At 42.0% G+C, this 122,443-nt stretch overlaps 7 protein-coding genes across 15 annotated transcripts; 2 read left to right on the top strand and 5 right to left on the bottom strand.

The window, feature by feature from the left end:
• Positions 1 to 5,352: 5,352 nt before the first annotated feature.
• lingo3a (leucine rich repeat and Ig domain containing 3a) lies at positions 5,353 to 36,783 on the bottom strand. Of its 2 annotated transcripts, none has more exons than XM_026159419.1 (2): positions 36,237 to 36,783; positions 5,353 to 9,614 (listed from the first exon to the last, which is right to left on the bottom strand). In XM_026159419.1, exon 2 carries the CDS (start codon positions 9,557 to 9,559, stop codon positions 7,721 to 7,723), a length of 1,839 nt encoding a protein of 612 aa, XP_026015204.1. In that variant the 5' UTR covers positions 9,560 to 9,614; positions 36,237 to 36,783; the 3' UTR covers positions 5,353 to 7,720. The 2 variants fall into 2 exon arrangements, with proteins under 2 accessions (XP_026015204.1, XP_026015205.1); XM_026159420.1 differs by lacking the exon at positions 36,237 to 36,783 and adding an exon at positions 13,840 to 13,897.
• Positions 36,784 to 64,480: 27,697 nt separating this feature from the next.
• Positions 64,481 to 66,504, bottom strand: org (oogenesis-related gene). Of its 4 annotated transcripts, none has more exons than XM_026160263.1 (6): positions 66,355 to 66,503; positions 66,173 to 66,244; positions 65,885 to 66,104; positions 64,992 to 65,164; positions 64,684 to 64,788; positions 64,481 to 64,624 (listed from the first exon to the last, which is right to left on the bottom strand). In XM_026160263.1, the coding sequence occupies exons 1-6, from the start codon at positions 66,427 to 66,429 to the stop codon at positions 64,550 to 64,552; spliced, it is 720 nt and encodes a 239-aa protein (XP_026016048.1). In that variant the 5' UTR covers positions 66,430 to 66,503; the 3' UTR covers positions 64,481 to 64,549. The 4 variants fall into 4 exon arrangements, with proteins under 4 accessions (XP_026016048.1, XP_026016049.1, XP_026016050.1 ...); XM_026160264.1 differs by having other exon boundaries at positions 64,481 to 64,607; XM_026160265.1 differs by having other exon boundaries at positions 65,885 to 66,059.
• Positions 66,505 to 67,613: 1,109 nt separating this feature from the next.
• Positions 67,614 to 69,944, top strand: LOC113016525 (uncharacterized). Its single transcript, XM_026159417.1, has one exon. The coding sequence runs from the start codon at positions 68,063 to 68,065 to the stop codon at positions 68,939 to 68,941; it is 879 nt and encodes a 292-aa protein (XP_026015202.1). The 5' UTR covers positions 67,614 to 68,062; the 3' UTR covers positions 68,942 to 69,944.
• A 789-nt stretch (positions 69,945 to 70,733) lies between these two features.
• Positions 70,734 to 75,457, top strand: LOC113016926 (inactive tyrosine-protein kinase PEAK1). The gene is made up of 4 exons (XM_026160122.1): positions 70,734 to 72,444; positions 72,605 to 72,729; positions 73,331 to 73,884; positions 74,188 to 75,457. The coding sequence occupies exons 1-4, from the start codon at positions 72,380 to 72,382 to the stop codon at positions 75,217 to 75,219; spliced, it is 1,776 nt and encodes a 591-aa protein (XP_026015907.1). The 5' UTR covers positions 70,734 to 72,379; the 3' UTR covers positions 75,220 to 75,457.
• Positions 75,458 to 75,757: 300 nt separating this feature from the next.
• On the bottom strand, positions 75,758 to 80,918 carry oaz1a (ornithine decarboxylase antizyme 1a). The gene is given in 6 exon segments (XM_026160171.1): positions 75,758 to 76,355; positions 76,933 to 77,018; positions 77,328 to 77,503; positions 77,596 to 77,682; positions 77,684 to 77,750; positions 80,697 to 80,918. Coding segments are annotated over 6 exon segments (666 nt in total). The 5' UTR covers positions 80,816 to 80,918; the 3' UTR covers positions 75,758 to 76,224.
• Positions 80,919 to 85,336: 4,418 nt separating this feature from the next.
• Positions 85,337 to 89,446, bottom strand: amh (anti-Mullerian hormone). Its single transcript, XM_026160170.1, has 7 exons — positions 89,034 to 89,446; positions 88,663 to 88,911; positions 88,421 to 88,590; positions 87,899 to 88,010; positions 87,721 to 87,820; positions 87,220 to 87,641; positions 85,337 to 86,359 (listed from the first exon to the last, which is right to left on the bottom strand). The coding sequence occupies exons 1-7, from the start codon at positions 89,113 to 89,115 to the stop codon at positions 85,953 to 85,955; spliced, it is 1,542 nt and encodes a 513-aa protein (XP_026015955.1). The 5' UTR covers positions 89,116 to 89,446; the 3' UTR covers positions 85,337 to 85,952.
• A 7,230-nt stretch (positions 89,447 to 96,676) lies between these two features.
• Positions 96,677 to 121,523, bottom strand: dot1l (DOT1-like histone H3K79 methyltransferase). 5 transcript variants are annotated; one of them, XM_026160165.1, is made up of 29 exons: positions 121,079 to 121,523; positions 114,471 to 114,514; positions 114,304 to 114,378; positions 113,979 to 114,042; positions 112,311 to 112,539; positions 111,978 to 112,072; positions 111,210 to 111,272; positions 111,027 to 111,082; positions 110,737 to 110,816; positions 109,940 to 110,008; positions 109,748 to 109,854; positions 109,073 to 109,114; positions 108,899 to 108,985; positions 108,580 to 108,799; positions 108,270 to 108,383; positions 106,943 to 107,034; positions 106,741 to 106,842; positions 102,635 to 102,772; positions 102,350 to 102,475; positions 101,681 to 102,120; positions 101,500 to 101,596; positions 101,248 to 101,397; positions 100,997 to 101,039; positions 99,960 to 100,573; positions 99,433 to 99,638; positions 99,145 to 99,218; positions 98,360 to 99,040; positions 96,993 to 97,787; positions 96,677 to 96,863 (listed from the first exon to the last, which is right to left on the bottom strand). In XM_026160165.1, exons 1-28 carry the CDS (start codon positions 121,157 to 121,159, stop codon positions 97,147 to 97,149), a joined length of 4,830 nt encoding a protein of 1,609 aa, XP_026015950.1. In that variant the 5' UTR covers positions 121,160 to 121,523; the 3' UTR covers positions 96,677 to 96,863; positions 96,993 to 97,146. The 5 variants fall into 5 exon arrangements, with proteins under 5 accessions (XP_026015950.1, XP_026015949.1, XP_026015952.1 ...); XM_026160164.1 differs by having other exon boundaries at positions 108,580 to 108,802; positions 121,079 to 121,522; XM_026160167.1 differs by lacking the exon at positions 96,993 to 97,787 and having other exon boundaries at positions 108,580 to 108,802; positions 121,079 to 121,515.
• Positions 121,524 to 122,443: the final 920 nt, after the last annotated feature.

Below are 122,443 nucleotides of genomic sequence, written 5' to 3'. Positions count from 1 at the left end.
TTTTGTGTCTTGTTTAGTATTTTCGTTGGACTGGAGTTTTATTACTGTTCGACTCCTTGCGTTTAGTACCCTCTTGTATGTTATGTGATTCCCCTTTTAGTGACTTCCTGTTTTCTTCTGTTAGTTATTAGCCTCTTGTGCCTCACCGTTGGTTTGTCTTTCCTTGTTATTGTCTTAATTTGTTTCAGCTGTGCGTTGTTACCCTGCTGCTTGTACTTTTCTTGATTACTTTGTGTTTATGCGTAGCCTCAGTTTCCCTTTTTCCTTCTTCCGGGTGTCTGTCAATGTGCCATTGTGTGTTCCTGCTTAGTTACCCCATTTTGGATTTTTATATTCTCTGCATTCGACCTTATTTATCTTTATTTGTTCTTTAGTGTAAATTTTGAGTCTCACATTTAGGTGCTGATCCAGCAGTTAGTGATACCATATTCATAGCCTGAAATACATTTTCCAATAGCTTTAGAGAAAATGGCTTTTGGTCTTCATATTTGTGCATGTTACATTTTTATTATTTTTTAAAGGTAACATATTAGACTGTAGCCTAAAAGTAAAACAATGCTGGATGAGCAACCATCATTTCAACTTCATATCTAACTAAAAATAGAAAACTAAGTGAAGAGAAAACTGGGTGAGCATTTTGCAGCTATTTAGTTTAAGTGGCAGCAGGTCAACAACATGATTGGGTATAAAGATCGGCAAAAGTTTAGCAATCTGGAAAAAACACAGAACTATTTTAGAGGGATGTTTCTCTATGTACAAATTCAAATTTTACAGCTAAAATAATGAAAATCTGATTATCTATAGTACATAACATCTTCAAACGATTCTGAGAGAAATCTCTGTGCAGGAGGCACACGGCTGAAAGTCTGCACTGGATCACTGTCATATTTGGGTCCTCGTGCAGCACTACATAAAAACAAGGATGATTCTGTCATTCTGAATGAGTGCACGGGCTCGTGAACACTTCCAGAAACGCTGCTGTCTCCTCTGGACCAGAACTAAGGCTGGGCTTCAGTGGAAAGCTGTTCTGTGGTCAGATGATTGACGTTCCCGAGCCCGTGTGGTACAGAATCAATTAGCCGTGTCATGTTATACACACGTATCTTTTCCTTTATTGGTTTTTGACCTTGTCTATTGTGTTCAGAAGTTTTTCTAGAATCTTTGAGTCGTTTAAGCATCACAAATGATAAATTCACCAATTTTATGTTGACAAGGCCTTGTCATACATTGCTGAACTCATGCCCACACAGTGTTTTTGCAGCACGGGGAAATCCTTTTAGTTCTCAGAAACTCCATCCCTCTGACACTGACAGTTAACTTCAGTTAGTAGTGAGATATTCCAGAGGATGTTTTTTGAAGTATTACACAACTTTCCCTCCCTTTTGGCGTCACAGTTCTAAATTTCTGGAAATGAACACATATTTTTCAAAACACATTGGAAATGTTTCAGCTGTGTTGTTTTTGTAGTGTGACTACAATATGAATGATATGCATCTAAGTGTGTTCTTTTATTTGCATCTCAGTGTGTATTTTTCCACGTTGCCTTTATTGATTTATTTCTGTATTATTCATATTAGAACCACAGTTTTTGACATGCAGCCATCGGTGGTTGCTGGTAATTCTTTGTGCGACCTGCTGGCGTGAAAGAGCGTGCTAATCTACAACTACTTTAACCACTTTATGTTGTGATATAACTGAAAACAATTTGAACTGTTTGAACTTGATCGTAGACTTTTTATTCCAGTCACAGTAGCAAACTAAATCATCATAACACTGACAAACACAGGTATCAATAAATGTCATCTCACTACTAGTTAAAATCTAAACCAGTACAAAAATGACAATTCCCAAGACAAATCACCACTCTGAGATGACACATTGCAAACACTAACTAGTACTGATTTGCACACTTTTCTCGTTCAACTCTCAGTCATATGCTAGCTCAGTAATCAACAGTAATCTATTAAACTTTTGAGAAACTCTTTATCAGAACATGTGTGAAGGTTTGGGGATTTTGAAGCAAGAAACTAGGCTCAGTTTAGCTGCCCTGCATTTGTTCTCTACTTAAACTAGAACCTGCGCTTGCAAATTGTTACTTGCCTCTTTTTCACCCTCACCCTCACCAACGAGCAGCTGTGGCAGGAGACACTGTACATCGGCAGTCTTTGTTCAAACTAATGATTCAGATGTAAGATCTTGCCTTAAACTTGTGTGAAATGCAACCTTTGAAACTTTTTGTGGGGCACAGGATTTGGATAATGAATGCAAATACATATTTATTACGCACAAATTGACAGGTGCATAGTGCAGGTGTGCTTTTTGAAAAGCTTATCAGAAGCGCTGCAAGCAAATGAAAAGCGGCGCACATGTCGCAGCAGGTGAATTGTTTTTTTTAACAACTGCTAACCACTGCATTCCCATTTAGACCACCACACCTCAACAACATGGTAACAAAAAAACGTGTGATTACGAACCCCCCACACACACACATGCACACACCCACTGTGTTACATCATTTCAGCCACTTTATGCTTGTTCCCATGGTACGGATGGAAATAACCTTGCTGAAGCAGAAGCTGGGTATCTCTGTGTTAAAGTGCATTCTGACATCATTTCCTCTGGCAACCAAATGAAGAAGGTAGTTCAGGGCAGGGTTTTAACACGCTCTGTATTTTGCCACTTTTGTCTACTCCAAATAAATTAATAAATGGTATAAATGCAAGGCAGACCCAACTGAGTAATGATGTCATTTCACACTAATTCTGGCATCTAAAGCAGGTGATGACACATCTGACATGTTCATTATGTCTCTTCAGAGACCGCCGAAATCTGCATAGGTAGCCACAGTCAGTGCTCAGCAAAGGCGGAAGGAGTTTCAGGTATATTACTTTGAAGTTACAAATGAAAAAAAAACTGTCATAATAATTTGTTTTCAAAGAAAATGTAAAAATTTAAAATTCAATTTCAACAAGGTTTTGTTAAAATCCTATCTTGACTGTAAATAGCAGAATAATATTTAACACGGAAGCCTGTTTTTATCTATTCGCATAAACGCTATTGATTCGATTGCAGCAGGTGTCTTAAAAAGCTAATTATCAATAAGTCCTTTCTCTTTTACATACAGTACCTACATAATCAGCTACTCGATATCTAAAAAAAGAAAAACAAATGTTATTAAATACCAAAATTCTTGTTCATGGTCACTTTTTTCAGATATCTTCCCCTGCGTCAGGCTAAGAGGTGTATATAGGTGAGACATCACTAGAAAGACCTGAGAGAAAGAGGGGACAGTCATAACAAATGCACAGGCTTCCACACGTGTGACACAGATGAGCGGTAAAGGTATTCTCATTCCTAGTATAAAAACGGATGAGATGTGATGATCAAAATTTAACAAGAACGTAACGATCAGAGGTGACTCATTGTAGAGTCATTGTAGGTGCAAAAACCATTCACTTTCACATGTGCCTTCAGAGGTATGAAAAAAAAACCTTATAAGGCGAGATGAGTCACTCTAGTCTGTATTCTTGATGAGTAGCCAAGTGTTAGACTGGTAAACACAGAAAAATTCTTAAAGTGTGAATGACACCCCCTCCCCCCCTCCAGGGGATGGATATGTCTGATATGCATTGGGGGTAAATTGCTTATACAGCTAGTTCTGAGGAACGCTTCTCTTCTCTGCATGTTTTCAAACATTTTGTGGTGGTTTGAGTGGTTTCAACAGTTGGGGGCACAAACATGGTGCGATTATGATAAATACCTGTGGGTGATTTTGGACTCACGTTTATGGGAAAAGCTTTTGAAAGATAATGCTCACCTTGATGTCATCTGGGCTAAGGGGCAGTAAACGTGTGGCGTGTTTTTGTCAACACATTTGCAAATGTGGGATCTTATGACCTGTTTGCTCACCTTTATACAAAATAAAATCTACAGTTTTGTTGTTGTTGTTGTTTTGCAGATGAACTCCAGATATATTTTGAGACCCTATTTTTTTTAAAAAGGAGGAAAATTTGATAGAAAATAATACAGGCCTATGAGTAAAAGCAAAATGCGTCTTACATCACTGAAAGTTTCAGTATATGTGTACTGCAGGCTTCAGCTTTCCACGTGACATCAGTGTAATTTAAATACTGAAACCCTCATGGCTTCCAGACTAGCAATGATACCACAGATCTTGAACATAAACGTGTTAAAATCAAATTTATAAATATACTTGTTGTTCCTACAGTATTTAAAAGTAGAACGGGAGGCAGAGCCTTCAGTTTTCTGTGGAACCAGCTTCCAGTATGGATTCAGGAGACAGACACTATCTCTACTTTCAAGATTAGGCTTAAAATTTTCCTTTTGCTAAAGCATATAGTTAGGGCTGGATCAGGTGACCCTTAGTTATGCTGCAGTAGGTCTAAGTTGCCGGGGAATTCCCATGATGCACTGAGTGTTTCTTTTTCACTCACCATGTGTTTATACACCTCTCTGCATTTATTCTTTATTTAATATTAATCTCTGGCTCTCCTATCTTCCTCCCTTCCCTCCCAACCGGTCTCAGCAGATGGCCTCCCCTCCCTGAGCCTGGTTATGCCCAGAGTTTTTTCCTGTTAAAAAGTGCTTCTATATATAGGGGTTTGTCTTTTTGTTGGGGCTTTCTCTGTCTTACTGTAGGGTCTTCGCCTTACAATATAAAGCAACTTGAGACAGCTGTTCTTCTGATTTGGTACTATAGAAATAAATAAAGTAACATTGAAATTTAATGTTAAAATATTCCTGGATGAGGAAGCAATTTAACTAAATAACTCAAACAAACTTTTAATGCACGGGGATTTTAATGGGGCAGTGGTTCACACTGTTGCCTCACACGGTCCTGTGTGGAGTTTCAGTGTTCTCACCCGTGCCTACGTGGGTACTCTCCAAACATTGCGGCTTCCTCCCACAGTCCAAAAACATGCACAGGCTAGGCTAACCTGCGATTCTAAATTGGCTGCAGATGTGAATATGAGACTGTCTCTTTCTCAACCCTCCAACAGATTAGCTTTCTATTCAGGGTGTACCATGCCTCTCAGCCCCTGATCCCTCCACTCCATGACCCTGAACTGGATAAGGAGAAGAAAATGGATGGGACTCTTAATGAGTATGAAGCTGTATACTGAGTGTTAAAATGCTGAGAACTTTAAGTGTCATTTATATGACCAGTTATCAGTCAGATAACTGGTCATATCAGTACAAAATGAATTCATTTACCCAGTGAACACTAACAGGGCTTGATTTTGTTTTATATTAAACTCACTGCCATGGATTAAGTCATCATACCCACACGATTAAGGAGTAACAATCTTGAAAGCCCACAACAGACACATCTGAAAGTGTGAATGCAGAGTTGACTTTATCTGCTCACAAAAATGAATTTATTTTTTGTAACTTTTGACGAATGCATAGAAAATGAACAGTAATAACCCTCCCCAGACACTATATCATGCTTACTCATTCATCAAGTCCGGACAAGGATGCTTTCTGCTGAGCTCTATATCTTTACTTGTGGTGCTGATAGCACATCAATCCTTCTGATGCAACTTTCTTTTGAAATTAAAATATGAGCACTTCCTGGGGAAAGAGGAGCAAATAAAAGCACAAAATCTTCTAAACAAAATTTCCATGGGGGTTTGGGTCACAGGTCTATCGATACACTCCTGAGACCACCACCATACAGACTGATTCGCTGGCCAGCTGCTATTAAAATGGAACAGGGGACAAGACATGATTGTAGCAGATAATATCACATGCTTTATAAACAGTGGACTTCATTATTTATAAAACAGTAAAGTACAAAACAGTATAGCACAATTTCCATACACAATGGTTTCCATATTTACAGGAGGGATCGGGGGGAGGAAAAGAAAATTACAACTGAAACCAAAGTGTTTACATATTGAAAAATACAAACAGGAAGGCTAACTGATTTGAGATCGGTCCACGGATGTATTCAAAGTTCAGTATTAATAACTGAAAAATTAGTTGTGCGGTGTCTATGTTGTTGAAACACGGGACTCAGTTTTGTGTGTTTGAAGAGGCAGGGTATACTGTTGAGCAACAATAAATTCATTTTTAATTCCAGCGCTGATTTAGGTCGACCATTGCTGAATTCCACATTTGCCTTTTGAGAAATTTAAAAAAAATGACTTAATATTAAGTAAAACCCTGCTTGCACTATAGAAATAGTGAAAAGTACAATACTCGTCTTAGTCAACAGAGGGCAGCAGAACAACACTGTTAGAAATCAGCAGTCAAAGCCAAACAGAAATAAATGGTTTGTGATAATGACATTGGGTCCCAGCCCTAAACCCACAGATCATGAGATAGAGCTTGAGGGCAGAACGGCATGCGGGTGACCTCTGTTATCAGCATCTAGGCATCAATGTTAGTCACAGTTATCATGCAGCTTTTTGTTGTTGATTGTATCATTAAGCTTTCCTCAAATGACTTTGGCTGGTGTCATTTAGAGTTTTGCAAAGATTGTTTTTAAAAAACATTCACACTGAATGCCTCAAACGCAATTAGAGTTTCTTCAGCCACAGGTCAGACAAGCCTTCGTGTTATTTGTACAGCTACAAATAGGTAAACGAAGTGAAACTTGATGCAAATGCCCTTCATGATTTGCTGAGTCAGTGAGCTCAGGGAGTGGGTTGTGTTTCAGTCGAAACGAAATAAAAATAAAAACGCTTCTAACTGAACTGTTATGAGTCATTCCAAATAGGACTTTAACACTTTAATAACAGCATAACATTAAAACCTTATTAATCACTCAACAGTACTATAAACGACCACAAGAACTTCAAGGTCAGTAATTACAAAATATATAATACATCTTATGCACCCCTATGAGTGTTTCCTTTACAAATAATACAAGTTATTCAAAGTAAGAAGCCAACTCTGTACATGCATTTCATTTTATACACATGTTTGCAGATTAGGAGGAAGCTGTAGTTCTTTACTGAACAACAATGGGAAATCTGACTAGCAAACGTGTATTGGCATGTGCTGATTTGTCACCACATTACTGTGCACCAGGCCCCACTGTAGCTAAAAATCTGTAGAATGTTATTTTAAACAACTTCCAGCCGTAACTATTGATGTGAAACTTCTTTTTGCCGTCCCTTTGGACTGACAGTGATACTACTTGGTGCTTTCCGGTCGAATTGGCAGTGTTGCAGAGTGTATTCTAAGTGTAATATATTCTGTACGAACCCACCATCAGCAAAATGTCTTCAAGCAGAGCGAATATATTGTTGCGCTCAACTTATGACTGTGAATAAGTCTAAATATGCAGTATATAGCTGGAACTACTAAAATACATATTGGCATGTCCTTGGCATTTATTGAGCACCACCCTAATATTATGTATTCACCGGTTTGTAGACAGAGCAGACGGAGGAGAAGGGTGTATTCTTTTTGAGATAAACGGGGGAGAATTCCTCGAACTGAGCTGGTCGGAGCATGAAGATAGTGTAGATGGGACTTTGCCGATTGGTCTTTTAACAGTCTGTTCAAGAGTTTAAAACATATTCGATGATAATATAGCTTTTCTCTGCACAATAATGTGAATACACAAGAAAGAGCTATAGAAATATATCAAGGTCTCACAAAGATTTGACGTTGATGCTCTTCAAGCACAGCAGTCCACTTTGATGTGTGCTTATAATCAGCACTGAGGAGAGAACACTAAAACATATCAAATCATTTTCATGTTGAACTTCCGTGCTCCACCTTGTCCTCCACTGGCTGCAGGCCCGTCCACTTTTCTAAAAGAATATTCTACAGAGAAGTTGTTTTTGTGCTGCCCTCGCCCTCGACTCCACACAAACAGCAGAATGAAACAGAAAAGGACTACCCCCAGAAACATGATACAGCCCATGGCTGTAGATATGAGGATCGTCTTGAGGTCCAGAGTAAACTTCAAGAAGACTCTGGTATCATTCAGATTTGTGTCATTAAGATCCCCAGCATAGTAGGTGCGGTTGGCCATGAGGGCTGCATCCAGCGGCAGCCCACTCACTGTAAGTGTGGCAAAATATGTGTCATTTCCACCGGCATTGCTGGCTATGCAAATGTACGTCCCACTATCTGTGACCTGGGCATAGCGGATTTCTAGCGTGCCTTCTGGTAACACGGTAAGGCGGCCGCTGCTCTTTGTGGTGATGCGGCGGCGCTGAGGAGAAATCCAGAATATCACCGGTGTGGGTTCACCTTCTGCTCTGCAAATAAATGACACTACCTGTCCCTCGCGGGCAGATATCTGCTGCAGTTTCCGGTTGCGGATTTTGGGCTTTTGACAAGTAAAGTGGTCAAAGAGAGCTGAATCAGAGAAAGCATTGAGAGCACGTCCTTGCACTTCAACAGGTGTCATACACACCGGGGAGGCACCATCAAAGTTCAGGGTCTTCCTGCGCTGAAGGATCCAAAGCAAGCGGCAGTCGCAGGCCAGAGGGTTTCCATCCAAACGCAGCGTCTCCAGAGTGTTGACAGACTGAAAGGCTCCCTCCTCCAGGGTCACCAGGCTGTTAGAGGAAAGGTTAAGAAGGCGGATTTGCCTTAGACCACCAAGCGCATAGGGCTGCACTACTGCCAGGTTGGTTTTGACTAGATGCAGCTCCTTCAGCCTTACGAGATCCCGCAATGCCCAGGACTCCAACACAGTGATGGGGTTGTAAGATAGGTTGAGGCTGGTGAGGTGAGCCAAACTACGCAGGGCAGAGGTGGGCACAGAGGTGATGTTGGTGTGTGTGATAGACAGCCAGGACAAGTTGAGACCCTGCAGGCTGTGAGGAGAGATGTACTCCAAAAAGGGCCAGTGATCGATCTCCAGGCCCCTCAGGTTTCCCAGCTTCCGGAAGTTTTGGTCCTCTAAGGCAGAGATACTGAGGTAGCGGAGCCGCAGAGTCACCAAGTTATGCAGGTAAGACAAAGACTGACTGGACACCGAAGTCAGGTTACACCTCTCAATTGTCAGCTCCTTCAGTCCCACCAAACCCAGAAAGGCCTTGTTAGAGATATAAACTAAATCATTGTCGCCGACCTCCAAGTTCTTTAAACTTCTCAAGTCTTGGAAAGTGAAGTCCAAAAGAATTACAATCTTATTCCCACTAAGGTCCAATGAAGTTAGGTTGGAGAGACGTGAGAAAGCTCCCATAGGGACCAGCTTCAGTTGGTTACCTCTCAGTGAAAGCGACTTAAGGTTCTGAAGGCTAGAAAAAGCATTTGGTTCCAGGACACTGATCATGTTCTCACTCAGGTCTAGCTTTTCGAGACGTGAATATGGAAGCAGGTCTCCGTGTTCTACCCAACGCAGTTTATTCCCACTCAAGTCCAGGATCTTGGTGTCCAGTGGGATTCCATCGGGCAGTGCAGACAAGCGTTTACCATAACAAGACACAGTCTTGAGCTTAGCAATGCACTCACAGCGCTGGGGACATCCTTGGCTTTGGGTAGGTGACACTGTGATCATTAGTAACAAGAAAAGGAAAGGCACCAGCCAGCCTACATCCTGACCCAGGCTCGCCCTCGTGGCCATCCTTTCTTCCTCTTCCTTTGTTTCCTGTCTGGGGTCGAATCACTGGGCCAGACACCTGCAAAACGAGAAGAAGGGATAGAAAGAGTTAGACAGAAAAAAAAACCAGTAAGGCAAGAACAGAAAGAGAGGGGAGACAAAAAGACAGATAGTGAGAGAAATTCATTAGCGTCAGCTCTCTTTAAACAGCAGCAATCAAACACTCTAAATGAGCGGAATTACAATTACAAACTCTAATTGACCCGACACAGCAGTGAAATTAAAGCCAGGACGCCAAGATAATCCTCAAAGGACTGATTCGGCATTGAGTTGAAACAGTTTGGCTTACAATGGCCGACTGTGCATTGTAAGCTTACTGGTTTTATAATCACTTGCCGTGGCACAAAACCTCTAATAGCCATGACTCAATTTGATATATGATGGTTAGGGTATATTGCTCCCCAGCCTGTCTGTATGAAACTCATGCATTGTAAATGAAAACGGGGAAATGGAGAACCTATTGTATTAAAAGCACCCCATGTGAGAAATCTTAAAATGCATGAAAAGCTAAAGTGATTGTGGGCTCTCAAAAGTCTTTAACAGCAAATACCTGAAATGGTGCACATAAAGCGTATGTTGTGAAACAGAACACTAACAGCTATACTTAACACTTTGTAGAAGAAAACACAAGCAAGTGAACAGAGTGACTAAAACATCAAAGCGACACTGAATAATCAATAGACATAAAGCACAGTACATCCACCCCAGAGTCTTTGAGTACAAGCCCGACACTGTCTCGCACTGCAGAAGGAGGCCACGACTGGGTGCTTCAGTATAACTCCCATCACATCATCTGCACGAGTCTCTGAGGCATGAGGCTTATCATGAGAGGAGCTTGTCTAGGCTGATCTGCTAGTGTTTTCATATGACACACACACATGCACGTGCACAATCCCTCTCTCCCACCTAACGTCTTTATCTGCTGATGCTTTGACAGCAGATTGGCAATCCTTTTTAAACCCATTGTGAAAGACTAACAAGTAGGATGGAAAGTAACTCCATATTTCACCTTGTTTTAGTACCTGATTATGACGCTAACTGTGTGTTAAGAGACGATCAAAAGCCACCGTTAGTTTGCCACGCTATCAATTGCATATTTAAACAATACCTATTATTTATACCTATTTCCTCTTGGAAAATTTACAATGCGTCTTAGCTGACAGATGATTATTCCCAATACCCCACCTGCCACTAAATACAGTTACACACCTGAAAATGTGTATAGAAAGCTCTAATAAGAGACAGGGCTAAATGAGCACATTGTTTTTAAAATTGACTTAATGACACTGATTTTTCGAGAGCCACCATCAAAGACGCTGTGACAGAAAGCGATATACCAAACATCCCACACACTCTCACCCACACGCAACAGCCTGACACATAGCCTTTTGCAGTCGACCCAGAAATTTTGTGTTATTCACTGCGATCTAACAAGGCTCAGTAGACACTGGAGCAAGAACTCGCGCTGCACCCATGGGTAGTGTTTAGATTGTGGCTCAGACTTTGTGCATGGAAAACAAATCGCAGCAGATGGTTTGGTAGCAAGAAAATGGCAAAGAATTAAGAGATTTAATCGCCTGGCAAAGCAGATGTTCCCAAGGCACAGACATAAACAATGCCGTTTTAAAATAGAGCACCGCTAACGTAATGCAAATCATCTTACTTCATTTGATGGTCCAACATTCGACTCTGATCTTTACAAAACTTAAGAGAATATGAGGTTTTAAGTTGGAAAGCACTCACTGAAGGATGCTTCTATTTCCTATTTCATTCTTTCCATTGCTGATGAGAAGGGGACTGGTTTTTTGGGGAAAAAATATACATCATATAGACCTCTAAATTGAATTGCTGAACTTGTCTGCATGATTTCAAGGACTTTATGTCATGCCAAGCATGTCTTTAGTTGGTCTGACATGTTTTGACTGTGTGACCCAGGGTCATGCTGGTAAAATAGTAAAAACTCACCTCGTCTGCACAAGTAAAAATATTTCTTTCAGTATTCACCACCAGAGTATTAGCCACAAACTTCCTCCCTAGAGTCCTACTGTCCTCAGTCCTCTGCTTTTAAAATGTCTCCAGTTTCTCTGTCAGTCACATAGCCATGCTTTACGAACCCATATCTGGTAGCAGACATTCACTAATAAGCCCAGAGGCCCCTGGCCAGAGAATGCACCATAAGTCAACAGCAGGTGGATAGAGAAGTGTGCACTCTACTGTGTGTGTGTGTGTGTGTATGTATGTATATATATATATGTGTGTGTATGTATGTATATATATATGTGTGTGTATGTATGTATATATATATGTGTGTGTATGTATGTATATATATATGTGTGTGTATGTATGTATATATATATATATATATATATATATATATATACATATATATATATATATATATATATATATATATATATATATATATATATATATATATATATATATATATATACATATATATATATATTTAGTATTTAGTATTTAGTATTTAGTATTTATTTATTTATTGTCATTGTCAAGAACAATGAAATTGCGTTTGGGGCTTCCATACAACCCCAAAAAAAAGAAGAAAATAATAAATACCCCTTAAAACCCAAGTGTACATATTTAACCCAGTGTGACTCCAATGCAATAAGACAATCCTTAGCAATATATATATATATATATATATATATATATATATATATATATATATATATATATATATATATATATATATATATATATATATATATATATATATATATATATATATATATATACATATATATATATAAAGTAAAAAAGTATCGGTATTGATATTTGCAATAATGGCTCTGTATTTACTTTCAATATCAAAATTTGCAGTATTGCACAGCACTAGTACCCAGACCTATAGGAGTGCCAGTCAGACCAGCTAGCTTAGGGGCAGAGAGCATGGCCTTTACACTGTGGCTGTATTAGCATGGTTTTCTGCTGGGTGATAATATATGCCTGTCAGCTGCTAAGGAGCTCTGCTTTCTATTTTTAAAAACCTTCCGTATAATGAGGATGGTGCAATGGTTAGCTTTGTGGCTAAAGTGAAATTTTGTCATGGTTGTTCAGTGGTGGAGATCATTATTAACCAATGAGGTAAAGCTACTACACTCACATGTAAATGAACAGCAGGAAACACACAAGTGTTTGCTTTTATTAACACAAACTTACTCTCACAGGCTATTTTTTTCTATAGGTAATATTATAATTTAAAATATTCTATTTTAATAGCAGTAATTGTGTAATGCCACGAGTTTTAAATATAAAGTCACCGAGCACAGTCAGTGTCACATCTCTCTGATTATGCACTATTATGTTTGCCGCTGACCTTCGGCTATTTCAATGAGCTACAGTGAAGCTGCTGCTCAGGCTAAAGAGTGGCTTCTCTTGACAAAGCTGTGACTGACAGCAACTCTTCCTCGTTACTCATAACTCACTTCACCCTGAATTTTTAAAAAGAGTAACATTTTGTGGTTTCTCACCAGCCAAGTTGTAAAACTGATCACTATTGTACTGGCGTGAGTCATTAATAGCGACACTAGTGAAACAGAAACTTTAAAGAGGACGGAGGACTTCCAAAAGCGGACGCCAAAGGAAGAGAAAAAAAAAACTTGTGAACAGCGGTGCTAACGTGATCGTGTCCCAGTTTTAACTATTTTAGAGTCAGTAAAGTAACTGAAGGGTTTAAAATACCCGGTCCATGGGATACAGGGGCTGTCAGTGAGCTGCTCAGTAAAGTTCAGTTATGTAAACACTCATCTGTGAAGTCAGAGGATGTTCAACAAGCTGAGATACATCAGCTACGCCTCGCAGACAGAATCAATATGCAGCTCTGATATGAACCGCAAAGCTTCCAAAGGACAATACTGTAGGTGTTTAATGTTGCCATGGCAACGGCTGCACCATCTCCCCCCACCCATCCTTGAAACGCTGTCCTTCCCAGTCTCCTGTTTTTCATATCAAGCTCAAATGCACCTGTCCACCAGATAGCTTCAGTAAGTTTCCCGCCCCTAGCGGCTGTTCCTGTTTACAGAGACACTGCTCATTAGCTCTTTGATAAATGTTGCTAATTATTAACAAGTATTTTAAGCTCAATTATACTGTGCTGTTGCTGATGTGTAGGACATCCTTTCTGCTTCATACCTGTAGAATTTTCTGCCCCCCCCCCCCCCCCCCCTCCCTTTCCTGCTTGGTGTAGGTGCATTTAGGTCCCATTTCCTGTTACTTACCACCATCACAGCTGCCTGTCATTTCACACATTGCTTGTGCAATATGTGCACACATTCATAGCACTGACAAGTGGTCAGTTGTCTTTTGTTTTACTATTTTTGTTGCCAGGCAACATTTAGCACATGCTATTAGAAAAAAAGCTTCACTGCCTGAAGTCATTTTCTACTCCAGAGTTGACTCAGTGTTTAAATGCATGGGGGATGGACTCATTTTATTTTATTTTTTTCCTGAGAACGCTGCACTGTTAGCTGCAGCAGCTTTATATTTCTGGACATCTAAGCTTACAAAAGCGTGCAATTTGTATTAGAATTTGCACATGATGGCTAAATCTTTTGTATTCATGCATGTCTTTTCTACTGTGATACGTCAAACTATGGATAATTCAAGAGGCAAACACAGAGTGTTCCTCGACCTGGATCTGAATTTAACTAATACTTGAATATTTTTAAAGGAATGTGGGAAACTGTAGGAATGATCTGTTAATTGTGACTAAAAATTACCTGAAAAATACCAGCAGTTTGCTTATGCAAGATCAACACACGTGTCAGTGTCCCTGTGGAGATGAAAAGCATGAGTACACAGTCAAACTGCTGCCATGAAAGCGGAATATACACAAGGCAAGCAAAAATCAGACGATGGCTTAATCCTGTGCTGCTCTGCACTGTGTTGTTCAACTTAATTTAGCCCGTACTATCGAAATAACGAGGGGCTCCAAGCTCTGAATAAAAAATAGTTCTAGAAACTAGCTATAATTTCTGATGTTTAAGAGCACCAAAGGTACATGTAATATTAAACTTTCTGGGGGAACTCAGGGCACCCTAATGCACACATGAATTAACCACAGCCTCGTAAGAGCCACGTTACAATATTCAGGACATGTCTGTCTAATGGGATGGAATCAGCTTTAAGCAGACTTTAGTCAGGAGCTGTCAAAAATGAATGTGGTGTTATTAAAATTTCATTTCTACCTTCCTAAGACCCCTAAGTTCTCAGGGTGAATCATTCCCACACTTAATTAATTTTTATACTGAACTCAAATTTAATTAGTATTAAACTAATTAAACGTTTCAAATTTGACTGTGCGGTATCCAGCTGTCTGACATCCTGATGGTGTATGTCATCTTTTCGGGTGCATGTTTTACAACATTTTGAACAAATATTAATGATTTAAAACTTATTAACACATCACCACAGGATGGAGTTTAAGAACTTTTTGATTTTGATCCAGATATGTGGATCACAGGATGTGACCCTCAGCAGGCTCACTTCTAGTATGTGTTTAGTGCAAATTACCAAATATCAGGATGATAATAAGCGTGTTGTTTGCACTGAAAACACTGTTTTAGTCTATGTCCAGGAATCCATTAGCTCTTATTAATCATGCCTGTTTTGCTTTTGTTGATAGATTTTGTTGTTTTCTTCTAGTACGCGTAGCTGTGGTAAATAACCACTGAGCTCTGAGTCTCTAAAGTGCAGATGACGGAGCAGGTGACCTGGAATTCATGTGCTCTTTGACTCCGGCCCAGTTACCATCTGAGACATCGCACATACCCAGAGAGCGGGGGTGTAGCAGGAGATGTGTGGCTTTTAGCTCGAAAAAAACCAAATGCAGGTTAGCTAGCAACAGCGCCATAATTAGACACTAGAGTGGGCAGAGGCCACAGCAGCGGGGAGGCTCGCTGAGATGTTCTGCCACTTCTCAACCCCACCACCACCTCTTCTTGCAGAAACCACTACATGATTTATTTCACTTACTATCTTTACTGCCAACTCATCTCCTCCCTGGTCTCTCTTTACACAAAAGCAATCAGAGCTTGAAAACTAGCAACTTAAGCTGATTGGCATTATGTAAACACTGTCCTTCTTGCTGCAGCAGAAGAAGAGTCTGTGTGTGTTTGTGTTGCCTACAGCAAGGCCCTGAATCACAACCAGCTAAAGCAGAGCAGAGGATGAGACTGGCAGACTTATCTGCAGGTGTAGGACACAGCTGACAAATGAGCAGGAAGCGTGTTGGAGTGTGTAGGTGTAAGCAGGCACCCTCCAGAAAGACACACAGGCCGAGGCATAACATCCACAAAAGCTCCTCAAATGGCTGCGCTCGCTGATTTTCACCGTGCCCACTCATTACGGTTTATATAAGCGGATCTCTCTCTCTCTCTCTCTCTCTCTCTCTCTCTCTCTCTCTCTCTCTCTCTCTCTCTCTCTGTGTGTGGTATGTGCTGAAAGTGTCCTCCAGAGAAAACACATTAGTCATTTACACTGAGGGAAGCCTTCGTCAGTGTCCATCAGTCTGTGCAGGGAAACCCTGAAGACCATGGCAGTGCAAGTTCCAAGGAACACACAAATAAACACACACTAGTAAGCAAGAACAAGCTCAGGGATAAATGTGACTGACTTGTTTGTTCCCTCTAATGTTCCTGTAACTTCCACCTTGCAGTACAGTGATGGATCATTGTTACCGGGAGGGTCGCGCTACCCGACACAGCCAAGGACGAAGAAGAAAAGCTGGAGTGGAGAATTTGTGGCATTCATATAAAAGCAGTTCCAAATTTAGGAAGAAGAATTGCTGTTTATTTACGCAAGTAAACGCCTCTTCGTGTTCGAGCACACGGCCTTTCTGTGGACACTGAGGCTAAAAGAGGAATGGATGAGAGAAATGGTACACAAACAGCTATTTAAAGCGATTTCATCCCCGGGCACTGCATTACAAACTGATCGGTTATGTCGAATATTTCCATTGCACCTCAGCATCTGATGCAGATTGATATGAAACGCTTGTCTAAAGATGCCAAATAAGACTCTCATTATTATAATGGGTTCCAGGGAGATTCTTAAATTTCATTTCTGTTCGATGCAAAGCATGAACGTTGAAACCGAAGGACACAAAGGGGTGATTAAGAATGTGTGCCATGAATCTTTAATAAGAGAGACCTGTTTCAGGGCTTATGGACGTAAAGGCTTCTACAACCAGGAGCTAAATAATTGATGACGTTATGCTGCGTGGTCATGACCCACTGACATGGAAATTTTGACCTTACCTGGAGCTAAAATAGCTACATAACCAAAGACATAGAGAAACAAAAATATTATTATTGGTCAGTTACTGGTTTTATACTTCAGCTGATATAAAAATAGTTAAACTTTAATGATACATCTTAGCTTATAGCAACCTGCCTCTCGGTCCATATTTCCTTTGTCTACTGACGCATAATAATAAAGTTTTGGTCGTTTATTTACATAACAAAGGACAAAGTATAGCATAGAAGAAAATGGACTTGCATCTTTTTCTAATTTTATTATACCTCAAACTGCACTGAAGGAGATTTCATTCTGTGATGTTTTTCAGTTTAGATGAGAGAACAGGTGGGGGCCACGATGCCTTACAAACACACTATCGTGACAGGCTCTGACCCGGTTTTCTATCTTATCAGTTTGTACTGAGGCATGTTCACAGCTGAAGGTTAAAACAAATATTGGGGTCCCTACACAAACACTCCCACACAATCTGAGCCCTCCGAGCGCAGTCACTTTGATTTAACACAAAGGGATCTGTGGCTCCAAAGAACATTAAATTCGATGCCAAGCTCAGAGAGGCCACAGGCCATCACTGTAATGCAGAGGGACATGCTTTGCTACGGTCAAATACACACACTGTATGAAGCTGGCTGAGGTTTATTGAACAATCAACATTGTTATAGCAACAAAACACTGAATACCTTCAAAAAGTGTACAATTACTCAATTACTGTACAAATTCTGAAAAATGTGCTCCTCATTATTAATAAAAACTAAAACTAATACTGAAAAATGGAAACAAAAATAATAATCATTTGAAATATAAATAAAACTCTGCTTAGTAACTCAAATTTACTTAAATTCAGGCTTAGCTTAACTTGAGACATGATATCAGTCTACTTAAAAATCTACAAATGAACCTCCCATTGTCTGAATCTTCTTCTAACCGTGATTGTGTTATTAATCAACAAAGGTGATTATGAACACAACTGAAAAAAATGATGGAGACATCTGGAACCCCTCTGGCTCTGCTGTTCTCCAGCAACAGACATGGGTTTCACAGTGGAGCGACACTAGTCGGTCACCCGTCTGTCTTTTCGGCCCGCTTTCCGCATAGGCAGGCTGCCACTGGCAGCTAGCCTATTAAATGGCCAACCTCTCTTTAAGCCCTCGTGATCAGACTGTGTCAGTCAACCAGCAGTACCCCTCCTGGAGCAGCCTCTCGGGCTAGTTACACGACTTCAGCAGGGATGAGAAGTGACAGACCACCAGGAAAGAGAAGACATAATTGGGAGGACTAACAGTTTGTGCTCAGCGAGGAGAACAAAAACGTTAATTTGTCCTTGTCCAGATCTTTCACAACTGTTTTTACATTTTAAAAAAATGCATGAGTAGAATTTGGTCAGCACCCTGATTGTGTCTGGCAATTTCTAGTAAGTTGATACAATAAGACGTCACGGGCCATTTAACTATGAGATTCATGTCCTTGAAAGCACCCTGATCAAATGCTAAACGTAATGACTTGGAAACATCCACTGTCTCTCTGTAGCTTCAGAGTAAATAGCTGGTTGTCATTTGCTCCAGTTTGACTGTTTAGTATGCATGACACATGCAACCCATTACTGTATAGCGCTCTCTTGTTTCCATTATGCTGTGAAATAGAGAACCTGGGCCAATATAACGCCGAGCATTACTGCTGGGGTTTTTTCCCCTCTTTACCAATTAAATCACATAAAGCAGATTCCGCCTGTAAACTTGTACAAACAGTGACAATTCATCACTTGGTCTCCATTCTCACAGCGAAATAAACAAATCCTGGGTAATTTCAGGACCGTCATCCCATAAATAAAAGTAAGTAAGCAGTAATAAATCATGATGCAGACTCCAGTCCCTCAGGAAAGAGGGTTTTTTTTCCTTCTGTGCATGAATAAAACTTGAGGTCAAAGGTTAATAAGAGTAATATTCACAAGCTCAAATTATTACTAGCTACTCTGTTGGCAGCAGACTTTAACTGTGACCCTTAATTTGAGGTCATTTCTCCCATAAATGCAAAACTAAAGCTGTATAATCTATATTGCCTGTTTTTGGGTTTGTTGTTTTTTTACAGAGGACAAAGAGACAAGAGCCAGAAGTTCTTAGAAGGTGGAGGTGAGTGTGATCTGTGTCTCTGTTGGCATCCATTTTCTGACTGGCTGGCCTGTCTGCAGTGTCACCAGCCATCACTTCAATCCAGGCTCTTTCCATGCCAGTTGGCTCGGCTCTCGGTCGCTCTCACACTGCCTGCCACATTCAGAGACGAGAGGCAACGATGGGGCATTTTAGGCTGGCATCACACATCACACGCTTGCAGTTCTTTGCACTTCGCATACACACACGCAGAGATTTGCGTGTTCCAATTTACGCACGAAATTGGTCGAATGCACAGAGATACGAAAACAGACATGCATGCATATTCACTCACGCTCCCACTGTCCTCGATCTGCAGGGGAGTGTGTGTGAGTTGTATCTTAAAAGGCTAGTGTGTAAGGGATGCTGACCTTTATAACAACCCTGTTTACAACATAAACGCTGAATAGAAAGCAGCTAAAAATCAAGTTGTGGCAAACGTGGGGTGTCTATAAAAGATGTAAATCGTACATACTTCAACGCTTTTCTTTTTCCCCTTTGGTTTGAGAGACTCATGGAAGCATCATAAGGGAAAAAATTGCTGGTGCCTGCTTTAATCCTTCTTGAAGCCTGCAGGCTCTCCATGTCCTTCTCATTGGATTCATTAAAAGGATTCCTGTCCTCTCAACTTCCCTTTCACTGCCTGCCGCCTGCTCATCAAGTGGGCCAATTACAAGCACGATCAGGAGTCAAGAACTATCTGAAAGGGGTCACATACGCACTGCAGCTCCCTCTTACTTCCAGACGGAAAGGCTGAAATGATGTCGTGTAAGCAGTGATGCCACTTGTGTAGAAAATAAGGAGCATATTGTGTAACTATATCCAGCATACACAGAACACGTGCACGGCTAGTCGCTAACTGTCTAAACAGTAATGTCCTTTGTTGGCAGCCTAATGTTCATATTTTATAAATGTAGATGCTAAGCAGACAGCTGCTACTAGCCCGGGCTGCAGGACTGGTGAAGAGAGTCTGAGTTAGGAAATGAAAAATCTGTGAACTGTGTCAGTTGAAACTGGCTTGTAACGACGTGCCTGGAGCAAGATATTAACTGCTGAGTAGCACACCTGGACTATGAGAAGCATCAAGTGCCGCACACTTAGACACAGATCAATGTTGTGTTTTCTTACTTTTCACCCACTAGTGAATTAGTTTCATCTGTAATGGAGATTAATTTCTTAAAGTTTTTATGTGATTGGGTTAGAGTTTCAGATGGCCATCTAATACTCTGGAGGTCCCTTGAAAACGAAGTCTGACTACCAGTGCGAGGCGGCGAGGGGGGCGGTGTGCAAATTGAAAGTAATCCTCAGACCTGGGCAGCAGTGCAGCTGGATTCACGTCTATTCATAATTCATCACTCAACAGCAGTGGGGTGAAGATTGTTCTATATGTGTAATAAAGCAAGAAGAGACGTCTCTGAAAGGCACTGACAGAATCACATAGATCAGCCATTGTGTTGCTGAACGTCCCAGGTGAGGGACGCGCTTGTTATAAGCAGAGAGGCAGACGGAGACGATAGCTGCAAGTCACACCGCGTTAGCTCCTACAGCCATCCATCCGCAACTTTCAAGAGGAGAGCAGCTGACTGAGCCTCTGCCAGTCTAATATGAACTGTCAAAAGCCTAATTAGACAGCACCCAAGCATCACTCACAAAAGGCACCAGTTTCCCTCCAGTTGGAGCGTTCAAGTTTTTCCTGACCAGAAAGGAGTCAAACTGCTACACTAAACCCCGAGGGCGAGAGAAAGGAATAATTGGTAGCACATTTTCAGAACAAGCTTAAACATTTTAAGCAGACACTTGTGGTTGGTAAGTTCAATATTCACTTTTCTCTGACTCTTTAAGTTTCCTCCAACATTCATGAAAATATCTAAAAACCTTTGCTGTAAAATCATTTAGATAAATAATGTTTAATCACAAGTTTTTCCCGGGTTCCAGGTTTAATGCAGTCATCCAAAACATACGATGAGGATACTTCGGACTCAGAGGAACTGCCAAATCACACTGTAATTCTCTGCGGGTTTGTCTTTTCTGATAAAAAAAAAGAAAAAGATGATTTAATCCCTTGTTATTGTAAAAACATAAGTCACAGCTGCTTCATCACTTTTATCCTTGTAAACTCGGCAGGGTAAAATGAGTTTATTTCAATGATATAAAAAAGTCACTTTTCCCTGGGCTGTTTCTGTGATAAACTCTTTGAAATAAATTGAATCATTCATCACTTTTCAAATTAGGTATCTAACGCATGAGCATAACTGCAGCTGAGGATTTAATTCACTCGTGGGACAGATGCATAAATCCTTATAGCAGCTTGATGCTGACATTTTTTGGGAGACAGCAACAGCAAGTCAGCATGATTGATGATGATGACAGACATATGACAGACACTCAGACAGCTTGTGGACCCTAGACACTCAGCACTGCTTTACCTAAAAGAGATTAGGAAAAGTTGAAACAAATTCACATGCCGAAACCCTGAAAACAGCTACACTCAGAGGGTGTTGAGGCTTCACCTTGAATACAGAAGTTCAGTGACATGTCCTCATTTTCAAAGATGCGCAGTTTGCATAGTGACAACACTGAGCCTACTGCACACTGTGGAGGTGACTTTGGCTGTCAGAGATGTTGGCTGCCCCCCTAAAGTTCTGACATCACACGGTCCTGATGCTGAGGACACGGTGGAAGTGAGAAAAAGAAGGAAGGACTTTTAAAAGATGCGATGTGGTGAACTACTAGATGGCATATAGTGCCTGTGTCGTGATAATACTCTCATAAAGTTTTGTGTGCTAAAAAAGTGTTGTATTGGAATGTTATTGTGCTTAGGTTCCATAGTGCACGCAACAGCAAAACAAGCCTGGACATGTCTGAGAGCGAGAGCAGTGTCAGCATCCCAGGACTATTTCAACAACCTCTAATCAATAAAGTACAATGCAAAATATGTTTTAAAAAAGTATACAAACATACAAAAAGTATGTTTGTAGAGGTGCAAACAACAAAAACACACTGTGGAGTACAACAAGGCCACGAAGGGAGGCCAGCTGGTGATGTGCAACCCAAAACTAAACTAATGACTCAGTCAAGCACTGCTTGAGCGCTCAATGGTTGCACTCCATATGACAGGAAGAGCAAACGGTAGATGCAAATTACAGATGCAGTAACATGGTAGTAAAAGTAAATGTTAAGACAGTAATGTGCAGGCCCCAAAGAGTAACAAGGTGGTTAATTTAGTTATTGCTACAGTAAAAATGTAAGCACCAAGGATACTTTTACATTTGACTTATGTTGTAATAATAATAATAGTAGTAATGTATACCATGGGAAAATTACTCTGCATTTAACCCATTCACTCAGTGAAGCAGTGGGCAGCCACCAATCCCACGACCGGGGAGCAGTGTTCAGGGGTACCTCAGGGTAGCCATTCAGTGGATTCAAACCTCCGACCTTCCGATCATGGGGGCAACCACTCTACTCCACTCTCTACTGAGCTGGCACCAAATTCACACTTCAAATTAGGTAGTGTGTCATCAGTGACAATAACATCTTAAGTGTCACGATTGCAAATTTCCTATAAAATGTAAATATATTTAAATAAATATAAATAATAATGATAAATAATTTTATGGCTATACGGTTTCTCATGTTTGTGCTGAGTCAGGCTAACAGACTGCTGCCATTACTGTTTTATTTAGCATATAGACATGAGAGTGGCATTGAGCTTGCTTCCTATGATGTTATTTTATTATATATTTACATTTTATTTGGGACTACCGAAGCAGGAGTGGAACAAGATGTTGGAAAACGCAAAAACAGACCCAGAGTAAATCTAACTTAAAGATGTGATATATTAGGTTACCTCCAGAGTAAAGCTCACTACACCATGTGCTTTGTCAGCTCTTTGTAGATATCCTAATTGCATTTTTACAGATTAGTCATAAGGCTGACGTGGCTTATGTGAAATACGGCATTAAAACCATAGGTGAACAATAATTTGCAACCAGGAGGTTTTTTCTATGTGTCTGGCATTCCTGACCTCCCTGTTTCTAAACTGCACCGGCTCATCGTTGTCACTGATATTTTGTAAGATGTTGCTGTTCCATGTAACGAGTCTCATTAGGCTGCTGCTCCAGCAGGGTAGGTCATAAAAGGTCATCAGCATCCAAATCAACAGCTCATAACTAACATCTGCTTCAAATTAAGGATCCACAATCTCAGTTCCTGTTTCTGTCAATTTGGATATTTTCAGTGTTGCTATCGTTTCACACTACATTGAGGAAGATCATCTTAATATGCCTATTTGAATACAAAAATACAGCTGAATATCTTTCTCGTCTCGCTCCTTGAATGTGAGAGATTATCCGAAGTAACCACGAGTTCACTCATCTATATTAAAATCGTTTTCTGTAAAGAATTTCTACGCAGCTCACTCCACAGCAGTGAGCAGACCCAGCTCTCACTCTCGTCTTACGTTCAGTAATGAATACAACACAAACCAGTGCTGCAGAAACAGAGCGTTGACAGCTAGCCTTGTTTTAAAAAAGAAAAATACACCAAGACCGGTGACATCTCCACAGCTGTTATCCGTCAGTGCTTTGTTCCCTTAAATGCAAACAAACGCTAGAATTGATCACTTCTCTTTCAGATATTTGACACGAGCAAAGCGATTTTGCTCCAGAACGCATTTCCTGATAAAATAGGGCACCTCTGACATCAGTGTGAGTCTACATTAAGGTGAAAATAACACAGAAATATCCACAAGTGTTCCTGACCAGTAATTATCCCTGTCTGACACACATGCAGCAGGAATAGCCGCTGGCCTGAACGGGATTACAGCGTAATGACATGCTGATGAAATGTACTGGGCCATCCAGCTCTGTCTATGTTATGGCCTGTTGTCCATATTTCGGCTGAGCCTGTTTGTATGGCCTACTTCGCAGTCCCACCCTCTAATCCCGTGCCGATGGGAACTGCCACGCCGCCTGGTCCCCTTCCCATCTCTCCTCCACTCAGCTTTAATCTCACTTCGGCTAAGACGGTGATGGTGAGCGCCAAAGTGGGGATGGCTGACAGTCAAAAGCAGCCTCGGCTAAAGTGTGTTTTTGATTCTGATAAACAAAAAATACTTTAACTAAATCTCGTTATTTTGCCCACAATTTACAGTCTTCGCATGAATGAAAACAGCAGCAAATAAAACGACTGTGTGCCGTTTGGTGCTGTGAGCGAGTGAAATGTCTTCGTTCCTGTTGCGCCGGGTCTAATAATTTGAGAATAGCGTGGTCTGGGATTTTGGTGTAATTATCCGAGAGCGCTAATTGCAGTAAGAATTCGGAAGCAATTATGAGGATCTTGAGCATCGACGCTGGCACTGAATCTGCATGGCGCAGAGTCTCACAGCAGCTGTTGATGAATCTTCAAGCTTCACTAACACACAAATCCCTGCACAAAACTTGTAGCGATAATCATTCATAAGTTAAATCCCAAATTTATTCGCTCATCCCTTTATTTGATTTGTGCGCACTAGGAGGGGATGTTTAGTCTGGAAAGAAACTCTTGTTTATAGCTTTGAGCTGAAGCAGAAGAAGCAGAATGTTCAGTATCTGTGCCACGTCTTCTGAGAGATTAACTAATGTGGCAGCAAGCTGCCTGATAAAAGGACTCAAGAAGTCAAGTGGCAGGAAAGAGAAGAAGGCGCTGACCAATGAGGGAAACGAAACAAAGCAGTCAAGAAAACGAGGAGAAACGAGAGGAAAGAAAAGCAGTTATTGAGCACAGGAAAGCAGAGGAGTGAGCAAGAAGAAATTATAAATAGAAATAAAAGAGCTTCTTCTTTTAAGTTTTCTTTTTTTTTTTTTTTTACAGGGTGACAGATAAAAACAGAAAGCAGAGATGTGAAATGGTTTAGGGAAGGTGATGAGGGATTATACATCCTGACAGAGCCACAGAAGAAAGAGAGCCTTAGAAATGGATTTGTCAAAAGTGAGGCACTTCAGAGGAACGTGGACTGCAACCGTGTGTGTGTGTGTGTGTGTGTGTGTGTGTGTGTGTGTGTGTGTGTGTGTGTGTGTGTGTGTGTGTGGTTGACAGCCACACTCTCTTATCGCTCTGTTGTAAATCTGAACTCAAAAGAGAATCTGTCACTGACTGTGCTGCTGCTGCCGTTGTCCCAATTGAACACTTACATACTGACAATGAAATTGTAAGGTACACATAAGTTCTGCAAAAAAAAAAAAAACATGTACAGGCTCTCAGATGAGGCTTTCTATGGCGTCAACAATGACACAGGTTGTCAGCACCTGTGATGAAGGCTTAGTGAGAGAAAAGGCTGGGAGCTGGGGGGGATTTACCCCCAAAACAAACAAACAACTGTTCACGGTACAAGCGCGAAGGATGAGCAATGAGTGTCCTTAAAGAAGGTCACCATGCCTCGCCATCTCACCAAGTCCAAGGCAGATTACGGCATCGTGGCCTTTTATCTGCCATGCAAAGGGACCTCTTTAAAGTCTCTAGGCATAGCTTTGGGCACCCAGTAATTGGGTCCTGCCTGCACATTAAACATAAATCTGTTCTGGCATCACGCAGGAACTCAGCATCGGATGTACCGGGATGAAACAGCATGCTGGATGGAGTAAGAGGCACACACTGTGCCACACCAAAAAAAGAAGGAGAAGAAGAAAAAAAAAAGCTAAAAACCTCACCCGTGCAAACAGACTGAACCACAGCTACAGTCAGACATACAAATTATTCACAGGCTCTTTTGAAACTGTTTACTCTGGGATGCAGATGCTGCCTTCCTCACACTGAGACAGTCGAGAGATAAACTGAAAGTGGTTCTGATGAGGGATTGGTTGTGAAGGATTTGATTGTGGGACAAAAGTGAGATGCAGAGGAGTTCTTTGAAGGAAAGCGACAGTATGCATGCATACAATAGGCTGACAGAGGCAAAAGGAAGCAGGCAGGGCTGCCTTTGAAATAGGTGAAAGAGGCTGTGACAGTGTGTTGTCAGGCAGGCGAGCTGATCCCTGATTCTGTGATCAATGTTTTCCAAGAAAAAAAAAAAAAGATGAATAATTCAAAACAGACGAGCGACAGGCTCGTGAAGACGGGTAAAGCAACAGTAGTCGTCTGGCTCGCATAATAAATTCATAACATTCCCCTGATGTCCAGAACCGGCTTGTCCTTTTCGCCCGAAAGTGTGGCAAACAGCACACATCAGAGAGTACACCTGTCAGAGCTCGAAAATGTGACAGAGCATGAGCAACGATGCACTTGTGTACACAGGCAGCAGCACAGTCGCATGGACGGATATTTATAGCTACGCAGATCTACAGATTGTGATCTATACCGACAAACATAACCCCATAATTCTAAGAAGCAGCATGAAATCCACCTCCACATATAAAATGTACCCACCATGTTCCAGCTATTCTGTGAGTAGAGTATAGCCTCCATAAGGTATTGACCTAAACAACAGAAAAGAAACTTGCCACAGCTGTGATTTAGTTCAAAGCAAAGAATCTCAGCAGACTACTTCTGATCAAACACGTCTGACAGGCAAACCGAATCTGTACACTCCCACAAAGGGGGGGAAGATGAGAGGAACCACAGTCTGTTAAGCCCAATCTCATCACACCCATCTGTCACGGTTACACACGGACATTTACAGCTGCACATTTATTAGTTCAAATCAGGCAGGAAGAAAACAGGGAGAGATTTTCTTCCTTTCAGATGACAGCCTGGAAAAAAGCTTCCCCCTATAAATATACTGTCCCTCTCTCCACCACTGCATGAAAATAACACACTTGCTTCTCAGTGCACGGCAAGTAGGGTCATCTTTTATGGACTCTGCTATAGCTGCTGTTTTAAGTGGACTAATATTAACAAGGCATGTGTAAATAAAAATCAATTAACCTTTAATTCTCAGCATTATAAAAAGCTTCAGCATTTTCATAAAGTGGAGGTATTTCTATATCTTGTTAAACTATTTGAAAAAGGAAACCAGCTCAAACTAACATCTCCATAATTATGTATTACACTGGCACACGGCCGTAACACCTTCGAGCTACAAGCTCAAACGCTCTAATGAACACAGTAACGTCTGATATGTCTTACTTGACTTCAGTGTCACCTCCTTTGATTTATTAAAGAGGAATAATTTTCTTTTACCTCTGGTGATCAAAATCTGAAAAATGAGGAGTCTCTTGAATATATTTAGGGAGCAGAAGTTAGCCAGTAGTTAAAGCTGTATCCACGAATCCATTCCTTTATTTGACACTTCCTAATTATGATCCAAATTTCAATTTTAAAAAATGCTTGAAAGCTTCTTTTAGGTTCTTTTGAGAATTATATTTAATTTTGTTTGAGCTGGAGGCAGCATCAGGTTACATTAACTGAAAACAGGGGGAGGCCGCTAGCTTTGCTGTGTCCAATTTGTTGTCACAAAACCTGCAAACTGCTGGAGACTCATTGTTCCCAGACCAGAAGTAATCAAGTAAAAAGAAAGCACATCCTCTCTCAGTTCTAAGGTTTTACGTATAAAGCCATAATAGAAAAACATATGTGGTCCTCAGCAGGTGTTGAAAAATACAACCTGAAATGAAACATTACACATATTTCCGAGTCACTATTTAAGCGAAAACTGGACAATAAAATGTTTCCACATTGGAAGGAAGGATTCATCAGCTCGGGAAATGGGATCATCCAATGAGCACATGAATGAACAGTTATTCAGTTCACTGATTTGAAATCATGCATAAACAAGGTTTAAATTACAGTTCGAATGCTCCCATTTCTTGTTTCTATAGGGAGCAACTAAAGTGCACGCAAGCTAGCAAAAATATACTACAAAAGACGCAACACATAAGGCAAGTGAAGCGAGGATAAAAGGAAGGAGCAGCCTGACTGCGCAGTTCAATCTCATCTCCCTGTTCCACTGATCTCCACTTCAGGAAAATGATTTGATCAACTGATTATCTGATTTATGTTCAACAGCTGAAAAGGAGATAAAAGTCAGCTTTAGTTCTGTCAGCGTGATCCGCGGAGCAGACAGAGAGGGGAGTTGGAGGTCGTGGAGTGAGCTGAAGATGCAAAGAGGCGTGAGTGTTTAGTCTTCATTTATACAGACGGTTCAGTCAGATATTTAAAATAGCTTTAGTAGGTTCAAAGAACAATTATTTAATGAGGATGAGTAAGAGAAACAGACAATACCTAAAAAAGCTCCACGGATGAAAGTAGACACGGAAGCGATGCGCCGGAGTATTCATATTCTGCTCGACTGATCTTGATATAAATGCAAAATTAGCTGATCCGGGCCAAGATGTTGAAGTAGCAGAGAGAAAGCCATCTATTGCAGTGATGCAATCACTTAGACATAATAACAGATTCATAGCTCCTGTGAAAAACACAAGATGTCAACTGAATCCAGTTCAGCTTGGCAAACTTTATACACATCTGGAACAATTTTACGCTACGACATGCACTATGGGCTCACCAGCTGGAAACAACAACGTCGGACCCCATCAAAATCTGCAAAAAGGCTCGTTACATAAGAATGAGCATCATCATTTTACAATTTCAACAAAATATAATACATTAAACTGGGAAAACACTGCCAAACGTGCAGATATCCAAGTGTTTGAGCAAAATTAAACACATCTACTAAGTATTTAAGCAGGTGGCTGTGGCTCGGGAGAGGCGGTAGTGCAGGTCATCTACTAATTAGGAGGTTGGTGGTTCGATCCCTGGACGCTCCAGTCTGCATGCCAAAGTATCCTTGGGGAACATGCTGAACCCAGAGTTGCTTATCGGAGTGTGACTGTTAGACAGAAATCACTTGGACGTAGAAAGAAAGTGCTCCTGTGAATGAGCCGTGTTGTATAAAGAGCTTTGAGTGCTCGAGAAGAAAAGAACCATTTATCATTTTCTACAGAGAATTGTAAATACTGCTTACAGAAAGTACACTCTGTCTTGAAATACTATCCAAAAGCCAACATCCGTGTGACTCGATGATAATTTGTCTTTGCTTTAGTAATTGTGCTTATGTCCTTCTTTCAATGTATTGTTAACTGTCGTATGGTTATGCCACAGTTTTACCATTCCTGATCATCTCAGCTTTTGTATCTTATTTGTTTTTATATTTCTCGATTTAGCTCTTTGCTACTTTCTTCATAGCTCCCTCACTGCCGGCTGGGATATATTAATATATCCAATTTAGCAGCCCTGAATTGAATAAACATGTATGAACGTTATGCGACAGACTCGCGACCTGTACAGGTGTTCCCCGCCTCTCGCCCTATGACAGCTGGGATAGGCTCCAGTGCCCCCCACGACCCTGGGAAGGATAAGCGGAAGCGAATGGATGGATGGATGGATGAACGTTATTATTAACATTAACATTATTATTGCTGGGTCTTTACCTTACAATATAAAGCGCCTCGAGATGACTGTTGTTGTGATTTGGTGCTATATAGATGCAACTGAACTGAATACAGATGCATGGATGTTTATGTGCCATGTGACTGTAGATGAAAATAAGCATTTCTGGCCAAATCTTTCATGATGTACCAAAGCACTCGTGTTAATTAATGTGCATTGCCACTATTTAAATATATAAAGATAAGCATCACCGCACAAACACTTAACTGAGTGTTTTCAGAGATCAGCTGGATCGAACACACTCTTAACTATTGTGAACATCAGGACCTATTTGAAGACTGATTAATTAATCCCTTCCTTGATACTCTACTCTGACCACTACACATGAAGGTCTCATTAAGCCAAAGTCATCAACCGTATCTGGACTGAGGGAACACTATAAAGGGGGGAAAAAAGGTACATTTGATTAAGCATTTAAATATTAATTAGTGGATGATGTTGACTGGATGAGGGTGTGCAGGTGTGCTTGAAGATAAAGCTGCGGAAGTTTAATTAGGTATTGCAGTTTAATCGTGATGTGTTTTAATGCATGTGAGGGCAAGAAAAATGGGAAAACGTCGCGACTGCAAACACTCATGCGTTAATCTAATCGTGCTCGTAGTTACATAATTTAAGAGAGCTGATTATGAAGCGATCTCATGTGCGGGGTCTGTGGTATGAAAGATATGTGTAACTTGAGTCAGCCCATAGGACACAGCTGGCTTGACGCAGTGGTCCCAGATACAGTAAGCCGCGACCGCCTGGCTCAGCTGCTGCAAATGCAGTTTAATGACAGAGCTGGAAAGACTGATGCCCCTCGAAGCGTGAAGTAATAATATTTCTGGAATCTATCAGTCGCTTTATACAAAGTAGAAAAGGCAAATTTACATTTTTATCTGCAAGTTATTTTCCATTGATGTGTTTAGAAAAACACTCTGAAATCCTTTTGAAAACATGAACTCTACTTTGGGCTAAATGTGAATTTATGATGTGAGAGTTACGGGTAAAATAGATAAAAGGCAGCTTTTAAAACAAGCTGTATTCAGAGAGTTAACATCTCTTACAGTCTGGGTACTTTTTCATTTGAAGAATCAAAACGTTTCTCAACACGTCCTGAACAAAGGAGACAAATAATGCTTTAGGATTCTGCAGTGAGATGAAAACAACCGGGTGCCCTTCAGAGATGAGTGTTTCCATGCTACTGAATTAAGGTGCTGCAAAAAGTGTTTGCCCCCTTCTTGATTTCTTACTTTTTTGCCTACTTGTCACACTGGCATTCTTCAGGTTATCATCAAATTTTAATATTACATAACGATAACACAGGTAAATAAATAATGAAAATTCAAAAAGATGTATTTATTATGGAATAATCTATCCAAGCCTACCGTTGCACTGTGTACAAAGTAATTACCCCCTGAACCTGATAACTGGCTATTCCACCCTTAGCGGCAAGAACAGCAATGTTTGTGATACCTTCAGACACATTGGAGGGTTTTCCAACATGAACGTCTTTAAGGTCACGCAGAAGCAGCACAGTCTGATTTAAGTCCAGACTTTGACTTGGATTCTCCAAAACATTCATTTGTTGTTTGAGCCATTCAGAGGTGGACTTGTCACTGTTGAGTGCCCTTGAGCTTCAGGACATGAAGTAATGAGCGGAAATCCTCCTTCAGGGTTTTCTGGTATGGAGCAGAATTCATGGTTCCCTCAGTTACAGCGAGTCGTCCTGAAGAAACCGAGCAGCCCAGACCATCACACCATCACTACCACCGACTGCTGCTGGGATGTTCTCTTTATGAAACGCTGTTAGTCTGATGCAGATGTAACGGGACTCAAACCTTCCAGAAAGTTCAGCTTCTGTCTCATCAGTCAGAAGATTTTCCCAGGAGTCTCTGAGGTCATCCAGATGTTTGTTGGCAGATGTGGTGTTCTCCTTGCATGCCATTTTTGCCAAGTCTCTTTTTTATGGTTGAGTCATGACATCTGACCTTAACAGAGCCAGACAATGCCTGCAGGTCTTTAGATGTTGTTCTGGTTCTTCTGTGACCTCCTGAGAGAATTTTGGTAGGCTGATCACTCCTGTGACTTTATTCTCAGTGCTATGACTGAGAATAAAGTGTTATGGTGGTGGTTGAGCAGTTAGAAAGGACAGGTAACCAATATTACAGTATACATTTACATTTACTCTGGTTAGTTGTTTCCTTTTGCAAGCATTTCATCTGATAACTTATAACAAGTGATGTCAAATGCAGAATCTATATCTCAGATGTAAAAGGACAGTTTTCATACCAGACTGCCCAAAGATGGCACAACAGTGAGCCCATGTTTTACGTTTTTAATAGCAGAACGAAGTTGGCATACAATTTAAAACCTAATTTAAAACTTGAATAAACAGTTATCTGTGTCACTTATTACTTTATTCAAGACTGCTAATGCTATGCTAATGATATATCATGTATTATTTTTGACTGGACAGATGGATTATTCTTGATTTAAGGACATTCTTTTTGAGGAACTGCCATATGCAGTCCTCAGAGTCCTGTTTAAATAATTTCTTACGCTATTAAGGATAACATCTCTGATGAGACACCGAGCAGGAGCCCTGAACTCCATTTTCTCCAGCAATCTCAGCCATGATTGTCGATCCATATTGAGAAATTTTGTTTTATAGCCGTCCGGTCGCACCACTTTAAGCTGCCAGCAGCAGCAGAAATACATAAAATGAAATGAGGCGGAGAGTCTGACAAGTATATAAGCTCCCCAGAAACCCTCCTCTTCAAGCCCTAGCACAGCTCAGTGATGGAGACTCTTTGCTCTCTGACACACACGTTCAGTATCAGCTCAGACACATTAGAGGTTTAAATAGTTGATCTCTCTGTTCTGTGTTGTTTTATAGATGATTTCATTTTTAGATCCAGCTGGCCTGGTGTCAAGCATTCATCGCCACAAACGTTCTCATCCTAAGGAGCGCTGGGCAAACAAACTGACTTCATGCAAGAAGCATGAGACAAAGTGTGATCTCTGAACTCCTCTTAACTGTGTAAAATCAGACACTCGTGAGACTCATTTGATTCCTCTTATTATTTACGTACCTACTAAGACCGTCTCATCACACATTCTTTCATCCAGAGGCCGCGGAAAACATAAAATATGCAGCATCCAGAGTGCAAAAACCACTTCTCTCCTGCCATCGCTTCCTCTCTGGATCTCGCCTGTGTCCTCCAAAGTCACTCTAGAAAAATCATCATCAGCTTAAACGAGCAAAATTTCAAAAGTACACAGATGATACAAGAAGTTGAGGTATTATAAATAGGCTGTGCAATAAAAAGAAAATACATTAGCTAATGTAGTTTTAAACTGAAGGTAGATATATTTTCTGAGTGGGCCGTGACAGAAATTGCATCTGTATTGTTCTGGGTTGATTTATTTCTTTGGCTTTGATTCTATGGCTTTTAAAAAAATCTAACGAAAGCCTCTGTAGTTACTAGCGGCTCCATTAGAGTCACATAAATAAGCAGCCCTGCAATGACAAACTGCAGCGTGTGGCACTTCATGACTGCACTGTCGTACTAATTCGTCTAAAGCTTCAGCCTATTTTCCGCAGGTCAGGGAGCATAATTTTGAATAAAAACGCTCACATTTGGCCTTGATTAAGCCCTGGAAAAAGGTACACACACACACACTCACACACATGCAAGAGTCTAATTTCACTAAATTATTCTAGATGCCATTTGAAGATCAGTTCACATTCATAAGGTGATATATTGAGATCAGTAATTGCCATCCAGGGGACACAGGTGTTTCTGCAGCAACCACGGTTACGTAAAGACTGTCAAGCTGCTCGAGCAATCTTAAAATAGTTAGTTGAATGTAATATATAAACAGTGAAATAGTATAATGCATAGCTCTAGGAGCTCCAGTTTCCCCCAGCATCAAAAAAACATACAGGACTTTTTCTCCTGTCATGTGCTCTCAAACAAGGCACGGTGGCTGGCAACTACTACTAATATAAGGATGGGTTACAAGAGGAGAACTAGCTTCCCTACAGGGATGAATAAAGGAAATCTTACCCTCTATAAGTAATGAATAAATGATTAATCCAGAACGTCACTGATGTAGTAGCTCGTCCGACTCATTATCATCACAATTCACAGGTCATTATAATGTGTGAGGTACAGAAAGAAAGTAATAGGCTTCGCAGTCATTGGTTGGAGGTATTTTATAAACTAATGAAAATTTAAATCTATTAAAAAGTCAAGGAGGATTGCAAACAGTCACACACAGGAAACTACAAGCTGAGCATTACTCTAAGAGGAGTGTTTTTTGTGACAAGCAGAATGACCTTGACCTTGATCATTGCGTGTAAGTTTCATTAAATTCTAGCCAGTACTCTGTGAGCACTAGCAGGTCTAATCTCCGAGCTACATCATTAGATCCCTACTATAAATATTATTTAAAATAGCTAAAAGTGGCGATAGGCAGCTGGAATATTTGGTTTAACATGTTAAATAAAGGATTAGCCATCTGACAGAGTACAGAATTAGCTAATAGTAACAGATAAATTGATAAAATTCCCTTCAACTAGAAGGTGAATAAAATCCATCTTTTTGGTCAGATTTTATCCCAACTGCACTCAGTTCGAGGATGCGATTGGACTGATCTGACAGGGCTGTTGTGGTCCATCTGGCAAAATAGGACTACTGCTCTAAGGTAACGAGGTCAACCAGGCACTAATGTCACAACAAATGCGAAATGAAGAAATCTCATTTTTAAAAAAGACTTGTAACGCCCACGTGCTCTCTAAGCTCTGCATTAAGGTTACAGCCCCGTCTGAATGTCTGTAATGGCATTACAGTAGTCTGTGGGAGGCCGGCCAGCGGACGCAGGCCGACGATCATTCCAGCTGGACATCTTAACGCAGACAGATGACACGCCAGCCTGCCTGCAGGTATCGGACAGCCACTCGCAGGAGCACTCTCTCCTTTCAGTCCCGCATCGCATGCCTCCTCCTCCCTTTTCCTCCCTCTGCACTCTCCTCCCTGTAAGAGCAGCGATGCCCTCATCTTGCTGACAGTGGATGCATCTCTGTTTTATTGCCCTCATAAATACTGTGGAGTTGAAAACAATGAGGCACTGTTAAGCTGAGCCAATGTGACTGTTGAGCTTGGATGACAGCTTTATGTGCAACAGAAAGGTTCAAAATGAGAAGGTAAGTGTAGGCGTAGTAAAGGACAAGGCTAACAGGCCTGTTTTAATAACGCACTCTGAGGAACTTTGCAGACATTTCATTACTGACACATAAATCTGTCAAATAAGGAGGCTAAGTGGCACCTCGGGTACCATTAAGAGCTGTTTCATAATTGCCTTCACTTTAGTTGCTGTTTTTTCTTGATTTTGTTTTTTTAAAGTAACTGCTCTCAGCAGAGATCTATAAGATGATACATGGAGGCACGAAATGCACAGCATAAATCCAGTAATAATCCTGGGATTAATAAGAATGTAAGATGTTAAAGGAACTGCACCTACAGTACCTTAAGCAGATTAAGCATTTGCAATGTGACCCTTACTGTATGAACCCAGTGACGAACATGAACCCAGTGACGAACATGAACCCAGTGTCCAAGGACACTTCAACAGGTCGAAAGCAGCCAGTGACTGAACAAAAGCTAAGGCACCCCACTGCAGGACACCAAACATAATTCTTCAGTCACAGCGCATGAAAAGAGGGAACATGGTGTTTTAAATGATTTTCATTTGAATGTTGGTGAAATTACCGACTCTGCGGCTCTCTACCCGCCTCTTATTGGTTTAACGGTGACCGATTAACTGGGGCAAGCATGCAGTGACACTACAGTTAAAAATCATTGAAAGGGCCAGTCTCAGACTGACTGAATCAATGTAGAGATGTGAATGTCACGGTATAAAAACAGGGTAGTCCGAAAGGCTTGGACTCGAGTACTTTCAGGGACCTTTGTTGCATCTCATTATCCTCCTCTGTCAACAAGTCACCCCCAAAATACTCAGATGATCAAACTCACAGGAATTACAATTCCCTCCTGTACTATCTTAAAAACAGAAACACATCAAATGTGCAATTTCAGCAACAAAGCAGTCAGTTACAGTATGTATGCAAGCACTGCTGGACCAGAGGAGGAAAGAGATTAAAGCAAAACTATATTCAGAATTTTCCTAAAATAATCATCCGTCTTCCAGAGACTGCACTAAGAACAGAGCAGAGGCGCAGTAAAAACAGAGCTGGGAGAGGGCTGAGCAAACACCGACAGAGGGTTTAAGACATGCCAGGCGGAGGACAGGCACCGAGCTTCTCACACCGAGACAACTGCAGGGATCGATCAAAGGCTGCCTCCCCCCTTCCTTCGTTTAGATCATCAAAACCTAATTGACAAATGGTAACCAATGACACACACACAGTGGCTCTGCTTGCATGGTTGCACTAGCACACCATCCCGAGGTTGACAATAGAAAAGCACGAGATAATGAGACCTGATGTCCAACTGAGTTAGAGAGCAAATCAATCAGCCGGGAATGCACCATAACAGAGTGAGAAGTGTCTGAGGGGATGGGATGTGTGGATGATTACAGGTGCAGCCTTGGGCTCATCAGGTTGTCTGTTAAGGTGCGAGTTGAATATAGCAAAGTGGAAGAACGAGTGAAAGACACATGCAGAAAAGAAGAGGGACACAAATGATAAACGCCATGTGCACGGTCTCGTTTCGTGGCACATTAATGGATCACAGAGGAGTGTGGAAAAGTGTTTGTTTGATTGCAAGAAAAGATGGCACTTGACTCACCCAGGAGTACAAGTTGACCGGCTCTCCCTCCACATCTGAGCCTGGAGGTACCCTGGTCTCCGCTGGCCGTCTCCTCCGAGTCTGTGCAGGATGATGTTACAGTGCTGGTCCTCCAGCTTCTCCAGATGCTGGGCTTCTTCTTCCTCCTCCTCTTCCCGCAGCAGCAGCAGCAGCTGGACCGAAGTGCATTCACTCACCTTCCCTCACCGTTCTCTGCTCCTCCCAGCAATGTCGCGGAATTATCTCTTGCCTCCCAAATTGAGTCCCCGGATTCCCCTTCACCTCTGCTTTGTGCTACAGAGCCAGCAGGAGCTCCTGCCACAGCTCTGCGTGTCGGCGAAGGCAGCCACTAGCGAGCGGGTTGGACTGATGGAGCTGTGGTTACTGGATCGCGTTTGTGTGAGTGTGCTGGCATTTGTGTGTGAGGGATGTAGAGCGAAGTGTGTGTATGAGTGTGTGTGTTTGAAAGAAGACCCGGCTTCTGATCATTGGGGCTCATCTGCTCTCTCTTTCGCTCTCGTACTCGGGCAGTTTTGCGCTGCATTCACGTTCCGTGTATAAAAACGGAAAAGAGTCACCTGCTTAGAAATTCAGCCCACCTCAGCTGAATTGAAATGTATGAATGATGAAATACATTTCAGCACATTTCAAAATTATTCGTTTCTACTACAATATTTTACTCTTTGATTTATTCAGTTTGTGTTTGGTTAAGATTTTTATTTATTTATTTAATTTTCATGTATTTAAACTATAGTCTCGCTTTCCTCGGCAATACCCTAAACTTCTTATGATGTAGTAAACAACATCCAATTTAAGGTAGGCTATTTCCGCCCAGCTAATAGAAATATCTATAAAAATTCTACCTTTAGCTCCGTTTTTGTCCTCCACCAGCTCGCCAGGGGTCTCTCATTAAACAGTAAGCAGGTGTTCTGCAGTGGATTTACCAAAGCCTACTTGTAAACAGTTGCTAGAGCTGCTACTTGAAACTAGCAGTGAGAATGAATGAAAGCAGAAAATATTTCTGACCATAAAGCCAAAACAATGAGCCGAAGGACAGTAAAACCCTGCAGAGTTGTAGAGATCTGCAAAGACAAGTGGTTTTTGTACGAGGCCGTCCTTGCATCTACAGCTAGTTCTATATTTGTTTGACACGGTTTTCATAGTTTTGGCCCTGTACACCACTGCAATCGATTTTAAATCAAATAGACACGAAGTGATTGAAGTGCAGGTTTTCATCTTTAATTATTACAACAACTGTGCATTAAATGTTTGAAAATTACAGTAGTTTTTATACACAGGCTCCCATTTTTGAGGCACATTATTTATTGGACCATTGATTGCAGTTTCATGGCCAGATGAAGCCCATTCACTTTTTATTTCATGACAAATGAAGCAGAAATCAAATCTGAAGTTAAAGTGTCGAGTTTGTATTTTACAGTTTTTCGTTGTAATTTCTGAATTTGACGAGAACAAGAAGCTATCAGAGATAGAAAAGGCTTTAGGAGGGCCAAATCAATAATTTAGTTCATTCGTAAAAGAAGGAATGGCGAGCTGAGCAACACCAAAAGACTCAAAAACCAAAGGAGGTAAAGTGGATGAAGACAGAATTTTTTCCATAGTTGACAATTATCTGACCAAGATAAGATCACTGCTGAGGAGACAAGTGTATCATTGTCAAGCTCTATAATTTACTAAAAGTTCTACAAAGGTGTTTTTCAAATACAGAGAACAATGAAATGCAAACCACTAGCTACACTCACGGAGGTCCCATTACACATTTACCAGGAGACATCTAAAAGAGCCTGCAGGTTTCTGAAAATACATAAAAATCTTGTACTAGAGTGATGGGAAAAGTCTGGGCAAGGAGAGAAACATGAAAAGCAATAACATATCATTGCTGGAGCCAATATTATACTATAAGGATGTATAGCCACTACTGTTTATTATTATTATTACCTTTATTTTGCCAGGAAGTCCCACTGAGATCACATTATCTTTTACAAGATAGCCCTGACTGAGGTTGCAGCCATACAACCTAAAGCATCTAAAAATGCTACAAATGCAACATAAAATTAAAACCACAGCTTAATACACAATATAAATATACCCATAACATAAAATGTTAAATCATTAAGTGATTTTATAAAAGAAACATCCACAAATCTTTCACTGCATTCCTCATTATACTTCTAAAGGCATGTTTAAATTTCGGTCTTTCTGTAAATTATTCCATGTCCAAGATGTCTAGTAATAAAAGCAGTTTTTCTGAGATCTAACAGAACCCCAGGTACATCAGAAGGCAGCCATTTAATGGAGTGATGATGTGATAATAGTAGTAAGATGAAATGTGAAGTGTACCATGCTGTACTCTCTGCTCAGATTCAACCAAACGCTGCAAAACTATCTGACACAGTGCAGAAAATAAAGACGCAAAGCATAAAGCAAATGCAACCCAAGAGTTTCTCAAGGTGAAGAAAAGTGATGTTCTTCAATCCCCAACCTAACGTGGAGCTGAGAGAGCAGCTTTTCAGTTATTAAATATAAAATACAGAAGAAAGACACGCAATCAAGCAGTAACTAAGGTAGCTGCTGTAAAGGCCTGGCAGTGCAGATAAGGGAGGAAACAGTATTTGGTGTCCATGGGATCTAGACTTCAGTCACTAACTGAATTCAAGAATAACAAATAATTCCTATATTTAAAATTATGTCTGTTTGTTCAATTAGATCCTGAGTTTCTGAAAATGGGGAACTAACTCTCTGGCTCTCTTACAGTTTATAAATAGTCCTGGTAAATAAGTGTTAAATCCATGTTGGTCCTCAACTATCCTGTTCCAGTTCAGCTTCCTGTATTCCCAAAATGACAACCATCAGTGAGCAGAGGTCTCCATGTAGGAACAAAGGGAAGCAATTTGGGGTTTAGTATCTTGTTCCAGGAGAAAACAAATGAGCAGCACATTAAATCATAAACTCTAGCCAACCACCAGCCCAGCCTAACTGAGCAACAGCTGCTACACTGTTGTTCTACAGTGAGACTGAGGGGAGAGGGATGGTGTGCCAGGTGGCTGAAACTACAACAAAGCTTGAATTTTCAGTCCATGCTGAGTGCAGAATGAAGCTCGTGCTCTTTAAATCTTAGATGATGTTTGTCATCTCTGAAAAGAAATGACAAAGAAAATCTTTTTTTTTACTTGCACCAGAAGGTACCCCAAAGATGAAGATGGCCAGCACTCCAGATAGTTGTTTTTGTCCTTTATTCTACTTTATTCTACTGATATTAATTCAAAAGTATTTTTGTTCTTTTTTAAGAGATAAGTGTCTGTGATGGAGGGAAGAGAGGCTCCAATGATCTTCTGAGCTGTTCTCACTATCCGTTGTAGGGTATTGCGATCTGATATGGTGCAGTTACCATACCAGGCAGCGATGCAGCTGCTCAGGAAGCTCTTGATAGTCCCTCTGTGGTGAGAATGGGTGTTGGGAGATGGTTTTTTCTTGGCTTCTGCAGGAAGTAGAGACGCTGTTGGGCCTTCTTAGTTATGGAGCTGGTATTGAGGGACCGGGAGAGGCTGTCCGCCAGGTGAACACCAAGTTGGTGCTCTTGACGACCTCCACAGAGGATCCGTTGATGTTAAGTGGACCGTGATCTCCATGCAGTCTCCTGATGTGCAAAACAGAATGCATCACGGGGAATTCATAACAATATAACATTACCATATGTTGTGGATCTGAACTAAGAGAGGCTGTACATCTACAGTTTTCAGGCTGGACTGCAGCTATCCCATTATACTCATCCCTAACTCAAATGCTAGAATTCCTAAATGGGCTCAAATGCCAACAAGAGCTGGAAGTCTTGCAGTCTTCCTTCGGGCATCCTCACACATCTTTTACATTTCACTGCTGCGTTTTAGCAGGGAATAAATCTAAGCCTGAGGCAGTCATGGAGTGTCATATCCAGGTGAAAATGGCAGCTGTGCTACGTTTCATCCCATCTGCAGTCTGCTTTGCTGTCTTAGACGCACACGATGGGGCTTTCCTGTGCTGATTTCTCTCTGCATGTGTGGACTATGCATGCTGACGCTCTCCACACAAATACTGGATGTATATATAATACTGCTTGTTGCATTTTTAAATCCAAACTTCTGAACTGCAGTAGCCTGTAGTACGGTGACCTCTGAAAGCTTCGCCATAATCGCAGCAGAGCAACGATCACCATACCTGGTAAAATTAAGTCTGCTCTATGGGTATCAAGGGCTTTTCTGGCAGAATATTTTTAACAGTTTTTGCAGTACAAAAGTATTGAGGGGGCGAGTGTTGATAAATATGTTATACATAAAACATGAATGCAATGCACCTGCCTTCTGTGCAGGCTGAAGCGGCTGTACATCAGCTCTAGGACTTTCTACTCATTTGTCAAACTGAAAGGACTGCTTACCCTTATTTTCTCTATGCGTGTGTGAAGGGCTCACTTGCAACGAAAATAAAGTCATACAATCACAGCCATGTTCCCGAGATCCAAAATATGCCACTCAGTCACAGAAGTGTATTACATTCATATACGGTAATAAGGTCCCCAAGGAGAGCTACGATGTAATAGAAGTGTCTCATTAGTTGTACTTCACGCTTTTCTGAAAAAAAAAATGGATGTAAGAAACCACATTTACAGCTTATTCCTGTATCAGACATACTCATTTTATTTATTTATATTGTTCCCATTGTTTATTTATTCATTGTTCTCAGACCATTGTCAGTGATTCCAGTTGATAGGGTGCTTGTGCTTGTATGCTGTGTTAGATTTTGTGCATTATGGACCAACATTTTGCAGTTTCTCTGAACATTGATGGGGGCCAAAAGCTGCTCCTTTAGCATCATTGCTGATATCTTTGCTTGTTGTGTTAAGTTAACACACCTGAATAGTTCAGACCTGCAGACTGTTAAAACCTCTGCTTTTGTAGAGGTGCTCACACTTCAAGTGCATTTGATCAGCAGCACTTGGCTGCTAGTTTCCCCCTTAATTCCTGAAGTAAGGGTGTATTTAACTTCTCACAGGACTTCAGAGTACTGTGAAAACCTCCTTTTTCAAACAGTTATCGACCATAACTGAAAGAGACAAATTTCTCTCTGCAGTTCAGCTCACCTTGGGTCAAGGCCATTAGCTGACTCACTATCCACTTTTGTTAGATCTAATTAAAACTAGCACAGGGAAACAACAAGCTAATGGTGTACAATACTGGCCTCTGATACTTTGCAATATTCAGCCGTCACTCTATCCCAGCTGCCTTCTCCTGCTCCTCGTTAACCCCATATACATCTGGTTAGTTGTCTGTCTAAACCCTAAAGCCCAGAATCATCCTAGCTTTGCTGTTCTCATGTTTTTTTTGAATGGTGAATCCCATCAGTGGGAACTTCTGCACATTTCCCAGTCATTTCACTATGTTTCTGACAGTATACCTACTCACCCTGCTGCCATGTGCTGGACTGTCTCAGGGGCATCTTTGTTCACAATATTTCCTCTTCCTCCTCATCACCCTTTGCCTTTTCTTGCCAAGGCTATCGCGTATCAGTTCATCCATATAGAGGCAAACAATCCATAAAATGACAATTTGTAATATTTTTTAAAAGATCCACAACAACCGTCATACACACTTTAACAACTGCTGCTTATAAAGATGAAGGTATTTAATCCTCATTTACCTCCCCACATAGTAAAATCAACCTTGATATGGCTGTAAGAAACAACTCATTGTGTTTTTATACATATAAATATATATAGGTATGAATATCTATATATGGGGATGATGAGAGGCAGTCCCAACCCCAAAAATGTTGAATATATGCATTTATGCCCCAAATAAAACATGAAAGGAGCAAAAGGCCTATTCAGAAAAAAGAATTACTAAGAGGAAAGCCTGTGACAGCGCCAAGTGATGTTCATTCAGCGACATATATCGTCACACAGACAGAGTTGTGAGTTATGAGCTACACAGCTCTTCTCTGTCGCCGTGTGCGTGCAGGCAGGTTGATGATGGTGAAATTTAATTTCTTTCTAGTTTTCAGTGAGCTTCAATAACACACCTGAGATGTACAAAATTCCTCAAAGTTTTTCCAAAATACAGACGTGTGATATGTTTACAGTGTGCAGAGTTTTAGCTAGTAAGGTCCCGGAGCTTTTAAATAAACTATGTGAACAGGTAACTCGAGCTAAGCAGGTTCATTCTGTGACTTTTACATCTGGAACCAGACAAACACAAGTCCATATGTGCATTGACTCAGCCAGGATGATGACAGTTTGATAGAAACTGTAGTAAGAAATGCGTACAGTAATGCCTGAGAGCCAAAGCGCAGGCGTGAGAATTGACAGTTTGGGTGAGGGTCTGTTGTTAACCACTGACATCTTCTTTGGCCAGTAGGGGTACATAATGTCAGGTCCTGGTGCTTTAGACTTGTTTTTAATGACTGACTTTGTGCTAAATTATTGGGAGCTCTCGTCTGAAATCCACCAGCCGATTGGCAAAAAAGTGTCACGTGATGCCTTTTTGTTCTGCTGCTTAGTCTCAGCTCTGGGTGGGTCTGTCCTTGTTCTGTTGTTTCCTTCCAACTGGGAGTTGTTGGGTCTTTGAAGGTCAGACCATTTATTCCCTATAAATAGACAGATTAAACAATCAGCAAAAGGATTTTACCATTCATCCTCATGAATGTCAGATTAGAACAGTCGAAAGGCTTCTTCCTCTGGGAACCATGAGTGTCAATACAATTTTCATGATAACCTGAGAAACACTTTAAAGAGGCTGGTAAACACATTAGCAAAAAGCCCAAAAGCTGAGAGCAGGATTTTGTGTCTTTCTACAGAGTCCTATAATCTCTGAGTGGGTAAGAAGATCAGGCAGAAAACTGCATTTGTGCTGCAATACGCCACACGAGACGAGAAGTGGATCTTTGTTAATTAATATATGTCATTAAGTGAGTGAGTCCATGCGAGTGTTGGAAGTTTGTTCTGCAGGCTTTTCAAGCTGAGATCAACGTACCCGCTTCCTGCGTGAAACTGACGAGGAGAGCAACCACGCCGCACACAGTAACGCTGTGTGTGTGTGTGTGTGTGTGTGTGTGTGTGTGTGTGTGTGTGTGTGTGTGTGTGTGTGTGTGTGTGTGTGTGTGTGTGTGTGTGTGAAGGTGAGTATGAGTAGCCACGAAGGCACAGTGTTAGATGTGAAAAAGGCTGCGTGAGTAATCGTTGCTGCTCAGCTTGTCTCTCTGCTATGGGCTTCCTGCTTGTGAGGTGAGCTCAGAGGTGGCACGTGTACTTCGCTAACAATGCAGACACATTTAGGCAGCCAGCACATTCATCACACCATCAGCGTGAAACCACAAAAACACACGGACAAAATGACAGAAAAAGCCTCCGGCTGGGTGATGTGAGCTGTAGGTTCCATCCATCCATTTTCCTAACTGCTGAGAGCCCATCCCAGCTGTTAAAGGGCGAGAGGGAGGTTACACCCTGCACAGGTCAACAGTCTTCAGCTTTCTAATCTGTCTCACCTGCAGTCGGAATAGACGCACAGGACAAAAAATGATGGGAAATGCTGCGTGTGCAACATATTGTGCTACAGAATACAAGTCAGAGCCAGACGTGGATTTCTTGTGTACAAGCTTCAAACATTATGGCATGAAATACAGTGAGAATACATTTATTAAGTGCTAACATTAAGTTGTGTCATCATCTTTGACCTGTAGCCTGACCCATCTTATTTCCACCATGGCTTTCTGCAGTTGGTCTATGCAAGCAAGCTTATTAACTCTTCTTTATAATCTGATGTGATGAATAGAAGTAAGGATATCCGTGCTGTAGCCAGGCAGAGGCAGGATGAGTAATATGTTGGTGCTTCAGTGTTTGCGTGTGCGTAGGCTGGACAGTCCCACAACCGCAGGCTCAGACAAAGGTTGGTGACTCAGCAGAGCTCAGCTGAAGCAGTAAGAAAAATAAAGTAATGGAGAGAAGGTAGAGCTCTGGATTAGCGGTGGCTCTCATGAGAGAGAAGAGGAGAATGGGAAAGGATGGAGGAATGAAGGTCTTGAGGGAGCCTGAAAACCCAAAGGGAAAAAATGTGTGAGCAGAAAGAGGAGGAGGCGCATCGGAGGCATTTGCTTTTCCCTAAAGGCTGACCTTTGGGGAGTGAGTGAAGGACGGAGGAGTAAATAAAGTATAGACAGACTACGAGAAAATAAACAGCACCCATGGGGACTCTGAGGGAAGCAGCAAGGAGGAAGAGGAGACAGCTTGGAGGAACTCTGGAGACTACCAACACACACACAGACTTCCCTTTGGATGTGGGCAGGAGACCATATTTACTACAGTAAATACAGAGACAAGTGTGTGTGTGTGTGTGTGTGTGTGTGTGTGTGTGTGTGTGTGTGTGTGTGTGTGTGTGTGTGTGTGTGTGTGTGTGTGTGTGTGTGTGTGTGTGTGATTGCACAGTTTCTGACTGTGCAGCAGTGTTTATCTAAGCAGGACTGCAGTGACTGTGGGCCTCAAGCAGCTTCTGACTTCTTGCATTATGTCATATTGCTTTGCAAATTAGTGCAGCCAGAAGTAGAAAGGTATGAAGCTTAACTGCCTCCACAGAGAATAACCAGCGATTAAGGAGAGATTTCTTCTTCGCAGTAAAAGATCATCTTAAAAGGAACCATGTGGAGTTTTTGACCTCTGGAGGTGCTTTTAAAGCAGAGTTTTGATGGGTCATTCTCCGGTGGAAGGAAATATCAGCAGCTGCGGTTCGTTATGTGCAAGAGTTTGTAAAGACATTCAACATCACTGCAAAACCTGAAGTAGTTTTTTGTGCTACGTACATTTTTACCTCTACCGTGGTGTGAAATTGTATAATCAGTACAAAATACAGCACTTTCACTGGTTACAGCAATTAGAAAAACTGGTAGAATATCATCAGTCCAACCTCGTTTACTTCAGAAAGTGTCTTTTGTGTATACTAGGACAAACCCCATGAGATACATCATCCACTTTTGAGGGAGGAAGGTGGGGGCGGCGTTTAAGCATATTTAGTATGTGGGCTCTAAAATCCTATGTGGCCGGACTTCTGGAGAGTTACTTTATGCTTACCGGTTCTGTTGTTAAAAGTTTGAGGTCAGTCAGTCCCTGCTGCAGTTTACTGAAGAACCACTTTTCTTTATTAAAAAATTTCTTAAGGTTTTACTTGAAAAAGGAAAGAAATTCACTGCAAACTTATGACAGATCTTTGTGGAACATCTGCGGCACTGACTGCTAGCGTTTGACTTTAGATGAGCAGTTTGACCTGCAGCACAGCTTCCCCTGACTTTGGAGTATTTTTACACTTATGCATTTAATGCTTTTGTCTAATAAATTCTATTTTAAAATGCTTGTTTGTGCACAGCTGGAACAGTTGCTCAGAACTAAAATCTGTGTGTTACAACTGTCAAAAGTAAAACTACATGAAAATCTCATAGCTTTCATACCTAGATTGTATCATTTTCTAAGATTTCAAAACAGACTAAGGTATTTGGATTTTTAACCATCTCACCTCGTTCATACTAAAGTGACTGGAGCTAATACTCATAAAACTGACTTTTAATCGGATGTAAATTCATGCACTCCTGCAGCAGCTTCCGGATGTAGGCGTAACTGGAGGTCTTGGACAATGGGTCAAGGACTTTCTTTAAAACTAACCTCCCACAAAAGAGTCCACATTAAAGAAGTGCTCTCTGATTGGGTTCCTTTAAATACAGAAACCCCTGCAGGGCTTTTATTCCCCCCACATTTTTCATTTCACACCAGTAATTTCCAGATATTTAATCAAATATCACAATGACATGACATTAGTGGGGCTTTTCCATGAAAATAATGATGGCTCTGATTATTTTAATCAGAATTCTAAGTTGGAAAAAAATTGGTCTTATTCACCTCAGTGCTTAAATGAGATTATAAACCAGCACACACAAATAATATGGATTTACAGTGTAGGAAAGCAAGCCAGGGACTGCACTGAATTCAGAAACCGAAGGTATTGGAGGGAAAATGGATGGAGAGCGTCCTTGGTTTTAATATCAGTATGGGTACTTGACTTTGGTGAAAAGAAAAAAGCTGACAGCAGGGAAGATAGTCGGCCACCAAATGACCTTTACAGTGCGGCTCTGGGTCGAGACAGGAAAGCCCTGTTAATTATTAATCACACGAAACATCTCCTCCACCATGAGCTTAAGTTTCGCCCTTTAGGGTGATGCTAAAGAACAACCCTTTTAAAGAAAAAGCTCTGCAAAGGTTCTTTTATCCTACATGTCATTAATATGGTGTGAATGCACAAACTGTTGTGTTTAATCGTGACGCTTTTATCTCATCTGAAGATGTTTGTATTGTGCTGGGTGAGAACAAAGGCGACTTTCATGCCTAGACAAAGATGCTTGTTTAATTCTGCTCTATTTAAAAGGTTTGAGGGAGATAAGTCAAGATCTTTAATGAGGGCCGGGCCTGAGATGCTGATCACAGTCCTCTCTTGCGGCACATATTTCTTTTCATTTTATTTAAAAAACCTCTTATTATGTCTGTGCGCTTGAAATCTGATCAGTGAGACTTAAAACTTTAGCTTCTGCTGATGGGAAAAAAAAACTTTAGAACTGCTTATAATCTTAAATTTATATTCAAGGCTGAAATTGATCCCAACCAAACGAAGGAACGTTTCACAGAGACATTATAAAGAGTGCAAAACAAGGCAAAGTAAGGTGAAGGTCAATAAGCTATGGGACAGTCTGAGGTGCAAGGTGGCAGCATTGGATAGCCTGAAACATAATGTCCCAGAGGTCTTCTATTGGATTTAGGTCAGACAAGCATGGGGGCCAGTCAATAGTATCAATTCCTTCATCCTCCAGGAACTGCCTGCATACTCTCACCATATAAGGCCGTGCATTGCCGCGCAGGAGGAGGAACCTAGGACCCACTGCATCAGCGTAGGGTCTGACAGTGGGTCCAAGGATTTCATCCTGATACCTAGCAGTCAGGGTGCAGTGGTCTCTGCGTCCCTCTGTGGATAAGCGTCCCAAACCCTCACAGACCCACCACCAAATCAGTCAGGTTGATATAGGCAGCATAACACTGTCACAGTTTCTCCAGAGCCTATCGCATCAGTAAAAGGATCTGGAGTGGTGGATCTGGCAATTTGATGTTCTGTGACAACGGCCAGTCGGCTCTGCTGTGCTGAGATGTACACACCAATGATCTGCTGGAAGTCCTTTTGCAGCTCTGGTAATGCTCATGCTGTTCCTCCTTGCACAGAGGAGCAGATACCGGTTCTGCTAATAAGTTAAGGGTCTTCTACGGCCCTGTCTAGCTCTCCTAGAATAAATGCCTGTCCCCTGAAATATCCTCCATGTTCCTGAGACTGTGCTGGGAGACACAGCAAACCTTCTGTCAATAGCATTGACAGGCCATCCTGGAGGAGTTGAACTACCAGTGCAATCTCTGTAGGATCCAGGTTTGGCCTAATGCTACCACTAGTGACACTGGTCCTACAGCTAAATTCAAAACTAGTGAAAAACAGTCTGAAAAGATGAGAAGTAAATGTCAGTGGCCTCCTCGTCTTTATTTGTCCAGTTTTGTTATGGTTATCTCATTGATGACCCTCTAGTGCAGCTGTTGTTAATGTAATAAACACCAAAGCAGGTGAAACTGATTAACAACGCCCTCTGTTAGTTCACTGACCAGATCAGTGACCACTCACACTGACAAGTGCTCCTGTAGGTTTTTTAAGCAGTGTATTTATATTGTAGTCAGATTCAAGGACAAAAATCAATCTATGTAGCATTTACAAGAAATCCGTCTTTATGAGACATCTGCCTAACCCAGTTAGTCACAAACCTTCAAGGATGAAGTTTGACCTCACGTTTTGTTTTATTACTACAAAAAACAGATAAAAATAGTGAGATTGAACTGAGTGCAGGCTGCGTGTTTCTGTGTCAGTGTCAATCGCAGTGTGAAGTTACCTCTGAACTAAAGAGACCCTAACCTTTTAGTGTTGAGGGTCAGCGCCTCCAAAAAGGGCTGTGGAACAGCTCCCCAAACTGTGCACACATCACTGCTTCACATGGGGGGAAAAAAAACCCGGCAGCTTCCCGCCAGCGTCAGGGACAAACAGGGCATGGAAACACCCACAGCAACAGCAGGGAGAGAAGAGCATGTTAGTGGCAGATTTCTCATTAAATGCAGACATGCAAATATTGTATTTATGCTTTTCTGCATAAGTGCATGAGTCTGTGTAGCTGGCTGTGAGACAGGGAGCTGAGCTTGACAGATCCAGAGCCATGCAGGCAGCTTCAATGAAGTGTTAAATAATTGATTGTTCCCTGGCAAAAAGAAAAAGAAAAAAGAAAGGAAGTAGCAGGTCTGTGTATGTGTGCGTGAATGTTGCTCGCACTATATGATTCCAGCTCAGGCTGTGAATGAATTCATTAATTAAATCAGGGCTAAACCAAACCCTGTAGACGAGTACAAATTCCCCTGCTAGGTTAGCTAATTAAATCACAGTAATTATTTATAGTGCAGTCATAAAGTTAAATTAATGTTTAATTTTAAGTGGGGAGGTGTGTGTGTATGTGTGTGTATAAGACAACAAGAGAAGCACAACACTGCAGTGTTAGAAAGGAGGGCGTCACAGAGAATAAAATATTTTCTCATCCTGATTAGAAAAACAGCGATGAAAGGCCTCGGTGTTGCAGGCGACAGTAACATAAATGAAATTAAACAGTACACAGAACTCGGTGGCAGCTCAAGGATAGCACGCAACAGCTGAGATCATCCATCAAATGAAAGCTTTTAGCACAGAACGAGCTGAGGCAGCAAAGGACGGTGCAGGTGAAAATCAGTCACAGATCTCAGTAAAGCTGAGCTCTGCAGAAATGCGAGCGAGTAAAGAGGGCAGCTGCAGCAGAGAGGACCGAAGGAACATGAAGTAATCACAGGAACGTTAAGACCAGGGAAGCAACAGATTAAACAGCCTGAGCAAACAGCGCACTGACTTATACTTAATTATAAGATGTCAAAAAACATTTGTCCAGCGCTGTGACAGACTGGCAGCTTGAGGTCATCATCATCCTTGTTGCGCTCTCATCTCTTGCTCACCCACACACACACACACACACACACAAGTCTGAGCAGACAGTGGAGACATTTGTCTGTGTGAAAACAGGCTCAGATTACTGCAAAGGTATAATATCGTGGATTATATTTAATCAAAAGACTGGAGCCAAAGTCCACCTGGAAGCATTGCTAGTTTGCAGCCATGTTAAAATCGCTTGCAACACTTGGGGAATGACACTGTACATCCGTCATGTAGAGCAGCAACAGTTAATTAAGTTATATTGCACATTAATATTTAGAAGCAGCATACAGTACTGTATGCAGTGTTGCAGTGTTATCGGTTTCTGTTTCAGTGTGTATTCAATATTTTATTAGATTAGGCCGGTGTAAAATTTTAGCAGTTGCGGAAACAGGTATCCAAGGTGTTTATGTTGCCATGGCAGCAAGATATAGATGATGTCGGCCTTGGTTTTGAGGGAAGCTCCCTTCGACGGCGTTCCTTGGGCTTTTCTGACGTTTAGCGTTCCACGCTTCCTGTGTTCTCCATCCTCCTGTCTGTGACCCTGAAATCAATCTCAGTCTGCCACCTTAAAGGATGACTCAGCTCCTCTCCCGCATCAGCAGGAGAGAGGAATGAGGAGAGAAGAAGCTAGCTATGATCATGGATGCACAGGTGTTTTTACCCTTGAAGGACAAAATCAGTCTTCAGCCATGTTACACAAGCATTGATCCTATGGCAGCTCGATGATTGGATGCGCTGCTATTAGCGTAACACCTCTGACACGCCAAAACATGATGGTCACGTTGCCTCCGTTCCTCTCTCTGTATGTCTCGTCTTCATCTCCTTTGCTAAGAAAAGAGAAGCATGGGGTGAGGAGGTGTTTATGCAGAATGCGGACTAAAACATAGCTTCAGTACTTCTACTTGGACCCACAAAGCTCAGCTGCTCAGAGTGACTGATGTGTTTCATATGCACAGAGGAAATGGCAACAAATATGAGGTACAGTCACCACTAGTCGCCATTAATCAATTCTTTTTTGGTTTGGGATGTAGATCATTTTGCAGTGAATGCACGAAACAATGATTATCTTGCCTGTGGTGACTAAAGCCCGCACCTTTAACTTAAACGTTTGCAGCCCACAGCGATTGAATATTAAACACTGCAGTTAGTGGAAGAAACACTGAATGCAAATTAAGTGTTGGCTAGCTGTGTTTTCCCACCGTGCCCGCCGATGCTCCATACAGCTCCTATAAATCCAACATGGCAACCTCCGATGTTTTTAATGATGTGAAATTGTGATGATTGGTTCCCCTGAAATGTTTTTTTCTGCTGTATTGCTATTTGCATCGTCTGCTCCTGCTGATAGGAAAGACACAAGGCTTTACACTGACTGCACCTCTGCAGTTGAATACACATCATAATTACAATCGCCACCTCTAGCCCCAGCAGACTCCGTCCACCCTACCCGCTGTGAGAAAAGATGTTAAATCGATTTCTTTTTCCTACACCCAAATCATGCACACTGAGCTTATTAGAAACCGCTTATTTCTTATTTATGCCACGTCCACAGCTATGTCTTATTTTGCATTTTCATTCATTAATCCTCCTGCAGTTCATATCTGACACAAACTTAAACTACATCTTTACATTTCTGATATTTTACATTGCTTTGGCAGGTTCTCTGGCACACATGCAAAGTTAGAGCTGCCATCTGTTTTGCTGAAAAAATAATTCCTTAATGTTCACTTAACAGCAGGAGATAAAGGAGCGCATTAGATTTGTTTCCTCTATTCTGGATCAGGCGTTTTATGTGATGATGAGAAAGGAAGTAAAAGGAAAGCTTCTCCTGTGCTCACCCTGGAAGGTCAGGGTTGACTGCAAGTGGTGGCTATTGAGCATCTTTCTCAAAGACAGCTTCACGGTGACATGTGTGGGGACATGCCAAGCGTACGTGCAGGAGAGAAATCTCATCCTTGTCCTCGCTCTGTGGCCTGTGTGCCACTGGGGCAGCTAATGAGCAATGTAAAGTCCAGCCAAGCTCTCAATCTGCTGCCCACAACATCACGGCACACCGAGTCCGGGCACAAAGCCAGGACTCATACAAAGTGCCGGACTGTCACGAGCACCCTGTGTATACGCTTCCTAGCTCCGGGCTATGGGTGGGTTTTCTGTTATCCCTGTAAGAGCAAAGACGCAGCTGACATTTAGGTGTGTGTGTTTGGAGGCAATCTGTTGTGAATTTAACAGTGAGTACACAAAGGCCAGGGAGGTATTGATTACTTTTTAGCTCCTTTTGGATTGAGATGCTAGTGTGCCATTTAAGTGTGTGAGCGTGTGTGTGTGTTACTCCACGTGTTCAGACAGAGCCATCTGTTCCAGTCTATAGATTTAATGTATTATCCACTCTCACTGTCAGCACTGGTGCCTTACAGTACCTGCTTTGGAGTTAAGTTCTGCAGCCGTGCCACTGAAATTAAATTTAAAAGGTCGCACTGAGAGTATGTGAGTGTGGATTTTTGCCAAATGCGTCTACAGTAACTTGCATAAATCGTTGAATTTGCTTCTTCCCGGAAGATTATATTGGTTAAATCTACTCTCCATCATCTGAAGTGTGCAGACGAGCTTTTTTTTTTTTCAAAGAGAGCTCAGACAAATAGCTTTATTTATTCAGCAGGGAGAAGCCTTTGCTCCAGTCTTATCTGAAGGTAATGACAAAACTGTCTGTAGCCGTCACAAACACGCCGGCCGTGATTAATCCACCTCCTCTCTCCTAATCCGATCTCAAGTCCACTGTGTTTGTTTTGTCTTCAGTCTTAACAAATGGACTGTCCAGTCCGCCAAGAGAGAAGTGGACTCGTAGAAAATAAAACAATGTCAGGGTCAGCTATTGATGAGCCCCGCAGGCAGCGAGCAAGCCAGACAAAAAGAGAGATATCAGGAGGCGAAGGTAGCAAGAGAAGAAGAGAACAAAAAAACTCTCTTCCCTTGTGGAAAGTCGGCTCTAAAAGTGAGCGTTGCTGAGGAGCGGTGTGGAAAATGTGATCACGGTTTCAATTTGAAGCTGTCAGGAGTAAATAAGGAGTATGTGGCTGGAAGGCATAGAGGGCAGGATTACTGAGCCTTGCTCTGCTGTGGCTCATTTCCACCTTTACTAAGAAAAAGAAGGAAAAAGAAAACACCCAAAGAGTGAGAGACTTTAAACTGCTTAACTCCAGCAGGCAGAAGGATAAGCCGACAAAAATATATAGATTCAGTATATAACACTGCAAGTGAATCATGGTGAAAACTCGTGAGCTAAATGTGGATTATTATGAAGAGAATTGTGCATCGTTTTAAGCTTGTGCTTCTCTTTCAGAAAATCAGCTGCAGATGTGATGTCATTCTTTGCAACTTCTTTGCCAACACAAAAATAACTTGGATTTTTTTTTTTTTTTTAAAGCATGCAGCATCCTGCAGAATGCGTCAGCAGGGATTATGGGAGCTCGGTCAAAGTGATGCTGAGCAGTAAGTTAGAAATCATCCATATGCTTAGCACAGGGGGATAAACAGGTCAAAGGACAAAGCACAGGTCTGCCCTCTCAGCATTTCTCTGACTCATATTTAAATGCGTGAGGTCAAGTGTGACATAAAAATTGCACACTGAAAATTGGACATCAACACTGCTTGTAAATATCTGGAGGCAGCGGTTGCTTATAAAGGCTCTTCTGAGCTTTCCATGGCATTTATTTATGCTTATTGAGATAAGCATGCAAATATAAGCAAGCAAATATTGTCCCCAAACCAAATTATAGCACATCAACATCCCCAGAGTATCCTCATCTTCTGGCCTCACGTATGCAACAACAAAAGCTTCTGATTTCCTGTTTGTCGAGAAATCTTTAAATGCAGATGAACTGCAGGCAGCGAAAAGAAGTGACACATCTCTATCTGTGCTCATCGCTTTAGGCCTAGAATACGGTTCAGGTACTTTTATCGAATGATAATATGTGTGAGGCGCGTGCATACGCTTCCCATATTTAATGTGGCATTAGATCAGCGAGTTCACACAATAGCCTCCCACATCGTATGCAGATTGAAGCAGAGCAGAGGATTGTGGGTGGATTAGAAAGCTCTGGGGTTATGCTTCTCTTTTACTGTGGTTTCCAGCCAGCTTTAACAGCTCAGACAAGAAGAATCCAAATCGCTACAGATCATACGAGCAAACGAACCAGGGTAGATACAATAAAAACCAATTAGATGTGCACAAAAGGAGACGTTTTCAATGTTTCGGCTTTGGCAGAGTAGGAAAAAAAATCTTATCAGTAAGTGTAGATTTCACAAATTGGGTTCTTAAAATTACTTTAAGAAGGCAGAGATATCACGTTCTCCCTTCAGCCTCTGTTGCCCCGCTCGTGACTTTCACATTGCACTGCTCCAGCTGATTATGTATATTTAGCTCCAAGCGGCACGTCTCGAACAACAGGATAAATACTTCTTTCATATTTGCATTTTATAGGCACATTATGGCACCAGTGGTCAACTGCAGGAGGAAAATATCCATGACAGGCTGATATTTCTTGCTGACCGCTGCTTGTTAGCGCTCAGGCCAGAGAGCCGATTAGGATGGGTGGCCGGTTGAGTTAAGCCGAGCGCTGCGATGCACACAGCTTAGATAAAAATCGCTTTGAAAGTCAGAAAGTGAGTGGGAGCGATAGCAAGTTCACCAAAAGAGGATTTGGGGGGGGTGGCATAATCAAAAGTTATGCAGTCACTTAAAGCCCAATGGAACAGGATGCCGTGACAAACTAGAGTGGTTTGGTGTACTTTCAGTGTCTTAATATATTTCAGAGAGGTGGGCGAAAAGATAAAAAAGGTTTTTCCATTGTTCCCGTTCACTCTGTGTCACCACATTGTTCTCACCTTATTTTTAGACCTGTCAAATGACCTGTGCTTTGGTGCCTCCAGGTTTCAGAGGAGCGCTCCCTGCCCGGCAGTTCATCAGTTGTGCTTGTGTGCCTCTGGCTACTCATTTCATGCTTTTTGTGTTATGTAAGCAGACTGTAGCAAAGTAGCACATCTACAGTTGCCAGGTTCTCTGTCTGCTCCTAATGCTGCAAAGCTACTCTGACTCCATCGCTTCATCTCTCTCTCCCTTCTTTCTTTCTCTCTCTAAGGGCAGGATTTTAAAAGCTCACCCTCAGCCCTAACAAGTATCAGCTCACTCTGTAGGCTTTAGTCTTTTTCTGTGTGACATGCTCATTTCTGTCGTTTTTACCACAAAATCTTGAAATTCGAATAATAAACAGAGAGGCAGTGGCTGTCAGTTTGTTCCTGGAGACACCAAATGGGCTGTTGGTCCTAAAGGCCCATCGCAGTCAGATCAATCAAACAGCTGACAAACCATCTGATGGATGGGAGGCGTAGTGTCAAGAAAAAAAACAGTGGCGAGACAGCCAAGGTGAGGAGAAATGAAAGGCCATTAAACGCTGGAGTCTCCAGAGAAATATATATACATATATATACATACATATATATATATATGTATTACACACACACACACAAAGCAGTGGAATACGTGGAGATTGTAGCCTTCGGCTCTTTGAGTTGTTTCAACCTCGATGTTGAGAATCAAAGGTCTTGCCTCTTGGTTTAATTTCCTGTTGCTTCTCCAGTCGCAGATATCATCAACACCAACAACAGCCTCGGGAGGTCTCAGAGTGAAAGGATACATTCATATAGCACTTAGATCACACACGCACACACACACACAGATCTATGTTTTGGATCTAAAACAAGGCTAGGCTTTACGATCACAAAAATCTCCAATATCTCCGATATTGAAAGGCCATTTGTAATTAGCTGAACTCCTGATGGAAGTTCTCCAGCATGCTACAGTTAGTCATGCAGCAGCCATGAAACATGCGTGTCCGCGTGTGGGTGGAAATAAATGCATACAGTGAACAAGGAGCGCAATTCTGTGTGAAAAGACGACAAATCTTATTTGTTCCACTGGCCACATCAAGGATGTTTAGGATTTGGCTTGCTCTGTGTGTGAGAGAGCGGGAGAGAAAGGTCTCACTGTGACTAAGAGGAAGCTTAACATTCACTCTGCATGTTATCAGCGCTGTCACTCAGCTGTGCCTGGCACATTCTCAAAAGCACAGGACTACGCTGAGCTGCGGGGGAAAACATAATGACAAACAAAACGACAGCAGAGAGTAAACCGCAGAGAACATCATCCCAGAACTGCCTCGACATCTAGGAGAAGCGACGTGTAATTTCTCCATGATACATCGGGTTATCTAACTGCATAATGAATAGTATTTTTCCTAAGATCCAGCAAAAATCATCTGCGGTGGATGTTCAGCTTCCGACAGCAAAAGCTTTAACCGTCCTTTTATTTATCTGTCCTACTTCTGCAACCAGCATCATCAATACGGAGTCAACACAAACTGTTTTCACCCGAAGAACAAGAAAAAGCACAGAAATGTGGGTTAATTGGACAGCTGGTAATTGGAGCGTATTAGTCCCTTTGCTGCCACAGATTGTATTCTGTGGGAATAGGAAAGTGGGGCATTTTGGAGAATCTCAAGCTGTTTACAGCCTGAAAGCACTCTGCTGATGAAGGCTAGAGCATGTAGAAGTCTGGCATTCAAAACGGGAAACGAATATCACAATCAAAACATCAAATCAAAGAAACAGTTGGTTTTCCTTTCCATCTAAAAAAGAATGGCAGTGTCAAGCAGAACTAAGCATACAGATCAGACAGCAGGGCTTTAAATGGTTTCCACACCTGGGATTAAGGTGTGTATGTGTGCGTCCCTCCCCAGGGTGTCGCAGTATCTCTTAAATTAAGCCGTTTGTTTTAGAAGCATTGAAAGGCCAGATTATGTTCTGTATGCTGGGATCTAAAACAACTGTGTCTCATGTTACTTGATATCTTTAACTTGCTGTTGTCATTCACCTCACCTGCCGACGCCAGATCTCCCCACTGCAATGGTGTAGTGCAAGTAAGCATATTTACTCAAACACAGAGCACATGATGCTTGTTTTTTTGTTATTTATGGCCACTTGGGAACAGTAGATACGAGCTGTGAGCACAGCACAGACGTATCACCTTCTGAAAATGAGCTGTGAGAGCTGTGAGAGTGAATGAAAACAACAAAATTACAGAACATCTCAACAATGGTGCAAAACAGAGGTGGAGATTCAGGTGGTAATTATCACACTGTCATTTTCTATCATCTCACTCTCATTAGATAGATTACTATAGTGTTAAAAAAAAAAAAAAAAAAGAGGGTATATGTATAACAACAACGAGAATCAACCCCACGGGCCACCAAGACCCACATGTCCATCCTAGACTCCTTCTTGTTCCGCTGCTCTGTTCTTATTCCAGGAGTTGTTGATATCCGAGAGATGGGCACAAGATGTTCTTTAAATTCCCCCCTGTGAAAAGGTCACGGTGACGATGCAATGTTGCAAAAGGGCATATTTCAACTCATTCTGTGACTATTGTAGTTTTGGTGGTTGCTCCTAATCAAGTGGCAGGTTGCCATTAAAGTAACGAGCGAGTGAAAACGAAACGTATTAGTGAGTAAATGTGAAACAAAGTAAAGTTCAAAAGAAAAAATGACACACAATGACACAAAACAACATTCTAATGGGGCAAAGGGGTAACCCTCCCCTCCTGCAGAATTTAATGCTCTTTAAACGAGTCGTCAGGTGTCTGGTTTCATTATTCATGCAGCAGGTACGACGGGGTATGAGTGTGAAAGGAAAACCGCTTTTCCCCTTCTGATTTCTTATCTTTTCTACATTTGTCACACTTTCATGTTTCAAGTTGAATAGGCTTTAATATTACAGGAACATAATTCGAGTAAATACAAAATGCTGATTTTTTTTTAAACAATTTAATTTTTAAAATAAATTCAAACCTAACTGTGTGAAAAGGTAACTAAACATGGTAACAGCTGTGCCGTCCTTGGCTGCCAGAACTGCAATCAAGTGTTTGTGATACGTTCTTTCACATCACTGTGTAGGAATTGCAGCACTTTTCTTTGCAGAATTGCTTTAATTCAGCCACACTGATGAAGTTTCTTTTGAATCATCCAAGCGTGCTTGAGCTTCAGGACATGAAGTAATGGCCGGACATCCTCCTTCAGGGTTTTCTGATATGGAGCAGAACTCATGGTTCCCTCAGTTACAGCGAGTCGTCCTGAAGCAGCAGAGCAGCCCAGACTATCACACTACCACCACCCTGTCTGCCTGCTGCTGGGATGTTCTCTTTATGAAACGCTGTTAGTTTGATGTAACGGTACTCAAACCTTCCAGAAAGTTCAGCTTCTGTCTCGTCAGTCCACAGAAGATTTTCCAAAAAGTCTTACCTTTAAGCCTTGTTAAATCACTAATAAACTGTGGCCTGATCACTGTCAGACCTGCTGAATCACTTAAATAGAAGCTGTCTCACAAAGTGAAGCAGGCTAAAAGGTTTAAGGAAACAGCTGAGAAACAAAGTCACTGACATCCATCAGTCTGGAAAAAATTACAGAGACATTCCTGAGGCTCTGGGACTCCAGTGAACCACAGTGAGATCAGATATCCGCACATGGAGAAACTGGGAACAGTGCTGAACCTTCCCAGGAGTGACCGGCCAACCAAAATTCACCCAGGAGGTCACAGAAGAACCAGAACAACATCTGATGACCTGCAGGCTTCGCCTGGCTTTGTTAAGGTCAGAGGTCATGACTCAACTATAAGAAAGAGACTGTGCAAAAATGGCCAAAACATATTTTAAGCACATATAAAGACATATTACTAGAGGTGAAATCAGACAGAACAAAAAAGTATCACCACATAATATTTTACTTACTATTCTTAACATTTAATGCAGAATAATTATTTAATGAATTTATTGCTTTAAGCAGCTGTTTGAGCAGTAATCTCACCATTAATGATCAGTCTATGTTTCAAATTCATAAATCAAGCGAAAGTAACTGTTAAAATCATCTGTGTACAAAATATGTGAACAGGTGGAGTCAATGTTGGCAGCATCAGAGGAAGCAGCTGTCCCTTTTCTAACCTGGTAGAATATAAATCCCATGTGTCTGTCTCGAAACCAGAAGCCGAGGTTATAGTTGACTGGCAGCAGAGAGGAGTGAATAGAAGGAGTTCACCCTCAGATAGAGCTGAAGAAGCACACGCTCACAAAACCTGATTTTACAAACATGAAATAAATTTGGTGTAAAGATTTCAACGTTGGGAACACAGCAATTTTTTTCTTTTGAGAGTTTTTCAGCCCAGAAACTCCAGTTTGTACCTTTACGCTCTGCTCTCTTCTTAAAATCACAAAGATAACCCTGCTCGTGGCGCTGAGGGGACCAATGCGGGGTTTAAAAGCTGCTGTTAGAATCTTAGTGTGAACGTGGAGCCGCGACCTCTGCTGCCGTTCAGGATAACGGTGGGTGGAAAGTGTCAGAGCGTCTTTATTCAAGAGCTGTGCCTACTGTCAGTACAGGTTTGAGATGCTGACATTTAGGAGTAAGAAGATTTTATACTATTCAGCTTTGACTTTGACAGAGTTTCTTACTCCCACTCACAACATGCTACGAATTTTATATTCTCAAGTAGCCCAAAATGCAGTCGTATAGTTTATTTTAACAATATTTTAAATACATTGCGCTGTTTAATACTTCTTCGTCACTTACTGGCCTTTTTCTAAAGAAAAATAGACTTGGTAGAAATAGGCAATCAAATTAATTTTAAAAGATATTCAATACAAATACCAAAAGTTTTATATTTGCAACAGTCGGGAGCAGCTTACAGCACTGCTCAGTGTCAACGATAGAGACAGAACACATTAAAAAAAAAAGCAAAAGAGTTACTTCTAATATCCTCTAAGTCTGTAACGAGTCTAACACTAAAACAGAGCTACAGTATCTATGCTGCATTGTTGTTATTCTGCATCTACCTGCTAATAAAGTTTATCCAATACATTCACTGACGAAGTGCAGGTTTGACACCGTGCCCATGAATAATTGAAATCTGCTGTATAAACTCTTCATGGTTATACTTCATATTCAAAACGTTACTCTGGCTTGCAAAATCACATCCAGACCAAAAAAAAAAACCCACGAGGTTTTACAAAAAACTATGAGAGCGCAACAAATTTTTTAAATTCATTTTAAAAAAATGGATCTGAAAACTTTTCAAAGCTCAAATCACTGTCGTCCATCTTGTTTGGTATGAACTGCCTGATAAAATTTGACGTTTGACCTTTTCAACTCCATCCAGCTTTTTGCGAGCCGAAAACGCCACGACTCCTGCAGCTGGTGCAAACAAATTAAATTAAAGAGTCAAAGGTCAAACCACTCAGAGCAGGAAGTCGTCTGCACTGCAGATCCCGATCGTGAATTAAGATCTACAAGCTGTCAAACTGAGCCCCCTCTGCACACATACCACGAATCCACCAGTGGTCACGTGTCTTGTTGGTCTCTGTGCTCAGAATAGCATCCTAAATGTGTAAATGGATTTGCTCACTGCCATCAGCGGGGGCTGGCATCACACACTTCGAAGGCCCGACACAATTTGCTGGTGTGACTCAGAGGTGTAACCGACCTCAAGACAGACAAGGACTATCGCAACACAGATAGAAGCAGAGGCTTCAACTCCAGCCGGACTGTTCGAGAGGCACGGGGAGACCTAAAATACTATGATCCAGATGATAAGATGTGGTGAAGCTACCCGGTGACTCCGGTGGACTTTGAGGATAAGCTGGCCTCTGACGGTTCAGGGCACCAGATTATGATGTAAAATTATGTGAGGGGGATAAAACAGCATTAAGGAAATGAAAAATGCTGCCATGTCACATTATCCTTACTGGATTGTTTTGTTCCAGAAAGCCGACTTGATTTTGAGCGACAGCTCCCCAAGGCGGGAGCAAAAGTCGGCCCTTCGCTCATCCATCAGCAGCAGATCAACGCCGCTTTTACAAAATCTGCTCTTTCCTCTTACTTTGAAACTTTTTGAGAACCCTCACAGTCCCGGGCATCAAAGTGTATGACTAACTAAAGGCTCTGTCTGTCTGCTTCATTTTTCATGCCTCTTTTCTTGCTCTGCTGCTCTGAAGATGATGGATGCTCCTGAAATCTACGGGGACAGCTGGTCATTAGGCTTGAGGTAAAGTGAATCACGCTGCATGACTGTGCTGCGGAGGGTGCGGAGGGCCAGCAAAGAACGCTACAGAGAAAAAGTAAGAGACAAGGGAGTTGGTTTGAGCAGTCTTGTTGGCTGACATTACAGAGTCACATTGTAATGTGGCAGATAATAGCCCGCAGGTCAGGCTGGAGGCCTGGAGAGCAGCCGGCACCTGCTGCCATTCACTCAAGGTGACAATAAGCCAATGTCGTCAAGTCCTAGATACGGCTCTGCCTCTAGGTTTGTGCATTTCAGAGAGGTTTTCAAACCATCTGTGCTGCTCACATAAATCCGGTAAAAACAAAAATAAATATGAAAGCACCTACCGCCTGCAACACAGCCACCCTGCATCTGAACTGATCTTCTCTACAAATCATACTGCATGCAACCACCCGTTACAGAACAAAAGCCCCACTATATTCTCTGCATGAGCCAAAAAGTCTTTGTTCCACAGCAGGTTTGAATATGCGAATGCATTTTTTTTTTTTTTTTGTCCCTTCCAGACTTCATGATTTTTACCTTGCACTTGAAAGGCAAAGGCAGAGCTTGTGCTTTAAAAGCAGGTCTCCAGCTGGCTACAAACAGCAGAGATAGAGGTCGATGCTCTCTAGTGCTGCCTCCGCTGAGCGGTCTACCCTTCAAACGTTCAGACAGCCATGAGAGCCCCAAGAGACCATAAGTTCCTGTTCTGTAGCCAGCTCTCACTGCTGCTGCCCTTCCTGAAAACGCGCGCACGCACACACACACACACACACACTAAGCGTTTAATTCACATCAGTATGTGAAACTTCAGCGAAGCTGCTTTTGCACCCCAGCATCACAGGGTGAAAAACACCTCTGAGGGAAGGAAAAAAGGAAGTCACAAACTTTACTGCCAAAACAACCTCGTGTGTTTTTAGGAATTAATTGAAGGCAGCTGGATTTTTTGGCACCAACAAGCAAATAACTGATCTACCCTGGATGTGGCACCTCCCTCCAAGTAATTTAACTGTAGCACAGGTCACTGCAAGAGGGGAGAAAGCACTTAAATGTTTACTGCTGTTTATTTTTTAACTTGCAAATGATAAATTTAAAGTGAAGAATACCTGCCCTCTCTAATAATCATTAGACCTCAATGAGCTCCAAAAAAAAAAAAAAAAAAAAAAAGATCAAAGAAGGCGGCAGCTTCGCAAACTGAATTTTCAACAGCCAAACATACAGTAAAAACTTCAGAAAGAGACATTTGAGGAGGCAAAAATCAGAGCAGAAAGGGCCAGGACATCCTCACTTCTAGCACGGGTTCAGTGTGCTACGGTGCACTCCGAGTCTGTTAAAATTTCCAGGTCAGGCTTTTACTTTCCCTCATCAAAGCAGACACTGAAACTGAAAGAGCAAGAATTCAGTTGTTTTCCAAAGTGAATTCTTTATATGACTAATAAGTGGCCTTTATGAAGAAAACAGGCGGAGTTCCCCATTTCAAATTACAGCACAATAACAGTTCAACACAGTGTTACTTTGAAGAGTGCTCCTTCCTCCAGCCTCGTTCGCATCCATCCAGGGAATGAAAACTGGATAAAACCCAAAAATAAATGAAACCATTAGCGAGCTGATCCGCTCCCCCATTACTGACAATGCAAAATCAGTACAGCGGCAGCTCATCCGCGTGGGAGCAGATTGTTGAACAAGTACCGGTTCAGTCATTTTTCAAGAGGTTTGCAGGGCTCTTCACAGCAGCCTGCCATCAGCTTCTGTAAGTACACCTCACACTCAGCAGTAAACAGAGGGACCGTGCGTGCACACGGATAGAGGTTCGGCTCTGTGGGCAGCAGAAAATGACACTCGTCAGCCTCTTATGAGAGCCACATGACAGCAGCCGTCCCCCTCACCGGCAGCACAGTCAGATGTGAGCGCTGTGGTAACAGCACTTTTCTGCTTGGATGAACTCGAGTCAAACAGCTGAAAGTCACCTGCTTTAAGTCAAAAATAGTCCTGGTTCATCTGCCGTCACGGTTTGAAAGTGTCACACCTTTGATGTGCATGTCAGACATGAATTTTTGAAACCTAAGCTAAAATCCTTGTCTTTAAATACATGCATATCAACAGTAAGACTGCACACATTTTGTACTAAGAAAAACTAAGCCGACAGCTCAGAGGCTGATCAGAACCTCACTCGTGGTGAGTCCTATATAAAAGACTCTAGCACAATGAGTCCAGAGCCTTCAACCTTCAGCTTGCCCATTATTGCTTGCAATGTTTAGTACTGATCTTGTAAAGGAGAAATATTTTAAAATACACCTGCACAACTGAAGTGCCTTAGATGTTTACAGATACGACATCAACATGAGGCTGCAAGATTTGAAGACCAGTGTGAGCATCTTTTAAGTGCAAGCTACCAGCTGCAGAAAACCTACCCTACTAATATTCTTCAAGTTTAGTGCAGAACATTTGCAAACTTGCAAGGTTTGTGTTCATGTTGTGCCGTACATGAACAGTAACATGTCCAAGCTGAAATCCAGTTCCCCTTATGCTCCCAACTCTAGTTTTATGTAGCACTACTGCCATCTGGTGGTAACACACAAGCAGGCCAAGGCAAAGGAAGGCAAGGCAAATTTATTTGTATAGCACAATTCAACAACAAGGTGATTCAAAGTGCTTTACAGAGACATTAGAAACAAAAACAAATAAAAAGCATGATTTAAAATTGATTAAAACTAACTAACTAACTAACTAAACACACACATTTCAAACCTGTTCGCGCGATCTGAACCCTTATCGTAAGGGGAGCTACCAGTCCTTCTGTGGACGAGCTACTTTCTATTTTAAATTCCCTGAATTTAAAATACTCTCTAGACCCAGTCTAGACCCAGCTGGGGAGCTACCCAGAGCTCTAAACCCACTTAACAAACAAACAAAACAGTATATAAAATCAAAACAGATAAAATCAGAACAGTAGATAAAATCAGTAGTTAATGTAAGTTTTGAAATTTAAGCTTAACAAACAAAACAGTATATAAAATCAAAACAGATAAAATCAGAAATAGATAAGATCAGTAGTTAGTGTAAGTTTTGAAATTTAAGCTTAAAAGTGTGGATTTGGTGCTTTATTCAAATGCAGCTGAGAATAGGTGAGTCTTCAACCTGGATTTAAATAAACTGAGTGTTTCAGCTGATCTGAGGCTTTCTGGGAGTTTGTTCCAGATATAAGGAGCATAAAAGCTGAATGCAGCTTCTCTGTGTCTGGTTCTGACTCTGGGAACTGATAAAAGACAGGATCCAGATGACCTGAGGGATCTGGAAGGTTCATACTGGGTCAGGAGGTCACTGATGTATTTTGGTCCTAAACCATTCAGAGCTTTATAGGCCAGCATCAGAACTTTAAAGTCTATCCTCTGACGGACAGGCAGCCAGTGTAAGGACCTCAGAGCTGGACTGATGTGGTCCACTTTTTTGGTCTTAGTGAGGACTCGAGCAGCAGAGTTCTCAATGAGCTGTAGATGTCTGACTGATTTTTTAGGTAGACCTGTAAAGATGCTGTTACAGTAATCAAGCCTACTAAAGATGAATGCATGGACTCGTTTTTCCAGGTCCTGTTGAGACATCAGATCTTTTATCCTTGAAATATTCTTGAGGTGATAGTAAGCTGACTTTGTTATTGTCTTAATGTGTTTTTCTAAGTTTAGGTCTGCATCCATCACTACACCCAAATTTCTCGCCTGGTTTGTGGTTTTTAGATGTATAGATTGAAGTTCTCTGGTGACCTGTAATCGTTTTTCTTTGGCGCCAAAGACTATTACCTCAGTTTTGTTTAGTTGGAGAAAATTGTGGCACAACCAGTCATTGATTTCCTCAGTGCATTTACCAAGAGCCTGTACAGGGCCTCGGTCTCCTGGTGACATTGTGATATATATTTGTGTGTCATCTGTATAGCTGTGGTAGTTTATTTTGTTGTTCTTTATAATCTGTGCCAGTGGGAGCATGTAAATGTTAAACAGAGGGGGGTCCCAAAGGGATAAAGTTTTATTGAATTATGAAATATAAACATACAAGAACAACCTGCAACAAAGACACTCAATATGACACGCTAAACAGCAGGGCAGGAGACTTCAGGAGTGGGCACATCAACTCCCTGTAGAGACAAGAAAGCTGAGCCGATTCAGCCGTTCAACAATTCGTTTACAGAACCGTGCCGCCACTCAGCTCACCGTGTTCACGTCGTCAATGACGACATCCTTCTCCGAAACCTCAAGGTCACTTTCTGTGTCATTGTGCGAGCGGTATTCTTCACTCTCCGTCTCTACAGAGCTGGGCTTTAAAAGAAAGGAAGCGGCCATGTTTTAAGATGCTCTTCATGTCTGTAACTAAAATTAAAGCCACAGGCTAAAGAAACCAAGCGTGTGGTCTCTGGAGTGAGTTTTACAACTTTAAATTTACAGCTCTGCATAAAACTAATGGGGGAGAAAAATACACAGCAGAGTTTGCTTCCTTGTCTCCCCCCCCGCACAATACCAACCTCATAGTCAGGGTCAACCTCAGGTCCATCATCGTCAGCAGCAAGCTCCTGAGAGAGCGCCTCCACCCAAGTCTGCTGCTCCTCCACATCATCGTCCTCCTCCTCGTCATCTACGTCATCCTGTTTTCTCTTACTGCCCTTTCCACAGGGCTTTGCAGGAGACACTCTGATTTCTGTTCACAAAGCATGACCTTTCATGATGCAGTGTTCACTCAATTTCAGAGAAAACTTTAAAAGTTAATTTATATTTAAACCTTCAAGCAGGAGAAAAACACTTTAATTAAATCATGTACAAGAGTGTCCTGCTCAGAGGGGACAACAGTACAATCATAAGTTCCATATACTGTATGGCACATCCAAACACTACTTAAGCACAAACAATATAACACTTATAAACTTCAGGATCAAAGAATGAATACCTAGTGAAAGTAAACTGAACTTGCCACGAGTGTCTGAAATTCTTAAGTTTTGTTCAGTAAGCGGCTGCAGAAGGCCAGACAACTTTTTAATTACACATAAGGCTGCTTAGTCAATCAGCTTTTTAACAAGAGGTTCAGATAAATATTGTTTTACTGCTGAATTGCTCAAACCGTTTGTTTCATGATTCTAAACAGAGTCCCTCAGTAACTCTAAAAACTGAAATATTCTGTAGGCAAAGCTGCAAGCCAGCAGTTGTGTGTCATTAACAGTTGAAGAGTCAAAGGTAAAACGTAGAGCCAGTACAAGTACATTTGGCCCCATTTTCAAATTCTTTTCTCTACTAATGTCACAAACTGTCATCTAATTGTCTCCACTGACTTATTTTAAGTATCAGCCGTGTCTGAACAGTGTGACAGTGGGATCAGTCCGTGTCCTGTTCATATTATTCGACAAAATAAACAACATGCACCTACCTGGGGACAGGGACAGTCCGATTCTGCTGGACACCGGATAGCCGAGGGCACTCTGCATCCAGCGGGGCAGGACGTACAGCAGCAGGCGGGTGACCCGGCTTAGGCGCTTGCGGCCTGTGAGGCTCTGGCGCCCAGGGCTGGAAACCGTGGGGTTAACGAGGACGTTTTCCTTTGTCTGCCGTAAGCCCAGCACCCACCAAAAGCCGCGGTATGCACGCACCTGCAAATCAGAGCAATGTTACTTTAGCTAAAGCTGGAGAGAGGGGTGTAACTTTGTCAGCTACGTACAACGATGCCAAAGGGCCAGAAGAGGCCGCGCAGCAGGGAGGGAAGCACCCCGTCTCTCCTCACAACTCTGTCCTGCAGGTAAGTAGACACGACCGGTGAAAAAACAAAACACAAACAACCTTCCTGCTAGTGCGAGAGGACCCGAGCAGCTAGCAGAAGCGAGAAGTCCCCCTCTCCTTTACCTCAGTATTGTTAGTCTGGACCCGGACCTGATCCTGCCCCAGCTCCACAACTTCGCTGACGCCCTCAAGACTCATTCTTCTGCGGGCTAAAACCTGAAGCTGGAGGGCTGCGATAGACCGAGGACGAACTGAGAAACCACAGCTTGTGAAGGAGTTAGAGCATGAAATGTACCCTGAAGCGTCAACGCTGCAGCCAATCAATGCAGACAAATGCACCTGCTGCAATCAGCGCGAGCCAATGAGCAAATCGCCAATTAACCTCCATCAGGCCAAAAAAGGCGGGCAAAACGGTTTGGGCTGGGAGGGATCACAAACGGGTTATAGAAAACTTAAAATGCAGCCGTGAAATATACACGTGTCTCTGCAACTGAAAAATATATATGTTTTCTATCAGCGCTTAAACATGCGATCTGTAAGTCAAAGTTTTGGGTTGTAATCTCAAAATTTCTGCTACATAACTTGAATTTCGGGGGGCCAACTTCTTGTTATTTTTACATTACTAAGTCTAAGACCAACGCTAAAATTTACTTCAACCCCAGTTTAGTTAGAAAGTTGAAATGTATTATTTTATTTATTTTTTAAAATGTATTATTCATTTATATCTCTGTCGATATAAAGCGGTCAGGGGGTGAAGGCCGGGTTCTTGAAAGATGGGAATAAACCATACTGGCCCCGTTAACAAAGACTGCCTCCAGACTGCAGGGAACTGTGCTACTGTTGGTGGAAGAGTGGATGTAAGATTGGGGACTCTAAATGTAGGGACAGTGCAAAAGGTTGGATGTCAAAGGTCGGGTGTGATGGAGGCAGATGAAGCACTGTGGTGAGTCCTAAATAGAGCAGCTGAAAGAAGGAGAAGGCTAACATTTGTAATATAAAGTTATTTCCTAAGAAAATGTTTTATTGTCACAGAAGCTTGCTTTCTGCCCACCTCTGATCAGATCAGCTGGGTGACCTGTGTGTGCTGTTTTACCGACAGGGACGTTGCAGAGCGCCCTCTGGTGGACAAACATTCCAACATCAACAATCATAAAATACAAGTGTTTGTGTTTCCCTTTTTTAATTTTTAATTTTCATTTAACGGCCATTATAATTGTAGATACCGATGTATCAGCTAAAATCAGCCCCACTTATATACTGGGTGGGTTTTACAGTTTATTAATCAACAGAACAGTTTACTAGAACTTTTTAAATATCACAGATAAATATTTACTTTGTAGAATTCATACATATTTGCAGCTTAGCTGTTTGTTTTTAAACATCCTTTTTGCAAAAGCTGCAATTTTACAAAATCTAATTTATAAGGGAGCTATGGGTACTCTTCACTGTTTTATTAGTCACTAATAAAATATGCAATAGCACCTGTGCCACTGCAAATAAAAAAATGTGCGAATCTTAAAATGTTAAACAAGTTTCTTTTCAAAATCTAAACCCTTCATGTAGTTACCAGAATACAACATCTGTCCTGCGTGCTCCTTGGCACACAAAGAGGTTTTAAAAAGAGGCCCATCATTAAGCTTCCATACTTGACAGTTTCCCTAATTGGAAACTGTTTCCGCTACCTGTCTTCGTCACATTTACGCACCCTTTGATGCATTTGCTGGAGGACAAAGGGATGTGGAAAAGCATAAAAGGTGCCTCTCCCCACTCCTATTTCAAAATCTACAGACGCTCCGAGCCTGTGTGCAGAGAGGGTTAAAGAGATTTAAACATGAATAAGAATCCCGTCACCAGAACGTTCACCATTGGAGCTATCTGCAGCGGAAGCAAAGCTTCAGATGATTTCCCCACAGGACGTAGGCACAGCAGTGCAGGGATCCAGGCGCTTTCGTGGGCTACCGGCACCGCAAAGTCCTTCGATTCCCATGAGAACATTTTTCCGAATATCCTGACTCCTGACAGCATCCCACAGTTCACCATTCCAAGTCTGTCTGTGCAGACTGGCTTCAGATCACTGGACAAGGAAAGTAACAAAGAGAGAGAAGGGGGCTCAGAGATGACGCCAGAATCCTCAGTTTCTTCGGCCTGCGCCACGGTCTCGTCATCTGCATCATTCTCCAGCTTTGCTTTAGTTCGGTCAGAGCGCAAAGCTGAGCGGTGTGTTTCAGACCCTTTAACCAAGAGGAGATCTCTCCTTCAGAGGGAGCTGCACTCTCCTTGCTCCTACAGTGAGACCCAGCATTGCCTTGACCCCGCAAGCAAAGCCGCTCTCTCCCTGCCGCACTTGACCAAAATCACCACCCCCTACGGCTTCGTCACCTTAAGTCAGAGCCCCCAGATGGCAAGCGAGGAGGCACTTCTCTGCCAAGCAGGCCCGCACCGCTTAAATAAAAATGACAAGAATTCATACTGGCTCAGCAGAGCTCCCGGGAAAAGCACAGAAGACATTAAAGGCAAGTCCTCCCACCTGTCAGGGCCGGAGAAGAGACTATCCAAACACTTGGCTGACTCACAGTCTAAGAGAGCACTACAGGCTTCTGCTGTCTCCTCCACCACAGTTTCATCGTCTCCACCACCAAGGCAACCAGATGAGAGCCGTAAACCCCGCTTCTACGAGGTCATAAAGAAACACTTCATCTCCCGCCATTAGAAACATCACTATATATTTGACTGTGTGGTAACAATGCCAAGAAAATATGTTATGTATTTATTTAAATTTGCATGTAAAAATAAAAGTTTTCCTCCCGTGTAAAACATTGAAAACTAATTAAATTGTACCAGATTTTGTCACTACTCTGGTGTCACTTTCAAATATCGATTTAGTATTGAAGCACCTGGTTCTAGTTAACCAAATTTCAGAACCCTTTGGGACATTTTTTCAGGTCTTCTGGTATACCCACCACACGTCTGGTAAACACTTCCTCTTCTGTCTGCTTGTCATTGCACACATTGAATACTGAAAAAAAATTTAAAAGCTTATCACACCGTCACAAGGTTTCGAGACAGCTTGTCTGTATACCTGCATGCAACTAAAACTCAGACATGATTGGTTTATACAACCAGACACAAAGCAGAAGTGGTTTGTTTCGCAAAGAGTTCAAAGTCTAGAGCTGAGCACAGAGGAAGATCACCTTTAAGATTCACTGAGGATATTCCACATCACCCGTGAGGTTAAGGTTAATGGATTCCTCTACCGCTTAAATGTCAGTCACTCTCAGTTTGCCTGCTCCTATTCACTTCCTCGCTGAACACGTATTTATGAGCCCTGAGTCCTGCAGCGCTGAATGCGTCCTTCTGCCAGATGAACCAAGCGCTTGCTCTTTAGCATATGAAGAGACCGCTGGTCGCCTAATACATCCTTGGAGCATGCGTCCTTAACCCTCCCACACACTGAAATTAAGCAGGTAAATATCATTATGGCCCAGAGTACCCTTATCTAAGCCGAGGGCGAGGGAAACACAAGGCTGACCCTTGAACACGGGAATAGATAAAGGTGATCTAAATTTAAAATCACCCGCCGTGCTGTTTCTGCGCGTGATTTAGGCCGTTCCTCGTGGCAAACAGGGGTTTCAGCTTTAATGAAAGTAAAAGAGGAGGAGATGAAAGAAAAAAGGCATGCAGAACATCTGTGTTGATTAATATAAAACAAGTTGGAGAGGTTCATATCGCAGTCCATCTGAATGTATTTTTATTGTGTTGTTATTGTATGTTCCTTAAATTGGACTCCACTGGTCAATATAACAATACAAACAAAAGCTGAATATTATTAGTTGAATTTTTTTTTCTTTTTTTTTTTTTTTTGCTTTATTTTAACATGTGCTGACTGTGGAGTTTGCATGTTGTCCCTGTGCGTGGGTTAAAGTCACCTTATGCAGATGCAAGAGAGATGTTTGTATTTCCTGTCTCAGAGCGATGCTGAGAAACACGCATTCATTACTTCTAGGCTGAAATATTCATTTTATCAGGTCAATCCAAAACACCACAGTGAGTGTACTGACAGGGAAAAGAAAGAGACATATAGACAGACCTCATGGTACCTTATATCCCAACAGAGCTCTTCGCTCTCAGACTGCTGGTTTACTTGTGGTTTGTATGACATTTAAAAGTAAAATGAGAACCTGCTCCCTCTACTTTCAAGAGACTCTAAACCTTCGTGTTTGATAAAGCAACCTAGAAACCCAGAAACCTAAAAGATTCAGAGAGTTTCTCTCATCCCAACCAGTCGCAGCAGATGGCCGCCCCTCCCTGAGCCTGGTTCTGCCGGAGGTTTCTTCCTGTTAAAAGGGAGTTTTTCCTTCCAACTGTCACCAAAGTGCTTGCTCATAGGGGGTCATATTATTGTTGGATTTTTCTCTGTATGTATTATTGTAAGGTCTGCCTTACAATATAAAGCACCTTGAGGCGACTGTTGTTGTGATTTGGTGCTGTATAAATAAAATTGAATTGATTTAAAGAGGAGTGGGCCAAAATTCTCCTGAGCAACAACAAGAAACATCTCACTGCTGTTCTCACCAACAAGGGTTTCTTAACTAAGTACTCACTCATGCTTTGCTTGGGGACCAAATACTTATTTCATTCTATGACACACAGATGAGTTTGTTTTTTGAAATGTGGTTTTTCTGGATGCATACATAAGACTGGATGCACAGTGACATCTGGATTTTGGGTTGAGTTGGGAGATTTAAAAGAAATCAAACCAGAAGATATTTTAATCCAGATGAGCTCAGATATTTTGGGCATTCTAGTTTTGACACTGTGTAAGTACACTGGCTTTAAAGTTAAATGTCAGCTGAGGAGAGTTTGTTTGGCAGGAATGAGGCAGCGTGACCCACATTGTACTTGTGACCCTCTGATGTGCGCGTCCTTCTTCATTTCAGTTCTCAGACAGAAGTGAAAATTCAAAAGAAATTGGTCTGGTTACTTTCACTGAAAACACAGAAAGAGATTCAGCGCTAACGGCCTTCGTCACCGCCACCGTGCTGGAAGCCTCCATGGACTCCACAGTCAGCCATGATTACACGCTTTTACATGTGTTTATCAGTGACCTGCTGACTGCTGCAGTGAGTGTAAATATAACAGATACTGAAAAACTGCTTTTAGCCAGAGGCATTCTGGGATAGGACTACATTAAGGGAGCTTCATGGTGCAGAAACCAGCTGCACACAGAGATTAAAATATCATACAGCAACCTGTGTGCGCGCATGTGTGTGCATGTGAGGAGGGTTTCATACATGTCTCCGTTTATCAGTTGCATCACATCAAACCTTGTCCCCTGTAGTCAGGTGTTGATGCTGTCACACGGTTGTTTTTCTGTGCTGGCAGAGTGCGGTTGTAAGATTAAACTTTCTGCAGTCATTCATGTAATTAGAATATGAATATGAATTTCCTGTGTTTCCTGTCGCACTGTTTTCTCTTCAGGTGCACTGTAGTGTCAGTATTTGTGATCAGTAAACTATCCCTGGATCAAGTTAAGATTATATTCCAGACATTCATTCAAAGAGGTTTAAGGAACACCAACAGAAACACGGGCAGATGTTTATCAGAAGGCAGTTATTTGGTGTTTCCACCTGCACAAATATGTTTTCCTTCCATTTAAACCAGCGGTAGCAAGTACTTCAGAGAGCAGCGCGTGCATGAAAGCTACAAGTGCATCGGGCACATGAGAAAACCTAAACAGCACATGCAGATCAACTGCAACTGACAGAAGGGAGCAAAAATGAGTGCATGCTGAAGGTGCTCCGCTGTAACTGCTCTTCCCCATTTTGACAAGCTGAGGTTAGCTCAGAGAGCAGCTTTGCCCTCAGAACAGACATAACTTTTCCGGTGCCAACCTCAAAGTCTAACTAGAAACGATTAGAACGAAAGATAAGCAGGGCAGCCTCAAGAAGACACAAGTTTGCTTTAAAAATGTGCGACTACACGTGTGTGACTGTGAGAGGCAGCGAAACGCAGCAGGGGGAGTAACTGAAGCGGATGGGAAGTGTTTTATACTGACTGAGCTGGCCCCCTGAGCTTCACATGCACTCAGTTCAGTGACAGAAGCAAAGTGTGAGAGAAGTGGAAGAGCGGGTTAGGTGTTAGATTCCCGATGGCGTCTGCTTCAAGCAGCAGAGTGGACGAGCAGCCGCCGGCACTGCCTGTCAAACAGCACAGGTAAGCATTATCTTTCTGTCAGAAGGAGAAACCTTTATGGCTCCTTTTGACATGTTTTTCATTGAATTTTAATAATATTTTCACTCCACACCCAAACCTGACAATGGAGCAGCAGGCAGCTTTTGCTGTGCATATATTGCAATTGCATGTATTTCCTCAGGCATTCCAGCGTGGAGTCTGACTGCAGCCCTGTGGTACCACAGCATCAAAGTTCCGCATACAACGATGTCTTTCCTGAACCCACCGACTGCAATGCAGCCCAGTGCCCCATACACCAACGCTACGGTAGGTTTGGAGAACGATGACACCAAAATATCTCTGCAACAATAAATTAGGCAAATAGCACTGTGGTTTACTGATTACTGAAGTATATGGCTCGGTGTGATGGGAAAAAAAAATACTATTACATCTGGTTCTTTTTTCTCAGTTCGCCTTTCAGTTCATGAGAACTCGAGAGGAAGTCACCTTACAAAACTTTTACTTTCACTGAAAAGGCAAACGGGGTAAATGTCCTTATACTGAATGACTCCTTTGGAGGTGTGATTGTACTATGCAAGCAAGTTCCTCTCAAATAGGAGTGGCAAACTTTCTCTGGGCCACATGCATTCAGTTTCATATTAAGTAGGCTGCACCAGAAAAAGAAACTACTACTAAACAATTAATAATGAAGTACATTCTTAAAATATTCCCATTTATTGAGCCAACCCTCACCGATCAGCTCATGAACAGTCAGTGTTGTTTTTGTAAACATAAGTGCAGTTTCAGCAGTATGTCTGTTTTACAAAACTATTTTACCTCAGTGTGTCTCTGTATTGTGTTTAAACTACTTCCCCTTCTTTGCCTGCTGTTGTTGTCTGACTTTAATTCCTCTGATGGTGTTGCTCAGATCCGTGCAGACACCTGGAGAGATTTTACTCTGATATCAACCCACCGCCTGTCCCGAAGAAGAGGTTACATCGTGCTTTATCCCTCCCGCCCACCCATGTGCCTTCGTTGCCTCACATGTCACCCTTTTCTCCTCTGCAAAGATTCCCCCAGAACTTTGACAATCCGCTGTACATGATGGCACCCAAACAAGATCTTTTTTTCTCAGAGGAGCTAGAAGAGTTTAAACCATCCACAAGCAGTCCTGTCTCCGTAGTGTCCTTCTCCCAGCTGTCGTTTGACACTCCGGACGAAGATCTTCCCTACATCTTCCACAGCTTTGTCGATCAGGGGGTTGTTTCTCATGGGATTCAGCATCGCCATCTACTCTTTCTTAGAAGCATGGCACAGACTGTGGAGGCAAGGAATCTGCTAGAGGGCTCTAGAAGGGATGTGAGCTCATACCAGCCTCAGGACTTCCTCTTGCATAAGGGCAGCCAGCCAAAGGAGATTGGAAACATGACTTACTACAGCCTGCACAGCCCAAAGTTCCCACAGAGAGTGCTCGGTTTAAGGGTAATGTTGCATGTCTTTTATTCATTTTGCATAGTTTACAACCAGCTCTGTGTGCATGTTGTGATTTGTAGTTGTTACATTTCCCTTGAAATTGTCTGCAAAACCAAGTGGTAGGAATGTTGCTCATAGCAACCAGTAAAACAAATATGATCTTTATCGGCACTTGCAAGTGCTACAATGGCTTGTGGTGGCAAAAACGCTTCCTCTGAACTATAGTATACCCACGGCTGCAGCAGAGTCGACTTTTTTTGACATATTTATCACTCAGCACTTCAGTGGTTTGATTGCTGCTTCTCTGTGCAGGTACACAAACACACTGATGAGGTTTTCTCCACTCAAATCCAGCGGCAGCCGCCACACGTCAACGTGCGAGATGTTATTACTTATTTCCCAACCAGCAACAGCTACAGAACCAGTGAAACTCGAGATCCTGCTAATCCACCAGGTGGAAGCAGCACTGAGCGTGCAGCAGAAGCCACGAACCTCTGCAAGCTCACAGTTCAGTCTTTCCTCCAGAAAGGCCATGCCATGAGCGTGGAAAGAGACCTGCCACACGCCAGCCTGGATGATTTTGTTAAAGACAGCAGCTCGCTGCAGAGCACAGACTCTGTGCGTTATTATAGACAGGTGTGTGCTCTGTTGCTGCAGATATTAATGGGTACACACCATCTATACAGTAAGAGAGGCACTGCAGCTGAGCTCAAACCCCAGGAGATCCTTCTAGTGTGGCCCGATGGGAAGAGGGACAAGGCAGAAAACAACTTGAATAAGGACGCCTCTGAGGAGAAGGAAGAAACGGAGTGGGTAAACACTCCAGAAAAAGGGAGGATTCAGACGTTATGGAGGACGAGAGGCTGTCCTCGTGTGGTGCTAAAGCCACAGACTTTCGCTCAACCCCTCACCTCCATCAAATCTCAAATTACAGCTTTAATCCAGTCCTGCTGGCAAGAGAGTGCGACATCTCCGGGTTCAGTACCAGATGTTTGCAAATCCTCCTACCAAAAAGGGCTTCTTCATCTGTCCTCTCTGCTTGAGAGCGACAGCGGGGCTCAGATGGTGGACATGGTAGCCATGCTTCAGGTGCTCCTCTGGGGCCCACACGTCTCTCTCTTCAACCAAGGAGGCCCTGCAACCACCATTATACATAACTGGCTGACAGTCAAGCGGGCGCTGCTGGTTATGAAGTTGGCCGAAAAGGGGCTGATCGAGGATCGGTCTCTTCTGGACTGGGAGGACTGTATGTGCTTGCAGTATCTGTCCTTTACAGACTCTGAAACAGTTGCGAGTGTGGCCAATGAGCTGTGGCACACAGTGAACGCTGAGCAAAGTTTATAGTCGATATCAAAGGAGTCCGTCGTTATCACCCGACTGAAAGGGAAAAACAGTCCAGATTGAGGAATAATCCACTTCAGTGCATTCTCCTTCATCAGCTGTTCATGTGCTGCACTTCATAATGTAAAACTAGTCTATTAAAAAGACTCCACTGGTTTAAAAAAAAAAAAAAAAAGGCTGTTTTGTCAACTTCATCTGACTCTTGTGTCAGTTTTTGTCTGTACACTTTACTTCTCTCTAGTTATTGGGTGGGTTTCAAGTTAAAAAAAAAAAAAAAAAAAAAAAAAGGTGTGAAGGTGGGGCATGGTTTCTGTTCTCAAGACCTTCACAAAAATACTGTGTGTAAATGAATGCGACTTCATGCAAGTTGTTGACTTTCTGAAGGGGATTAACCTTATTCCCCGTATCCCAAATCAAGACGTTACGAAATGCAGCCAGGAGCTTACACAACTACTACTGGCTCTAGCTTTGGCTAACACAACTAAATGCTTTCTCCTTTTAGAGGGTGTAATTATGTTTCATGACACCACAGAAACCACAGTTTAAGGTGAGCACTTTTATTTAGTACAGTTACAACATGCACGTCCCTATCAAGTGTATCGAAACAAATTAAAATCATGCACACATTAAAAAAAAAATCAACAGGAGAATCAACTGAAATCTATATTTCTAATTACATGAGTAAGCTCAATATAACTCATAAATATATTTGAGATGATGAAGGTTTAGAGAGAACGAGCAGGAAGCCAACACTACACATCGGGGAAAGTATCACAGCAGTAAGGATGCATTGCCCAAATATTACGTGTCGCTTGATTTACATTCCTGACATATTAACATCTTACCCTAGTGCAAATCGTAATGAAACACAGCACGTGGCAGGTAAAACACACCTCAACCATACTGAGCTTGGATGACATTTTTATAAACAAAATTATAAAGATGTGGTTGTGGATTGAAATAAAAAACAACAAACAAAAAAAAGATTTTTAACTGCTCAGCGTAATTTTAATCATCATCTGAAGAGTCACGCTCGATGCTGTAAGCCATGAAGAAAGCGTCAGGGCGGGAAGGGACGAGGGGATGACCTGGTCTCACAATCTCAAAGCCCAGGAAACTGAATGTACGCAGCAAGGATGCTATGGAGGACGACACAAGGAGAGATCAGAACAGAGCAAAAGCAGCTCATCTTCCATGAACATATAGACACGACACTGCCACTGTGAGTGTGCTGAAAAGCACCATGCAGAGAAAAGCTCTCAGCACTGTAAACACATCAGTACAGACTTGGACCAGATGTTAGAATCAACACACCCGTGACATTTCATAATCACACTGTTCACTAACAGCATCTGTGGTGGTACAGTGGACATTAGTCTGCATAACATGAGTAAGTTAGTTAATTATTAGATAAATCAGCAAGACTGTGCTCAGAAACATCCGGCACGTGTTGCAACATCTGAGCTCTTTAACGAAGAGTCTGGCCTGAGTCCAGTGCTACTTATTTTTGGAGTCGTGAGCAGTACATCGCACATTTATTACAGGTCTGGAAACTAGTGTGAAGAGGTAATGAGGTTCATAACATCTGCAGGCAGTATGCATTTAAAACATGCTTAACAACAAAAACATTACTCTGTTTCCTGATATAGCTCAGTATTTTATATAAAGCGTTAACAGTTTTAATTTGCATCAAAGAAAAAACAAAAAACCCCTCACCTCTATCATCACGGCTCTTATGAAAACAGATGAAAACGTGGTCAACCTGCAGCTGCTCTTCTGCAAACTCCAGCAGAAGGGCAAAACTGGAAAGAAACAGAGCAAACAAGAAGGGTTAATGTTTTGTCAGAGGGTTGTTAATAATTTGAGGCAGAGCACATTTCACCCAAAGATTAGAGGTCCTTCGTTTATTTATTTATTTTTTTCCAAATACCATTTTTGCTTTTAAGATTTTTTTTTCCAGTGTGGATGTGAATATTATTATACCTGCCTATATACTGCATCAGGAAACACGAGTAGATGTGTGTTTCTGCTTTAGCAGTTACCAGTAAATAAAAGCGTCTGGTCTACTTCCTCTTACTTGAATCACTTGCAAACAAGTTTTGCCTGCTCACCTGTCTTTGCTGCCCTCGGGCAAAGCTCCAGGAGGGATTTCAACGTACAGGTTTCCTCCTTTCAGCGCCGCCCTCCATACACAGTGCTTTCCTTCGGAGCGCCGGGGCTCAAAGAGTAAGAAGCGCACTCTGCTATTGGCAGGGGAAGGTTCCTCAAGAACCAGCAACTGAGCATCCTGGGAAAGTGTAGTTTAGGTTATGTTAAAAATTAAATTGCACATACCAGCAGGGAAATTTCTGTATTTCTTTTTAAGCTTTCATCACTTACAGAATAGAACAGCTTAGCTGAAAGATTGCGATCCCGTTGGTCATTCCCTCGCCCACCTGGGATCTTCAGGGGTGGGAGAGGGGCATCAGGAGCACCACAGAGGCCCCGGACACGGGTTACTGCAACAGCGGGAGCACCTCAAAGGACTTGAGATACTGGATAGCGAAACAAACGCACACACAGATGGAACCATCATGAGCTGGGTATTCAGTCGAGATTCTGCTACCAAACACAAACCAAACTCTTTATAAGCAGCAGGTTCGGCACAAATTAAACTGCAGAGTGACTCATCTGCAATACTGCAGTAAAACATTTGCTAACCCCGAGTGAGTCTTCAGACACAAAAGCACAAGACTGGGGGAACCGGTTCAATCAATAACCGTTCCTGTGTTGAGCACAGATGCGTGCATGACGTGCCGACGGATGAGGAACGCGTAACGGAAAGGAGAAGTGGTTTATGTCACACCACCACATCACTGATGCCTCACTTAAACTGTTAGCAATTTTCTGTCAGCTGTCAGTCAAATATTGACCACCAACTATGAGAAATTGTTTGCTTTTGTCTCACAAAGACACATCGAGGCTACGGCTCATGTGGGAAAGGAAGCAAACTTCAGAAAGCTAACGTTTGTCAGGCACACTTCTGCTGCGGTCACTTTAAGCTTGTTCCACGGTTCTCACAGGAAACCTGCCAGAAGAACGGGCTATTTTTTCCTCTAGCCACTAGCCTACTTTAGCCCTTCACTCACTGTGTAGCTCCAGTTTAAGAGACGGGGATAAACAATACTCAACAGCCATTATAATCCAGTGCTGTGTCACAGCACTCCTCAGATTTAGCTTGCTGTGACTGCATACATTTACAGCTTTGAGCAAAGGCCTGTTCACTGGGATTCTATTAGGAACAAAAATAACAGCACCGCAAACACCATCACACACAGAGATGCTCTCTTACGCAAATGCCACCAATGCGCTACATGTTGAGCAGAGGTGCGGAAACCAGTGTCATTTGCAGTGTATAATACTCAACTTATGATCTCACAGAGGATTGGGATTTTAACCAAATGCAGTTACTCCCTAAATCCAGTAATCAGATTAGGAAAGGAAGCCACTTGCCATCCTTGCAGAACCCCTCAACGCCTCCTCCCTGCGATTTAAAGAGAACACGAAGTTCTCAGTCAGTTTCTACCTTTAGCGTTCTTTGAGACTGACATGTGAACAGTAGGCAGCACCGCACAATGACACCCTGGGGGTCATCTTAATAAAAACAGCTGCCGTGAATAGTGTTTGTAGGAGAGTCTGCTGTAAATGAACATCATTGTAAAGGACATCTGCACTAAATCTCATGCATCCATCTAGCAGAGAATCATCTTTAATCTCATGTTCTAGCCTGCACTGTTATAATGAGACTCTTTAATGTAGTATGACATTTGCGATGTGGTTTTTTTAGCTCACCTAACACGTTCTGGCTTTCAACAAAAGACAAATTAGCAGGTTAAAAAGGTAACATTCTTTAATGCAGGGTTAAATTTGCACAAGTTTAAATACCTTTGATTTTATCAGGTGGTCAAAGATGAAAAGAATGAAAAGAAAAGGCCTAGCCTTCTCTTAAGGTAACAGACTTTTTTACCTTGGGAGGGGGGGAGGCTATTAGCTGCTATAATAGATGTTATTTTAATGCATGCTTTATTATTGGAAGATGTGGATGTTAAACCACCCTCATCACACATGATAGCTCTGTGTCAGCATATTCATAAAGCCATTTTTTCAAGCTTCGGCTTAAAGAGAAACACTATTATATAATATACATACATAATATCTAACCATGACAATTACATAACTATATCCAACTTCCAACCAACTAGTTGCCACGAGAAGCAAAAATACATCAAGATTTGTGTGTAGGCCATAACTTCCAAAATTCCCCATACAGCACCCACCCTGCCCCCCTCCGTCCCTCCTCCCCCGCAGTGGAAATTTCCTATGAGCGCCTCAAACACTATAGATCAGCACAAACAGAGCGCGTCAACAAATCCTGTCAGGGCACGAGTGGTGCAACCACAACCGACCACCAGACTGGGTTAATCGCTAACAACCAGTTTCGAGGCATCCATCCCCACCAGTCTCCTCACTTCCAGTCAATCGGTACTTTAACTGCACCCAAACAGGCACACGGCTTGCTGAAGAATGGCCCCGCAGCAGCTCGCATAAATCAAACCGAATCGGATTAAAAACATTACAAAGGTTTTTCTGAACGTCGGTAAAACGTATTCCCTGTCCGCCCACCTGGAACCCGTGTTTTCCAGAAGTTACTGGGTGTCTTATCGTGGGTTCAGAAGGGCGAAAAGAAAAAAATAAAATAAAATATATAAATAAATAAGAAAATCCCTGAAACCACGAATTAATCCGTACAGCCATCATTTTAACTACATGGTTAGCTAACTTTACATAACCCCGCGCAAAAAATGTCGTACTAGTTCTACATCACAAAAGCCACATCAAAAAAGATAGTAACATGGTTTCAAAGCCATTGATCATTTCCATTGCCAAGGACGAAAATATGAACGCATCCGTCAGATTACCTAATGCTAAAGAGCTAGCATTTAGCTTAAATGTCTACGCTAATATTTAAAGGGGAAACACACCTAGTAATGATAAAACACTCTTATTCCGCTTTTTAACACGCAAAATTTGTATTTTAAATGTTATAAATTATAATTCTAGTCGCAACCAGGTCTTAATAGAAAACCTTACGACACGTTAGCCCAGCCATCGATAACGCGAACCTGTGGCGTTTGACATATTAGCTGACGCGTTAGCATCTGTGAAGCTACCAAAGCGGCGCTGTCACTTCTAACATTTTGGTCATAATCCCGGTACTACGGTGTATTTAAGGTGATTAATATGCATCTTTTATGGAATTGAAATAAGCTACCCGTGATTAATAATGTTCTCTAGAAATGTCAACTGAAATAAGTGTCGCTGTTATGTAAACATGAAAGGCTGTGCTAGTCGCCCCACAGCGTATGCGAAAGCTAGGCCGCGGTTTTTAAACGTAGCTTAGCTTAGCTCACTGAGAGCAGCTGACACGGACCACAACATACCTTTCACTTTCAGGTTTATTACTGGACTTCTCGATAACAGGCATCTCGGGTAAGTTTCTCTCTTTTTCTCTAGCAAAACAGTGACTATTCAAAATCGTCTGTAGGTTAGATTTAACCATCCGGCCAGCGTCCACACCAGCTGCTCCCTCTGTCCTCTCCTCGTCACCGTATGCTGGGCTAACAAGCGGGGAGCTGCGGTATTTGGCAGAGGCGTGTTCTGTCAGTCTGACGTTTACTGTCGAAATGTGACGCAGTTACTCAGTACCATCACTTCACGGTGTAATAAAATATACAACAATAAAACAACGCGTACAGAATAAAAAGATTTATATCACAAAAGAATATCTAAGTAGTAATACATTGGGCTTTAGATTTGGCTTTAGATTGGGCACATCTTTTAAAAACAGCTGAAGACATTTTTATATAGAAAAGCTTTTGATTAATTTGTTATTACGTTGTTTTTATTGTTTTTTCATTGGTTTACCTTGCTGTTTTATTTACTGTTACATTGTTTCCATTTCTTGTACTGTAAAGCACTTTGTGATTTTTTTTATCTATGAAAAGCGCTATATAAATAAATTTTACCTACTTACTGCGTACCCCTGGTACAGACGATCTTGTTTTGTGTAGAATTAGCATAGCTTTTTCTATTTGTCTTTTGTTTTATATATATAATTTATCCCAAAAATAGAATTGAGTTGTATCATTTTTGCCAAGTCAAGTGGCTTTAATGTCATTTCAACCATGTGCAGTGGAACAGTAGACCATGGTTTAGCCGAGTACATATTTGAGTAGTAGGTTATTATTGCTGATCAAAAAGACTGGACTGCTCCGGTTGAGTAATTTTTTCAGACAAAGTTTGGACATGTGCAGAGCAGGGATATGGATATACTGGACAAATGCTGTTAAAAATGGAGCTGCCAGGCCGGAGGAAGGCCTGCAGAGAGTTGATGTGACAGAACGATGGTAGGTAAAGGATGACATGGATGCAGATGATGTGCTGTGGTGACCCCTGAAGGGAGCAGCCAAAAGAAGAATTGAAAGAAGAAGGAGAAGTTATTACTGATGATGATGCCTTTATTGACACTATATACAGCAATACACTGAGACTGCAGGTTCCCAATCATACACATCAGTGTCATGTGAATTTAGTAACATACAGAATCAATGAATTGGGACTAATTTATTATGTGATGAACTTTTAACAATGTGTTGTGTTTTAGGACCTCCTCATAATTAAGTAAACTTTTACCCCACCCTGGTAACTCTGGCTTATCTTCCTCTGAGCTGTGGAGGAGTAGGAGTGTTCATGGCACTGGAAGGCGGGTGTTACTAATCCTTGTTCACCTACTGGCTTACTGCTATTAAGTTTGAGTGTCCCTTTCCCTGTTTTCACACCCGTGCCTGTCAATCAAGCAAAGAAGCAGGTGCAGAGCGTGTACACAACCGCAGCAGCACAGCTCTACTATCCCTCACCTCTGTGGTTAAGCACAACTGAAAATCAGGTAAGCATATTTTTCTGTCCAGAGGTTCATATCAAACTAAACCCTGAGCTCCATATTTGTCTTTCTAAAGAGCTGCGTGTGCCTATTTTAAGCTGTGTTAGTGTCACATGTTAGTGTGTGGCTTGGAAGAGGGTGCAAAAGGCAGTACAGGGGAAAGTGGAATATGATCACAGATATAAGATATCGAGGATTATACAAACCCCACGTGTGATCATTCTGTGTATTCTGTGTACTGCTATTTTACTAAATCTCAACCACACAGTCCTACTGAATCTTTCCTCATCTTGCAGTGTTATTTTTCAGCCTTAAGAAGCTGGAGCAGGCCTGTCTGAAGGCTTCACGAGTAAGACACATGTTTCACTAAACAGCCACCAGACTGATGAAACTGAGCATGGACTAAATGCGTCTGACTCGTGTCTGTCTGCAGTGTCTTATGAGCGGATTCTGTGCATTGAAAATCTGAGCGATGTTCCAAATCCGTGGAAAGGATTCACTGTGAACCGCTGTTTAGTGGCGGCGCTGGTTGTGCTACTGGTGAGCTCAGGAGTTAACGAAGTGCATGGTGAGTGCCAGTGCACTGTCTCTTTACCCCCATCAGACATGTTTTGAGCTTGTTTCTGACAGATTGCTGTGATTTGTAACAGCCGACAGCTTCTGTGTAACACGCTCTCAGTCTTTCGTGCGATTGTGTTTTCTAGATGCTCTGGACTATTTTGTTGAAGAGACAGGTGTGTGGTCTTTCTTTGGAAGTCTGCAGAGTGCTTCAATAACACAGGTATGGTTTCTCGTGATTCTGTCAGTTAGCCTGCAACTGTTCTTGTTTAAAGACTGAGGGTGATTTTATGTGTAATGTACAGATACAGTAAAGTTTTCCTCCTTTCGATGTGGAGGAGCAGCTGCTCCTCCACATCGAAAGGAGCCAGTTGAGGTAGTTCGGGCATCTGACAAGGATGCCCCCTGGGCGCCTCCTGGGTGAGATTTCCGGGCAGGTCCCACAGGAAGGAGGCCCCGGGGCAGACCCAGGACACGCTGGAGAGATTATATCTCTCGCCTGGCCTGGGAACGCCTTGGTGTTCCCCTGGATAAGCTGGAGGAGGTGGCTGGGGAGAGGGAGTTCTGGGATTCTCTGCTTGGGCTGCTGCCCCCGCGATCCAGCCCCAGTTAAGCAGAGGAAAGTAGATGGATGGATCGACAGTAAAGTTTTTTACTCGGTTTTCTGGATCAGCCACAGCTGAATACAGAGTCGTGCTCATTTCCAGCTCGGTATTTTAGTACTTGGACTTTTAATCATATATCTTAAACATCATCCTTTAATGGGGCAACCCTTCAGTTCATCCGCTGTGTGAAATGAGCCATTTTAGCTTTTCTGCCTTTAAAGCCGTAATCCATCTTCTTCTCTTGGTGTTCAAGCATCTCAGTGACAAGCTATCAGTCTGAGAGGGCCATATTAGTGATATTTGCTTCTCCTGGCATCATAAAGCAACAACAGTAGGATAAACAGGGCAAAATGGAGAATAATGGGCCTGCTGTAAATTCACAGAGGTTTTGAGAAAGTCTTTGTCAGATTTGGAAATAAGGGAACTGTAAAGTGTCCGTTTGTATGGCTGAGAATTAACAAATACCCGGTCAACACACAGCTGATGAACCACTGGATGGCTCCATACTCCCCTTACATGTAATCTTACCAGTTTAAACAATTTTATTCCTCTTTTTTAAAGACTGAATGAGCAAACCTACCCTCTCATAGCTGAAAAAATAAAGTTTTGCAAGACTGACAGTAGCAGTATCTGTTCAACCCAAAGCATAAAGCATGAAACACTGTGTAAAGTGCACGTGTTGGTGTACTGAGCAGAGCTGACTGGTGATCCTGTAGACTAGAGCAGTGAACAGCATTTGGAGCTTCTGTGTGTTAAAAGAACAACATTAGAAGTGTATCTTATAGTGCGTCTTATTTTACATACATCGAGATTGCTATGTTCTACAATCAAGGTCACCTGTTTCTGATTCTTCCACACGTTTTTAAGCGTTAAAGACATCAGAGTGCGTCCCGTGTCTAGATGACATCATCTGTGCACCCATCTGGACTATTTCGGTGTGATTTTCCCATTTTTGGAGATGTATGCCTTAATGAGACTGTTGTGAGCAGTTTCATGCTGAAAGTATTTTCCTTTGAGAGAATTACAAATACCAACCAAAAGAGGTTTGCAGCTAGCTGCAGTTCAGCTGAAGGGGGGGGGGGGGGGGGGGGGGTGCCACGATTACATCCTGTCACCAGAGTTATTATAGTATTTTGTATTCTCTAATAAGTTTTTATTGTATTTTGACTTTTTGTTTTTACTGTTCGAAAATTTTTCGTTTTTATTCGGTGCAGTGTTAGTTTTTATCTTTTATTGTATGTCAGAGGTAAGATTTAGAAAAAGCAGAACATCTATTTCAATCAAACTATAAGTTTTTGTCTGGTAAAGATCCAAAGCATCAAACACGTTTATCAAAACCTCATCAACTTACAGGTTAAACAAGATTAACAGATGCTAAAACTCCACAATATTTCCTCTATATTTAAATTTTAGTTATGTTACGAGCCAGCTCAAAAGCTGCAACATAAATATGGAGACCAACACCAGAATTTCACAGAGAAGATTTTATTTTTTATTTTAAATTATATGATAAGTTAGCTAAAATAGCTGGTACCACTAAGACAAAGACTAGTGCACCTCCATGAAAACTTGCCTCAAGTATGTATAAGGTGTGGTCAATTAGCAACAGCTGAACACTCTTGCACTGCCACTGCAAAGAGATTAGGGGCTACAGAGGGGCGTAACAAGTTAGTTTTAGTTAACAGTAATAACCTTGCCTATCACAGGTTAGTGTATACTTCTTTGGGTGATGGATGCCGAACCTTTCGCAGCTATTTTTGAGAGTAACAGAGTCATTATTGTATTTTTGGTACTGCAAGATGTGTGCTTAATGATTTTCATAAATGTTCCAAAGACAGCAGAAACGTCTACAGCCGGTTTCTCCAAATCTAGGAAATGCACACTAAACTGCTCAAGCTGGACAAACAGCTCTACAGCTCAGAGGACCGAAAATAAACTGGACTTTGGATCATCTCTTTAAATATCACGTGCTCAAATATTATTATAAATGAGAATTTTTATTATGCAACAGTATAGGATTTCCACAGTATTTAGGGCTGGTTGATATGGAATCACACGTGTCTTGTCTCCCATTGTCTGCCTCCAGATCTCCATATGGGACAGCTTCACCCGGTGGTGGGGATCTGAAGAAGTCGGAGCGATTAGAAGAAGGAAGAAGCCAGTTGCTAATAAAGCAATCCTGAAACCCAAAATCAAAGCATAAAACATATACTGTAGCTTATGTAGCTGTATGGCTACGAATACAGAACTTTAAATACACTTTGCATTTAATTATCACAAGTTTGAGAAGGCTATATTTCATCCTTTTAACAGTTTAACACTCAGAAACATTATTCCAATTAAAATATTTTCAAAATGACAAGATCTGATTCATTTTAGCATCACTAATTATCAAATATCTTAACATGAATAGCATTCACATCAACTTTGTGATCTTAAGACTTGTGATCTTTAATAAAGCATAAAAGTAGTTATATTTAATTAAAAGTACATGTGGTGTATTGTAATTGATATTTCATAACTGAAACATGCACATAACTATCAGTTGTGTGAAAGTTATAAATGCTGGGGTAAAGTAGCTGTAGAGAACAGCTCTAGCGGCATCCACACTCTCTCGCAACCGCATCTGGCTTGATTGAGATGAAGGTCCCATCTGCGTTCCAGTCCACCACCTCCAGAGCTTCGTAGGCCACGGGCACGCAGCAGGGCGAACGCTCACCCGCGTTGCCGCTCTCGATGTGGGAGTTGAGCAGGATGGCGTGGTTGTTGCCGTTGGTCAGAGGGAACGCGCAGGAGCCGTGGCAATTGTTAATGTTTGCGCTGCTTGGGCCGACAAGAAGCTTCGTCAGGGACACGGTGAGAGCCCTCAGCCCACAGACGCTGCCCCTCACTGACGAACTGGGGTCTGCTCTTGTGGCCCGCAGTTTTCTTTGCGCGTCGTACGTTTGGGCCACCGTCTGCAGAGCCTTCAGCAGAAGAAACGCACGGAACTGACTCCCTCCTGGCGGACGCAGAAAGAAAACACATGCAGCACTTAAAAAGGGGATATACGTGACCTGTACAGCGGTGACGACAAAATTCACGCTAAGCAAAAAGCAAAAGTGGAAACGAGTTCCAGTTTGTAGAGTCTGTGGAGCTGATAAACTGATGAACACAGCAGAGCAAAATGACAAAATAACAAAATCTAATCAAATTAAATTTAATATAGTTGCTCATCTATATATGTCAAAGGTCACTGGTTAATATAGATCCAAATTTTACCACTGACAAAACAGCAAATGATATAATAATAGAAATGAACGTCAGCCAAGCTCACACACACTCACATGATTAGTTTTCTTAAAGACATCTGCTGATATCTAAATATTTCATGTCCAGGTTTTTGTTCTTTTGATGAATGAGATCTAATTTATTTATTTTTTAATCTGCCGTCTTCAGAACTTTTAAAATTTGAATAATAGGAATCTGTTTGTGCACAAGACTTAAAATAATCTGAACTCATAGGTCACTGGGGCCGCTGTAGAACTGAACAGACAGTCTGCAGCATGATTACTGTTTTTGGCCCATAAACCTTTGACTGCAAGGCCTGTTATAAATGGGGTTTAGAGAATCCGTGGCCACTCCCTCCACCCAACATCTCCTAAAGCTGGAAGCTGAAAGCTGCAGAGGGATACTTAACTCATTCACTGCCAGCCATTGGCAGTGAATGAGTTAAACCCATTGACTCATGCACTGCAATTGACGGCTATAGACGTCAATGGCAGTGAATGAGTTAAATGCACCCGACTGTGCAGCAGGGTGTTGTTTCATTTAAAAAAAAGATGCTTCCTATGTAACTATAACTGTTCTTGCACATGTCACCTGTGGCATGTTCTTTCTTCTGTAACGCACTCAGTTCTTTGAGCCTCCCCAGGCTTTCCTTGGCTCCCGGTGAAACCTCTTCCTCTCTGATTAGATCTGTCATTTGCACCAAAGTCTGGTCCAGTTTCTGTCTGAGCTCCTCTAACAGTGCAGCAGACAGGGCCAGCTCTCCGTGGCACACCGGCAACACAGAGCTCCAGCTCGTGAAGCCAAAGACTGTGGGAGCTGTGGAGTTGATCATTACTGCCAGCAGGGTCTCGCTGGAGGATAAGCCAAGCGAGAGGGGAGGCAGAGACTGTAAGGAGTCCAGAGGAAGTGGAGGGGATGCGAAGTGTTCCTGAGGCAGAACACCACCCAGGAAGCGTTTCATCTCACAAAGGAAGGAGGTTTGCAGAGATGCCGGGGGCGAGCCCGAAGCACATCTGGGAAAGCAAACAAAAAAACAAAGCTGAACGCGTCTCTGACGACAGTGAATGTCAGCAGAAAGAAAGCCAGGCCGACCTCGTATCAGTTCCCGTTCCCCCGGAGAAAAACAGAAGTGGACTCATGCTGATGTTACTTCCTGATTTTTCACCAATCAAGATGCTTTTTAGGTTTTGTTCTACAATGAGAGGAAATGTAAGGAGGGTACACAATGAACCACAGATGGGGAAATAAAATGAAGAAGATGATATCTCACTCATATGAGGGGGTTTTGTCTCAGCAGTAATCTGCCACCTGTCATTAACGCTCCCCTCTGATGATTTTCCTGTCAGCAGTACATACTGCGTGTCTCCTGAAATGCACACAGCCTGGAAAACAAAGCAACACAAAAACCCAGAGTTAGAGATCTGCAAACCTTTCATTACATTTTATCACCCAAGGCAGGGATGGCAAACTCGTTTTACATTGAGGGCCACTTGATGCAGCTCGATGTGAAACTCCTCTTTCAGTGAGTGTGAGAAGTTTAACTGCACATTTCATTACTGAGACATCTTAATATGAAAAAAACAAGTGCAATTTGTACACCAAGCCTCAGTTTTTGTGCATGACAGAGAAAAGTTTCTGTAGTAAATGAAGGAAATAAATGTGCAAAATTACAGAAAAACGTCCAGTAGCTCAAAGCCGTCTAGTGTGAAGTCTTTGCTGGGCCCAATCTGGCTCCCGTGCCTTATGTTTGACAGCATCCTTGAAGCAGCGTTTGCACCTGAGCTCTCTTTACCTGCGTGTTTGGCTGCAGAGACCGACTAGTGAAAGCAACTTCCAGGTCTCCTCGTGCCAGTGGACTTTCAAAGGCCAAGAGCAGCACGGGGTTCGTCCTGAGCGAAGGAGACCGTGGGAGGTCAAAGGTCAGTGTGATTGTTCCTTGCTCCTCTTCCTCTGATACATGTACTAAAAGAACAAAACCAAACAATTTACAAAGTGAAGAAAGAAAAATAGCAAGAATGCGGTTTCGGCTTTTACCTGCAGCTGGGTGCAGAACCTCCAAGCTGCTCTTCTTGTTAGCGAGGTCTAACGAGAGCGAGGCTGATGAGTGGGCAGACTGTGAGCAGAATCCAAACAGAACCAAACTGCTGTTTGTCAGTTCGCCGCTGTCCCCCACACCCTCACGCAACGCTGCAAAGATGTCCTCCACGAAGCATGGTGCAGCATGAGGCGCTGCTGCTGCTGCTGATGGTGATGATGGGGTCATCGCTGATGGGAGTGAGTACTCTGAAACGGACAAATTAGTTCACGCACTAAAGAACCAGTCTGAAGCAATAACCACATGCACGCATTTTTCCATTCAAAGTTAACGAGTTATTAATTAATTAATCAGCCGAGCGGTGTCTGACCGGTTACTGTGGGGTCCTGGGCCGGTTGCAGGGTCCAGCAGAGCGTCAGCGCCTCGCTGTAAAGAACGAGCAGACCCAACATGTTTACAGTGTCTGCGCGTGCGTCTGTGTGGTCAGATCTCTCACAGGATGGGAGTTACATCCTCGGACCTCCCATTCTCACCACCTGGGGTCCCCTTTCTGCCAAAATAGCAGCACTGTGTGTCCTTGATGACTGAGATTATCAGTATTTGAGATATTTTAACCTGACTGTAGAGAACATTCTAAAATCAGACAGCAAACGGGACATAGATGTAAACAGAAGATGACTTTGGACACACTGAACATCCTTATCTAGCAGACACAAACAGGTTTGAGAAAGAAAGTTTCTCACAAACCTTTCACAGAACACGCCAGGCTGAAAGATGAAGAGTGTTGTTTAATGTTTCGTGGCTGCAGAGCTAATATGCACGCTGCCTAACTTAAACAAAGAGGACAGTAGAACTGGAGGTTTGCTTCCATCACGTCGACAACAAAGCTCAAAACGACTTTAAAGAAACACTTTGCAGTTTTGGTATATCTGCTTACTTGTTTACGTGTTTATTGCTATGTGTCCAAAGACAAAAGGTATTTGTCTTCATCTTTGCTGTCCACCCACAGATACCGATTAATATATACAATAGAAATAGAACAGATAAATACAAATAGTACAAATAAATAAATAAAGACAGAAAAGGAGACAATATAATGAAGTGTGAAATAGGTCAGCTTGTTCAAGAGTCTGATCGCAGTGGGGAAGAAGGAGTTGAAGGATTTCACACTTCTAAACCTCTGTCCTGAGGGCAGAAGCGGGAACAGTCCGTGTTGGGGGTGTGGGGGGTCTTTGAGGATGGAGGCAGCTCTCCTTTAGACTCTGCGATGGTAGATGCTCTGCAGAGAGGGCAGCAGAGTCCTGATTATCTTCCCTGCAGTTGTTATCACTCTCTGCAGGTGTTTGCGGTCCATGGCAGTAGTGCTGCCGTACCATGCAGTGATGCAGCTGGTCAGTGTGCTCTCCACAATGCAGCTGTAGAACCTGCTGAGGATCTTGGCCGATATACCAAATTTCCTCAGCCTCCTCAGGAAATACAGCCGCTGCTGAGCCTTCTTGACCAGCTGTGTGGTGTTCAGTGTCCAGGTGAGGTCCTCAGAGATGTAGATGCCCAGGTATCTAAAACTGCTCACCCTCTCCACTTCAAGGCCCCGGATAAACAGCGGCTGGTGAGGCCTCCTCTTCTTCCTCGTGTCCACCATCATCTCCTTTGTCTTTTCAGTGTTGAGGGTGGGGTTGTTGTCCTCACACTATGACACCAGACTGGCCACCTCTCTTGTAAGCCACTTCGTCCCCTCCAGTGATGCGACTGATCACTGCAGTGTCGTCCACGAATTTCAAAATGATGTTATCTTTGTTGGAGGTGACACAGTCGTGGGCGTACAGGGTATAGAGGATGGGACTGAGGACATTTGACATTATATATGGAAAAACTGAGACGCAGAGTTGAAGTTGCACTTTCTTATATTGAGATTCACATGTAGTTAAGCTTCTTTACTCTGACAGAGCGGGGCGTTTCACTGGTCAGGTACACTTAAGACCAAAGCGGGCTGAATGTGGCCCACAATCCACAATCAGTTGGACATCCCTGCTTCAGGCTAACCATCTCCTGCCCCCGGCTCCGTGTATAAATGTATGATCACTAGTGACACTACTAAACACCGTTAAAAGGTTTTTATTCTACTCTAAATGAAAATCTGATCTGTTTCTATAAGACATATTATGAGCATAATAAAGAGTAGCGGACCAAGGACAGATCCCTGAGGAACTCCGACTGAATTTTGATTTGATCAACTAAAACATGAAACCTTCAGTACTTCACCTTATTTCCATTTTTTTTTTCCAGAGTCATTTCAACATTTCTAAAATTACAACAAAAATAACTATTGCAAACCGGGAAATAATCTGGTTTATAAGGACTGCAGTCTTTTAACACTTTTTATATTAATGTTTTCTAAGTACAAAATATAATGTCATTTGTTTTATTTTGCTTAATTTTCATTCAGTTAATATCTTTTCCTAATTTTTAGAGAAGTTTTGTGGAAAAGAAACCGTTCGGAGCAAAATATTTGTTCCAATCTGTTTTAGTTTGTTGCATAACTGAAATGTCATTCATTTATTTTCATCTATGTCAGATGAGAAACAAATCAGATTGTTCATCAACTGTGTGGTCTGCCTGCATTTTGGGTGAACTTACCATTAAAGGTCATGGGAAGAGAATGGGTTATCTTAATGAACCCACACCGGAGATCTGGAAGCATTCGCGCTGGAAGACGAGCAGGAAACATGTTGTCAGAGGGAGACCTGAGTGGCTTCGAGGAGCTGTTACTCCCCTCAGCATTTTCACAGCTGCAGGCTTGTTGTGCAGACAGTCAAGGTCTCAGAGCCATTTGTGGACGTTTTCCCCCGGTGATAAAGCCAAGGTTCACCATACCTTATAAATCATCAGTGAGGAATGGCAGGAAATGTTCATTGTATCAAGGCGGTGTTTGAAGCACACCAGCTTGAATGTTTTCAGTCACACTTGTGGGAAACAAGAATTGCACTTTGATGAAAAAGTAATCAACATCTACACTCCTGTTTCTCCCCATCGTATATTCACCTCTCTACAGTGGTGAGCCACAGGTGGTAACCGGGGAACGCCACAGGCCTGGCTTCAGGTGGAAAGCTTCAGTGCACGGGCCTTTTAGGAGGCTTTCTCTGAGGCATCACAGGCATTCGACACAGAATAAGGTAACATGTCTGTGAACTGAAGCAGCAGAAGCTGTTTGTTTTTACAGACCTCACCGGACCAATAATCCTCAAGTGACCAAGTTAGTGACTGAAGCGGCTCTCTTATGCAGGACTACGTTTTTCTTCATTTATGTGTTTTATAACGTTCTCCATTTCTTTTGAAAGCTGACATATTTTTAAAAACAATGTCGTTAATTGTGGTTTTTAATCACCCATCACTTTCATATCCATCTCTCTGACTCAGGCTTGCAGGACCACAGTGAACAGGCTGTTAGTCTTTCTCGGGACTGACACACACGCACGCACACACACACACCACTAATGATGCTGACTTCTCAAAAACTTCAGTATCTTATACAGAGACACATTTTTTATCAACTTATTTTACATCGCGGGCCACTTGCAGGCCACTTTGAAATTACGTGAACCGGACCAGTGCAGCTTCTCTATCCGTCTCTGTGAAGAGATTTACCTACAAATTTGATCTCAGAGACATGTGGAAACAGGAAGTGCAGTTTTAACCACATCTGTTTTTCTACACGATAAAGAAATGCTGCTGTAATGAACTGAAGAAATCTGTCAGGACAACAGATACTGTGGACCAGCTGTTAAAAAAAAAAAAGGAAACTGCAATAGTAGATAGAAAAAAGAAAACAGAATTTTCTTTAAGGGTTTATATATTTGTTGGTTACTTTGTCTTTTCATTAGGGAAAAACTACCAAACTTGTGAAAGTTCATATTTTGCCGTCGAGCGGGCCAGATTGGAGTCTTTGCCAGGCCAATTCGGCATTACAAGGTAAATGCCGCCTACATGTGAAGTCTACTAACTTAGGATTTAGGTAGTGGGGCTTCAAACATGGTTCAGGTATGAAGATGTCAGCATGACACCCTCTTCCGTCACAGCAAACCAAATGGACTCGGACAAAGTTCACTCCAAACGCAAACTCAATATTATAAGAAACAATTTATTAATAATCATAAATTGCAGGGGAGAAAAAAAAACATTAATTCCATTTTTTCATCATAACATCTTAGGATAAAAGCACCAACATCAAACAGTAACAATGTTTCCATGAAAAACCGAGGGCCTTTTGGAAAGTAGGTTTGCCATTATTGCACCTCAAACCTGCCCTGGCTTCACCAATCAGAGAGCACTATACACATCCTGTAGGTCACGCGTGTCCTTGAAGGTTACCCCCAATTCAACGAGGGATTCAAACAAGACACCGAACCTCCTCCTTAGAGACGCAAATCTAGACAGAGGCATTTGTGAGATGAGGAAGATGCTGAAAGTTGTAGCCATTTCACAGCTTCTCGAGATCAGATCGCTCATAAAGCTCGGACTGATTGTCGGGGGTTGGGGTGTACGTGCCAGCAGGACTGCATCTGAGGAGATCTGATGAGGGCAGCTGATACATTTTTACCTTGAAATACACTGACTGAATGGTGGCCCTGGTCCTGAGTTGGGTCGTAGAGGGACTTTGTCATGCCACCTGAAGGTAAATTAACATAAGATGCAGCAGATTACGAAACTTGTTCTTTCAAGCAGTGTGGGGAGTTCCTGAGTTAAGACCTTTGGCAGGATTTCGAGTAAACAGCCTTGACTGCAAAGCTCTCAAAGATTATCTACGAATAATGTACCAGGATGCAGTATCATGCAGAACTGCACAGCTTTAAAGCCAAATCACACCCCAGAAATACATTTAAAAACTATAAAACTGCTTAAAATCTGTATGTAATGAATGGAATCCCTGCCACCTTCCTCAAAGTGCTCTGACAGGCACGTACACCCCCCTCCGCCCGCCGGTGTCCCTCCAGATTAAAGATTGAAAGGTTAGACTGGGCTGTGAGAAAAGCCACCAGGTGAGCTTGTGTGTAAGATTCTTAAACCATAAAACCCTGCAGCACAACAGGAGGAGTAGTATTCATCAATAGCTGCGATTTTCCTTGTTTTAAGTGAAGGAGAGCACCGTGCTGTCTGACTAGTAGTATTAAAAACTGACAAATCTGAAGACACAATCAAAAGCATAACATGTGACTGCAATCGTATCAAACACCAAGAATAAGAAAATCAAAATGCCATCAACAATAATTACAAAACACCTCTCAGTGCTGGTAACAAATGGACTAGTCTAATTCTAAAATGACTTTTTCTCTTCACTTGCACACAAGTGCACGGGACACGGTTTTATTTTTCTATAAAGCTTTGATTATTACACTAATATTCCCTTAGATATGCGCTGGCAAGTGAAAAATTAAAAAAACAAACACAAAAACACACACGTACAAACTGAGCTTTAGTGTAATCCCACTATCAGAGAAAAAAAGGAAGCCTGTCTGATCTCACACACACACACACACACACACTAAGACAAGTGTTTCACATCAGCTCACGCGGCGAGGTACGGCCTCGTCAGTAAGACGTCTACAGGCGGTGTGTGTAAAGAGGCTGATGCGCAGTTCTGTATGCACCAGTGAAGATTTCGATTGTAAAGTCTGAACTGCCCTCGCTTGGAAACAGAAGCACCATTTTTCCTGCAGAATCTGGGTTGGTAAAAAAAAATTCAACACCAAAAACAAACCAAAAAACAACAACAACAAATCAAAGAAGTGAAAATACCTGAAAAAAGTGATAACAGTTCTAGTACTGGAATCTGGTGGCGTTCGAGCCGCCGCACCTTTGTGTAATAAACACACAGCCTCTGAGTTTGTGGCTGCGGGGTGTGTGTGTGTGTGTGTTTGTTTTCAGGTGCTGATGTGCAGCCATGTTAAGGTCCTCTGGTGGCAATGCTTTGCTCTGCTTCAAGCCTCCTGTTACAGGGTGAATTTAAGGGTCACAATGCCAGCACCAAATCACCCCTTTCACATATATATGTATATATATTTATATACTTATATATATTTATATAGACTGTATATAGTTACTTATTTTATATACTTTTCTGTTTATGACAGAGATGTACAATTAAAGAAAACTTATGTACAAAAACAGTGTGTCTTGTTCACCAACAGCGGGCCGATGTATGTTTAAAACATTAACAGGGGCCCCCGTGGCCGTCGCTCGGACCCCGAGCCGGCTGCACGAGAGCACTTTCATCCAAAGGTGGCGTCTACAGTTGTACAAGATGCATTGAAAGAACGAGACAATAGCATATTAAATATGAGAAAGGAAATGCCAAAAAACGGCTTTACAAATGTCCCTGTGTACAGCACCAAGTACTCGACTTGTTTTTGATGTTTTCATTACAGAATAAATAAGATCAGGCATAGTCCAAACTTAGCACCATTGTTTTCAGACTGTGAGTCAAGTACACACACACACACTAATGCATTCTACAATGTCAACACAATTCAGGATTTAGGAAAAAAAAAAAAAAAAGGCAAATGGAAAGACCGACAGCATAAATATAATCATCTAAATTATCCACAACTATACAGTCAGAGAATGAATCACATTCACAGTACAAACATCGTTTACAAAAACAAATTACACCGTTTTTTTAAAAAGCAAACACAGGTGTGAAAGAAGTCCAGTAGTTTGTTGTGGTTATGGTCAACTATGTTTTCCCAGTGTGTGAGGATTTGCATGCATGACTGTGTGCGTGTATTTAAACTAAACGCAGTAAAATTTCACATATCAGTCCACTTACATTTAAACCTGCCTTTCTTAACAGCACGGATAAATATGAATGCATGGATCTCTACTGTTAAGCTTAGCTTACAAAGAGGAATATTTCTGTTGCCGTTTGTGCGACTTCACAACCCGACGGGAAAGAAACAGTTAATAAATACACACAAACTCACTGAACTCTGTTGTTCTTGGACACGTGGATTCAGCTGTTTGCTGAGCCTTAACAGAGCAGCCACAGTGACGAGTGGCTGAAGAGCACCATTTCTTTTCTTCTTCTTTTTTTTTTAAACAAATGTTAAATGTACTCGGCGCTGCGTTGCATTACTGACACCCAAAGGCATGTTATTAATTTACCTTATCCTCAAAATAAGGCCAAAATCAACATCCGCAGATGTTTTCCTCATTCCTCTCATCCTTCGAGAGATTTGTCTGATTATTGCTAACATTAAATATCTGACATTAGCAGAAAAACAGAAACGACTTAACTTTAAGCAAATAGCTACAAAATATTTACTATTTTTTGAGACAGAAGGAGTCAGAGCAAACCAAACAGACACAATCTAATTTATTATTTGGCTTTGAATTAAGCACCAACAACTCATTGCAGTTTGTCACGAATTTAAATATGAAAACACAGTAAATAATGAACATGGCAGGGGTGCCAACTAACACAAGCAAGGGCTTGTACATCTTCTGCTACGTGAGCTTAATATCCAGTGCGAAGTTAGACCAAAATACAAAGCTCCTCATTTTGTTACGCAACCAAATATATTGCAGCAAATACAGAATTTCACCGAGGGAGGAAATAACGCATGCACGCAAAAGCAAAGGTCCTTGACGTCTGAGCAGAGTTCAGTGAACTGGCTCTGTGTGTCTGTGTGCGTGACTCGTGAAGTGAAACTTTGGGGGGGGGGGGGGGGGGGGGGGGGGGGAGTAGACCCTGGTTTATCCTGTCGTTAAATGATAATTCTTTTTTTTTTTTCTGATTTTGCTGGATCCCGGTCGCTATAATTGGCACCAGAACAAAGAAACTACATATGAACAGATTAGATAGCACCTTAATGTCAAACACGATATTTAAGTTCACTCAGAGCTGGACAACACTACTCCACACACAAACATGACCAGTACCTATGAATTCTGCTCAGGGTGACCATAGTGGTGGTTAGTGTGTGTGTGTGTGTGTGTGTGTGTGTGTGTGTGTGTGTGTGTGTGTGTGTGTGTGTGTGTGTGTGTGTGTGTGTGAGAGAGAGACAAAGATCCCAGTACAGAAGCCGGTCTTGGAGGCGATTGGGTAGTGCAGAGTTTGAAGCACCAGTGAATGAGGAGAGTGCCTTGGTCCACACCTGGACATTTGCATAGTTTATTTAATGTTGAGGTAGTTTTCATCAATTACCTGAAACATTCAAAGACAGACGAGGACATCATGAGTGATTCTAAGGCTTCCAGAAATAACACAGCAAAAACACAGACAGCTGATTGAGCATTGAGCCTTTACTTTTAATCTAACACCTACTTCTCTTACCTTGTTCAGTCAGACAAACAGCTTGCAGAAGCACATGGAAAACAGGCATCCTGTCTCTCTCACTCCCTACCAGCCTCTCTCGCTCACCCTCTATCCACCCTCAGATTGTTCTCCGCCCTTCCCCTCTCCTCGCCCTTCCCCTCAGCCCCAAACCCTATCTAGGTCGGGAGCTGGGGAGCTGGGAGGTGGTGTAGGTACCATGCATGCTCTGAGTCCTCCACATGCTCCCAGCACCACCAGAACTGCTGGTCGGTGGCGGAGGGGGCAGACGGGGGGAGTAGTGCACTGCAAATGGACGAGAGGAGGAGGCAGAGGAGGCTGAGAGAGAGGAAGAGGAAAGGGATGCAGCAGCAGAGACAGAAGCAGCAGAGGTAGAGGATGAGATGGAGAGGGATGATTGTGCTCTCTGATGGTGGAGAGAGGAGAGGGACAGACGCGAGGAGTGGAGGGAGTCTGATCGAGAAGATGCTGGGGAGTCAGAGTGCGTGGATGTCGACGAGGAGGGGACGCTATGCAGGGGTGGAGGAGGGGGCAGGGAGAGCGTGGGAGGAGAGGGGCTATGCAGGACTGACTGCGTGCGGCTGTGCTGGGCCTGGGATAACGAGAGGGGCATAGGCGAGGACACGGGCGCCAGGCGCGTGGAGGCTGGCTGGGGAGTGGTGTGTTGCTGGGTTTGGGAGGAGGTAGAGGAAGAGGAGGAGGGGAGACTGAGCAGAGAGTTGAGGCCTCCTGAGGTGGGGAGCGTTGCCCCAAACTGATGGGAGGACACTGAGGGAACCACGTGGTGAAATATACCTGCAAATCATACAGCAGAAATGGAGGGAGGAGGAGGAGGAGGGCGAGAGAGTGGAGACAAGAGAGAGCCGTGGCAAAAAGAGCAGGGGGGGGGGGACAGAGAGAGAAGCAAGGGCTGAGCCAGGTTGTGCAAAGCGCCAAGCAAGTCTGAGACAAGCACATAGAGAGCAAACAGAGTCAGTCCACTGGAAATGTAACGGAGCCAATTCAGCGCAGCCAGCGTAACGCTGCAGGAAGTGAAATGACTCTGATGCACTAACACACCCGGGGAAAACGCATGCGCAACAACGTGACCTCCATGAAATCAAACAGTCACTCACGCTTTGTTATTAATGATTTCAACGAAAGTTTTGTGAAAAATGGCACATTTTCCGAGGGTGTCTCCAACTGCATCACCTAAGCGGCCAGTCCACGTCAAAGCAGGGCAGCACAGAGAGTCAGTCGAGAACACTTACCTGGCTCTTTCTCTTGCACGATTCGATATCAAGATGACCCCAAATACACAACCAAGCCCTCCCTCCAACTATTCGCTAATCCCTAGATAACATTGGCTATTAATCAGTCGTGCTCACCTCCAGCTGCTCCCCCTGCCAACCCAGCACTGGAGAAGCTTCCTAGGGCAGAGTGTCCGTTGACAAGCCGAGGGGTCCCAGTCACCATGGATCCACCAGTCTGGGCCCCAAACAAAGATTGCAAGACTGAGGTTCCTCCAAGTGGGAACTGAGCCCCCAGGTACTGCCCCACAGACGACCCAGTGCTCGAGGAAACAGCTACAGGACTGCCTCCCACTTTCCCACTAAGAATGCCTCCTCCACTGCTGGCGGCAGCAGAAATGAAGAGGTTCTGACTGGCCAGATTGCCGCTGTTCTTCAGCTCCCAGTCACGGGAGGCCTTCTGCTTCTGGAGGGTCTGGCGCTGGTCTGAATTGCTTCCTCCTTGAGCACCACCAGCACTGCTGCTTCCACCCCTGGTGCTTGCCTCCTGACTGAGGAAAGGGTTTGGATTGCTGTAGCTGGACTCTCCATCGCTCCCTTTCCTCACCTGCTGCTGTTTGTGGTCAGAATCTGAGTCTGTGCCCCGACCCGAACCCCCGATGCCAAACGGAGAGCCCCCCTGTCTCAGGTCAGAGTTGGGTTGTTTGGGATCAGAAATGGGTGAAAAGGTGGATTTCCATTTGCTGGTAGAGGACAAAGATGACGATGAGGAGGCTTCACTGCCGGTGCTGTTACCACTGCTGCTTCCTGATTTTCTCCCTAGTGGAGGAGAAAGGAAAAAAACAAACAAACACACAGCTCTCATCATCTAGCAGAAAGGCAGAGAATGATGATGATTATTTCTTAATGTATTCATTTTCTACCTCGTTCACCATCTCCGAGTCTACCAGATCCATCTCTGCTCTCCAACGATATAGTGGCTATTTTTCTTTCAATTCTGCAAAAACAAACAAAAATCGAAATCAAAATAAGCAGTAACAATATTATAAATATATGAAATTTGCAACAGAGCTGACTGAGTCATATTTATAACGGTACAACTTGTGATTAAATAAAAGCACAAACAGGAAATGCTGAATCACACGGTTATTCAGCAAGGACATTTAAATGACTTCCGATCGATGAAGACGCCATCATAAGCTTCATATTACCGAGAACTGGAGCTGTCAACAGGATAACCCGAGTCCTCATCGTCTGAGCTGGGTGCTGTGGAATATCGACCCGTGCCGTTCATCTCCAGGGGGCGCTCTCTCTTCAAGATGGGAGGTTGGTCTAGGTCAGGCCCAACGGGGCTGCGGCTTGATTGCTCTGGAGAGGAGATGGCAGAGATCTCCAGAGGTTGGTTGATGTTGTTCACCTGTTGGCAAAAATAATCACAGTTTACAGTGACGCTGGCGACATCTGTGAAAAACAAAACAGACGGATGGTTACGCTGGAGCAGCAGGTTGTCTGTACGATGGCTAAAGAGGATGTGGCACTGTTATTACGCTATTATTACATTTGTTGTACAGTTTCAAGGTCATGCCGCAAAGTGTGCCTCTATTGAACTTTTAAGACTGATGAATTAGCAGGAGCCTTTAAAACTGCTTATAATATTGAGTATATACTTAATATAGTACAATACTCATAATGTAACTTCAAAGAATCTCATATATGCTCTTTCGTCTCCAGTGCTCACCATGGAGTTGATATTGAGTGGCGATCCTGAGGAGTGGTTGCTGGAGCTGAGCCCAGGGAATGATCTTCTCTTTGGGGATCCACTGGCCATAACAGGCCCTGGGTTGCCACGTTTCCGTCTCCCCCGCTTGCGTCCCTCTTGAGAGCAGAGGCTGTGAGAGGAGTGCGATGACGACGTATGTGTGGGTGTGTGAGCGTGCTGCGTGCTGGGCGATTGGTGGTGGTGGTTTCCATGGTTACTGTGGTATCCCTGCTTGGCCGGGTTGCCGGTGTGGTGGTGGAGGCGAGATCCTCCGGCTGCGCTGCCCCCGCTGCCTGACGAAGAGGAAGACGAGGATGAAGAAGAAGAGGAGGAGAAAAAGATCCTCCTTCGCAGTTCACTCTCCTGGGCTTCTGCGTCCGATTCACCTCCTTGGCCCTCCGGTCCATCTTCTGGAACAATCCTCGGGGGTCCGTCGGCATACTGGAGCACCCCCCCAGTGCTGAGAGGGGGGCTCTGGGTCGGACCGCCTCGGCCCATTGTTAAAGTGTTGCTGTGTGGAGGTGGTGAAGAAGTGCCATTATGGTCCTCGGGGTGCAGACCTCCATTCATCATGCTGGAGATGGATGAATATCCTAACAAAGACCAAACAGTTCATGAAGCTTCACAGGAAGATCAGACTAATATAAAACAGCCTCAATTCACATATTTAACCTTAAGTAAGCAGCAGTAAGTTTTTTCCCAGAGGAATTTTTAGCAACACCCCAAGGAATATACTCACCCATTTTTAAAGCTGTAATAAAATAAAACCAGCTTTTTTTCTTTGCAAGGGGTTTATTTTGGTAATTATGCTTTATTTGTGAAATGGACAAAAATAATTGGAAAATGCATATTATTCCATGAAATCAGCAAAAACAGAATCATCCCCTTTACTGTATGTTGTGACCATGTTTACACTGCATAGTCAGAGGCTTACTTACTTAATCCAGGCAAAACCCTGACTATAGTAGAAACTCTGAAAGTCACAAGTGAAAAATAGGCGAAGAGTCCATCCTTACCATTGGTCTGACCGGTCTGTGACACAGGACTCGGAGTACTTCTCTGAAATCATGAATGCAGAGAATTTATCATTGTGAAATCTGAAGGTATTATAGATTTATTTTGAACTTTAGACAATTACATTAAATAATTGACTAGATAAAAACCTAACCTACACATCTTAATCTTTAAACATAATATTTTTATCGTGTAGCGTGGCTTCACGAGAGGTGGATCAGTGATGTACTATAGGAAAAGTCAGCACACTCACCAGTCTCTCAGCACGACTGGGTAGCACCACACTGGCCAGTGGGATGCTAACTGGTAATTTACTTGGGTGAACAGTGCTCAGTGGGATACTAATAGGAAGGCTTGTAATGCTGTTGTCTCCCTGAACAGATGGACTCCTCTCTTTAATGCCCTGTGTCACAGCACAAATGGGAAAATTACAGCAGTGAAAGACTCAAGGTGTGCTTGCAAATAAATCACAGTGAAAATGACACAGGGAAAGATGAAAATTCACCCTCTCTGAGCTTTTGAGATTATTCTGAGCATCACATCCGTTGGGAGAGGGGCAGTTCTGTTTGGCTCCAAGTGGAGAGTTAACACCACCCAGATCCCTAAAAAGATAAATGATGCTTTAGGATTCAATCTGCAAACAGCAGAAATAAAAATGTTCATACATGTTTGTAGTAGGAACAAACCTATGTGTGGTCAGCCCTGGACCTCTTAAGTGAGCAGAGGCAGTAGGATCCTGGTTAAGGTGCCTACGCAAGGCAATCTTGGCAGGGGAGAAGCGCGTGTAGTCAGGAAGAGCATGAGAGAAGCTTTGCTGCCTCTGTCGGGCATCAGGGGTGGCAGCCACTAATTCATGGTCCGGAGATATGGGCAGGTACCGAGAAAGAAGCTCACCCTTGGAGTTAACCCGGTCAAAACAAGGTGAGCTGGTGCCGTTGATAGTAAACTCTGGGCTAACACCGTTGAGAACTGGGGCTGTAGACAGGCCGAGCTTAGAAGAGTCCACGTCTGTGGAAGCGCGAGATTCCAGGTTTTTTCTATACGGGGAACTTTCGCCAGGGCTGTAGGATTTCAGCTGAAGTAGCTCCTGCTGCCTTTGACTTTTCTCCAGCTCCACAATGCTTATCTACAAACAGACACCAGGGGGAACTATTACACAGGTAAACAGGCTATACCGATGTTAAAATATTGGAAAATGTTTGTCACAATAGCTCATACACTCTTCCTGAAAACCACAGAGCAGTGAGGTGGATTAAAGGGTGGCGAGATGATAGAGGTAGAGGGGCACGCATCAGAAAAGAGAGACCAAAACACCTGGATATAGATCCAACAATCTGAAGATGTCAGCTGTGTACCTGCAACTCCAAGCAATGTCTCTGCTTCTCGGAGATCTGTTTGCGCAGGGCCTGCTTCTCTTTCAACAAACTCTCCAGACACAAAGAGCCCCAGTCCAGCTTCAACTCCTCACATCGAGACTTCAGCTGAAAAATAACAAGTTACTGTTACTCACTCTCTCTCTCCCATAACGCCGCCAGCCTGTTCGTCCAGCATTGCGCAAAAGTTAAACAGCAGGTACGATGACAGGTGAGAACCGCTGGAGACAATGCTGTAATTAAGGGCTGGAGGATCTGAAGCCTCACCAGCAGCAAGCTGTGGTCTCTCAGCAAAGCCATATCTCTCTCAAGCTGCTTGGTTTGCTCCTTCAGCTGAAGGTTATGGGCTGATATCTCCTTCTGGGCCTGAAGGAGGTCCTCCACAGTCAGGGCTTTTACTCCCAGCTGTTCAGCACACACAAAAAAAACAACACATTTTTATCAGTTGCTTTACTAGCGTGATGCTTAAAAGAATTGTGTCTAAGTGAGTCTTTGCAGACCTCTACTGGCTGAAGAGCTTTCCCTGCTGCAGTAATGTCAAAGTGCATTTTACATTCTAAGTGCTCATATACAGTCACACCTGATGCAGGTGTGCATCCACCCCCTGTTCCTTTTTTCTTTTTTTAAACTGAATTTTTATTATAATTTACAACATTGCAACTTGTACTTGTCAATGTTCACAAATAGGACAGTTACAGGAACCGCAATGCAGAAATACAGATTAAAATAAGAACTGCAATTAGGAAGCACAAAATAAAACTGGGAAGCAAAACAAAACCCAAGCAAGCAAGCAAGCAAGCAAACAAACAAACAACAAAAAGCCCCAAAAACTTTATGTAATATTAAATAACATGTGACAATCTTAGCCATAAATGAACAAAACGAAACAGACCTATGCTAAATAATTGAAACAGTAAAGCATGTATGGGTCGCCAACGCTCAGCAAACAATTCTCTGAATCCGCAGAGCATATGTTATTTCCTCCATTAGGTAAATTTCTCTTACTTTATCAATCCACATATTATATGAAGGTGGGTCAAGATTCAGCCATTTAATAGTAATACACTTTAGTGCTGCTGTAAGCAAGATTCTTAAGAGATACTTTTTATTGTTTCCCGCAAAACCATTTGGTAATACTCCTAAAATGGCTAGCTGTTGGTCTTTTGTTAATGGTTGTTGGAAAACTGTGTTGAGAACTTTAAATATGTCATTCCAAAATGAGCAGATTTTTGGGCATGACCAGAATATATGTGAGTGGGTTCCTAAAGAAGTACCACAATTTCACCTGCAGGTGTCAGGATTTGTAGGCTTCGTTTTGGCAATTATCTCTGGGGTTCTAAAATATCTCATGACCACCTTCCCAGGTGTCCTCTGAGATTTGAGTGCCAGTCTCAGCTTCCCACCTTGCCTTAATATCCAAAGTTGCACTTATATTGAAACTCATAAATGCGTTATAAAAATTGCTGATTAATTTTGGGGAGGAATTACTTTGAAATATTTTTAGAAATATTTCCTCAATGGGTGAGGGCTCCAAAACTTGCCTCCATTCTTTATGTTTTGTCAAAAAACTTCTTAGCTGCAGAAATCTATAAAAGTCAGGGGTCTCATCTGAGCTGCCCAGAAATAATTTTTCAGATTTGGAACAGCCAATCCCCCCGGCAGTTTTGACAGTTTTAATGTTTGGAACTTGATCCTTGGGCGTTTGCCTTGCCATATAGTTTGGTTTATCTAAATTATCAAATGTAGAGTTGGGAATGTTAATAGGCAGCATTTGAAAAAGGGATAGAAGTCTTGGCAATACATTCATATGTATGCTCTCAATCCGACCCAAGAAAGACAGAGGCAGGACTGTCCATCTCTCTAAATCTTTTTTTATTTTTGCAACTATAACTTCATAATTTACTTTAAACAAGTCTGATAATGAGTGAGGAATTTGAATTCCTAAATACTTGATACCTTCGTTTGGCCATTTAAAGCCACATCGCTCCTTGAATGTTCGTGAAATGCTTCCTCCTATATCCATTGCCAATGTTTTGTCAATATTAACTTTGTAACCAGAGAGGTAACCATATGTACTAATAATTTCTTTTAAATGAGGTACACTGACTGCAGGATTTGAAATGTATAAAAGTACATCGTCTGCATAGATGGACAATTTATGCTGTTCTCCATTAATTGAAAGGCCCTGAATTTAATGTTCATCTCTAATTAACTGCACCAAAGGCTCAATACTTATATCAAACAGCAGGGGTGACAGTGGGCATCCTTGTCTTCACCCACGTTCCAGTGGAAATCTGGCTGATATTGTTCCATTTACCCGTACAGCCGCCATTGGGTTGGAATAAAGAATCTGTATCCACTTAATTAAGTTTGGCCCAAATTTGAATCTTTCAAGTGTATGGCCCAAGTACTGCCAGGAAACCCTGTCGAATGCTTTTTGAGCATCTAGAGACAGAATCATTGTTTCTTCTTGTTTAGTCTTGTACAAGGACATTAAGTTCAACAATCTACGAACATTGTCCCCATAGTGCCTTCCTGCAATGAACCTCGTTTGATCTGGATTTATAACATGTGTAATAATTTTACTAACTCTTTTGGCTAAAATCGTGGTGACAATGTGCAAATCAGTATTAAGTAATGAGATTGGCCTGTATGATTGACAATTTGTGGGGTCCTTGCCCTCTTTATGGATTACGACAATTACTACAATTGTAGTCCCATCTCCAGAGCGCAGGGGTAAGCTTTCAGTAATAAGGGTGCGACTTTGTCCTTAAGTTTTTTATAAAATTCGTTAATAAAACCATCAGGGCCAGGACTTTTTTTAGTTTTAAGGTTTGAAATCACCTGTAAAATTTCTTGTTCTCGAATTGGTTCATCTAACTCCTTTGCTACAGATTCTGGCAGTGTTTTTAAATTGATCTTTTCTAAGAAATCAGATAGTGTATTGTCATCTTTACATGCATCTGAATTTTTATATATTGACTCGAAAAAATTGGCAAAGCAACTTGCAATTTGATTTGGTTTAGTAATTAGGGTTTGATCTGACTTCAACTTTTGGACCATATTACAAGTTTGCTGTTTCCTGAGTCTTATTGCCAGCAATCTACTAGCCCTACTACCCTGTTCATAGTACTTTTGTTTAATGAATCTTAAATTGCCCTCAATTTTCTCGTTCATTAAACTATTAAGCTCACTACGTAACATTTTAAGATCGGAAAGCAAATTGGCCGTCTGTGCTTTTTTGTGTTGTTGCTCTAGGTGTTTTATTATGGCCTCCAATTCACACTGCCTAGCCTCTTTTCTTTTTTTCCTGGCACTTGCAAATGATATTATGCAACCTCTAATGTATGCCTTGGCGCAATCCCAGAGAGTTAAAGGCGATATCTCTGGAGTTGTATTCAACTCCAAGTAAGTATTTAGTTCAGTATGTATGAACTCACAAAACTGGCTATCATTTAGGAGTGAGGCATTTAATCGTCAAAGTTTTAGTTTTGGTGTCAATCCTAAGTCCCATGAGAATGATAACGGTGCATGGTCAGATAGTGTAATTGGTAAGATTTCAATATTGTCAATTCTATGCTCTTCTGTTTTAGAGGTAAAATGTCTATGCAAGTAAAAAGTATAATCTCTGACGCTAGGAAACCTATTTCTCCAGACATCAATTAGTCCCAGTTCAGTTGTTAAATGTTTTAGAGCTTTGCTCATTTGCAACGCATGGCTTTTAAAACTTGGTTGTTTATCCATATAAGGTGACAAGACGAAATTAAAATACCCTCCAAGCAATAAAACACCAGAATACTTTTGAAGTACTAGATTAGAAATTGTATGTATGAAATTTGGCTCATCCTCATTAGGGGCGTAGATATTGATGAGGGAAACCAGTACTCCATCAATAGAGCCGTTGACCATAATGTACCTCCCATGTGGGTCTCTATATGTAGTGAGTGGGGTGAAGTTTATCTGTCTGTGTACTCTTTTCCTGACAGATTTGTGAGATGAAGGAACGTCATCTCACAAATCTGTAGGAACTCTGTTTAAAAGTTTAAGATTGTCTTTGAGAGCAGATTGGTAACTTAAGTGCCTATTTTTGATGCAAATTAAGCTGGAATGTGCAGAGGCTCTGAAGTAAGCGTGTTCACTCCATCGCGCTCGCTAGCGCCCCCCCCCCCCCCCCCCTGTTTCTTTTGACCATGTTTATCCTCAGGTGGGACAGAGACAGCATGAGTTTTAAGCTCGTCTACAATTCCCATCCGTTTGACAATCTGCAGTTTTTGAATATACATGCTATAAATGGTTGAATGAAGCATTTTCTGTAGATTTCTACTAACAAGTGTTACTGCATCAGGTGGGAGCAACATAGCATCACTTCTTACCTCATCCAGTTTAGTCTGAAAGAGACCTTTGATCTTCTCCTTGTGAGACTGACAGACCAAATGGAGCTGCTCCGCCTGCCCTGATAGGTCCCTGTGTTTTTGCTAGAGTGAGTGGAAAGCAGATATAATAATATAAATGTATATACAGAATTTAGCGAGGTGAAGATGACCTCACTATGCAGTCTGTTGAGACAATAATTACCTTCTCTTGGTCTAAAAGTTGTTGCAGGTTGGAGCGGTACTGAGGAGTCTTCATGTAGGCCATAAACTGGAGGTACTGAATTTTGATATTGTCTGTAAAAGAAGATCAAAGTTGGAGACAGAAAGAGACGGACAGTTTAACAAATATGTTTGCTGTTGATTGGAGAACTGCAGAACTGTTGTTTTGTTTGCCTCTTCACGTTTTGGCCTCATTCTATAACGTGTGCCTAGAAATATTCTGACCCTGTGCACAAAAAAAAGTGCACATGCAAAAATGACTGCTGGAAATAATGAAACATGCACACCAGCTAATTTTCTTCTTGTCACAGTTTAAAATGTGGATGAGGCTCAACATGTTTGTTCGTTTGTTTATTTCTCGGCTCATATCAGTCTCTGGTGTTAGCTGGTCACGTAAAAGAACAACAAAGATGCAATAAATGCTGACGTGCAACTGAAGTTGAGGATGTGGAGAAAGCCCACCAACGCTTTTATTTTTTATTTTTAGTGTTCTGTGGTGAAATGGCTGCTACTTATTTCTGATTACTGTTCTTTTGTCAGAGACCACAGACAAAAACAATGATGGCATCAGAGTGAAACATGGCAGGTACCAGACTTAGAGAAAAGCTTATTTTCATTTGCACATTTACAACACAAGTATAATAATATCAAAGACCATTCATGCAAATCCTAAAAACTCAATTTTTCAAGGTATTAAATAAAAAAGGCGAACTGTGCAAAAGCAGAGCTTCTTTAGGAACCCTCCACTCATCCTCAGTGGCGACCTTAAAGCTAATTTCTTATAAAGTTCTTATGAAACCTTTCCCAGTTGGACGTTCAGTATCGTGAACTATTTTGACAAGATTAACATTTCAGTACAAAATCTGGTTCTCAAAAATAAATATTCTGTACTTCCAATACACCTCTGTATGTAGGTGTGTGCGGAGGCGGAGTCATAGCTATGAGTGGATGGCTCACGATGTGAATGTATTCACTGAAAAAGATCTCATCCAAAACTTCAGCACAACGAGAATCATCCTAACCAGCAGGCAACACACAAAAGTCAGATCAAGTTCTCTTTTATTAAGTCTTTAGTTCACAACCACAAACAGAAGTGGCGTTAAAAAGCTTTATGCTTTGTTAAATTTCCTTATAGATCAATCACACCACACTTCCCAGAACGTCTGTCCATACTGATATATAAAAGCTGTTGCTTAAATCAGTAACCTGAATTTCATATAACCATGTGTATATCTGGTATGGTGCATGTGGTTTTTCAGCATCACAGTTTAAAAAAAATAAAAAATCAATCGGTGTCTTCATTAACTTACCTAGCAGTTTTTCCAAACCAGGGGGAGTTGGGCTCAGCAGAAGTTGACTAGGGGTATAGTGCTGGACCTTGGGAGGTAGCTGGTAGAAGGGATTCTGAGGTGGTCGGTATGCATCTGCACGCATAGTAATATTTTCATTAGTAACATCAATAAAAGTCCTGTTTAGGAAATAATACAGACAGCATATTGTGTGTGTGTGTGTGTGTGTGTGTGTGTGTGTGTGTGTGTGTGTGTGTGTGTGTGTGTGTGTGTGTGTGTGTGTGTGTGTGTGCGCGCGCGTGCGCGCGCACGCGTGCGTTAGCGCTCTTACCCTGAGGGGGTGCTGCAGAAAGGGTCTTGGCATGCAGCAAATCCAACGCACTCTGATTCTTCTTATTTTTCTTCTCAGCAGCTGGAGTAGCTTTCTTGGGTCGACCACGTTTCTTATTGTTCAGCTTGCGACCTTTGGCCAGGAGTCGCGTTCTTCTCGGTTTAGCGGAGGGCTTGACCACAGTCACCAAGCTAGGACGCTCCTCTTCACCACAGGAGTCCTGCTTTATTACACAAAGAGATAACAGTCACATAGAGAACACAGAGACCCGTCTCACAACGCTGACCAGATTGTCCGGGTTTAATTCTCATTCTTGTACCTTGTTTGGTTCCTTGGGTTTTGTAGGCGTGGTACTATTGCTTTTACTGTCCTTCTGCTGACGTCTTCTAGCTGCCTCTTGCTCCTCCTAACAGAAGATGAATCAATTTACTAGTCTGATCCAAAAAATGTAGTAAATACAGGGACTGTCAACACACTGAAGAAGAAGACTCACCCTGAGTTTAGGATTTTTGAGACTAGCAAAGTAGTTTTCAAGCTGGAAGATGAGAAAAAGGAAAATGTGGGTATTAGATTAAGAGTTCTTATTTACACGTTTGTAACAACACTTAAAGAATCAGGTGCATGCTCGTTTCACAGTTCTGACTGAAAAAAGCAAACGCACTAAATAACTAAATTTAGTACAATCGGTACATAAAATGTGTTTTGTGTCATCGCCAAATAAAACTTCATAAAGAGTGAGACGGAGAGGGAAAACGGCATCAGGTGGTGACAAGAAACACATCTGCATAATGAGACTGTCACAAGCATTTTCCAGGCAGCCTGCCAGTTTTCTCACTGGGATTTCAACAGGTAACCAGGGATTACTTTCACCAGTTACTGGAATGACACATATGTCACGGTAATCTAATAAGCACATGTCTGCCTGTGAAACCTCAGATTGCTTACTCTCAAGATACACTACTCATTAAGATGATACCAGCTGTTATTATGGCAGCTTATCTCTTGAGTTTAGGTTACGGTTCGTCTCTAATGGATAATTTATTTGTGTTGCTTTAGTAGTCAATTATTTTTTTATTGAGCTGACGAGATCCTCTGTTAGGATTTCACGTGTGGGCGCCTGGGACCACTTCCTCTCATTACAGAGACAAAGAGAAGCATGGGTGCTTACTATGGTGCGGTCTATGGTATGCAGGTAGTAGGAAACTGGCTTTCCAGTCCAGGAAACAGAGCCTCTGAGTGGAGAAAGCTCCACCACACGCATAATTGTGCCAATATCTGCAGGACAGAAGGGAAGAATATCACACGGAAGTCTAATTGAGCCTTAAATATTATTTATTTTTTAAATAAATTGGGTGCTTACCACTCAAGTTTCGACTGTTGATTCTGAAGTTTAAAGGTGCAAAGGGTTTGGAGGATACAATTTTCCCTCCTGGGGAAATAGAAAAACAAATGCACAAAAATCCTTTACATGTGTTGTACACACCACAGCTTTTTCAGCTCATTACTTGACGCACGCATGGTAATTTACACAATCACTTTAACTATCTATGGATGGATCTCATGAGCCAATTTTAGCTTAATTAACAATGAGAACAGCTGAAGAATTAATCACTACCAACACTACAAAAACATGATGCTTTATATAAACAAAATACTACATGCACCTGCTTTCAAACTGCTTTTCTATCTTTGATTAATTTTCTCTAGTTTTCAATAAAGGGTCTCAATTCAGTTTTGCTGGGAAATTTGAAAATACCAAATTAACAGAGAGCAGACTGTAGAGATTAAAGAAAAAGTGGACACATCTCCTCAAATGATTTTTAAAAGAATGCTCTGATCCAAACATGACATACAAAAAGTGGTGGGTCTGAATATAATGCAGAAATTGTATGTTTGTGACTTTGAAGCTGAAACATTGTTGACTCTATAGAACACAAATTCATCAATGTGCCTAACAGACCGTCAGTGCAACATAATTTATGCTCAATTTTTCTGATAATTCTGATCAGAATTTAAGTGATGATCTATACATTTTCCAATTTAAGAGCCTTGTGTATGTCTGAGTGTTTTTTAACTGAAAGATAAAATAACGCAGATGTTTTCAAGTACAAACAAGTAATGAGTAAGTAGTGTAGTTATTAGCTGAAAAGTACTAACCTTCCTTCATGTTAGCAAAGCGCTCCTTCAGCTGGTGATCTACCTCTGGACCAAAGGCAAAGTTATTCACAAAAATAATACTGGAAAACAGACAAGAGGAAATACTTCACAGTTCAATTCACAGTAAAAATGGTTACCTCAGGATGTAATGAATGACAAAAACAGTTAAGGAGGCGATTTTCTGATTATATTTTGATTAGATTCAGATTCTAAACGGCCTTATTTGCAGAAAAGCATAAATGAAGATTTTGTCTTTCAGTCTGTCACTGTGATCAGGCTTTGTACACCACCTTGTGTTGGCGATTCTTTCTTTCCACTCTTCAGACAGAAAATCACCTCTTTCCAGCTGAAACAAATTGTACGGTTATGGAAAAAGTCCTGAACACCTGTGAATCTACAGAGCACCTGAATTTGTTTCTTCTGAACGTGTGTGCAATGAAAGTGCAACTTGTGTCACACAAGAACCAACTTACTGTGTACTCCCCGTGTTTCTTCCCATACCATTTCATCCATTTTTTAAACTCTTTATGCATGGTCTGAAACAAAGAACAGAAACAATATCAGAACACTTGATACGAAAATTCAAGTTTTTAAAAGTCAAAATTATGATAAAGCGAGAGTTGTGGAGGCATTTCAAGAAAGAGAGGAAGTAAACAAATAGCCCCCAGTTAAAGTTTGGATACTGGTTTCTAAAAAACGCCCTTTCAGTTACCAGAATGACTCGAGCATGAGTTTCACACTTATGATTAAGACTAAGATTTTGAGTTGAATTTCCGCCCAGTCGGGAGACATTAATTCAAAGCAGGGATGTTTATCTGAAGCTTGGGCACTACTCACCAGTCTGTTACCTGCTCTATAGTCAAACCGGCACTGATTGCAGTCATACACTACAGTCACATTATGATAGAGCTGCTGGAAGTTTGAAGACCGCTTAAGGTTCAATCCAGCTGTGTCAGACATTTACAATCTTAATTGAACTCCGTTTAGTGCTTTAGTGCAAGTGTGGAACAGGTATATGCACCTTGTTTGGTGCAGCGTGACAGGGCAAAAAAATGCTAACAAAGAAACCAGTTTGAAGGCTGATCTGAAGAGGAAATAAACAGCAGGTGCTCTTTCTGCTAGACTACGCTCTAGTTTACAGCTGTCTATAGTAAGCTTTGGCTTTTCACTAAAACAAATCTAAACGCAGTGATCTCGTGCTGCTGGGTCTGTATATCTGTTATGTGAGATAATGGAGTTACCTCTGCATAGGTAGCTGGAATGTCTGCTTTCTCTACACCGTAGTAGTGTTTACAGTTGGTTGCTGCTGCAACCTGCAGCACCACCTGCCCTACTCCTGCAAATATGAAACAATTTCTTTAAAAATACATAAACACACCAAAGCTGCCAGACTTGCTATTTATGCTGGAGTTCTGAATCTTACAATTTCAGACATTTTCATAGTTCTTAATTAGCATTTTTATCCAAGTAACCACAAACACACTTTACTGGAGTACTTTTAAGAAACAAAGACAAACTTCAGGTGCTTCTACTAAGTGGTTAGTATAGAATGAAATGTATAACAGCAAACTAACCACTGCCAAGGTCAACAAAGGTGTCTTCTTCCATCATTTCCATTTCATCAATAATCTGGGCCACCAGGTCGAAAGAGGTCTCTCCGTACACCTCGGGGGAGAAGGGTTCATAGTTGTTGAGCTTCTCTGGGTCGGTCACTGAGTGGTTGTACACCTGCTGTAAGATATGTCTCAGCAGCCCATTGGAAGGACGCTTGTTTAGCTTCATGGGCTGGGTTGTCCCTTTCCACTGTAAAACAGGATTTGCATCAATTACATAGCGCCCCCAGAGAGTGCACTCCATCCCTTTTAGGAGTTTTCAGACTCATTGTAAACGGTATCATCTTAACGTATTTAATTATTTTTCACAATTAACCTGCACACATGATAATGACAAAGCAAATACAGGCTTTTTGAGTGGTTTGTACAACTGTTAAAAATAAAAGACTAAAATATCCCATTTCAATAAATATGTGAAGCATTCACTTAATACTTTTGCAAAATAAATAAATAAATAACAGCCTCAATTCTTTTGGGAAAGATCCCACAAGGTTGGCAAACATGTCCTTTAGATTTTTCTCTATTTTTAATGGTACAGTTATTTGAGCTTAATCCCGGTGGATGGCAAGTATCAGTGAACATTTTACGTTTCTGTCTGTTTTATGTAGTTTGGGTAAAAGCAAAGGATGCACATCCACCATTTTTTAATCGAATAATAAATTTGATAAATTGCTTCTCTGCACTTTGACACTGACATAAAAAATACATTATTGAAAAATATGTTCAGCTGCCTTTCTAAGGGGTTACGAGTCCCATGGACAGGATCCAGCTTGGCTGACTTTGACCACAAGTGCTGAGAATAAACCTTGCTCTTCTCAATGAGCAGCTCCTCCTCACAGGTGGTTTCAACTGCCAAAAAACAGCTACCATAGCCTATGTCAGTCCAAGACAGTGGCGTTGGAGTACGATGGGGGAAGAGACTACTTGGAGAGGCAGAAAAATGATTTTAAGGGCTGCCAGAAAGGCACCCTGGTCTGCATGTTGGCAAGCAAAGATAAGACAGGAAAGGCCCAGGCTAGTTAAATAGCAGAGACTACAGTTTACTAGTTTTTACTCTAATATTCATCAGCAGCTGTAAGACCTTACACAGACACATATCATATTTATGACCAGCTGATTTAATTAGCCCTGTGTTAGCCTTAAGATGGGCTTGTGAGGGTATATACTCTGACTTCTACCTTTCAACAGCTGGAATAGGCTCCAGCTCTCGAGGAATAAGCGGTTAGGGAAATGTACTGTTGTATGGACAGATGATTTAATTAGTGCCAGGTAGACTCCAGACAATCTTTAGAAGTTCCTAAGTGATCTCTGAGAAAAGTAGCATGCACCAGAAATCAATAGCAAAAGGTCTGAATACCTGTGTAAGTGGACTATTTCTTTAATTACTGCAGTGGAATGTAGATAAGACAGCACACTAAAGAGTTCTTACCAAAATCCAATAACTGAAGGACAAAGATAGACCACCTTAGAGAACACTGGCTCTGATATCCTACTATAAATACTCAAAACCAGAATAAACAGTTAGGGAAAATGATTCACAAAGGGCACAGATTCAAAAGAACCAGGTTTGTGACTAATGTGCAGCCTTCTCCTACAAAACAGCAAGGAACTTTTCACATATGGACTCACCAGTTGATGAATGCTGTCAATGGCCCTGTTGTACTTGTCACAAAGTCTCTGCATGCTCTCAAAGCTGGGAGAGAGAGGCAACACATAAAATATGATCTCTATAATTTAATTTAAGTAATAACAGCACATTTCTGAGTGAAATAATACAGCTCACATGGGTTAACCCTAACTATCATGACCTAATTTGTTATCATGGCTGGGTAAAATTAATCAAGTCTTTAAATCTGACTCATAAACTAACTAAACTAATTATCAGAGACATCAATCTAACCTTCTGTCTGACTCACAGACTTTGATTTTACAGATACTGATGACATTATTTTACCTCTTGGTGTCATAGTCAATGAGTACATAATTTTCCATTGCCAGTTTGAGGTCTGGGATTTCCTCACACACCCACCTATTAAATAAACAAACATAAAATCACTACTAAATCAGGTCTTTGACAGTCATGTGCATGTAGGAGTATCGCAGGACGGAAACATCGCTTACCGAATGGTCTCGATGATTTCATGAGCAGCATCATGGTGTTTATCCTTAAAAGGGAGGGAGAAAATATTACAAAAACCACACCGAGAATAAAACATTTCACTCAGCAGCACCACAAATTACAGCTTTTAGATGTCCTTAAACTCCAAACACGACCACTCAAAACCAGTCTAAACAAAACCTCAACACTGCTGAAGCCATGATAGTTTTAGAAGACTGATGTTTAAGTGGGGTGTATCTAATAAACTGACAGCTGAAAATAAAATACCCTAAACTGTCTTCACATCTGACCTTACAATACCACAGCTCAGTAAATCATAGGTCAAAACACTAATACAATCTCATCAACTGACAATCATGGGAGGGAAGAACTCCCTTTTAGCAGAAAAAAACTGTCAGAATCAGGCTCAGGTGGGAACAAACACCTACAGCGACCAGAGGGAGTGTGAGGGGAAAGAGAAGACAAATATTTAAATGGTAAATGGACTGAGTCTTATATGGCGCTTTTCTACGCCGGGAATACTCAAATACTAAAATAATACTCAAATATTACTCTATACAACATGCCACATTCACACAAGTACTGTCATCTATGCTGTTAAGTGCTTACTACCACTCACTCATTCATACCCTGACATATGCATCAGAGAGGAACTTGGGGTTAATATCTTGCCCAAGGATATTTAGGAGGAGCCAGGGATCAAACCACCAACATTCCGATCAGTAGATGACCTGCTCTACCTTCCTGAGTTACAGCCATTTACCACACTGAGTATTGTCGTAGTGATCATAAAAAGAAAGAGGAAGTTCCTCAGATGGTTCAAGGTCACCTGATTTAAGCTACATTAAACATTTTATGATGTAGCCTAAATCAGGCCTAATTTCAGAAGCACAGAGTCTCTGTCTCCTGAACCCAAAATGTTAGCTGGTTCCACAGTAGAAGGACATGATAGGATGAAAGGTGGTGCTACATGTAGGCAAATTGCTGACTGGCTGAAAAGCAGGCCTGAACAGGAAAAAGAGTGAATGGATTGGTACTCATATAGTGCTTTTGTACTGTGCACTTTTTACTACAAAGCTCCTTCACCCATTCCCACACACATTCATACAACATCTAATCACACTGATCGAAGCACTGGGTAAACACACGACGCCAGTATCTTGCACAAGGATGTTTCAACATGCAGCCAGAGATTGAACCACGAACCATCTTGCTGACAGATGACCTGTCCTATCTCCTGAGCCACTACCACCACCACTCAGTTTTTTAGTGTTTGGGAGATTCTGAATGTGCATTAGGAGGATTATGTGAATGCAATCGCAGAGAAACAGGGGTATTGCTTCATCACAGTAGCTAACCGCAGGGAAAAACTCCTGATATGTTTATGGGGAAATAATCAGTTTAACAGAGTGCTTGCTGAGCCAGTATTGTACTGAGCATGTGTTAGTATAAACAAGATGTGTGTAAATATATGGTCTGGCGATGTGCGTATGCAATGAAATGCTGATTAGCCATGGGCACATGCTGCTTATGTTAATTAGCCACGAGGAACTGTTCTTGTTATTAATGCATGTTAGTCTGGAGAACGGTGTAATGTTTAATATTCAGAGTTTCCTTTAACCAAATCATGATCCTGTGTGCAACCCTGCAGCAAATGCATTTATAGCCCCTAAACATATTTTATGACTCATGAGTCTTTTGCTGCATTAGCTCTGCAACGGATTGTGTAACAGACCCTGGAAAGGTCGGATTACCTGCTGAGCGACAGTGCCTGTTAAAACAGCATTTCCAAATCCAGCAGGAATGTTAATGAAACCGTTTTCTATTAAAAAAAAGACATCGAGTGGAGGGAAAGTAAATATGACATGCACACTAATATGTGTGAAGGTAAGGTATAAAACTGCTGGATGGGAGTTTTGATCATTATAAATATAATTAAAGAGAAATTACAACAAAGAAGAAGAGAAAGAGATACTGTTCAGTGCTCGCAAAATCGCTAGCCCGACGTCCCGGAGCTAGCGATATCTCTGGTCGGGTGACCAAAATCCATCTCAGCCCCGCCCGTCGGGTTATCATATAGCCTGACGGGCAAGGCTGAGATAGATTTTGGTCGCCCGACCAGAGATATCGCTAGCTCCGGGACATCGGGCTAGCGATTTTGTGAGCCCTGCGTGTTGATTGCGCTCTTATTTCCTGAGGGTGTCTCCACAGCAGATGGATCTGCATGTTTGATTTGACGAGATTTTACGCCAGATGCCCTTCCTGACGAAACCCCTGCCTTTGAGATCATTAGTAAGAGTACAGCAGCTTGTGACCCCTTAAGGCCGGGTTTGTGTCTCCTCCCAGGACTGAACCAGGGATATTTCACATGTAAGGCAAATGTCCTAAACATTTCACCACAGAGCCACAAAAAGACCTTATAAAGAAATTATTTGAATCTTATTACCCAGTTAACGTGTGTTTAAAATAAATTAGTATATGTATCTGTCTTAATGTACTGTTCTAAGATGAGTTTTTATGAATTTCAATAACATCTGTTTGAGATGTTAATGCAGACTGTATGTGTCTATTTGAATGTATATAGGAACTTGAAAAAAATAGCTGATGCCAATGGGAACCCTAATGAAACTGGAGAGGCTGAAGCTATGCTCATGCTACATCCCGTGTCTCTGAAAATCACCCTAAGTTGGTCAGAAGCAAACTTGAATAAGATAAAAATCTATTGTATTTTACACATGCAGGGAAATTATATTCATTAATTTTAGCAGGAGTGCCTGAGCAGCTCTCTGTGAGTAACAGGACTCAAGTTGCATCCAGCACACAGGCTGCCTAAGCCTGTTGCCTGAGCTGACCCACTGACCCACTTTCCGTCTCCTGCTTTGCCAAAGAGAGCCTCTGCTGGAGAGAAAGAAAAGAAAGAAAGTAGAAAGGGAAAAAAAAAAAGAAATCTGAAGGTGAAAGAGGACAAAGGCAGGGAAAGTGAAAGCGAGAAGCGAAAAAAGAACTGTGAAAGGAAAGGGGGGCCTGAGAGAGGAGGAGAGCCTGCTATTTGTCAGCTGTTTGAGGCCTGGCACAGCAGCATGAGCTAACGGCTCTCAGCTCTCAGCCCACAGCTTCCAGCTTCCCGCTCAATACTACCCGCCAATACTACGCAAACTTCCGCCAAAACTAAAACATCCATGCGCACACCCTGAAAGAACCATGGCTAGACAGGAGATCTGTTAGCGGAGCACAGCAGTTAACCACATTATGGAGCTAACTATTAATGATAATGAGCTACAAATCTTCCTAAAACACACATGAGCAAAGCACTGTGTAGCTCTTAATATGGAAGCTATACAGAGTATGAAGTGAGCGAATCAGATGCAGCAGGGGGAGGTCACCTGCTCACACAAAGACGGCACACAGCAACACCAGTAGAGAGCTGCTGCTAAAAATAAACGCCGTCTGAAAGCTAGACTCAGACAAAAAGAACAGAGGACCCTCCTCTCCTCCCCACTGTGGGTTCAAGTGACGCACGTACTACTCCTCCTCTCCACACTACCTCTCCTCACAGATGCACCGTGGGTGTAGGGGTTTTACCCAAAACACTGCTCAACTATCTACACCGCAACACCCAATGAGAACAAATGACCAAAGTCAGGCTTTGTATAGAAATTTGAATACATTTTATTTATCAAATGGCAAAAAAGTAGTAAGATGAAAGAGCCTTTTTGTTTTAGCTATATCGAGACTAATCAAGCTTATTTATACCTCCATTTATGCACATAAGAATTATGCTCAGTCACTACTGATTTTGTAACAAAGAAGATCAAACAGACATGAGTCAGATGTCAGTATTAGCATTTACTGCCTAAGAGCACAAGAGATTAGAGCTACAAATTTCTATGACCAATCTTTATCTGTTGTGTCACATCAATTTTGTGCTGGCTAAATACTCAGATGGTGCGACAAAGAGCTGAAAAGCTTTAAAACAGCTTGGTCATTTTTTAAATGAAATTTGTTTTTGTTTTCCCAGCACAAAAGGGCCAATGAATAAAAGCTACTTTAGTCTGCTCCCTTATTCACAAGGGGCTGCCACAGCAGGTAGCGCCACATGTTTGATTTAGCAGTTGTTTTATGCCGGACACCCTTCCTGGCACAATTCTAAAGGCATCGGTGTCTCCTCCGAGAATCAAACTGGTGATCTTTCACTTATTAGGCAAATGTCTAAACCACTACAAAAAGGGCGATGAATTAGAAATAAAATAAAAACTGGTGCCAGTACTCCTCACTAGTATAGACAGCATAACAGTTGGACATAGCCACCTCGATGTCATCCACTGGTTTGTGAAGTCCTGTTATGAAGCCTCCAGCTGAGCTTTTTCACCGTCGCCATCTTGGTGTTTTGAAGCCAGATGTGACGAGCAAGAGGTGGATATGACTGATCCTTGATATGCTCATAGCTTATCATGGCCCTTTCTGACTCTAAATCATTTTTTATAAATTAGGCTCAAAATTAATCAGTTGAAACTAGACACTGAGGCCATCAGTCTGATCAGCACAGTGTGTACAGAGCTTCTCAATGAAGAAGGAACCTATTTCTTCCAATCTTTTCTGGTATTTTTGCAACCAGACTTAGCCCCCTGGTGTTACAAAGAACACAGGCTTAAGGCACTCTAGCATCACACTTTAGACAAGGCAGGCATGTCCATCTTTGATAACATCTGTGGATATCAGCCAAACTCGTAATAATGATATCAGTGGTGATACAGAATTAAACAATCCACACATTCCTACTGATCATACACCAAAAGTACTTAAAACACCAGCGTATCTCTTAAAAGTGTTGTGTGGGGCTGCTTAGTACCAATACCTAGAACCAGATGGATAAAGAGCTGCACCACACCAGAGGTGCTCTTCATATGGAAGCATTTACAGATGCACAGATGTGGGGATTTAGTGAGCAAACAGCAGATGAAAGACTAAACAAAAGAGATCAGAGAACATCTTCTTTGCATTTTTTCTATGGGCTTGGTTCACTAAAAGCACAACTTACACATCAAAAGCCTGTAACACCATGTTGTGTCTATCATACACAGATAGCAATGTGCTCGTGCTCTGTAGGTGTGATAAGCAATCCTAATGTGGTGCAATGTAGGAGTGAAGAGTAAATGGAGTGGGATCTGCTGTTACCACCAAGAAGTTCAACAAAGGGAAAACACAATGAGTTTTAAACGTGACTGGGAACACATACTTGTATGTGAATTCTAATAATACAGCATTGCTGAACAGGAGCAGGCTCATATCTTCCTCCCTGCAGACTTGACCATATGGACAAGAGAGGAAGGGAGAGGAGAGGGGAAGTGTTTCCCCCTTTGAAAACAGGAGGAGAGCACCGCATGAATGGGCTCCATATCACACAACTCCACATGCATCAGCTGTTTCTAATTCAACACATGACAGTATAAATAGCTCACGCAGCCCAATGATGTATTAAATTCCTGACATGTTTGTCCTCCTGTTTATCTTTGCAGACCATAACATAAGGAAATGGGAGGAAGGGAGGGAGGAACTGTGAGTGTTATCAGAGTCTGGCATAGTGCAAAAAGGGAGGGTCAGCTCTGTCAGGCAAAGCAGGGAGGGAGTGCCTGATTGCATCGACAAGCAACTCTGACTCAACAGAGACTGAAACGGGTGATGGGACAAACACACTGTGATGGAAGTGAAATAACCAGACTAACAGACACAGTGCAGCGTGGGGGTGGGGGAAAGCGCCACAAAGAGACCCCACACACGCATTCTCATAAACTCCGCTATCTTCTCACCGCAATTACTATAAATGAGAAAGATAGTTCAAACTAACTACACACCACTGAAAAGGACCACAGAACTTACAACCGCTTCCCCTTCCGCTTATACTGAATGAGTCAACTGCAGGCACTGACGTGCTGACAGCTACATGGAAATAAAATTAAGAGAAGAGAGAGAAACGTGTCTCTACCAGGCATGATTGCTATCACTGCACAGAGCAGACTGACTGATGGGGGTGGTGGGTCCACCTCATGTACAGAGTTAACCCGAGCAAACACAAGTCAGCTGCCCTCGCTCCTAAAACTATGCTGGGATAACACACACACACACACACAGAAGGCAGTCTAGGAATGCCAACACTGCTATTCAGATGTGTACAGACAGGAGTTCAAAAACCTACTGTGTAACCATCGGAGATATGGTGTGGTCTATGTGAGCAGGGAAAAAATGTTCGGCCATAAAATAAGTTAGGGACAGACTAACAAAACGGTGGTCCAATTTCAAAACAACCTCCGATCAGTGGCTGTCACTGTTAGTTTTATTAGCTACGGTCAAATGTGCCGTAGGATCTAAGTGTCTACAGTATGACAAGGAAAGAACGGATTGAAATAATCCAGGTATGCCATCAGCCATGGCAGAAGGCTGATACAGCACGTCTGTCACCATCCCAACCAGTATGACCCGATTCTCCGGACGAGCGTGCCACGGCTCTTTCTGCTAGCTAGAGTTAGCGCACAGCTAACGCGGCTAACAAAGACTAAAACAAAAGGCAAAGCTTAAAAGCTACAAAAATTAAGCTTTAAAGTTTAACACTTACATATACTGGTAACGGCCATGGATACCCAGCGGGTTCTGCTCCAACCGGCGATTTGAGCTTGAGCTCCAGCTTTTCTCCCATCCTACACTTCACGGCGGCTTGGCTGTGGTGGATAGCTAGCTAGTAACTGCTCTCTGTTAGCCAGCTGGTCGGTTAGCGAGCGACTTACAACGAGAACATTTTGTAAGAAAAACGTTCAAACGCGTAAAATTAAAAAAGACGTCGACGCTGGTTACGTGGCAGATACACTCACGATGCGTTCAAGTGTATAACTGGATATGACTCGCTGTTCTATTTTAAATAAAATGCCTTTTTTATGCCCACTGGCAATAACACCGATTCCGTATCGCCGCCATCTTGCCCGGCATGAATACTTATGGCAAGGGGCCACTGGCAGCGGAGGGGACGCAGACGTCACTGAGCCAGCTCACGAGCAAGCCACCCCTTCCCAAGCTGCGTGAGAACACCGATAACATCACGACTTTTTTTCCATATTAACGCAGGAATATTTACGCAGAGCCGGCAGATACATGATAAATGATAACAGTTCGTTTTAATGCTAAAAACACATTCGACTCTGATTCTCAACATAATACACTTTTATTTACCCATAAATTATAAATATAAATTATAGCTTTAAGTAAATTAAATATAACGCAAATAACAATGCAACGAGTACTAATAAACACATTCTGTTTTACACGTTTTTATGTACTAGGTGTTGTTATAGAAAGTTTATATACAAATTCAATATAAAACATTGGAAATTAGACCTAAATATTATTTTACCAGCCTTTAATTCAATTCAATTCAATTTTATTTATACAGCGCCAAATCACAACAACAGTCGCCTCAAGGCGCTTTATATTGTAAGATAGATCCTACAATAACACAGACAGAGAAAAATTCAACAGTCATGTGACCCCGTATGAGCAAGCACTGGGGCACAGTGGGAAGGAAAAACCTCCCTTTTAACCGGAAGAAGCTGGCTCTTACACATATCCCTGAGGTACACCAACTGTATAATGCAGTTTGCTCATTTCCTAAGAACAGCTAGAAATGTGTAGGGTTGTATTTTGGAATCTGTATCGAACTCAAAGAGCTTTCCAACTGTTTCTCTGTCTATACTCGAGGACTCTGTCACCCAGTGCTGATGTTTTGGAATTTTAATTAGGTCTTTACTACTACTACTACTAGTACTACTAATAATAATAATGATAACTTTTCTTTTGTTATCATTATCTATTTGAAGACTACCCCTGTTAGTTAATTTGAGCACAGATCTGTAGCTGACTATAGGCAGAGATGTGCAAACACATGCATTATCAGCAGCCCAGAGTCTGGATCAAAGGCCTAAATGAAAAA

This window comes from Astatotilapia calliptera, chromosome 23 (genome assembly GCF_900246225.1).
Source record: "Astatotilapia calliptera chromosome 23, fAstCal1.2, whole genome shotgun sequence".
Taxonomy (NCBI): Eukaryota; Metazoa; Chordata; class Actinopteri; order Cichliformes; family Cichlidae; genus Astatotilapia; species Astatotilapia calliptera.
The sequence above is the reverse complement of the archived record's forward strand: the minus strand, read 5'-3'. Positions and strand labels throughout refer to the sequence as shown.

Coding starts and splice junctions, on each gene's coding strand:
- lingo3a (XM_026159419.1), bottom strand. CDS start 9,559: ATGGCCACGAGGGCGAGCCTGGGTCAGGATGTAGGCTGGCTGGTGCCT.
- org (XM_026160263.1), bottom strand. CDS start 66,429: ATGAGTCTTGAGGGCGTCAGCGAAGTTGTGGAGCTGGGGCAGGATCAG. Junction 66,105..66,172: donor TCTGGCCCTTTGGCATCGTT/GTACGTAGCTGA, acceptor TCTGATTTGCAG/GTGCGTGCATACCGCGGCTT. Junction 64,789..64,991: donor AGGTTGACCCTGACTATGAG/GTTGGTATTGTG, acceptor TTTCTTTTAAAG/CCCAGCTCTGTAGAGACGGA.
- LOC113016525 (XM_026159417.1), top strand. CDS start 68,063: ATGAATAAGAATCCCGTCACCAGAACGTTCACCATTGGAGCTATCTGC.
- LOC113016926 (XM_026160122.1), top strand. CDS start 72,380: ATGGCGTCTGCTTCAAGCAGCAGAGTGGACGAGCAGCCGCCGGCACTG. Junction 72,445..72,604: donor CTGCCTGTCAAACAGCACAG/GTAAGCATTATC, acceptor GTATTTCCTCAG/GCATTCCAGCGTGGAGTCTG. Junction 73,885..74,187: donor AGAGAGTGCTCGGTTTAAGG/GTAATGTTGCAT, acceptor TTCTCTGTGCAG/GTACACAAACACACTGATGA.
- amh (XM_026160170.1), bottom strand. CDS start 89,115: ATGTTGGGTCTGCTCGTTCTTTACAGCGAGGCGCTGACGCTCTGCTGG. Junction 88,591..88,662: donor GGTTCTGCACCCAGCTGCAG/GTAAAAGCCGAA, acceptor TTGTTCTTTTAG/TACATGTATCAGAGGAAGAG. Junction 87,642..87,720: donor GGAACGGGAACTGATACGAG/GTCGGCCTGGCT, acceptor TTGCTTTCCCAG/ATGTGCTTCGGGCTCGCCCC.
- dot1l (XM_026160164.1), bottom strand. CDS start 121,159: ATGGGAGAAAAGCTGGAGCTCAAGCTCAAATCGCCGGTTGGAGCAGAA. Junction 108,803..108,898: donor AACCCAAGGAACCAAACAAG/GTACAAGAATGA, acceptor TGTGTAATAAAG/CAGGACTCCTGTGGTGAAGA. Junction 108,384..108,579: donor TTCTGCAGCACCCCCTCAGG/GTAAGAGCGCTA, acceptor CTATGCGTGCAG/ATGCATACCGACCACCTCAG.